Below are 144,179 nucleotides of genomic sequence, written 5' to 3'. Positions count from 1 at the left end.
CCACTAGGTGGTGCTGTTCCCATAGAAATGTGGGGGAATGCTTATGCTTAGGATGAGTCACTAGAGGGAGCCAGTAGGGGAAGGGCCAGGTGGAGGTCGCTAGGACCTGGGAAAGTCCTGGGTTGGAAACAGGTGAAGGTTGTTATGGGCTGGGTCCTACCTGGAATTAGTTGGAAGAGCCTAAAGGGGTGTAGAAGCTAGTCACCCATTTTATACCTGCCTGAGTTTGGAAAAATATGCTGTGTTGGACTTGAGTGATTTGCATCTAATCTGCATATTTCCTGCAAGCTCACCCTGAGTGAAAAAAGGGCCCAGGATCTTGAGGTTGGCGTGTTCAGGATACTGGGAAAAGACCTGCTGGAGTCCTGCTTGGGAGCCAGAGGCCTGTTGGAGAGCAGGAGAAGAAGCCTCATTTTCACACAAGATAATATCAAGACTGGATTACTGCAATGCACTCTGCAATGGTCTGACTGCAAAGGGCCTGCACCAGCTCCAGTTGATTCAGAATGCAGCAGCAAGATTCATAGCAATGTGACCACATCACACCATTCTTGCAAAAGCTTCATTGGCTACTAGTACAATACATGGCTAGATTTAAAACTCTATGTCTGATGTTGAAGCTCCTGAAAGGAAATAGCCCCAAGTACCCAAAAATAGGCTGATCCTCCACAAACATCCAAGGACACTAAGGTCCTCCCAAGGACTTTCGCTATCCATACCCTCTCCAAAAGACATTACACAATGTGATACCTGCAAGCGAGCCTTCTCCAGATTAGCCCCCACACTCTGGAATGCACTGCCTGAATGGCACCGCTTAACACAAGACTATCTCTACTTCAGGAAGCAGGTGAAAGCTTGACTGTTCAACCAGGCCTTTAATGGAAGAAGTAACTAACTTGTTAGTCTCACTTAAACACACAAGGAGTGACTTGGGCTGCACATACTGCAGCAGGACATGTTTATCCACTCCTTCTCTAGTTGAGATAATATTTAACCATCTCTCTGACTTCATGTGAAACTTTCTTTTAAATCAGTCACCTTACTTTCTAACTTTTGATATTTTCTTAGTTATCCATATGTTACATCTTTGCTTTATCCTTCACTATCAATTAAAATGTTCTATTACCTATTGTGTTGACATTGTAAGTAGTATACTTTATTTATTTATTTATTTATTTATTTATTTATTTATTTATTTGCTGCATTTATATCCCACATTTTCCCACCTATTTGCAGGCTCAATGTGGCTTACAATATAATACAACAACAATCACATTAATGGGATAAGGAAATCTGAATATAGATAACAAATAATGTGCATGAGAATATCATGGCAATCATATTAACGGAATAATAATTTCCACCTTATTGCAGTTAAGGTGCATAAGAAAATTATGTATAATGAGAAGTGGGTAAATAGATAGAACATAACATAATGATAACAGGATAAGATATAATGTTCAATAATTAGAGTGTAAGTTAGAATAAACAAATTAGAACAGTTCCATTCAACTTGTATCTGGTGAAGTTTATGTGTCGGTATTTTATGGGGGATCTTTTTCATACGTTTTTTTCAACAGATAAGTCTTCAGTAATTTCCGGAAGGTCATCAGGTCATGTGTTGTTCTCAAGGTGGTTGGTAATTCATTCCATAGTTGTGTACAGATGTAAGAGAAGCTGGATGCATATATTGATTTGTATTTAATTCCTTTGCAGTTGGGATAATGGAGATTTAAGCAAGTGCGTGATGAACTTTTGTTATTTCTCACTGGTAGATCTATCAGATTTGACATATAGGAAGGGGCGTCTCCATAAATAATTTTATGAACTAAGGTGCATATCTTGAATGCAGTTCGATCTTTCAGAGGAAGCCAATGCAATTTTTCTCTAAGGGGTCCAGCACTTTCGTATTTCACCTTTCCAAAAATCAATCTGGCTGCTGTGTTCTGGGCAGTCTGAAGTCTCTTGATGGATTGAATCTTGCATCCCGCGTATAAGGAATTACAGTAGTCCAGATGACTCAGTACTAATGATGCACTATGTTACGGAATGTCTCCCTTGGGAAAAAATGTTTCACTCTTCTGAGCCTCCACATTGCATAGAACATTTTCTTTATAACATTATTCATGTGGTTATCTAGATTTAGATTGTGATCAATTGTTACGCCTAGGAGTTTCAAGGTGTCCACAACAGGAAGAGTATGATTTATTGTGCTTATATTGGTGTATTTGATTTTATTATATTGCGATGATATTATAAGGCATTCCTGCTTATAATCGAAAGAGAAAAACGCCTATATTGCGACCCAAATCGGGAGATGGGCGTCTTTCTCCCATGGGCGCCCAAATCGGTATAATTGAAAGCCGATTTTGGGCGTTTCCAACTGCAATCTGTCGCGGAAACGGGTAAAGTTGACGGGGGCGTGTCAGAGGCATGGTGAAGGCAGAACTGGGGCGTGGTTATCGGCCGAGGAGAGATGGGCTTCTTTAGCTGATAATCGAAAAAAAAGGTGTTTTTACTGCGATTTTGGGTCACTTTTTTTTGGACCCTTTTTTTTCACGAACAAGTCCCAAAAAAGTGCCCCAACTGCCAAGATGACCACTGGAGGGAATTGGGGATGACCTCCCCGGAATCCCCCAGTGGTCACTAACCCCCTCCCACCAACAAAAACTCACTTTAAAATATTTTTTCCAGTCTCTATGCCAGCCTCAAATACCATACCCACCTCTATGACAGCAGAATGTGTTCTATCCTGTGACAGCCTTTCCCTGGTTCTGATGTGGCTCTCGGGTGAGTGTGACACTTTTTCTGTTATGCGCACTGCAGAGTCACATCAGCAATGCATTGTGGTGGGTGTAGGGTATTGGGCTCCGTGATTCCACTAGCTTGTGTTCAATGCTCACGATGTTGGTAGTTGGTAGGCTCTACTCCCATGGTGCTTTCCCCCCTGCCTACTGGGTCAGAGTTTGCCCTGTTTTGTTTCCGGTAGTCCATGAGGTAGTGGCCATTTTTGTAAGCCACTTTTAGCTCCCTTTCACGTGTTAGCCACGTTACAGAACTTAGTTCTTACCTTGAATGTGGCTGAAAGTGGGCATTGTACAGCATTCTGCCAGCTCTGACCTACTGCTCATCTCAGTACCAGGGAGACTCTTTGCCAGTGGGGCACAACCTCTGATCTGCAGTTAACTGTGAGTAAGCGTGCTTATTCCAATAAAGGACGTTTTCGGAGAGATTAGTCTTCAGGTGTCAACTGGTGTGCCAATGTTATATAGCAGCAACAAGTCCTAGAGGCCTGCATGTATGCAGGTCCCTGGAGCACTTTTAGTGGGTACCGCAGTGCACTTCAGCCAGGTGGACCCAGGCCCATCCCCCCTACCTGTAACACTTGTGCTGGTAAATGGGAGGTCTCCAAAACCCACTGTACCCACATGTAGGTGCCCCATTCACCCCTAAGAGCTACGGTAGTGTTGTACATTTGTGGGTAGTGGGTTTTGGGGGAGGGGGTTGGGTGCTCAGCACCCGTGGTAAGGGAGCTATGCATGTGGGAGCTGTTTCTGTAGTCCACCGCACTGACCTCTAGGGTGCCCAGTTGGTGTCCTGGCATATCAGGGGGGGCCAGTGTACTACGAATCCTGGCCCCTCCCATGACCAAATGGCTCGGATTAGGATGTTTTTCAGCTGGGCATTTTTAGTTTCCATTATCGCTAAAAAAAAACAAATGCCCAGCTGAAAAATGTCCATTTTTTTGAAAATATGGTCTGTCCCGCCTCTTCACATACCCGTTTTCGGATATAGACGCCCATGGAGATAGGCATTCGCGTTCGATTATGCCCCTCATGTCTTTTCAGCGTTGAGCTTCAGATGAAATGCATCTGCCCATGAATTCATAACCTGGAAGCTGAGATTGATTTTGTCTGCAATTTCTGATAAATCGTTTTTAAATGAAATATATATCGTCACATCATCAGCATAAATATATGGGTTTAGGTTTAGGTTGGATAAAGATCTGGCCAGTGGTAGCATCATTAAATTAAGTAGAATCGGAGAGAGCGGAGATCCTTGAGGCACATCACAAACAGGTCTCCATGGCTGTGATATAATCGATTTAGATATTATCCTGTATGTTCTTGTCATTAGGAAACTATGAAACCAATTCAGTACATTCCCTCAAATTCCAAAATACTCTAGAATGTTTAATAGGATGTCATGATCGACCATGTCAAAGGCGCTGGACATGTCAAATTGTAAAAGAAGAACATTGTTTCCAGCTGCAATTTTTTGTTTGAATTTGGTCATAAGTGTTATAAGGGCAGTTTCGGTACTGTGATTGGCACGGAAACCAGATTGGGATGCGTGTAATATTGAGAATTTGTTCAAGTAGTCAGTGAGTTGTTTAGTCACCAGACTTTCCATCAACTTGACTACCAATGGGATGGTTGCCACTGGTCTATAATTAGATATATCATTTATTTTTTTCTTTTGGTCTTTGAGAATTGGTGTGAGTGGGATATTACCCTTGTCAGTGGGAAAGAATCCAAATTGAAGCATGTGATTCAGGTAGGAGGTGAGATCAGCTTTGAAACGTTGGGGAGCTGATTTTATTAAGTAATTGGGGCATGCATCTAATTTACAGTGGGATTTGGTGAATCTATTGATCAGCTAGGTGACAGTATCTTCCGTTAATGAATCAAAATTTGTCCATGTTCGATCTACTGGATATTCATTGATTGTTGGATCCAAGTAGTCAAGGAATTTTACATAATTGGTGGAGTTGGCTGGTATGGTGGATCTTAGTTTAATGATTTTTTCATTGAAGTAGCTAGGTCATCTGCTGATGGGGAATCCATATTAGATGAGGTAACAGGTGTGATGTCAAAAAGATTGTGTACAAATTGGAATAGCTTGTGTAGGTCGTTATAGTTTTGCTCTATTTTGGAATTATAGTATGATCTTTTAGAATGTCTAATGGCATATTTGTATTTTCTTAACATTAGTTTCCATGCAGTAAATGTTTGATCATCTTTCTTTTTGATCCATGCATGTTCCAGTCATTAAACTGGATTTTAATTTTCTCAAGTTGTCATTAAACCAAGGGAGTGAGTTTTTTCTTCGCAACATTCTTGTTTGCATTGGCGCTATAGTATCAAGTATGCTGGTTAATCTCGTGTACCAATTTAAAAGATATTGATTGGAATTTGTTTGTGTTGACCATTCATTTCTGTAAAATTGTTGCCGGATCAATGTGTCCTCTTGTGGTGAAAACTTTCCGTTCTTGATTTTGGATCAAAATTTTTTTTTCTTCCATTGCATGGATATTTTTAGTTTAAAATGGTCTGACCAGGGTACTTGTGTCCAGTTTATATCTGTAATTGTAAAGATATGATCAGGAGTAAATTTGTGTGAGATTAAGTCGAGTGCATGACCTTTTATATGGGTTGTTTGAGAATTTATCCAATTGAAGTCCCAGAGCTGGAAAAAATCTTTGCATTCTTGAGTGTTATTTGCATTGTAGTCTTCTAGGTGTAAATTTATGTCATCTAGTATAAGCAAATTGGAATTAGATAGGCAAACATTAGAAATGATGCCCATAAGATATTGTTGGCATTCTTGCCAGTTTCCTGGTGGTCTATAAAATAGCATAATGTTTAGATGGTCAAATAACTTAGGATGATTAATATTAAGTGAGGCAATTTCTAGTTGTGGAGACATGGATTCTGTTATGGTTGTTACTATGAAGAATGATTTATATATTAGTGCAATACCACCATCTCTCTTTCCATTTCTAGGCCAGTGAGTTATTTTGTAACCTGGAGAGCAATATTGAGTCATTTTGGAAGTGGATCCAAGTTTCATTAATTATTAAAAAATCCAGGTTATAATCAATAATCCAGTCTGTTAATATTGTTGTCTTATTAACAGCTGATCTTGCATTTGTGTAACCAGTTTGAATTTTTTGAAAGGGATCAAATATTTTAGAGATTATGTTGATCTTTCTTAGTTGTCTGTTGATTTGTTGAAGAGGTTTATTATGATCATTATTTCCTTTGTTTTGATGATGTTCAAGCGAGTTGATAATTCTATTATTTTGGTTGTTAATAATATTATAGCAATGAGTATTATATTTGGATGATCAGTGAGGCATACAAATTGTAGGAATGCTGTTAGTTTCTGACAGTGGTGTAGCCACAGGTGGGCCTGGGTGGGCCAGGGCCCACCCACTTTGGACTCGGGCCCACCCAAAATTGTGATACTCTTGCTGTGGCTGGTGGAGATCCCCAATCCTTGCCAGCTGAAGGTTTTCTCTCCTTGGCCAAACAGCGCTCCTCCAAATGTTAGCCAGCAGCACAAGCCTTGAGCTGACGCTGAGACCGGCCCTTCTGCAAATGCTCAGTTTTCGCACGTGCAAAAGTACTGAGCTTGCACAGCCTGCTGGTGACAGCATTAGTTTGAGGCAAGTGCTGCCGGCTGCCGTTTGGAAGCGTGCTGGCTGCTTGAGGAGGTGGTTTGGGGATCCCCGCCAGCTGAAGTATTTAATATTTGGGGTTTGTGGGCAGGGAGGGGTGGAGAGAGGAGCAAACCGAGAGGGGTATCAAGGGGGAGAGGGGTGAATTCCATGCACACCCACCTTGGGCTCAGGCCCATCCAAAAGTGGCCATCTGGCTACGCCCCTAGTTTCTGGTAAGGGAGTGGAGAGCATGTGGTGAATTAGGGTGAGTGAGTAGATGATGAATAATAAAGTTGTAATATTCATTTTGAAATAATTTCTTGTGAGTATAGGGCTCGTAAGGATTAATACAATTAAATGCAGTTGTCTGGCTAACAATTACAGAAGTTATTAGGAAGAGGTATAAGAGGTACAATTCTGTAAAATTAAATCTATCACTGAGAGTACTTTGATGCCATAGTTTATATTGTTTTTTGAATATTTTTTACTGCTGTTATTGCCTATTGCTCACATTTGCTGTACTCTTAATGTACATAGCCTTGAGTGAATTCTTTCAAAAAGGAGATAAATAAATCCTAAAAAATAAATAAATATTACCTGTCATGTATATATTGTTGGTAGTAATCAGGGACACTTCAACAATATGTTGATACTGTTTGATAGGTTTAAATTGGCATATTGAGTCACGGTTTGGACCAAAGAGGAAAATTGAGCATAATATAGGAAAGTAATATATACCTAAACTGTTCATTAGGAATTATGCAATGATTGGCAATGCTGGGAGACACCATTATATATAGTTCACTGCAAGGGTCTACTTTCATGCTCCAACATTTATGTACATAAGTACATAAGTAATGCCACACTGGGAAAAGACCAAGGGTCCATTGAGCCCAGCATCCTGTCCACGACAGCGGCCAATCCAGGCCAAGGGCACCTGGCAAGCTTCCCAAACGTACAAACATTCTACACATGTTATTCCTGGAATTGTGGATTTTTCCCAAGTCCATTTAGTAGCGGTTTATGGACTTGTCCTTTAGGAAACTGTCTAACCCCTTTTTAAACTCTGCCAAGCTAACCGCCTTCACCACGTTCTCCGGCAATGAATTCCAGAGTTTAATTACGCATTGAGTGAAGAAACATTTTCTCCCATTTGTTTTAAATTTACTACACTGTAGTTTCATCGCATGCCCCCTAGTCCTAGTATTTTTGGAAAGCGTGAACAGACGCTTCACATCCACCTGTTCCACTGCACTCATTATTTTATATACCTCTATCATGTCTCCCCTCAGCCATTTCTTCTCCAAGCTGAAAAGCCCTAGCCTCCTTAGTCTTTCTTCATAGGGAAGTCGTCCCATCCCCGCTATCATTTTAGTCGCCCTTTGTTGCACCTTTTCCAATTCTACTATATCTTTATTGAGATGCGGCGACCAGAATTGGACACATTACTCAAGCTGCGGTCGCACCATGGAGTGATATAATGGCATTATAACATCCTCACACCTGTTTTCCATACCTTTCCTAATAATACCCAACATTCTATTCGCTTTCCGAGCCGCAGCAGCACACTGAGCAGAAGGTTTCAGTGTATTATTAATGACGACACCCAGATCCCTTTCTTGGTCCGTAACTCCTAACGTGGAACCTTGCATGACGTAGCTATAATTCGGGTTCTTTTTTCCTACATGCATCACCTTGCACTTGCTCACATTAAATGTCATCTGCCATTTAGCCGTCCAGTCTCCCAGTCTCGTAAGGTCCTTCTGTAATTTTTCACAATCCTGTCGCGAGTTAATGACTTTGAATAACTTTGTGTCATCAGCAAATTTAATTACCTCGCTAGTTACTCCCATCTCCAAATCATTTATAAATATATTAAAAAGCAGCGGTCCTAGCACAGACCCCAGAGGAACCCCACTAACTACCCTTCTCCATTGTGAATACTGCCCATTTAACCCCACTCTCTGTTTCCTATCCTTCAGTCAGTTTTTAATCCACAAAAGGACATTTCCTCCTATCCCATGACCCTCCAATTTCCTCTGTAGACTTGTCAAATGCCTTTTGAAAATCCAGATACACAATATCAACCGGCTCCCCTTTGTCCACATGTTTGTTTACTCCTTCAAAGAATTGAAGTAAATTGGTCAGGCAAGATTTCCCCACACAAAAGCCATGCTGGCTTGGTCTCGGTAATCTATGTCCTTGGATGTGCTCTGTAATTTTGTTTTTAATAATAGCCTCTCCCATTTTCCCCGGCACCGACGTCAGACTCACCGGTCTATAATTTCCCGGATCTCCCCTGGAACCTTTTTAAAAAATCAGCGTTACATTGGCCACCCTCCAATCTTCCGGTACCACGCTCGATTTTAAGGATAAATTGTATATCACTAGCAGTAGCTCCGCAAGCTCATTCTCCAGTTCTATCAGTACTCTAGGATGAATACCATCTGGTCCAGGAGATTTGCTAATCTTAAGTTTGCTGAACTGCACCATTATGTCCTCCAGGTTTACCGTGAAGTCAGTAAGTTTCTCCGACTCGTCCGCTTGAAATACCATTTCTGACACCGGTATCCCACCCAAATCTTCCTCGGTGAAGACCGAAGCAAAGAATTCATTCAATCTCTTCGCTACGTCTTTGTCTTCCTTGATCACCCCTTTTACCCCTTGGTCATCCAGCGGCCCAACCGATTCTTTTGCCAGCTTCCTGCTTTTAATATACCAAAAAAAATTTTACTATGTTTTTTTGCCTCTAATGCTATCTTTTTTTCATAATCCCTCTTGGCCTTCTTTATCTGCGCCTTGCATTTGCTTTGACACTCCTTATGCTGCTTGTTATTTTCAGACGGTTCCTTCTTCCATATTTTGAAGGCATTTCTTTTAGCCCTAATGGCTTCCTTCACCTCACTTTTCAACCAGGCCGGCTGTCTTTTGGAGTTCCGTCTTTCTTTTCTAATTAGTGGAATATGTTTGGCCTGGGCCTCCAGGATGGTATATTTGAACAGTGTCCATGCCTGTTGTACAGTTTTTACCCTCTCAGTTGTCCCCCTAAGTTTTTTTTCCACCGTTCTTCTCATTTTATCATAGTCTCCTTTTTTAAAGTTAAATGCTAACGTATTTGACTTCCTGTGTATAGTTACTCCAAGGTTGATATCAAAACTGATCATATTATGATCACTGTTATCAAGCGGCCCCAGTACCATAACGTCCCTCACCAGATCATGCGCTCCACTAAGGACCAAGTCTAGAATTTTTCCTTCTCTCGTCTGCTCTTGCACCACCTACTCCATAAAGCTGTCCTTGATTTCATCAAGGAATTGTACCTCTCTAGCTTGTCCCGATGTTACATTTACCCAGTCTATATTTGGATAATTGAAGTCACCCATTATTATCACATTGCCCATTTTGTTTGCGTCTCTGATTTCTTTTATCATTTCTGTGTCTACCTGCTCATCCTGGTGAGGCGGACGATAGTACACTCCTATCACTGTCCTTTTCCCTTTTATACATGGAATTTCAACCCACAATGATTCAAAGGTGTGATTTGTGTCCTGCTGAATTTGTAATCTATCTGAGTCAAGGCTCTCGTTAATATGCAATGCTACCCCTCCACCAGTCCGATCCACCCTATCACTACGATATACTTTGTACCCCGGTATGACAGTGTCCCACTGGTTATCCTCCTTCCACCAGGTCTCAGTAATGCCTATTATATCCAATTTTTCATTTAATGCAATATATTCTAACTCTCCCATCTTATTTCTTAGACTCCTAGCATTTACATATAGACATTTCAGAGTATGTTTGTTGTTCCTATTTGCATGATGCTTAGTACTGGACACTACTGATTTGACATCTTTTGTCTGATCTTTAGTTGTATTTAAGGGCACCTGGCCTACCACGGTCTGTTGTACAACCTCACTATCCAGAAACCCTATCTTCCCTGTTTGTGAGGTATCTTTGCAAGATATCTTATCCCGAACCATGCGCTTTTGAGCGACTGTCGGCCTTCCCCCCATTTCTAGCTTAAAAGCTGCCCTATCTCCTTTTTAAATGCCGATGCCAGCAGCCTGGTCCCACCCTGGTTAAGGTGAAGCCCATCCTTTCGGTGTTACTCAGATAGGATGCAAGCTTTGACATGTTTACGTACTTGTAACCTGTTGTGGCAGGTTGCATAAACAGTGTTACAAATCTGTGATTAAGACCTGCAAACTCCATATTCAATCTACAATGTAAGGGCCAGCCATATTCTTTGTACAAAGAGCCTGAGCCTTTCAGAGAAGAAAACAATTTTACTGGCCTGTGTGTGAGAAATCCACTAGAAGATGGGGCTGTACTGCAAAGACATGCAAAAAAAAGCATAGGACCTGCCCCTGGAGTATCCCGATATCACCTTTCCATCTATTGTCACCATCTGTTAACACGGGAGTCATAGGACAGCTCTGTGTCATAAGGATCATAAGTACATAAGTATTGCCATACTGGGACAGACCAAATGTCCATGAAGCCAAGCATCCTGTTTCCAACAGCGGCCAATCCAGGTCACAAATACCTGGCAAGATCCCAAAAAAATACAAACATTTTATACTGCTTATTCCAGAAATAGTGGATTTTTCCCCAAGTCCAATTTAATAATGGTCTATGGACTTTTCCTTTAGGAAGCCATCCAAACCTTTTTTAAACTCTGCTAAGCTAACCACCTTTACTACATTCTCCGGAAATGAATTCCAGAGTTTAATTACATGTTGAGTGAACACAAATTTTCTCCGATTTGTTTTTAATTTACTACTTTGTAGCTTCATCGCATGCCCCCTAGTCCTAGTATTTTTGGAAAGCATAAACACACGCTTCACATCTACCCTTTGAACACCACTCATTATTTTATAGATCTCTATCATATCTCCCCTCAGCTGTCTTTTCTCCAAGCTGAAGAGCTCTAGCTGCTTTAGCCTTTCCTCATAGGGAAGTCATCCCATCCCCTTTATCATTTTTGTCGCCCTTCTCTGCACCTTTTCTAATGTTTTTTGAGATGCGGCGACCAGAATTGAACACAATATTCGAGGTGTGGTTGCACCATGGAGCAATACAAAGGCATTATAACATCCTCATTTTTGTTTTCCATTCCTTTCCTAATAATAACTAATATTCTATTTGTTTTCTTAGCCGGAGCAGCAGCACACTGAGCAGGTTTCAACGTATCATGAACGACGACACCTAAATCCCTTTCTTGGTCTCTGACTCCTAATGTGGAACCTTGCATAACATAGCTATAATTCGGGTTCCTCTTTCCCACATGTATAACTTTGCACTTGTTCACATTAAATGTCATCTGCCATTTAAATAACCAGTCTCCAAGTCTCATAAGGTTCTCTTGTAATTTTTCACAATCCTCCTGAGAATTAACGACTTTGAATAACTTTGTGTCATCAGTAAATTTAATTACCTCACTAGTTACTCCCATCTCTAGGTCATTTATAAATATGTTAAAAAGCAGCGGTCCCAGCACAGACCCATGGGGAACCCCACTAACTACCATTCTCCATTGAGAATACTGACCATTTAACCCTACTCTCTGTTTTCTATCTTTTAACCAGTTTTTAATCCACAATAGAACACTACCTCCTATCCCATGGCTCTCCAATTTCTTCTGGAGTCTTTCATGAGGTACTTTGTCAAACCTCTTCTGAAAATCTAGATACACAATATCAACCAGCTCACCTTTATCCACATGTTTTTTCACCCCTTCAAAGAAATGTAGTAGATTGGTGAGGCAAGATTTCCCTTCATTAAATCCATGTTGACTATCAGGCTCATTTTCTAAAGAGATGGACATCCATCTTCCGACCTAAATCAGCACTTGGATGTCCATCTCCCAGAGACGTCCAAATGGGTATAATCAAAACCCGATTTTGGACGTCTCTAACTGAAGTCTGTCGCAAGTATGTCCAAATTTCAAGGGGGCGTATCGGAAACGTGGTGAAGGTGGGACTTTGGCGTTCCTAAGACTTGGACATCTTTGACCCATAATCGAAAAAAGCAGAGACGTTTATGACTACAACTTGGATGTTTTTACCCGGACCTGTTTTTATTAAGAATAAGGCATAAAAAGGTGTCCGGAATGACCAGATGACCACTGAAGGGAATCGGGGATGACCTCCCCTTACTCCCTCAGTGGTCACTAACCCCCTCCCACCCTCAAAAACATAATTAAAAATATTAGATGCCAGCCTCAGATGTCATACTCAGGTCTATGACAGCGCATGCAGGTCCATGCAGCAGTTTTAGTGTGTGCAGGCACATCAGACAGGGGGACCCAGGCCCATACCCCCCCACCTGTTACATTTGCTGAAGAATCCTCTGTACCCACATCTAGGTGCCCCCCTTCACCCTTAAGGGCTATGGTAGTGGTGTACAGTTGGGGGTAGTGGGTTTTGGAGGGGCTCAGTACACAAGGTAAGGGAGCTATATACCTTGGAGCATTTTATGAAGTCCACTGCAGTGCCCCCTAGGGTGCCCGATTGGTGTCCTGCATGTCAGGGGGACCAGCGTACTACAAATGCTGGATGTCCTTGGTATTTTTGAAACGAAAGATGAACATCCATCTTTTTTTGAAAATGACATTTTCCTGCCTCCGGATTTGGACATTTTACAAAGACGTCCAAATCCCAACTTAGACATTTCTTTCGAAAATGCCTCTCCACGTCTCATTAATCCATGCTTTTGAATATGTTCTGTAATTTTGTTCTTTATAATAGTTTCTACCATTTTGCCTGGCACCGTCGTCAGACTCACCGGTCTTTAATTTCCCGGATCTCCTCTGGAACCTTTTTAAAAAATCGGCGTTACATTGGCCATCCTCCAATTTCTGGTACCATGCTCGATTTTAATGATAAATTACATATTACTAACAATAGCTCCGCAAGCTCATTTTTCAGTTCTATCAGTTATCTGGGATAAATACTATCCGGTCCAGGAGATTTGCTACACTTCAGTTTGTAAAACTGCCCCATTACAACCTCCAGGTTTATAGAGAATTCATTAAGTTTCTTTGACTTGTCAGCTTCGAATACCATTTCTGGCACCGGTATAATAACATAGTAGATGATGGCAGAAAAAGACCTGCATGGTCCATCCAGTCTGCCCAAGAAATGTGCCACTTTTTTGTGTAAAGCTTACCTTGATTTGTGCCTGTCTTATTGAGGGCCCAGCACTATCCCCGCCTCCCAACCACCAGCCCCGCCTCCCAACCACCGGCTCTGGCACAAACCGTATAAGTCTGCCCAGCACTATCCCCGCCTCCCAGCCACCAGCCCCGCCTCCCACTACCGGCTCTGTTATCCAATCTCGGCTAAGCTCCTGAGGATCCATTTCTGCTGAACAGGATTCCTTTATGTTTATCCCACGCATGTTTGTATTCCGTTACCGTTTTCATCTCCACCACCTCCCGCGGGAGGGCATTCCAAGCATCCACCACTCTCTCCGTGAAAAAATACTTCCTGACATTTTTCTTGAGTCTGCCCCCTTCAATCTCATTTCATGTCCTCTCGTTCTACCACCTTCGTATCTCAGGAAAAGGTTCGTTTGCGGATTAATACCTTTCAAATATTTGAACGTCTGTATCATATCACCCCTGTTTCTCCTTTCCTCCAGGGTATACATGTTCAGGTCAGCAAGTCTCTCCTCATACGTCTTGTAACGCAAATCCCATACCATTCTCATAGCTTTTCTTTGCACCGCTTCAATTCTTTTTACATCCTTAGCAAGATACGGCCTCCAAAACTGAACACAATACTCCAGGTGGGGCCTCACCAACGACTTATACAGGGGCATCAACACTCCCTTTCTTCTGCTGGTCACACCTCTCTCTATACAGCCCAACAACCTTCTAGATACAGCCACCACCTTGTCACACTGTTTTGTCGCCTTCAAATTCTCAGATACTATCACCCCAAGATCTCTCTCCCCGTCCGTACCTATCAGACTCTCGCCGCCTAACACATACGTCTCCCGTGGATTTCTAATCCCTAAGTGCATCACTTTGCATTTCTTTGCATTGAATTTTAATTGCCAAACCTTAGACCATTCTTCTAGCTTCTTCAGATCCTTTTTCATGTTTTCCACTCCCTCCGGGGTGTCCACTCTGTTACAGATCTTAGTATCATCCGCAAATAGGCAAACTTTACCTTCTAACCCTTCAGCAAGGTCACTCACAAATATATTGAACAGAATCGGCCCCAGCACCGATCCTTGAGGCACTCCACTACTCACCTTTCCCTCCTCCGAGCGAACTCCATTTACCACCACCCTCTGGCTTCTGTCCATCAACCAGTTCCTAATCCAGTTCACCACTTCGGGTCCTATCTTCAGCCCATCCAGTTTATTTAAGAGCCTCCTGTGGGGAACCGTGTCAAAAGCTTTGCTGAAATCTAAGTAGATTACATCTATAGCTCGTCCCTGATTCAATTCTCCTGTCACCCAATCAAAGAACTCAATGAGATTCGTTTGGCACGATTTCCCTTTGTTAAAACCATGTTGTCTCGGATCTTGCAACTTATTGGCTTCCAGGAAATTCACTATCCTTTCCTTCAGCATCGCTTCCATTACTTTTCCAATAACCGAAGTGAGGCTTACCGGCCTGTAGTTTCCAGCTTCTTCCTTATCACCACTTTTGTGAAGAGGGACCACCTCCGCCGTTCTCCAATCCCTCGGAACCTCTCCCGTCTCCAAGGATTTATTAACCAAATCTTTAAGAGGACCCGCCAGAACCTCTCTGAGCTCCCTCAATATCCTGGGGTGGATCCCGCCCGGTCTCATGGCTTTGTCCACCTTTAGCTTTACAAGTTGTTCATACACACTCTCTTCTGTAAATGATGCTGTATCCGCTCCATTTTCATTTGTACTTTTTGCAGTCCATCGCGATCCTGCTCCAGAATTTTCTTTTGTGAAAACAGAACAAAAGTATCTATTTAGCAAATTTGGTATCTCACCCAAATCTTTAAGTAATTCATTTAATGTCTCCTCTATGGCTTTGTCTTCCCTGATCGCCCCTTTTACTCCTTGGTCATCTAGCGGTCCAACTGATTCTTTTGCCGGCTTCCTGCTTTTAATATACCTAAAAAAATTTGTACTATCACGCTTATTTTCGAAAGAGAAGGACGCTTATATTTGACACAAATCGGGAGATGGGCGTCCTTTTTGCAAGGTCGTTCAAATCTGCATAATCGAAAGCTGACACCCTCTACTGCTTTCCGTCATGGGGATGACCAAAGTTCGCGGGGGCATGTTGGCAAGGTAGTGAATGCGGGACTGGGCCATGATTAGGAGATGGTTGTCCTCGGCCAATAATAGAAAAAAGAAGGGCGTCCCTGACGAGCACTTAGCCGACTTTACTTGGTCCATTTGTTTTCACGACCAAGCCTCAAAAAGGTGCCCCAACTGACCAGATGACCACCAAAGGGAATTGGGGATGACCTCTCCTTACTCACCCAGTGGTCACTAACCCCCTCCCACCATAAAAACAAGTTTAAAAATACTTTTTTGCCAGCCTCTATGCCAACCTCAAATGCCATACTCAGGTCCATCGCAGCAGTGTATAGGTTCCTGGAGCAGTTGTAGTGGGTGCAGTGTACTTCAGGCAGGCAGACCTGGGGGTGGGGGGCTCAGCATCCAAGGTAAGGGAGCTATGCACCTGGGAGCAATTTCTGAAGTCCACTGCAGTGCACCTAGGGTGCCTGGTTGGTGTCCTGGCATGTGAGGGGGACCAGTGCACTACAAATGCTGGCTCCTCCCACTACCAAAGGGCTGGGATTTTGACGTTTTTGAGATAGACGTCTTTGGATTCCATTATCGCCGAAAACCAAGGACGACCATCTCTAAGGTCGACCTAAATGTCAAGATTTGGGTGTCCCCGACCGTATTATCGAAACGAAAGATGGACGCAAATTCCATACCATTCTCAAAGAAAAGCTACGAGAATGGTATGGGATTTGCATTACAAGACGTATGAGGAGAGACTTGCTGAACTAAACATGTATACTCTGGAAGAAAGGAGAAACATGGGTGATATGATACAGAAATTCAAATATTTGAAAGGAATTAATCCGCAAACTAACCTTTTCCGGAGATGCGAAGGCGGTAGAACTAGAGGACATGAAATGAGATTGAAGGGGGGCAGACTCAAGAAAAATGTCAGGAAGTATTTTTTCACGGAGAGAGTAGTGAATGCTTGGAATGCCCTTCCACGGGAGGTGGTGGAAATGAAAATGGTAACGGAATTCAAAATTGCGTGGGATAAGCATAAAGGAATCCTGTGCAGAAGGAATGGATCCTCAGGAGCTTAGTCGAGATTGGGTGGCAAAGCCGGTGATGGGAGGTGGGGCTGGTGGTTGGGCGGTGGGGATAGTGCTGGGCAGACTTATACTGTCTGTGCCCTGAAGAGCACAGGTACAAATCAAAGTAGGGTATACACAAAAAGTAGCACATATGAGTTATCTTGTTGGGCAGACTGGATGGACCGTGCAGATTTTTTTCATCTACTATGTTACTATGTTTCGATAATATGCATTGCCCCACCTCTTCACGGCACCATCCTTAGAGCTGGGTGCCCTTAGAGATGGTCGTCCCCGTTCGAAAATGCCCCTCTATGTGTTTTTGCCTCCTACATATTCTTTTTTTTTCGAAGTCCCTCTTAGCCTTCCTTATCAGCGCTTTGCATTTGACTTGACATTCCTTATGCTGTTTCTTATTATTTTCAATCAGTTCCTTCTTCCATTTTCTGTTTTTTTTTATTTATAACCATTTAAATTTTTACAAGCGATAAAACAACTTGCCAGACATACAGAGAAAGTAATATATAGGAATTATTTCAGTCAGGTAATTCTATTCTCTTCCTTAGACCACTAAATAGGGAGAGTGAAACAAGATAAGGAGATCAATTAAACAGTAAACAGAAAAAAAACATGGTATTAACCTGATTATCCACAGATATTACTAGTCTAATTCATTATTCCATATTGATCATCAGGTTGGCTTCTTCAAGGCCAATACAGTGCATAGTCAATTCATTTCATTGAAAATCATACTTATTGTCCAATATTAGTTAGGAATAATAGATCTGATTACATTCTTTCTCTTTTAAAAACCAGAATTTATTTAACAATACATATACTTAAGTCTCTAATTCAGATCCCACTGATTAAAGTAATCCCTGTTTTCACAGGCTTCACTCCTTTTAAAGTAATAATTTGAGGAAATATTTCTGAGGAAAACTTTAGGAGTCATACCCGGAACTCTGAGAAAAACAATACTCTCAATATTAATAATCTATAATAATGTTCATTTTATTATTCAAAGTTTCTGGTCTATCATTTTAAAGATCATAACCACTTCTTGCTCATGTAGAATCATTCGTTATATCAATTGTTCACTCTCAAAGTTGTTATATCAATTTTTTCTCTCTAATAAAATTATATCTGAAACAAAATTATTTATTGCCACCATTAAGTCCGAAGCGCCTTCCAGATGGCAGGGCCGTGCCAACACGGTAAGTGGGGTAAGCACTGCAGGGGGGCGCCGACCTCTGGAAAGCGCCACCGCGGTGCTTACCATCGCCGCTTACCTCAGCTCCACCCTGCTACATTCCACAAGCAGGCTCCAGGCTCGCCCAGCACACCAGCTCCAGCTCCCATTGCCGGCTACTGCTGCTTTTCCTGTTGAGCAGCAGGGCCGGCGCTACAAAAAAAAGAAGCGCTCAGCTGACTGAGCTGAGCTCTAACAACAAAAAATGTAAAAAAAAAAAAGAGCGGCACCGCTGGCAGCCTTGAGGCATTGGCTGCTGGCTCTGCAGGCTCCTCCCGTCTCTTACATCACTGCCCCTGCTTCGCTCTGGAAGTCTCGGCAACCATTTTTAAAGCGCGAACCACATACCACGTGATGCGCTGGGAGCGGTAACAGCATAGAAGCTGAGCTCCGGGGTCCCCGCTCCTCTCATTATAAGATACTCACCTGAAAAAGCTGCAAAGGAAGATTCTGCGATAGCCAGAGCGATCGTGAGTGTGTATGGACCACTTTCTGATCTCCATACCGGCTGGAACATCTAAACGGAGCGCAAAGGTGGAGAAAGGGAAGCTCTTGCCGACACCTGCGGAACCCAAGATGATGGATGGCGGGCAAGAAGCGCGCACTGAATTTTCTGAACGGCAGCTCACCCAGATAACAACAGCGGTCGTGGCGGCCCTAGAACCGCGATTTGCATCGCTGGTGAATCAGCTGGGGAAGCTAGATGCGAACATGGTAGAAATAACAAAACGCACTCACGAACTAGAACAGCGAGTATCTACTCTGGATGACACGTGGAATGCTAACCGACCGAGAATGGCCGAATTAGAAGCGCAGCTCAAGGCACAAGCCGAAAAACTGGAGGACTTGGAAAATAGAGCGCGTTGCTCAAATCTGAGGCTCGTTGGTATTCCTGAGTCGATCACAGAGAAAAGCCTTGGGCTCCTCTTGGAAAAATGGTTGCAGCAGGAATTTGCTCTTTCAGATAGCAACGGGGGTTTCTGCATTGAGCGGGCTCATAGGCTTGGGAGATTGCAGGCTGAGCAGCAGAAACCCAGGGTTGTCATCATCAAAATTCACAATTTTATTCACAAGGAAGAGATCATGCAGGGATATAAATCAAAAAGAGACACTCTACAATACGATGGCAAGAAGATATTGATCTTCCCTGACTACTCTGCAGGCCTGCAGGAGAAAAGAAGACGCTTTCATCCGGTTTGCTCTGCTTTAGCAGAGAAGATTCGTTTTGCCCTGACATATCCAGCAGTCCTAAAAATTCAGAAGGATGGGAAATGGAACTCTTTTGCCTCTGAGAAAATGGCTATGGACTTTATAAATCGAGAGCTGGGTCACCAGGAGGAGGCTCCATGAAACTTTGATTTGGGAGTGTGACAAGACGGATTCTGTGTTTGCAGAGGTGTTGAGCTTTATACAAACAGCGGAGCTGTGGTTGAACTTTGGAAGACTGGATGATTGTTTAATCCACTGCTCTTATGTGATACAGTAAGATGTGTGTTTAGAGGGGAGCGGGGACTCTAGCAGAATGTGACTTCAGTGACGTCATAGCGGCACCACCTTTAGATCGTTTTGGTGGGAGGCTTAAAGGGGGGGAGGGAAGGGGTTTAGAGGGGGTCAGTTTGGCTAAGGAAGCGAGGGTTTGGAGAGGGCAAGGGGAAGGGAGGATAGACGAGGTGGGCGGTTCTGATTTGGAAAGGAGAAGATGAGCTGTGAATTTTGGCAATGGAGGGGAGGGGGTTGGTCTTCCACGATGCTAGCAGAGTGGAGAGGATGGGTTTGGGGGAAGGGCTGGGCCCCCGGACCCACTATAATTACACTGTTGTCATTTCTAGCTGAGCATTTCGACAACCGGGTCTTCTGCATATAAAATAATTACATGGAATGTGGGGGGAATTTCCTCCCTGGTGAAACGGAGGAAGATCCTAACACATCTGAAGAGGCTTGAAGTGGACATAGTCTGTATTCAGGAGACCAGGCTCTCAGATGTGGAACATAAGAAATTACAGAGAGCATGGGTGGGACAAGTAGATTACGTTTCATCTGGTAGAAGAAAGGGGGGAGTGGCAATCTTGTATTGTAAGTATCTGGTTTACTCATCTGAAATTATCTTGCATGATGACAATGGGAGATATTTGTTGGTCAAGCTGAATTTACAGGGGACTGAAATATACTTGTTATCTGTATATGCACCCACTCCCTCCACTCCGGATTTCTTTTCAGGACTGCTACAGGCCTTGCTGCCCTATCGGGATAAGAAGTTAATAATTTCGGGGGACATGAATACCCTAATGAACACTGAAGTAGACTGTACGGGAAGACAGAGTGTGAGGGTGGATGGTTCTGGAGATCAGGGGATTCTTTCATCATTTGCCACTTCCCTTAGGGTGTTGGATGCTTGGAGGTGCTTATTCCCAGAGGTCCGGGACTACACACATAGGTCTCGGGCCCACGGGACTTGGGCCCGACTGGATTACCTGTTTGTATCTGGTACGCTCTTTTCCTGTGTAACAGTAGCTGGAATAGAGCAAGAAATGATTTCAGACCAATTTACTTCAATTCTTTGAAGGAGTGAACAAACATGTGGACAAAGGGGAGTCGGTTGATATTGTGTATCTGGATTTTCAAAAGGTGTTTGACAAGGTACCTCATGAAAGGCTACAGAGGAAATTGGAGGGTCATGGGATAGGAGGAAATGTCCTATTGTGGATTAAAAACTGGTTGAAGGATAGGAAACAGAGAGTGGGGTTAAATGGGCAGTATTCACAATGGAGAAGGGTAGTTAGTGGGGTTCCTCAGGGGTCCGTGCTAGGACCGCTGCTTTTTAATATATTTATAAATGATTTAGAGATGGGAGTAACTAGCGAGGTAATTAAATTTGCTGATGACACAAAGTTATTCAAAGTCGTTAAATCGCGACAGGATTGTGAAAAATTACAAGAGGACCTTACGAGACTGGGAGACTGGGCGGCTAAATGGCAGATGATGTTTAATGTGAGCAAGTGCAAGGTGATGCATGTGGGAAAAAAGAACCCAAATTATAGCTACGTCATGCAAGGTTCCACGTTAGGAGTTACGGACCAAGAAAGGGATCTGGGTGTCGTCGTCGATAACACACTGAAACCTTTTGCTCAGTGTGCTGCTGCGGCTAAGAAAGCGAATAGAATGTTGGGTATTATCAGGAAAGGTATGGAAAACAGGTGTGAGGATGTTATAATGCCGTTGTATCGCTCCATGGTGCGACCGCACCTTGAGTATTGTGTTCAATTCTGGTCGCCGCATCTCAAGAAAGATATAGTAGAATTGGAAAAGGTGCAGCGAAGGGCGACTAAAATGATAGCGGGGATGGGACGACTTCCCTATGAAGAAAGACTAAGGAGGCTAGGGCTATACAGCTTGGAGAAGAGACGGCTGAGGGGAGACATGATAGAGGTATATAAAATAATGAGTGCAGTGGAACAGGTGGATGTGAAGCGTCTGTTCACACTTTCCAAAAATACTAGGACTAGGGGGCATGCGATGAAACTACAGTGTAGTAAATTTAAAACAAATCAGAGAAAATTTTTCTTCACCCAACGTGTAATTAAACTCTGGAATTCGTTGCCGGAGAAAGTGGTGAAGGCAGTTAGCTTAGCAGAGTTTAAAAAGGGGTTGGACGGTTTCCTAAAGGACAAGTCCATAAACCGCTACTAAACGGACTTGGAAAACTCCAAAATTCCAGGAATAACATGTATAGAATGTTTGTACGTTTGGGAAGCTTGCCTGGATTGGCCGCTGTCGTAGACAGGATGCTGGGCTCGATGGACCCTTGGTCTTTTCCCAGTATGGCATTACTTATGTACTTATGTACTCTCCAGTATGGCTCTGTCTGGCAGTTCAGGTAGAGAGTCAGGCAGCCAGAGCTTGGAGATTCCTAAGTTATCTAATAAAAGATGCGGACTTCACGGGGTTTTTACATCAGAAATGGGAGGAGTTCTCCCTGCACAATCAGCAGCATAGATCGGAACCGAGTTTGTTTTGGTGTACAGCAAAAGCAGTAATGAGAGGGGAAGTAATTTCATATGTAACTGCCAGGCGGAGGAAAGTAGCAGCTAGTATTGTCAATCTGTCAGGCCAGTTGGGTAGGGCCAAGCGCACATATCTAAATTCTCCAAATCAATCTAACAGGGACAATTATGAGGCTCTTCAGGCCACATTAAATTCTTTAATACATGAACAAACCCAAAGAGGCCTAATTTATCAAAAATATAGATTACAAAAATATGGCAATAGCAAGGGAGCTTATTAGCGAAAATGGTTCGGTCAGGGATTGGGAACCGCACTATCACTGCTTTGAGAAATGGGGAGGGGGAGTTAAAGAATAAAACATCAGACATATTACAACTTCTGCACAAATATTTTAGAGACCTATACACTCCAGCTAACACTCCCTCTCGGCAGGTGGTGGACGATTTCCTGACTAAAGCGGGGGTGCCCAAGTTAGCTCCAGAGGCTCGTGAATGCTTAGCTCAGCCTTTACAACCGAGAGAGCTTCAGAAGGCTATTTGTGGGTTAAAGCATAACTCAGTGCCTGGGATTGATGGATTCTCTGGAGAGTTTTATAAAATATTACACTTACCACTGATCCCGACTTTGTTAGAATATTTTCAAGAAGTGATAGAGGTAGGGGAGTTCTCTAAATATGAAAACACAGCTTTGATGTCGCTGTTGCTTAAGCTGGGGAAATTGGCGGTGGATCCTGATTCATACCGACCAATCTCTCTCATTAACGTGGACATTAAACTTCTAGCTAAGATCGTGGCTAATAGATTGGCAGAATATATTCCAACTTTAATAAGCCCCGCGCAGGTGGGATTTGTGCCAAAGCGACATTCGGTTTTAAACGTGTGAAGAATTCTTCTAGCCATGGCACATTGTACAAGTAATAAGGATTCCCTTATGTTGGTTAGTCTAGATGCTGCTAAGGCATTTGATCATGTAAGCTGGGGATATCTGTTCCAGGTATTAGAGTGTATGGGGTTCCCGGGGAAAGCTATGCAGATCATTCGGGTGCTGTACACAGGTCTGGGAGTGCAAATCATAGCAAACGGAAACCGATCGGAGTGGTTTCCAGTCAGGAGAGGAACGAGGCAGGGGTGTCCTCTGTCTCCGTTTCTCTTTGATCTCTCATTGGAACCTTTGATACGGATCTTGAATGAGTCCATGGAGATCAAGGGGGTGCATATTGGTGTGGAAGAGGTAAAGACACTAGCTTATGCGGACGACCTTCTGCTGGCCTTGTGGGACCCCCAGGGCTCTCTGATGCATGCCTTAAAAGTTTTGAGATGGTATGGAGAGCTTTCTGGATTCGCTTTAAATTTACAGAAATCCTGTGCTTTAGCGGTAGATGACACATTACGTGGGAGGTGGCAGGGAGTTTTTCCATTGAAATGGGCAGAACAGGATTTAAAATATTTAGGTATATTAATTCCGCAAGATTTGACCTCCCTGTGCAGAATCAACATTGGCCCAATGATGGAGGGTATGAAACACAAGCTGACCTTGTGGCGGGCCTTGCCGCTTTTGTTGTGGGGGCGCATTGCACTCTTTAACATGCTCATGGCCCTGAGATGGCTTTATCTTTTTCAACAATTGCCATTGTACCTGAAGGGTAAAGAAGAACAGACCATGAATAGACTTATTGTGGCAAGGCAAGCACCATAGGTTGTCAATGACAGTGATTACAACCCCGCGGGAGCAAGGGGGGATGGGGCTTTTGAGTGTGAGGAATTTATCGATAGCTTGCGCGATGCGCCACATTAATGATTGGTATCGGGGCACCACAGAGTTTTCTATTACGGAGGCAGAGACATCCATCTTTCCCAGAACGTATTTCAGTTACCTACTTCATTCGGGTAACCGGTTACCCCAGTTGGCGTTCCAGAAACATCCCTTGTTACAGTCACTTAGAGCTACGTGGAGGTGGGTATGCAAGAGACATCACTTTACGGCAAAAACCACCCCTTTGCTTTCTATCGGTAATAATCCTGATTTTCCACCGGGGCAGGGTAACAGTATTTTCAGTCAATGGGCAACCCAAGGAATCATTTATCTGTCTCAGGTGGTCAATGAAGAAGGGAAGATAAAATCTTTTACTAAACTGGTGGAGGAATTTGGTATACAGGGGAAGCATTATTTTGCCTACCTTCAGTTGAAACATTACGTGGCTTCCTTGCTGTGGACAGACCTTACGGAGAATGTAATAGATACCCTTACAGAGACTTACTCATTAGGGGCCCAGTTGTCGGTTCCTTTAAGGTTCCATCACCAGCAATTAAAAGACTCTACCTCTGAAATAAATTATGTGCGCTTGGCCCGAGACTGGTCAGAGGACTTAGACAGTGTGATTTCGTCCGAGGTATGCCAGGATTTTATAAAGAACTTATACCAGATGCACTTGCCAGTCATGCAATGTGAACGATTATATAGATTTCTGTTAAGAACATACATGCCACCCAAGAGGGCTGCCCGAGTGATAGAATCCTGTGTTGGGACCTGTCCAAGGTGTGGGTGCGGGGATGCTAGTTTAGGACATATGTTTTGGCTGTGCCCCTTAGTAGTGGCGTTCTGGGGGGATATTATTCATACATTACAGCAACTTTGGGGGTGTACTCTGGTTCATGACCCCCTACTATTATTTTACAAGTACAAATTCACGGGATCGCCGCCCAAGGGATTTAAAAGTTTCACTCTTTTGGCGACATTATATGGGATCTCCACTATTTTAAAGTTCTGGCTGTCTGATTCGAGACCTCCTTTAGCCTTTTGGAGAGCACAGTTACTACAACAAATGAAGCTTGAAAGATGCAGTGTTCATTCACTGGATAGTGTAGCGGGAGAGAAATTCCATGCGCAATGGGAGCCATTGTGGTTGACCTTACCTTCCAGGGGACGGAGTTATATTTTGAACATCTGAACAGCTCATTGGGCGTCCTCAGCTGCTTTCCGTTGCGGGGACGACCAAAGTTCATGGGGGCGTGTCGGCAGTGTACCGAAATATGTAAAAAGTGGGAGTACGACCACGAAAACCAGAAACTGGAAGATGTTCTTGAATAAAAAACTTTATTGAAAAATTTGAAGACTCGACACGTCGTGTTTCGGCCGTCAGGCCTGCATCAGGAGTCTATAAAAAGTACATTTATATATGATATGTGTGATAAAAGAACAGCAAGAAATATTTTTAACAGAAGAAATAAAAACAGTAAATATAATAAATTATATGGACTCAAACTTATGTAAAAATGATAATGATAAAAAATGAGACATATATAATGAACCGATTATAAGAAAAACTGTATATGAATTTATAAAATAATAATATTAAACGTAAACATGTCATATATAAATAGGGTCATTAAACAATAGAAGATGTATATGTACACATAAATTTGAAAAAGTGAAATAATACAAAATGCACATACAAGTTGAAATAAAAAAGCAAATAACCATTTAAAATTTGAATTAATAATAATATATATATGTATGATAATAATATATGTATATGCAAACATATATGTATATTATGTTAAAATAACATACATTTGGGGAATATAATAATATTGGTCAAAGGTTTAATATCAACCACATGAATGGAAAAAACTATAGAAAAAAGTATGGGGAAACCATGAAAAAGCTCAGCTAATTTACATAGTACATAACCGCATTACTTAGAGAAAGCGAGTATATAAGAAAAATAGCAAATTTGAATGGACGAGGAAGATCATAAAATTAAGATTAGAAAAATTCTTAATGAGAAATGGTATTGTATTTATTGATGGGACTGACCTGCTGTACAAAGTGCTGCAGAGCAATGACGATAGAAATCCTCTGGAGTTTTTACAGCAGTCTGTCAAACGATATATAGAACAAATGAAGAGAAAAAAATGAGGAGAAAAAAGCTTACCCCTTGATAAAGTGTAAAAAACTGTAAAAAAAATATATATGGTGTGTAATGTATTGAGCACTAACCTCTTACACAGAGAGTTGCTAAAAAGTAATAAGGTTGATTCTTCGGAAATAGCGTGGTAGTCTGTTGTGAACAGACAAGTAATAAAGTGTTTCACAGAAGAGAAGGATCAAAAGAAACAGAATGAAACTAAGATAAGAGAGGGGAGCCAGCAAAAGCAGTAATTATATATGAAAAATGATTATATATACAATAATTATATATGAAAATAATAAACGCCCACATAAGGGAAAATTAGAAATAAAAAACAAAATATTATGTGTAGATATTATACAGGAAAATATAATGAGATACGTGAATAGACATGAATAACAAAAACGATACCTCCTGGTCCGCCACATCCACTTATTGAGGCATTCCATCAATGTGTAAATAGAGATCTTAAGAAGGTCGAGAAGAATACTAAACCTCGTTATTACAATATCACAATGTTAGAACGCAAAGCTATCAAAGATCTTTCAACTAATACTTCTATAGTGATCAAACCAGCGGATAAAGGGGGAGGAACAGTAATTATGGATCGGGACAAATATATACAAGAAGTCCAGCGACAACTAGATGATCCAAACTTCTATATTCCCCTACAAGAAGATCCTACAGGAGGAATAAAGAAAGATATAGACGAACTTATTAGTATCTCATCGAAAATGGGTTTCCTCACTGATAAAGAAAAACAATTTTTACAAGTTAAATATCCTGTTATCCCAACCATTTACATACTTACGAAGATACATAAGTCTACCGAAAATCCACCAGGTAGACCCATTATCTCAGGAAATGGCTCCATTCTAGAACCTTTGTCCATTTTTGTCGATTTCTTTTTACGACCTTTTGTTCCTATCATTCCATCCTATGTGCAAGATACAACTCACATGATTAATATTCTTGAACAATATGATGGCCCCATAATAGATACAATTTTGGTAACCATGGACATCGAGTCACTATACACGAATATTCCTCAACTTGAAGCATTAAACATAATTGAAGAAACTTTACAAAAAAGGACTACCCATCGAAGAATACCTAATCATCTGATTTTGACTTGCGCAACAATAGCGCTCACGAAAAATTATTTTCGCTTTAAAGACACATATTATCAGCAGATTAAAGGTACCGCGATGGGTTCTAGTATGGCACCAGATCTAGCCAATCTATATGTGGGTAACTTTGAAGAAAAATTTCTCACCAATCATCCATTTGCAAAGTATATTAAAATTTACCGTCGTTATATAGATGACGTTTTTATTCTTTGGCAAGGTAACGAGGAAACCCTCCTCTCATTCCATCAATGGTTGAATAGTCAAGATTCGAATCTCAGGTTCACTTTAGAATATGATAACAACAATATCCATTTTCTTGACATTTCAATCACAAAAACTGATTACTTCTTCAAAACAAACATTTATAGAAAACCTACAGACCGCAATATGTTTTTGCATTATTCAAGTTATCATAACCCTAGCTTGAAAAGCAATTTGCCTTTGAGTCAATTTCTTCGCCTTCGACGCCTCTGTTCAGATTTTGATGATTTCCATCACCAAGCAAGAATTTTGAAAGATAGATTCTCAGCAAGAGGCTATCCACAACAACATATTAATAATGGATTCAATAAAGCCATGGAAAAAGACCGCTCAGAATTATTACAACCATCTACAAAGAAGAAAATACCAGACATTGTCTGCACATTGAAATATTCTTTTTTAGCTAAACATATTTCACGCTCTATTAGGAAACACTGGCACATCTTAGAAGGTCTAGAATGCTTTCAGAATAAACAATTGGTTGTTGCTTATTCTAGGAATAAAAACTTGAAGGAGCATTTCGTGCCCTCGACATTACCGGATATCATCACAGTTACATCACCACTTGGACATCAAAAATGTGGACATTGCAGTGTATGCATTCATTGCATCGAAACTATCAACTTCATCCATCCAAAAACTAGGAAATCATTCAAACTAAACCATACCTCAGATTGTACTACTGCATCTGTCATCTATATTATTATTTGTCCATGTCCAATGATATATGTGGGCAAAACCCTTAGAGCAGTAAAAACCCGAATTATCGAACACAGGAGCTGTATTAAACGAAAGATCGAATCCGCTCCCCTAGTTGAACATTGGTACTCAGCAAATCATTCCATTACAGATTTAAAATATTTTGTTTTTAAAACCTTTGCGAAGAAATGGAGAGGAGGAGATTTGGATAAACAACTACTACAGGAAGAACAGAAATTGATTTTTGACCTCAATACCTTAACACCTGATGGTCTAAACAATGAGATCGATTATCGGCCATTTTTATGAATATCCTTTTTAATATACTTATACTTTTGAATACTTGAAGAGAATTAACATAATTACCCACATGAGCATTTTCTGTTATCTTTTTATATTTTTTATTATTTATTTCTTTGATTCCTTCTTTTTTAAGTATACATGATACCAATATATTCTTTTTATAATCCAAGTACACTCCATTTTTCAAATTACATAATTGTAGTGTCCTTTACTATTTCCACTCATATACACTTTTCCATAATCCAGTATCAACCAATTCTCCTAATTTTTTTCCTTTCAAATTATATCCTTGCAGCACTCACTATTATTAATATTTATGCTACTAATTGTCCTTTTTCTTTGCTTTTCAACTATATATCCCTGCATCATAATTGTTTAATTGCTTTATGACGTTGACATATTATTCTATACCTATAACTCATCTCTTTCACACATGTCTGATATAACACCTATGCAATATTTTTTGGTTTGTTTCTGTATTTATTTTCATTTTCAATTCTTATTTCCATACAATTCTTTTCATTTATGTTTTTTGTCATAATATCTTTTGTTCAGTTTATGTTTCTCAGATAGTATCAACTGTCATTTTTTACTCCACGTAGTGGTGGTTTTGTTTTTCCAGAATTGGTACACCGTTATTTCTTCTTTTTTTATATCTTTTTTTATATATTATTTTTCTCTAAGTGAATGTTATCTCCGGTTTTAAAGCTCTCTCCTTTTTTTTAATCATCTTTTTTTATTATCGTTTTTTTAGCAATAGCACATCGGTATTTATATTTCATTTCACAAGCATTATTATAAGGTTTTAATATATCACTTTATACTTTTAACTTTTTTGCGCATTGTTGCATCATTTGTTTAAACACCACAGGTCCATTTTTTCCCGATACGTCACTTCCGGTTTAGCGATTTTCTTTTTTGTGATTTTTGCCAGTTTTCTTCGGCGGCTTTTTTTTGGTTTAAGTGTAGCTCCTTTGAGACACAATTTTTTCATCTGTATTATCAACAGTGCGTGCAGCGTATCAATTGTTTAAATACTATAGACCTGTTTTTTCCATACATCACTTCCGGTTTAGCGGCGTTTTTTTCGTTTTTTTCGTGATTTTTGGCGCCTTTTTCTGTTTAAAGTGCAGCTCCTCTGAGATACAATTTTTTCATCTATATTATCAACAGTGTGATCAGTGCTTCTGACGGACTTTTTTAAAACAGTCTTTTTTAAGGTTAGTAGTACTATTTACATTTACCCCCCTCTTTTTTCGTTTTTGTTATTCATGTCTATTCACGTATCTCATTATATTTTCCCGTATAATATCTACACATAATATTTTGTTTTTTATTTCTAATTTTCCCTTATGTGGGCGTTTATTATTTTCATATATAATTATTGTATATATAATCATTTTTCATATATAATTACTGCTTTTGCTGGCTCCCCTCTCTTATCTTAGTTTCATTCTGTTTCTTTTGATCCTTCTCTTCTGTGAAACACTTTTTTACTTGTCTATTCACAACAGACTACCACGCTATTTCCGAAGAATCAACCTTATTACTTTTTAGCAACTCTCTGTGTAAGAGGTTAGTGCTCAATACATTACACACCATATATATTTTTTTTTACAGTTTTTTACACTTTATCAAGGGGTAAGCTTTTTTCTCCTCATTTTTTTCTCTTCATTTGTTCTATATATCGTTTGACAGACTGCTGTAAAAACTCCAGAGGATTTCTATCGTCATTGCTCTGCAGCACTTTGTACAGCAGGCCAGTCCCATCAATAAATACAATACCATTTCTCATTAAGAATTTTTCTAATCTTAATTTTATGATCTTCCTCGTCCATTCAAATTTGCTATTTTTCTTATATACTCGCTTTCTCTAAGTAATGCGGTTATGTACTATGTAAATTAGCTGAGCTTTTTCATGGTTTCCCCATACTTTTTTCTATAGTTTTTTCCATTCATGTGGTTGATATTAAACCTTTGACCAATATTATTATATTCCCCAAATGTATGTTATTTTAACATAATATACATATGTTTGCATATACATATATTATTATCATACATATATATATTATTATTAATTCAAATTTTAAATGGTTATTTGCTTTTTTATTTCAACTTGTATGTGCATTTTGTATTATTTCACTTTTTCAAATTTATGTGTACATATACATCTTCTATTGTTTAATGACCCTATTTATATATGACATGTTTACGTTTAATATTATTATTTTATAAATTCATATACAGTTTTTCTTATAATCGGTTCATTATATATGTCTCATTTTTTATCATTATCATTTTTACATAAGTTTATGAGTCCATATAATTTATTATATTTACTGTTTTTATTTCTTCTGTTAAAAATATTTCTTGCTGTTCTTTTATCACACATATCATATATAAATGTACTTTTTATAGACTCCTGATGCAGGCCTGACGGCCGAAACACGACGTGTCGAGTCTTCAAATTTTTCAATAAAGTTTTTTATTCAAGAACATCTTCCAGTTTCTGGTTTTCGTGGTCGTACTCCCACTTTTTACATATTGTTGTTTTTACCGTGGGGTGCTTGAGTTTTCCACCTTCTGGTGGATCTTCTCTGGCAGTGTACCGAAGGCAGGATGGGGGCGTGGTTAAGAGATGGGCATCCTCGGCCAATAATGGAAAAAAGAAGGGCGTTCCTCATGAGCATTTGGTCGACTTTACTTGGTCTCTTTTTATTCATGACCAAGCCTCGAAAAGGTGCCCGTATTGACCAGATGACCACCAGAGGGAATCGAGGATGATCTCCCCTTACTCCCCCAGTGGTCACCAACCCCCTCCCACCCAAAAAAACACATTTTTTCCAGCCTCTATGCCAGTCTCAAATGTCATACCCAGCTCCATCACAGCAGTTTTCAGGTCCCTGGAACAGTTTTTAGTGGGTGCAGTGCACTTCAGGCAGGTGCACCCAGGCCCATCCCCCCCACCTGTTACACTTGTGGTGGTAAATGTGAGCCCTCCAAAACCCATTCAAAACCCATTGTACCCATATGTAGGTGTCCCCCTTCACTCCTTAGGGCTATGGTAGTGGTGTACAGTTGTGGAGAGTGGGTTTTGGGGGGCTCAGCACCCAAGGTAAGGGAGCTATGCAGCTGGGAGCAATTTGTAAAGTCCACTGCAGTGCCCTCTAGGGTGCCCGGTAGGTGTCCTGGCATGTGAGGGGGACCAGTGCACTACGAATGCTGGCTCCTCCCACGATCAAATGGCTTGCATTTGGTCATTTTTGAGATGGGCCTACTTGGTTTCCATTATCGGCGAAAACTGAGGTCGCACATCTCTAAGGTCAACCATCTCAACATTTAGGTCGACCATCGTATTATTGAAATGAAAGATAGACGCCCATCGGCTTTCGATTATGCTGATTTGGGCGACCCTGAAAGGACGCCAATCTCCCGATTTATGTTGGAAGATGGGCATCATTCTCTTTTAAAAATGCCCTTGTTTGTGTCATCAGTAAATTTAATTATCTCACTAGATATTCCCATCTCTAGATCATTTATAAATATGTTAAAAAGCAGCGGTCCCACATAGACCCCTGTGGAACCTCACTATCTATCCTTCTCCATTGAGAATACTGTCCATTTAACCCTACTCTCTGATTTCTATAAAAGGGAGAAACTTTAGCAAGATATAGCCTCCAAAAATGAACACAATACTCGAGGGCTCACCAACAACTTGTAAAGGGGCATCAACACCTCCTGTCCCTCCTCTCCCCCCCCCCCCCCCCAAGCACCAAGCTATTCATGTGACTACTGGAGCTCACTGCCTCAGCCATAGCATCCACCAGTAGCCCCTCCAGTTCTGTTCGCAGATCTGCAGCTCACTCCCATCCCTCCACCCAGGGTTCAGCATCTGCCCCTTCAATCCTCCCCTCCAGTTTACCTTGCAGGTGGTCTTCTATTGGTCCCCAGAATTGGCAGCGCTGAAGGTACACTGTATGTGGCCTGTTCCAGTGCTTTCAACTGGCCTGACCTGGCCTGCCTCCTGTGACATCATAGTAACATAATAAGTGATGGCAGATAAAGACCTGAATGGCCCATCCAGTCTGCCCAACAGTCACATTCTTTCTCAATTTCTAGATTAAATCAACAATTAATGTGATATTATATACTTGATCATGGTCTTTCTTTCTTGCTTCTGGGACAGAAACTGTACACCTCCACCCAGCTCTGTCCTTACATTCCAACTATTGGAGTTGCCATTAAAGCTTATCCGAATCTGTCTTCTCATTTTCGGGACACAGACTGTATAAGTCTACCTGGCACTGTCCTTACGTTCCAAATTACTGGAGTTTCTACTGAAGCTCTCTATAGACCATCCTAAACTGGATTGCTATATGCAGGACTCAGACTGTATAAGCCAGACCAGAACTGGCCTTAGTTGATATAGCCAGAATTGCCATCTAAGCACCACTTGACATGCTATCACATATGCAGCCCTTTTAAGTTTTGTTTTTTATACCACTGATTTTCTAATTACAGATCCTCTGTGTTCATCCCATGCCATTTTGAATTCTGTCACAGTTTTTTTGTCCACCACCTCCCTCGGGAGGGAATTCCAGGCATCAACCACCCTCTCCATGAAAAAAAAAAAATCCTGACATTAATCCTAAGTCTACCACCCCACAACCTCAATTCATGTCCTCTAGTTTTACCATGTTCCTTTCTCTGGAAAATATTTGTTTCTATATTAATATCTTTCAAGCATTTAAATTTCTGTATCATACCTTCCCTGTCCCTACTCTTCTCTACAGTATATTTATTCAGGTCATAAGTACATAAGTACATAAGTAATGCCACACTGGGAAAAGACCAAGGGTCCATCGAGCCCAGCATCCTGTCCACGACAGCGGCCAATCCAGGCAAGCTTCCCAAATGTACAAACACTCTACACATGTTATTCCTGGAATTGTGGATTCTTCCCAAGTCCATTTAGTAGTGGTTTATAGACTTGTCCTTTAGGAAACCGTCTAACCCCTTTTTAAACTCCGCCAAGCTAACCGCCTTCACCACGTTCTCCGGCAATGAATTCCAGAGTTTAATTACGCGTTGGGTGAAGAAAATTTTTCTCCGATTTGTTTTAAATTTACTGCACTGTAGTTTCATCGCATGTCCCCTAGTCCTAGTATTTTTGGAAAGCGTGAACAGACGCTTCATATCCACCTGTTCCACTCCACTCATTATTTTATATACCTCTATCATGTCTCCGCTCAGCCATCTCTTCTCCAAGCTGAAAGCCCTAGCCTCCTTAGTCTTTCTTCAAAGGGAAGTCGTCCCATCCCTGCTATCATTTTAGTTGCCCTTCGCTGCACCTTTTCCAATTCCACTATATCTTTCTTGAGTGCGGCGACCAGAATTGAACACAATACTCAAGGTGCGGTCGCACCATGGAGCGATATAACGGCATTATACAATCCTCACACCTGTTTTCCATACCTTTCCTAATAATACCCAACATTCTATTTGCTTTCCTAGCCGCAGCAGCACACTGAGCAGAAGGTTTCAGTGTATTATCGACGACGACGACACCCAGATCCCTTTCTTGGTCCGTAGCTCCTAATGTGGAACCTTGCATGATGTAGCTATAATTCGGGTTCTTTTTTTACCACATGCATCACCTTGCACATTAAACGTCATCTGCTATTTAGCCACCCAGTCTTTCAGTCTCTTCTCATATGTATTTTGGGGCAATCCACATATCATTTTTGTCACCTTCCTCTGGACTGCTTCATGTTTTTTTAATATCTTTAGCAAGATACGGCCTCCAAAACTGAACACAATACTCCAGGTGGGGCCTCACAACGATTTGTACAGGGGCATCAACATGTCCTTTCTTCTAGTTACGCATGGGTACTGTACAAGTGAATAGGTGTTAGGAGTTAAAAGCACATCAAAAAGGTGGTCTTTTAGCCTAGATTTGAAGACAGCCAGAGTACTGAAGCACTGACTCAAGAAGTCTTTTCCAGGCATATGGTGCAGCAAGAGAAAAGGAACAGAGTCTGGAGTTGGTAGTGAGAGAGAAGGGTACAGACAAGAAAGATTTACCCAATGAATGGCATTCTTGGGGAGGAGTGTAGGGAGAGATAAGAGTGGAAAGGTACTGAGCAGCTGCAGAGGGCATTTATTTATTTATTGTGAACATTTATATCCCGCATAATCCTACCAAGGCAGGCTCTATGTGGCTTACAACATTTGATGAAAAGTACAACATAATAATTCTAGTGCAAATCAGAGAATAAAGTAGATGAGGGGAAGAGAGGGAAACAGCAGGGGAAAGGAAGGCGGGGATGCAGAAGATCAAGCAGCTGAGGAGAATGATCGATCACATAGGTAGGTCTTTAGGGATTTCTTGAACAGTCTGTGATCGGTTGTCTCTTTTAACGTTGATGGTAGAGCATTCCAGTAATGGGGACACTGGAAGCAAAAAGAAGAGGCAAAAAGCAGCTTGTATTTTAAGTTCCTGCAATAGGAAAGTGGAGATTGAGATAAGTGCGGGATGACTTCTCAGAATTTCTGGGCGGGAGGTCGATCAGGCTGAACATATAGGCTGGAGCATCCCCGTATACAATCTTGTGGGTAAGAGCACAGACTTTGAATTCAATACGTTCTTTGATCGGGAGCCAGTGGAGCTTCTCACAAAGGGGCTTTGCTGCCTCAAACCAAGATTTGCCAAATAGCAGCCTCGCCACCGTGTTCCGCCACTCTCTGGAGTTTCTTAAGGGTGTGTTCTTTGCAGCCGGTGTAAATTCCATTTCAGTAGTCGAAATGGCTCAAGACGAGGGAATGGATTAGTGACCTGAATAGGTCAAATGGTAGGAACTGCTTGATACGCTTAAGGGACCTCATGGAAAGGAACATTCGCTTCGTAATTGACAATAAGAGGAGTCAATAAGAGGAGTTTGAACTGCATGCGGAAACAGATAGGAAGCCAATGAAGTGACTTAAGGAGATGGCTAATATGAGCATAGTGACACTGGTGGAATATAAGTCGTGCAGCAGAATTATGAACAGACTGAAAGGGAAAGAGATGGATTAGTGGGAGACATGAGAGAAGCAAGTTGCAATAGTCTAAGCAAGAGGTGATAAGAGTGTGGATAAGGATTTGGTAATGTGCTCATAAAGGAAAGGACACATTTTGGTGAAATTATAAAGAAATGATAAGTTTTAGCAGTCTGTTCGATATGTGCAGAGAAAGACAGACAGAAAGAGAGTGAAGAATCAAAGATAACCCTAAGGTTATGAGCTGATGAGACTGGGGGGGTGGGGGTGAGAGTGTTATCCATAGAGGCAGAGAATGAAGGAAGAGGAGAGGTGGGTTTAGGGGACAACTATAGGCCGGTAAGCCTTACTTCAGTGACTGGAAAGATAATGGAGGCACTGAAAGGACAGATGAGTTTCCTAGAATTCAAGATCTCAGGCAACATGGTTTCACCAAATGAAAATTGTGCCAAATGAATTTGATTGATTTCTTTGACTGAGTGTGTGGAGATTTAGATAGTGGACATGTGCTGGATGAGTCTACGTGGATTTCAGTAAGGCCTTTGACAAAGTCCTTCATGGGAGGCTCATAAATAAACTCAGCAAGCTAAAGTTAGGATATAAATTGGTGAAATGGATTGGGAACTGTTTGACTGACAGATGGTAGAGGGTGGTGGTAAACTGAGTCTACTCAGAGGATATAAATATAAGTAGTAGTGCATCAGGGACTGGTACTGGGGATGATTCTCATCATATTTGTGAGCAACATTGCTGAAGGTTTAAAAGGAAAAGTTTGCCTTTTTGCAGATGACACCAAGATTTGCAACAGAGTGGACTCCCCTGAAGAAGTGGACAACATGAGAAAATCTACAAAATGGCAGTGAAAATTTAATGTGACGAAGAGCAAAGTGATGTGCTTGGGGTGTAAAAATCCAAAAGAACAGTATGTGCTAAGGGGTGAGAGATAACATGCACAGATCAGGAGAGAGACCATGGGTTGATAGTGTCTGAGGATCTCAAGGCACAAAACAATGTGACAAGGTGGTGGCTGTTGCCCAAAGAATGCTAGGCTGCATAGAGTGAGGCATAACCAGCAAAAGAAAGCAGGTGTTGATGCCCCTGTTCAAGTCATTGGCGAGACCCTGCTTGGAGTATTATGTTCAGTTATGGAGGCCATATCTCTTCAAGGACATAAAAAGACTTGAGGCAGTTCAGAGGAAGGCAACAAAAATGGTACAAGGTTTGTGCCATAACATGTATTAAAAGAGACTGGAGGATCTGAATATGTATATGTTAGAGAAATGGAGAGAAAGAGAGAGACAGAGGTGATATGATATAGACCTTTGGGTACATGAAAGGTATTGATATTCAAACAAACCTCTTTCAGAGATGTAGGGGTGGTAGAACTAGAGGACATGAACAGAAGTTGCAGGGAAGTAGACTTAGGAGTAGCATCAGATTTTTTGGCAGTGCCAAAAATGTTTATTTCTCCCTTTTAAGTATTTATTTGCTATTGTATGGTTTGGTATTATGCCTTATATTGCTTCTTTTAAATAACATTTTTTTCAGTTGTGACCTCTGACCCCTATGGGTGGGAATAAAGTTGGTAGCTACTTTCAGCTTGGCAGATTCACTGTCATTACCTGTGATAAGGAGATGCTGCTACTCTGAAGAGAGATTGCTGTGTTGTGAGTAAGCCATGCTTGCTGCTAAGGCTTTTTGATTTTTTAAATTTTATTTCTACATGATTTGTTGTATATTTATTACGTTTATAAATGTTTAGGTTATTTGAACTGAATTGGCTATTATAGGAAAGTTATTATACTTATTCCCCTTTAGGTATGATTCCGCTTTGGTGTTCTCTTATTAATACCACATCCATATTTATGCTTTGAATTGGTGTTTTTACACTTGTTCACATATCTTTACACATTGATAGATGTCTCACTCTTTTTGTAATCTTTTTTTTTTTATTTTTTTTATTTGTAACCATTTAAATTTTTACAAGCGATAAAACAACTTGATCTTTTTGTAATCTAATCTAATCTTGACATTTGTATTCCGTTTTACCAAGAAACGCTTCAGGTGAATTCCATGAAATAAGAAAGAACCAAAGAGACAATCCCTCATTATAACAATATATTTTCTTGATAAAAATCAAAATTCTGTAGAAACAAACATCTGTCAGGTATAAAGTAAAAAAGAAACACTTTAACAGCTTTCCTAAAAGTATTATAGCAGGTAATATTACAGATATAACATGGCAATTCGTTCCAGGATGCTGGACCACTACCGGTCAAAGTTCTCTGCTAATATAGATACTTGATATTTGTCACAATACTGACTGATTGGTCACTATCTCTCACACATATTGCTATTTATGTTTTAATGAATACTGTATAGCTGTCTTATTGATATTATTGCATGCACGATTGAATCTTTCATTGTGATCTCTCAGACTGCAAGACTCCACATCATCAATTTGTGTGTTATTTTAAAATCTTTTTATCATATGTATGATTTTATAATTTTGCTTTGATGTATTATTTTGGTTAATTGTATGGTTTTAATGTATTTATATGTTTGTATTGTAGTTTTACCCCTGATGCAGCCTTTGGGCGAAATGTGGCCAGGTTGGGTGTTTGTCTTTTAATAAACTACATTGTCCTTCAGATTGCTGGTCTGCTCTTTGTTTTGCTATCAGGAACAGTAAACAGGAAGAACCTCTAAGTTGACCAAACCAAACAAGAATGATTGAGGCTGACCAAAAGACAAATCCAACTTAGGAAATAGAGCTTGAAAGACAATTTATTTGCTGCTTGGACAAAGGTCTGTGTCTCGGTATCACAAAATGCCTGCCTCAGGGGTCACAATGGTGTTCATAGTAACATAGTAGATGACGGCAGAAAAAGACCTGCACGGTCCATCTAGTCTGCCCACGATAAACTCATATGTGTATACCTTACCTTGATTTGTACCTGTCTTTTTCAGGGCACAGACCGTATAAGTCTGTGCAGCAGTATTTCCCGCCTCCCAACCACCAGTCCCGCCTCCCATCACCGGCTCCGGCACAGACCCCGTATAAGTCTGCCCTCCCCCATCCTAGCCTCTCAACCACCAACCCCAGGATATACTGAACAAAGTTGCCAAAAGGGATGTGCTCAAGGGAAGATACTGGACAAACCTTTGTACCCAAATTTATTTATTTATTTTAAATTGTATATACCGCAAAATCCCAATGTTTTCAGTGGTTTACAATTGAAACATACATAAAATCAACAAAAACAACTATATACAAACACAAAAATAATCTGAATTCTCTCAAGTAGGATTACCATATGGTAAAATCCCCAATATCAATCAGCTAGAACTATCATCTGCAACATATACTATAGTAGAAAGATGCATTTGTTTAAATTTGCAACCTCTTGAATCTTTCTAAGCGTCAAAGGTAGATCATTCCAGAACCCTGGGTCAACTACATAAAAAATAGTTTTTCTGTAGTAATTTAACTTTATTACCATGAATGATGGTACTTCCAAATATTTCTGTTGGGCTGATCTCAGGTTTCTTGCTGGTTGGTATACCTGCAGTTTCATTGCCAACATATTTGAAACCTCTCCCCTCAAACCTTTAAACACCAGCAGTAGGATATATATAAATCAATTTTAAAAAATTTCTTAGATACAAATCTGGAGATTAAAAACGAGGCACAGCACAAATCTTTTGGGACTGGGGAGGAGTTGTAAAGCCTGTGTCAGGCAAGACATTTGTACGGGTCACGCCAGGAGGAGGATGGAACGTGAACTTCTGAAACAGACCCACAAAGAAGAGGAATAACTCCATTTTAGCAAGAGTTGCACCAAGGCATATTCTTCGACCTTTTAAAAGAAAAAATAGAGCAGTTAAAATTTTTGAAAGCACTCTAAAACCTAAATTTAAGGGGCCCTTTTACAAAGAAGTGGTATGGCTGAAGCTGGGTTTGCATTTGTTCAGTTGGCCCTACCGGTGGATGGGGAGTAGGGTGTATCTGGTGCGATTACTGTTGGGTTATGCTGGAGCCCTCACCACCTCCTAAATAGGAGGCAGTAAGGTCTCCAGCAATAAATGGCTGCACAGCATTTTTTAAGCACCACATGGTCATTTACTGTATCCTTTATTAAAAAACCCTTTTGCGGTAAAAGGTGGCCTCAACATGCGGCAATCCCATGTGCTGATACCACCATAGGCCACCTTTTACCATCGCTTGTAAAATGGCTCCAAATGTAGGATTTATGAATTACATCTTGTGTTGTACTGAGTCTGTTGAACCATAGCGAGATTTAGTGGAAATCCTATTCTGGACATGGCTGGGGTAAAAAGAAAATTGAATTAGATTTATTCAGAAGCATAATCGTTCATGGCATTCGGATTCTACCACAGTGGCTGCCAGTTTAGCTTTCTGGTAGAGAGATTAGATTATACAAGTCTATTTTTACATATGCACAGTTCTTAAAAAAATACTATGATACACTAAGCATGTTCAAACCCCTAGACACAAGTTTAACTGGCAAGCTGTTTAGAGAAACAAAATGTCACCGTATAATTTACCTTTTAATTTTGAAATGTAATGGTAAGGAATATAGTTGTTAGAACCAGGAATGACAGAAGGTTAGACAAGGAGAATTATCTGTGGGCCCAGTTTTCAAAGGAGAGTTATGATCCTAAATTGACCTCTTTGAAAATGTTGTAGGGCTGAGTGCCTAAATTTATACTCAACATTTCACTGAACATTGAAATTTAGGATCATTAAAATTGGGTGTCAACAGGGGCAGAACATAGTACTGATTTTCCACATTAGGCTCAAAAACTAGGGTCTTTAATCTAGACAAATGAATAGCAAGCCTATAAGCATAGGGTTCAATGTTTGCCCTCACCCCAAAATAAAAACCCTGGGCACATACATTTAGGGGCCTTTTTACTAAGCTGTGTAGGTGCCTACACGCACCCAACTCATGTCAATTCGGAGTTACCGCCCAGCTACTGCATGGCCTGGGCGGTAATTTCATTTTTTACATGTGTCCGCTATGCGTGCTGGAAAATATTTTTTATTTTCTGACATGCGGCGGAAACCGGGCAGTAATCATCATTCTACGTGCGTGAGACCTTACCGCTAAGCCAAAATGGACGCATGCCAATTTTTATTTTGCTTCACGTCTATTTTTGGCAAAAATATAAAAAAGGCCTTATTTACAGGCACACTGAAAAATGGATCTGTGCACACCCAAAACACGTGCTTACACTAGCGCAACCCATTTTCAGCACACCTTAGTAAAAGGACCCCTCAGACTCCCAAGATAGAATCCTAACCCCCCTGTTTAGATGTATTTCTTAGAATAAACACTGTGTGCGAGGAACGTTTGACTCCATTGTGTTTTTGGAAGTGTCTTTCTTCTACCCTACTCCTTCAGATCGTTCTCTTTACTGTTAACCCCAGTTATTAGTAACTAGGTCTCGTTGTATAAAATGGGACCTGTGCTAAAATAGCATGAGTTAATGGTAAGAATCACTGAGTTAGATGAACCATCCCAAAATCAGATAGAAAATCCAGATTACCTGCTGAAAAGGGCATAAATGCTTCCTGCTTTACAAACTTGCCATCTGTGTCAAGAAAACGCTGTGGATCGAATTCATTTGGTTTCTCAAACTGAGTCTTGTCTCGCAGTACAGATTCCAAGAGTGGAATAATGTATGTTCCCTGAAAAGTGTCAGATATAAAATTAATCTAGACCCTTGCTTACTAAGTTTTCTGTGGCTAGTACAGAACCTCCTCAAGCCCTACTTTATTATCCTTGCCACTGCTTCTGGTCCTTGAATAGCATCAACTGTGACACAGCTGTCAAGCCACACCTTCTGTGGAGCTCATGGATATCTATAGTACAGAATCAACTGGAGGTATAAACATGTCTTCTGCTACATTGTAATCAACCTTTCTTCTGATGATGTCATTGCATGTGGCTAAGAATTCCTATAAATTTTCGTGTTCAAAATTTGGTTTGTTACGATGAGGCACTCAACCTTGGCTGCAATCTAGAATGCATGTCAATTTGCCCCTAAATATGTCATATTTATATGGAAATTTTTGGTAAGTCATTTGTGAGTCCTTCTTAAGTAAGTAACTTTCTTATTACTACCAACGAATGGGGACAATATTCAGATCCAGGGATGCTGCTTCAAGACAAGTGGATGATTTCTTTAGTTATCTTTTTGGACAATATTCAGTGAGCATGCCTGTTTAGCTAGGACTACTGAACATGCAATCCTAAACTCAAATAGCTAGTGGCCCCCTAAACAAGTGGAGGGTAATTCTACAAAAGGGTACCTACATTCAGGCTTCAAAAAGCATCTACTTGGAGACTAGTCTATAAAGGTAACTTACTTTTTTTATATAATACTAGTAAAAAAGGTCCGTTTCTGACACAAATGAAATGGGCGCTAGCAAGGTTTTCCTTGGAGTGTATATGTTTGAGAGAGAGAGTGTGTGTGAGAGATGGTGTGTGTGTCATAGAGAGAATGAGAGAGAGACAGAGAGAGAGAGTGTGTGTGTGTGTGTGTGTGTTTGTGTGAGAGAGAGTGTGTGAGAGACAGAGTGTCTGTGTGTGTGAGACTGTGTGTGTGTGTGACAGAGAGATAGAGTGTGATAGACAGGGAGTGTGTCAGAGAGTTTGTATGTGAGAGACAGTGAGTGAGTGAGTGTGAGCCCCCACCCCCCCTCTCGCAGGGCCCCCCTCCTCACCCCCACCTCTCTGGTCTTAGGACCCCCTCTCCATCTCCCTCTCCCCTGCCCCGCCTCCAGCCATCCATGTCCAGCGACCCTCCTCTCCCCCTGCCCCCCCTGCAGCTACCCATGTCCAGCGACCCTCCCCTCCCCCCCTGGCACATCAAACACCCCCTCCCCCCACCCGAAGCACATCAACACCCCCCCCCCCCCCCGGCGCATCAAACCCCATCGCCACCCACAGATGCCAGTAGTAACGCTGTCCGGCCGCTGCTGCTTCTCCTGTTGAGCAGCAGCGGCCACTACAAAAAGAAAACAACCGATAAATGTTTTTAAACCCAGCCCAAATCATTCGCAAATGCCCGAGTCTTACAACGCAGTCTCTGCAGCCACTCCTTCTCTCGCCTGTCACGTCGCTGCGCTCCTCCGGGGTCTTACTCCAGGGGCAGTGACGTGGAGGCGAGAGGAGGAGCAGCTGCAGAGACTGTGTTGTAAGACTCGGGCATTTCTGAATGAGCTGGGTTTAAAAACATTTATTGCTTCTTTTTTTTTTTTTTTTGTAGCAGCCGCTGCTGCTCAACAGGAGAAGCAGCAGCGGCTGGACAGTGTTACTACTGGCATCTGCGGGTAGCGATGGGGTTTGATGTGCCGGGGGTGTGTGTGTTGATGTGCTTGGTGGGGGGGAGGGGGTGTTTGATGTGCCGGGGGGGGGGGATTGGGTGATGTGCCGAGGGGGGGGGGGGTTCTATTGTGCCGCGCTTGTAGTTTTTTGATGTGATGCTCCCTGCCACTTGCTCCGAAGTGGCAGGGAGCGGCGCACAGACAGCTGATTCCCAGGCAGGGGGAGGAGTAGGGAAACACGCGTGTTTCCCTACTCCTCCCCCTGCCTGGGAATCAGCTGTTAGTGACATCATCCTGGCTACGGAGCCCAGCTCAGAAACTCCAGGAGCCAAGGACACAGGCAGTCCCACATTAGAACGTTGGTGGTAAGAATTATTATATAGGATTAGCATAAAAGGTTCACCTACACTTAGACATTTAAATTGAAGAACATACACAAGCCTTAGAGCTGGTTTAATGCTTGCACCTAGATTGGGGGGATATAAATATAACTTATAGTATTTTAGAGTGGAGGAGTGGCCTAGTGGTTAGGGTGGTGGACTTTGGTCCTGGGGAATTGAGGAACTGAGTTCAATTCCCACTTCAGGCACAGGCAGCTCCTTTTGACTCTGGGCAAGTCTTGTCCCAGGTAAGCCGCATTGAGCCTGCCATGAGTGGGAAAGCGCGGGGTACAAATGTAACAAAAAAAAAGTGTACACCCTGACCATGTTGCTCCCAGAGTTCACCCATGTATAACCCCACTCACTTAAGGCACAAAGATGTATGCCTGCTGAAACCTGGCATAAATACTAGCATGCAAATTGGACATGTAACCCCAGTATTCTATAACACTGTGCCAAAAGTTCTGTAACACATCTGATCCAGCCGTACCCCTCCCCTTTAGGATGCACATGAGGTACTTTGGGTCCACAGCTTTATGGATAGATAGATATGCATATACAGTGTATGTTTTCTAGTGAAAAAGGTGCCAGTACTCAAATGCCAGGCCACTCTTTAGGCCATCCCACAATAGCCAGGCCCCCTGCAACCAGTCACAGAATCTACAACAAGGCAGAATTGGTGTGTAGAGCCTGAGCTCTTTCATTAAAACTTGGGGACCATGGGTCAATTTTAGCAGACAATGGAAAAGGTGCCGGTACTTAGTACCCCCAAGTACCCCCTCAAAAAAGCCCTGTGCATATAAATCAAAGCAGTGGCGTAGCCAGACCTGGCATTTTGGGTGGGCCCAGAGCTGATATGGGTGGGTACTAGGTGTGAGTATTGTTTCTTGGGATACTCCTTAATAATGCCTTAGAATGCACTTGATAATGGATTTCTAAGTAAACAGTCTGTGCAACAGCTCTCCTGCATTAACACAAACCACATACCTGGTTCATAGAACACTGACATTTTTAAATATAGTGATTTTATCCCATATCTTAAACTTGACCAAATATGACTGCTATAAGGCAAACATATCAATGGCACATATCTTTCAAACTTTGCTTTGTAACAAATGCAAATGCCTGATTAAGCTGTATTCATAAAACAGGTAAATTCTGAAACTGACATTCCCATTTAAAAAGCCAGAGAAGTCGACTCATATAGATCCCCACACGAACTACATGCACACAGAATATTTTATGTCGGTCACATGCAGAACAGATCACCCCTTACAAACTGCAGAATAAAACACAAAAAATTAGAAATCACAGAGATGGCAAATTACCCAGTTCCAGGGTTGAGATTTTGTGCAGTCCTGATTTAAACTTTATAACCCAAATCAGTGTGGGATTTGCAGTGCCTGATTCTGTCCATGGAAATCAGTGCTGCAAGTCCCATATCAATGGGATGGTCAGAAATGCAGGACTGTCCCAAAATCTCCAGCCTGGAACTGTAGTCTGGCATCAACCCTGCCCTTCCCCCTCCCCCATAGTTTGGCATCAGCCAGTCCCCTTCTTCCATCTGAGCTCCCCTCCCCGACCCAGTCCCCACCTGCCTACCAGCTCCTTCGACTGTCAGATGACCCTCTTCTACTACTACTACTACTTATCATTTCTATAGCGCTACTAGACATACGCAGCGCTGTACACTTGAACATGAAGAGACAGTCCCTGCTCGATAAGAGCCTATAATCTAATTAGGACAGACAAACAGGACAAACAAGAGATAAGGGAATATTCAAGTGAGGATTATAAAATAAGGGTTCTGAACAAGTGAATAAAGGTTAGGCGTTACAAGCAGTTTAAAAGGAGTTAAAAGAGAGGATCTGGAATTCCCCTTGAAGCTCTGGTGAAAGAAAGAAGAGAAATCAGGGCTCCAAGTCTCTTTAAACCTTGGGATATCTGCATGGTGTGTGTGTGTGTGTGTGGGGGGGGGGGGGGGGGGGTGACCTGTCAATACTTGGGCTGCCTGGCAATCCCTTATGAAAACTGCTGGGGGGGAGGGACAGCAGAAGGAAGGAAGAAAAGAAAGAAAGAAAGAAAGAAGGAAGGAAGGAAGGAAGGAAGGAAGGAAGGAAGGAAGGAAGGGCTTAGTATCAGCATGCATATTAGTGTGCCAATACTCTGAAACAGGGAGGTACAGTTAATATAATCATGAAGGTGAAAAGTTAACATAGATTTCTGCATTAAACCAAGCTGTGCCAATGTTTAAAGCTGATATGCACTATATTTTTTAATAATAATCAAATTATTTAAATTTCAACAAGGAAGTCAGTATTATTAAAATATAAAAACCGGACTGAATCAGTGTTAACATACAGACTGTAAAGCATGTTAATTCTGTGTTAATACCAAAGTGAGGACTAAACTTACTAAAAAGGCCCCTCAGTATTCAGCTTTTATGAATAAATGACATTATCTCACTTGATCTTTTTGTAAGTTTGTTTCTTCCACCAGTTGCATGCTGTCTCGCACTTTTGCCACAGCCTCATATCTCTCTTCTTCCAGATCTGAACACTTTGCTTGAAGCTCCCTGACTTGTTTTTCCAAACTCGTTCTTTCTCTTCCTAATTGCTCCGCATCTTGGGCAGCTACACGTAACCTTTTTTCCAGCACCCAGCCTTAAAAAAAAAAAGCAAAATCGGCAAAGCGCCTCGCATCGGCTCTGCACTGCTGTACAGCAAAAATTGCCTCGTCGCGTCGTCAGCCTTTCCTTCACTGTGTCCCGCCCTCGCGGAAAAAGGAAGTTACATCAGAGGGCGGGACACAGTGAAGGAAAGGCCGATGATGTGACGAGGCTATTTTTGCTGTAAAGCAGTGCAGAGCCGACGCAAGGCGCTTCGCCGATCTTTTTTTTTTAAGGCTGGGTGCTGGATAAGAGGGTCATCTCGTCTGACAGTGGAAGGAGCTGATGCGGACCGCCCCTCCCTTCGGTATGAGCATGTTGTCTGGTCGGGCCTGGAGGGAAAGTGGGTGGGCCTGGGCCCGTCCAGGCCCGCCCGTGGCTACGCCCCTGATCAAAGTTAGTGCCAATTAACCTCAATAATTGATTGTTAATGACTCATTAATTTATTAGTTTGCATGTGGCTCTTGGATCTACAACCAAATTTTGGTGACCCTTGCAGACTCCAGGGGTTAGTGCCTAAATATTGGTGCCCACATTATAAAATTACTCACTTACTATGAGATTCTCCATAGTGAGACTTAAATTGTGCGTGCAAATCTGGTCATATTCTGGAGTTCTGCATCAATTTAATTACTTAGCAAGCCAATTAGCGCTGATAAATTCCACTTAATCAATTATTGACACTAATTGACATTAATTAGAATTGATGTGCACAACTTGCTAAGCATATTCTGTAAAGTGGTGCACGTAAATTCTAATAGGTGCTGCCAAAAAGGGGGCATGACCATAGGCGTGGAATGGGCGGGTCATGGGAATTCTGAAAATCTACACGCAGGGTTATAAAAAACACCTGCTCTGCGCCTAACTTAGGCACCGGTATTTGCACCATTTTACTTGGTGTAAATGGATGCACCTAGAGTTAGGTGCAGGCATGGCCACTAGGCATATTCTATAAACCCACTAGGCATATTCTATGAACTGCGCCTAAATCTAGGTGCAATTTACAGAATACACTTAGGTGGAAATATTTTTGGTGCTGATTTTTCAGGCACCTTATATGGAATCTAGTCCATAGTGGCTAGATAGTGGCTGAATATCACTGTTACTTGGACAAATCTAACTCTGCCTCTGGGAAGTTCCTGGCCTTACCTTCTCTTAGATGTATAACCTTTAGCCAGATATTGTGTAGTCGAGCCCAAAGTATGTGTTTGGTGGGTCCAAATTTTAAAATTAAAATTATGTGATATACACTCAAGACTGACAAGATAAAGGCATTTGAATATCCACCTGGCTATTTGTTAATGTTTTGGACCACAACCCAGTCCATTCTAACATAAATATATTTTCATAATAATTTTTATTAGAAATCTTACTTTTGGAATAAAATAGCCTTTGAAAGTGATATCTACTGTAGTCTCATGGGGCAGGTTTAGTGGCACAATATTAGCAAACCTCTGAATTTCATGAATAATAGCGTCCGTATAGGGCATTTGTTTCCGATGCTCAATACGAGGTTGTGCTGTTCCTATTACTCTTTCTATTTCTTCTTGGACTTTACCTGACAATGAAAGAAAACAAAATTATTGGATTTATGGAAACCATTTTCCTTCTGTCTTTGACCAACTCATTATTATTTTTCCGATTAAAGAGCGTCATTAAACTCTAGGCACCCAGTATCGCATGGAGCTCGGCTTTGTTGACTCTACTGAAAGAATTGGAAAAATTCTGGTAAAGCCTTGGAATAGTTCCATTTTTATTTGTCTGAGAGATCTGTTCAAGTTCAATGGGCTGATTCTATTTCTACTTCAATTCCTCTTTACTTGTGTTCCCCAAGGGTTTATACTTGGTCAAGTTCTTTTAAATGTTTATTTAGCTCCTTTGGCACTTCTTATTCAATCTCTGGGTTTTGTCTTCTTTACATATTCTGATGCTATACATCTTCCTCTTCTAATAGATTAATCTGCAGTTTCTTTTATATTTGATGTTTCTTCATGACTGGATAAAATTGTGGATTGGCTGCTGGTCAACAGTTTGAAACTGATTCCAAATAAATGTCAGTATATGGTCTTCTCAAGTAGTTGAGTAATTCTGACACCTCTTATTTGTGCTACTCCTATTACCTATTACTATTAAAATATATTTCATGTGTTGTCAAAAAAATTACTCTTTCTACTGTGACAAGTGATGTTTGTTCAGTGGTGGAAAGGACAACTTTTTGTCTTTTGCTTCATTCTTTAGTCCTATTGTGCTTAGACTACTGCAATTCTGTTTTTCATGGTCTGCTCCAGACACAACTCCAGACTTCAAATTACCACTGTGAAATTGCTCTGTAGAGCTAAAAATTATGATAGGGTTACCCTGCTGCTGTCTAATGAACATTGGCTTTCAGAGAATTTTCATATTCCCTTTAAGATTCTCATACTGACCAATAAGATCTCTACTATATCAAATTGCCAAAACACTACCATGTTTTTCACTATCATGATACCAAAGATCCTGCAACTACTACTAAATGTATACTTTCTTATACAATTCTTATATATTTCTTAGATACTTCTTAATATGTTTGTTTGTTGAAACACTATCATGTTTTATCATGATCATACTACCCATAATCCTGCAGTTATCACTACATGCATACTTTTTCATGTATTTCTGTTACTCATGATGCATTGTAAGCCACATTGCGCCTGCAAAGAGGTGGGAAAACATGGGATACAAATGCAACAAATAAATAAATAAGATCTTTTGTACCAGTGCTCCGTTTTTTTATATATAATATTCTTTTAAAGTATAATCCTTTAAGGTCACTTCACTCTTCTCAGCATCATTTGCTTGCTGTCTCTACTCATGAAAATTAATTTATACTGTATTCGTAATTAGTGCTTTCAAGTTGTGGCTCCAGTTTTGAGGAATGGATTACCATTTCATTAAATTTAAGTGTGCATCAAAAACTTACTATTATACTCAGGTATTTTTTGTAATTGAAGACAATTACCCCCCTGTTTGCTTAGCCATGTGCTAATGCTGACATAGCCCATTCACTTTGGCAACAAAAATGATAAAGGGGATGGGACGACTTCCCTATGAAGAAAGGCTGAAGTATCTAGGGCTCTTCAGCTTGGAGATGAGACAGCTGAAGGGAGATATGATAGAAGTCTATAAAATGATGAGTGGAGTGGAATGGGTAGACGTGAATGGTTTGTTTACTTTTTCCAAAAATACTAGGACTAGGGGGAATATGATGAAACTATATAGTAGTAAATTTAAAACGAATCAGAGAAAAGTTTTCTTCACTCAACGTGTAATTAAACTCTGGAATTCGTTGCCAGAGAATGTGGTAAAGGCGGCTAGCTTAGTGGGGTTTAAAAAGGGTCTGGACGGCTTCCTAAAGAAAAAGTCCAGAGACCATTATTAAATTGGGTTGGGGAAAATCCACTATTTATTTCTGGGATAAGCAGCATAAAATGTGTTGAACCTTTTTGGAATCTTGTCAGGTATTTGTGACCTGGATTGGCTACTGTTGGAAACAGGATGCTGGGCTTGAGGGACCTTTGCTCTGTCCCAGTGTGGCAATACTTATGTACTAAAGTAGATGATGATGATGAAGGCCCACAGGGACCTCTGGATAGACTTCACCATCTTTCTTTGTTTCTTTTCTTTCTTTTTTTTTACCCCAGTCCTTGCATTGAGAAACACTGTCATAACTGCTTTCTCCTAATAAGAGGCCTTTCTCTTCTCTTCCCTTCTCCCCCTCCCATAAGACCAACATTTCTCTCTTACTCCCCCCCCCCCCCCATTGGGGGTCCAGCATCTTTCTTTGCCTTGCTTTTTTCTGTCCAGTCGGGATTCTTTCTCTTTTACCCTTTTCTCTGTTTCTTCCCCCTGTGTGCAATTGGCATCTCTTCCTGACTTCTTGTGTTTCACCTGAGGCTCCTACAGACTGTTTATCGTCCTGGCAGTGATGCAGCCAAGCTACGTCTCGCCAGTCCTAAGGACCTTCCCTTTGCAGCAACTTCTGTTGACATGTGGGAGGGGTAGGGAAGAGAGGGAGGAGATGGTGCACATGGATGGAGGGGAGGGGAAGGGTGCAAATGGATGCAAAAAAAGGAAACGGGAAGAGAAAGGGAGGATATGATGATCATGGATGGATGCAGGGTGAGTGAAAGGGAAAAGGAATGAAGGGTATGGTACTCTCTGGTACTATGTAAGCCACATTGAGCCTACAAATAGGTGGGGAAATGTGGGATACAAATGTAACAAATAAATAAATAAAATGTACACATAGAAAGGAGGGGAATAGAAGAAAGGGAGAAGATGGTGCACATGGGTAGATGGAGGGGAGGGGAAGGTGCCTATGTTTGGAGGAAAGGAAAAGGGAAGAGAAAGAGGAGTGAAAAAGTAAATAGATTTGAGAAGGAGACAGAAAAATGGAAGAAAGCTGAACATGAAAACTCAATGGCAAAGACGGATATAGGACAGAAAGAAAAGAAGAAAGGAGAGAAAAGAAATAGCAAATGGACAGGAAACATTGGAAACAGAATTAAGAGTACAGAGGGAAGTGCAAACAAAGAATGAGAACAGGATGGTTAGAAAAATAAAATCACTAAACAACAAAAGTAGAAAATATAATTTTATTTTCATTTTAGTGATTGAAATGTCAGTTTTGAGAGTTTACATCTGCTGTCTTTATTTTTTGCATTGTACAGGAAAACATATTTCTATTCTCCGGTGTTGCACTATATGTTGAGTCTTGATTAACTCATGTAACCCAGCACTCATTCCTCATTAATTCAAACAGTATGTGTAGATAGTAAACTGTGAAGAAGCCTCGGTAGTGACTCGTTTCACACTAGGACTTAGCCCAGTGCCTCGCTCAATTCATCAACGGCTTCAAAATTATATTCACAGTTTGACATATTTTCAACACACCACTTTAAATATCAATCTAGCCATAACTTATCTATGACTTAGCTTAATCACGCAAAATTAACTTCTTAAACAATGTAGTAATCACAAGTTTTGAGGAGATTTATACTCCTTTCCCTTGATTAGTTACATTAGATCATGGAAGCATTTTTTTAGATGTTATTTTCATCTGTGAAGGGGTGCAGAACTTACATGGGTAGATTACATCTACTTGTACGTGCAACTTACACATACAAGTTATGCATGTTTGTCTGCCATTTCTCAAAACTGCATGTATAGATGCTGAAAATTAGCAACAGAGACCGCAATCCTTATTTATTTTCAACCTGGAGGGACAAATAAGCAAAAGGGGATTAAGGAGAAAAACTCCCTTAATGCCTTCTGTAAAAGGCTGGCCCAAAAGAGCAGCTGTTCATCCTGGTATTGATAAATGGGGATATACATGTTCATTCCATTTCTGAAATGGTGAATACACATGTAGATTTTAGGTTCGCCAAAGCCACACCACCTTGCAATCTACTCATAAAGCAGATTTACACATGCAAATAATGGCTTTCTGAAATTAGGTCTTACATGTTTATAGGGTCCTTTTACAAAAGTGCAGGAAAAATGGCCTTAGCATGCTAAGGCCATTTGTCAACAGAGCCAGAAAATGGCCAATTTCCAATAATCAGCATTAATGGTTACATGCCAGTGTTGTAATTAACATGTTGCTATTTAAAAAAAGATTAGCGTGTGAGTCCATACTGAAGTTTGGTGAAAGGACCCCTATGTGATATAAACAAGTAAGTTCCAGTATTTATACTTATGAATCATGACTATCCTGCTTATAATCGAAAGAGAAAAATGCCTATATTGCGACCCAAATCGGGAGATGGGCGTCTTTCTCCTGTGGGCGCCCAAATCGGTATTATCGAAAGCTGATTTTGGACGTTTCCAACTGCAATCCGTCGCGGAAACGGGTAAAGTTGACGGGGGCATGTCAGAGGCATGGTGAAGGCAGAACTGGGGCGTGGTTATCGGCCGAGGGGAGATGGGCGTCTTTAGCTGATAATCGAAAAAAAAGGTGTTTTTACCGCGATTTTGGGTCACCTTTTTTGGACCCTTTTTTTCACGAACAAGTCCCAAAAAAGTGCCCCAACTGCCCAGATGACCACCGGAGGGAATCGGGGATGACCTCCCCGGACTCCCCCAGTGGTCACTAACCCCCTCCCACCAAAAAAAAACACTTTAATAACTTTTTTTCCAGCCTCTATGTCAGCCTCAAATGCCGTACCCACCTCTATGACAGCAGAATGTGTTCCATCCTCTGACAGCCTTTCCCTGATTCTGATGTGGCTCTCGGGTGAGTGTGACACCTTTTCTGTTATGCGCACTGCAGAGTCACATCAGCAATGCATTGTGGTGGATGTAGGGTATTGGGCTCCATGATTCCACTAGCTTGTGGCAAATGCTCACGATGTTGGTAGTTGGTAGGCTGTATTTCCATGGTGCTTTTCCCCCTGCTTACTGGGTCAGAGTGTGCCCTGTTTTGTTTCCGGTAGTCCATGAGGTAGTGGCCATTTTTGTAAGCCAGTTTTAGATCCCTTTCACGTGTTAGCCACTTTAGAGAACTTAGTTCTTCCCTTGAATGTGGCTGAAAGAGGGCATTGTACAGCATTCTGCCAGCTCTGACCTACTGCTAATCTCAGTACCAGCGAGACTCGTTGCCAGTGGGGCACAACATCTGATCTGCAGTTAACTGTGAGTAAGCGTGCTTATTCCAATAAAGGATGTTTTCAGAGAGATTAGTCTTCAGGTGTCAACTGGTGTGCCAATGTTATATAGCAGCAACAAGTCCTAGAGGCCTACGTGTATGCAGGTCCCTGGAGCACTTTTAGTGGGTACTGCAGTGCACTTCAGCCAGGTGGACCCAGGCCCATCCCCCCTACCTGTAACACTTGTGCTGGTAAATGGGAGGTCTCCAAAACCCACTGTACCCACATGTAGGTGCCCCCTTCACCCCTAAGAGCTATGGTAGTGTTGTACATTTGTGGGTAGTGGGTTTTGGGGGAGGGGGTTGGGTGCTCAGCACCCATGGTAAGGGAGCTATGCATGTGGGAGCTGTTTCTGAAGTCCACCGCACTGACCTCTAGGGTGCCCAGTTTGGTGTCCTGGCATATCAGGGGGGCCAGTGTACTACGAATCTTAGCCCCTCCCATGACTAAATGGCTCGGATTAGGACGTTTTTGAGCTGGGCGTTTTTAGTTTCCATTATCACTAAAAAAAAAACAAACGCCCAGCTGAAAAACGTCCATTTTTTCGAAAATACGGTCTGTCCCGCCTCTTCATGTACCCGTTTTCGGACGTAGACGCCCATGGAGATAGGCTTTTCGATTATGCTCCTCCACGTCTTCTAAAATAAGAGCCTTATTATTCTGTAATACTTAGACATTAATAATAGTGTTATAGTTCATAAAATTCACAAGGAATTTATGGGGATATATTTTCATTTTTTAAAAGTGGGGTGAACGGGAAAGCAAGGAAACATATTAATACCATAATCTCAGTTCAAGAAGAATAATAGACTTTTGATCCAGTAGATCGCAAATCATGTCCTTCTGAAATCTGAAGCTGAGAAATTAAATATTGCCTGTTTTTATCTAAGCACAAGAATAAATTATAATGAAATCAAATTTGGAATATGATATTTTTGAAAATTTATCTAAAAATGCATAGATGATCTTAAATAAAGTAGACTTTACCTAAAATTGTTTTAAAGCTCAGAAGGGAACATATTGCTTAATTGAATATAATTTGACCTCAGTATGCATGTTCAGCCTGTACAGTAGGTATTATAGAAGAATGTTCTTACTTTGAATCTCTGGATATACCGCCATAAGCAAAAGCCCCCATCGGAGAGTACCAGCAGTAGTCTCTGTTCCAGCCATGAGCAAAGTAGTCAATACACTTATCAAATTGTTATCATGGAAATAGGAATTGGGATCCTCTTTTTCCTACAAATAAAAAAAAGTAAAATATTTTCTTCAATATCTTGAATTCATAAAGTTGATATTCAAAGCAACTTATCCAATTAACTTCAGAAGTCAATTGGATAAAGCACCATTTTAAAATCTATAGCAAACGGCAGGTTAACTTTTCACTGGATAACTCAAAGTTTAGCCAAATATTAAATGGAGAGGTAAAGGGGGAATTGGAGGCATGCTGGGATGTGGTTATCTTTTAATAGGTTAACCTGGACTATACACAGAGTATGTCTAAGTTAATTGGATAGGATATCTGATTAATAGTAACTTTCTATATTCAGGGGCACTGACTTAGGGGCCTTTTTTACTAAGCTCTGCTAAAAAGTGGACTCCATCAGTAGCACAGGGCATTCCTGCTCTCTGAAGCCACTTTTAGTGTGGATATAAAATGGCTGCATTTCCTATTTTCTGTGTTAATGGCAGTGTACTAATTTCCCAATTAGCGTGTGGCCATTAATGCGGAAGCCCATTTCAATACCTGTTTACTAGGCAGTATGAGCTCTCATGCTAACCACGTGCTAATTGGTTAGTGTACGGCAATACAGCTGTGCTTACTGATTAGCGCTGGGCACACCTACTCTTCACCCCCCCAAAACTCCTCCAGTGCTAACAAATATTTTCTATTTTTAATGTGCAGGTAGCATGCACCAAACACAAAACTTCCGTGGGATGCCTGAGTGAGCACATGTTAGTGCTTACTACAGAGTAGTAAAAGAACCCTTCAACCTGTTATGAAGGTCATTTTAGAAAGGCTTCCCATATGTAAAACCAGTTTTACAGGTGCTAAATAATATGATGTATACACATCAGTGGCGTAGCCAGACTGCCAATTTTGGGTGGGCCTGAACCCAAAGTGGGTGGGCACAAAATTTTCTCTGTACCCCCCCCCCCCCCCCCCAAGCAAAATTTAGTCACACTCAGATGCATTTGTCACACAGGGTAAAGTGCTGCTTTTCAGTGCATCAGATTTCAGACAATTTATTTAATAGCCTAATCCTTTTCAGTGAGCTTTCAGAGGTCAAAACCTCCTGCCTCAGGTCAGTATAATGCTGTTACGGTATCCTCTCCTGACCTAAGGAAGGAAGTATTGGTCTCTGAAACTTTATTAACACCATATTACTTTATCCTAAATTAAAAATAAAATTATTTTCTTTACCTTTGTTGTATGGCCATTTACTTTTTCTCATTGTGTTGCTCCCAGTCTCTAGATTCTGCTTTCCTTCATTTTCGCTTAACTCTTCTGCCAGGGTTTCCTGGCCACTTGTCATTTTTCTCTCCTTTTTCTTTGCTTTCTTCAATATTTTTCTGCCTCTCTCTGTGTCCAGATTTAATTTATTCTTACTATCCATTCTTTAATTTCCTTCATCTACTTATGGCTTTTCATCTTTTTCTTACCCTTGTTCTCCCCATGCCCCTTCCTCTTATTCTCCAATCTTTCACTACTCCCCCTTTCCATGCAGCAGCTCTCCTCTTTCTCTCCCCATCCTTCCAGTCTCCCCCTCTCTCGCCCCATCCTTCCAATAGTCACCCCCTTTCTTTCTGCATCCTTCCATTATGTCACCTCTTTCTCCCTACCCTTCCATCCAGCGTCTTCCCTCTTTCTCTCCCCATCGTTCCACCCATCTACCCTCTCTCCTGATCCTTCCATCTAATGTCTCTCTCCCTCCTTCTAACCAGTGTCTATCTCTCTACCCTTTTCTGTTCAGTGTCACTTCTCTCTCCACATCCTTCCAGTCTCTCCCCTTTTTCTCTACATCCTTTCATCCATCTCCCCTCTTTCTCTGCCATCCTCCCATCTGTTTTCCCTCTTTCTCTCCCCATCCTCCGTTTTCCCTCTTTCTCTGCCATCCTCCCATCTGTTTCCCTCTTCCTCTGCCATCCTCCCATCTGTTTTCCCTCTTTTTCTCCCCATCCTTCCGTTTTCCCTCTTTCTCTGCCATCCTCCCATCTGTTTTCCCTCTGTCTCTCCCCATCCTCCGTTTCCCTCTTTCTCTGCCATCCTCCCATCTGTTTTCCCTCTTTCTCTCCCCATCCTCCGTTTTCCCTCTTTCTCTGCCATCCTCCCATCTATTTTCCCTCTTTCTCTCCCCATCCTTTCATTTTCCCTCTTTCTCTGCCATCCTCCCATCTGTTTTCCCTCTTTCTCTGCCATCCTCCCATCTGTTTTCCCTTTTTCTCTCCCCATCTTTCCGTTTTCCCTCTTTCTCTGCCATCCTCCCATCTGTTTTCCCTCTTTCTCTCCCCATCCTCCGTTTTCCCTCTTTCTCTGCCATCCTCCCATCTGTTTTCCCTCTTTCTCTCCCCATCCTTCCATTTTCCCTCTTTCTCTGCCATCTTCCCATCTGTTTCCCTCTTTCTCTGCCATCCTCCCATCTGTTTTCCCTCTTTCTCTCCCCATCCTTCCGTTTTCCCTTTTTCTCTGCCATCCTCCCATCTGTTTTCCCTCTTTCTCTCCCCATCCTTCCGTTTTCCCTCTTTCTCTGCCATCCTCCCATCTGTTTTCCCTTTTTCTCTCCCCATCCTCCGTTTTCCCTCTTTCTCTGCCATCCTCCCATCTGTTTTCCCTCTTTCTCTCCCCATCCTTCCATTTTCCCTCTTTCTCCCCATCCTGCCATCCATTTTCCCTCTCCCGATTCAGGCCCACCAGCCCCAGCTCCCATTGCCGGCCACTGCTGCTTTTCCTGATGAGCAGCAGGGCCGGTGCTAGAAAAAGAAGAAGCGCTCAGCTGACTGAGCTGAGCGCCAACGCAAACGACGACTCACTCGATGAGAAAAAATGTTTTAAAAAAATGCGGCACCGCAGGCAGGCAGCCTCGAAGCATTGGCTGCTGGCTCTGCAGACTCCTCCCGTCTCTTATGTCACTGCCCCTGCTTCGCTCCAGGGGCAGTGACGTAAGAGACAGGCGGAGCCTGCAGAGCCAGCAGCCAATGCTTCGAGGCTGCCTGCAGTACCGCTTTTTTAAAAAACATTTTTTCTCGTCGTTAGCGATCGCGTTGGCGCTCAGTTCAGTCAGCTGAGCGCTTCTTCTTTTTGTAGCGCCGGCCCTGCTGCTCATCAGGAAAAGCAGCAGTGGCCGGCAATGGGAGCTGGCGCTGGCGCTGGGCGGGCCTGGGCTGAAATTGGGTGGGCCTGGGCCCACCCAGGCCCACCCGTAGCTACGCCCCTGATACACATTTGAGACCAAATTCTATGTATGGTGCTGAAAAAATTGGTATGGAAAAAGCACATTTAGCGCTATTCTATAAACCACAACTAATATTAGGAACAGTTTATCGAATAGGCATAGCGCCCGGACCTATGACTAAAACCCAGTGTAAATGCCCATGCCTAACTTAGGCACAGATCAGGTGTATTCTATAACCGTGCATATAATTTCTAGAAAGGCCCATGACCCACCCATGCCTGTCCCATGGCCATGCCTCCTTTTGAGATCCATGCATTAGAATTTATGCACACCACTTTACAGAATACACTTAGAAAGTTATGCATGTAAATTCTAATTAGTGCAAATTAGTGCTGTTAATTGCTTGCTTTTGGCCAATTATCTGCACCGATTGGCATGTTAAACAATTAAGCTGAACTCTGAAGATGACTCAAAAACAATGGATGACACTTCTAATAAGGAAAACTGTTTATTAGGGATGACAGAGACTCGACACAGCTGCGTTTCAGCTGACTAGGCCTGCATCAGGAGTCTCTTGTTTTAAATAAAATCATCCGCTGGAGAATATTTGTCGTCGTCAGTGTATCTGAACAACAAGTTGTTGCACTCCGTGCAAACTGCGGGCTCACCCTCAAAGTTCTTCTGTCAGCAATAGCTTTTGTTCTACTTTGGCGCAAAGAGCGCATCAATTTGTTGTTCAGATACACTAACGACAATTAATATTCTCCAGCGAATGATTTTAATTAAAACAAGAGACTCCTATTTGGCCAGCAGTTGGTGTTTCTTTGCTGTAAAGCTGTTAGAGTGTTTTTTATTTAGTTTGACACAGACAGGAAGCAAGAAGCGGTACATAAGTACATAAGTACATAAGTAATGCCATACTGGGAAAAGACCAAGGGTCCATCGAGCCCAGCATCCTGTCCACGACAGCGGCCAATCCAGGCCAAGGGCACCTGGCAAGCTTCCCAAACGTACAAACATTCTATACATGTTATTCCTGGAATTTTGGAGTTTTCCAAGTCCGTTTAGTAGCGGTTTATGGACTTGTCCTTTAGGAAACCGTCCAACCCCTTTTTAAACTCTGCTAAGCTAACCGCCTTCACCACTTTCTCCGGCAACGAATTCCAGAGTTTAATTACACGTTGGGTGAAGAAAAATTTTCTCCGATTTGTTTTAAATTTACTACACTGTAGTTTCATCGCATGCCCCCTAGCCCTAATATTTTTGGAAAGCGTGAACAGACGCTTCACATCCACCTGTTCCACTCCACTCATTATTTTATATACCTCTATCATGTCTCCCCTCAGCCGTCTCTTCTCCAAGCTGTATAGCCCTAGCCTCCTTAGTCTTTCTTCATAGGGAAGTCGTCCCATCCCCGCTATCATTTTAGTCGCCCTTCGCTGCACCTTTTCCAATTCTACTATATCTTTCTTGAGATGCGGCGACCAGAATTGAACACAATACTCAAGGTGCGGTCGCACCATGGAGCGATACAACGGCATTATAACATCCTCACACCTATTTTCCATACCTTTCCTGATAATACCCAACATTCTATTCGCTTTCTTAGCCGCAGCAGCACACTGAGCAGAAGGTTTCAGTGTGTTATCGACGACGACACCCAGATCCCTTTCTTGGTCCGTAACTCCTAACGTGGAACCTTGCATGACGTAGCTATAATTCGGGTTCTTTTTTCTCACATGCATCACCTTGCACTTGCTCACATTAAACATCATCTGCCATTTAGCCGCCCAGTCTCGTAAGGTCCTCTTGTAATTTTTCACAATCCTGTCGCGATTTAACGACTTTGAATAACGTTGTGTCATCAGCAAATTTAATTACCTCGCTAGTTACTCCCATCTCTAAATCATTTATAAATATATTAAAAAGCAGCGGTCCTAGCACGGACCCCTGAGGAACCCCTTCTCCATTGTGAATACTGCCCATTTAACCCCACTCTCTGTTTCCTATCCTTCAACCAGTTTTTAATCCACAATAGGACATTTCCTCCTATCCCATGACCCTCCAATTTCCTCTGTAGCCTTTCATGAGGTACCTTGTCAAACGCCTTTTGAAAATCCAGATACACAATATCAACCGACTCCCCTTTGTCCACATGTTTGTTCACTCCTTCAAAGAATTGAAGTAAATTGGTCAGGCAAGATTTCCCCACACAAAAGCCATGCTGACTCGGTCTCAGTAATCCATGTCCTCGGATGTGCTCTGTAATTTTGTTTTTGATAATAGCCTCTACCATTTTCCCCGGCACCGACGTCAGACTCACCGGTCTATAATTTCCCGGATCTCCCCTGGAGCCTTTTTTAAAAATGGGCGTTACATTGGCCACCCTCCAATCTTCCGGTACCACGCTCGATTTTAAGGATAATTTGCATATCACTACCAGTAGCTCCGCAAGCTCGTTTTTCAGTTCTATCAGTACTCTAGGATGAATACCATCCGGTCCAGGAGATTTGCTACTCTTCAGTTTGCCGAACTGCCCCATTACGTCCTCCAGGTTTACCGTGAAGTCAGTAAGTTTCTCCGACTCGTCCGCTTGAAATACCATTTCCGACACCGGTATCCCACCCAAATCTTCCTCGGTGAAGACCGAAGCAAAGAATTCATTCAGTCTCTCCGCTACGTCTTTGTCTTCCTTGATCGCCCCTTTTACCCCTCGGTCATCCAGCGGCCCAACCGATTCTTTTGCCGGCTTCCTGCTTTTAATATACCGAAAAAAATTTGAAATCTTGTTGACTGGGCTTTGATTGGCCCAGGAACTCAATTCATTTGGACTTTACTAGTTTTGAGTTCAGTTTCAGCCCGGAAGAAGTGTGAGAGAGACAGAGCTCTTTGCTGAAACCCTGTAAAAAAACAGTTATATTTGATAACTTGTCAACAGCTATATATGTCCTGATCTCCCCAGGTACTTTCTAGGAAGTATGCAAATGTTTAGTTAGTTTTCTAATTGATCCATTTTTCAGTTACTTGTTACTGTTTGATAATTGCACATTTTCGGTTCATTGTTCCAGTGTGAGAATAACCCCATTTGTTTGTTTGTTCTGCCTGTCTGGAGTGATAAAGAATTCTCGTGATTTGTGTGTTGGGTCTGTGAGTGCTTTCTGGGAAATGTGGGACCACTGAGAGTGTGGCTCCAGTAACCTTGAAATCACTGAGGATAATTTGAGAGCGGGAGACTCACCCAGAGGTGGTTGTGACCCAGTCACTGGGAGGATGGTGCAAGTGTACAGCACGCACGGCAGGTGCAGGTGGACATGAGCTATGCTAGGGATAGACCCTCTAAATGTCTGTGGTGTAACCTCCGGCGGGTGGCTAGGTATTTTGTGACAAGGTGGTTTTGGATGTTATTTACGACAGTGGGAGCAAAAATTGTTTTATTACTTTAATTCAGAGGAGCCTTTGGGACTGAATGTTCTCACTGAATGGGCAGCCTTTTTTTAGACTGCTATTGGTGATATTTGTGGGCGGGGTTTCCCACCTGTATGAAAAAGAGGGTGGCTTCTTTGTTGCCTGCTCACCAATTTGAAATATTTGAAGGCAGGGTTACAGGAGTCCTTCCCCTGATGCAGTGATGCAAAACAGGGTTTCCCTGTCAGGTGTTTACTGAGAGTCTGCAGAAAATTCCATGGCAACTAAGCAAGATAAGATTATTTGAATTTTTCATTTCTTGCAGCTTTATGAACTATCCCTGTTTATAAGACCACAGTCTTCACCCTATGATGTTTGTAAGCTCTGGCTCTATACATCAGTGAGGAGCGTGAGCGGTTCACTGAAGTCTTTTTTCTTCACTTTTTTGATAATTTCTATTAACATTATATTATGAGTTGATAGTTGAAGTGACAGTTGGTCTTTTTTCTGGGGAAATTAATTGCTTAATTTGATACACATATGCATTAGCCATATACCAAGAGATGACTTTCTCCACATTGTGCCGCCAGGGAGAACTATGCTTTATTACAGAAAAACTGAGGGAGGAAGGCATGCGCTATCGGTGGCAATTTCCTGTTGCCCTAGTTTTCACCAGAGATGGCCAGATACAACATGTTAGAACCCGGAGGAAGTGCTACAAATTTTTCCAAAAGATGCTCCAGATCCATGTTCAGTGATGGCTTCTCTGCAATGCCTAAGTGGCAGTAGGTCCCTAATGGAAAAGGTCACCATTTGCAGTGTCAAGCTTTGGCAATGGGTCTCCTGGAGGCTCCACCACGCTGACTTTTGCTTTTGTTTCTGTGGATTATTTTACTTCTTGGATGGACTTTGGGGATCCTAGTGGGCTGCAGGGCCCTCAAAAGAGAATATTGCTTATGTGCTTTTCATAGTTCAGGTTAGTTTGACTTTTACTTTGTGTTTTCCAGGGATAGCTATGTTTCACATGGTTCTGTGTGCATGGGTTATTCTGTTGTTGTACTTCATACAGTTATACCATGTGTTTGTATGTATCTGGTAGCTGCGGGACGAGTGTCTATATTGATGGGTGTTATTTTTGCAATGGTGATTGGGTTGGAGGGAAGGGGTGTCTTCACTTTTTCTCTTATCATTCTTGATATACCTGGAGAGAGGGGTTGGTAGGGGAGTGGAGGGTTTTAGGGAAGCTGGGAGGGTGGGTGTCAGCAGTGGGGAGAGGGTGGGTAGGGGTGGGGGTACAGACTATAATCAGTGTAGTTATGTACTGAATTGGTTGGGGTGGGTCTGTAGCAGGGTTGGTGAGGCCAGGGTTGGGTTTTCTTAGGCTTTTTGCTTTTCTTTTTCTTCTTTTTTTGGGTGAATGAGTGATCTTAAGATTGACTCCTCTAATGTCAAGGGGCTCAATTCCTATTATAAGAGGTAGTGCCTCTTTAAGAAGTTCTCAGACCTCTGCCTCTATTTGCTTTTGCAAGAGATGCATCTACTGAAGTGATATCACCCTTCTCCGCAATAGGCAGTACCCACTGCAATTTTTTGCCTCTTACCCCTCTCCTAAGAAGCAAGGGATGGGTGTTTTGATCTCTTGCTCCCTTCACCTGATAGTTAAGCATACACTGCCTGACCCTAATGGCCATTTTTTGGCTCATCAAATTGAGCTTCAAGGGGTCCTTTAAATGGATCCTTCTATAGTTGTCCACTGGATTGTGGGTCTTGGGGGGGGGGATTTCAATGTGATGCTGCATTCTAAATTAGACTCCACAATGTAGCTGGTGTATAAACAAGTGGATAGGAAAGCTTTATAAGATTTTTTGTTTCACATGGGGCTTGCAGATGGTTGGAGGCATTTCATGGCACCAGTAAACAATTTACATACTTTTCAGCTTCCCATGACTCTTCTTCACTCATTGATTATTTTTTCTTTGAAATGTGATTTCTTCTAGGTGTGGAGCGGGTGGAAATTGATACCATAATTTGGTCCGACCATGCCCAACCTGGGTTAAATATAAGGGAGAGTGTCCAGATCAGCAGCTCCATGCTTGGAGACTTAATGAGACCCTATTGGATGAAGAGAGTGGGTGCAGGACCTTAATAAAGAAATACCTCTCTTCCTTACTGAGAACTCCACCTTAAATGTCTCTTTGGGTAAACTTTGGGACAGCCTTAGGTGTATGATAGAGGCCATTTCATTATGTGGGCCAGCAAATTAAAAAAGGAGCATGAGCGTCAAGATACAGATCTTAGGCCGTGTCTCTCCCACTTAGAACACCAGTGTGCTCAGACTTCGACTACTGCCCTGATGCATCAAATCAGTGATCTGCATCAGTACATTTGGAAGAAAATGTCTCCTAGTGTGTCCAAGTGGGTTTTAGTGTGGAAGTAGTGTGAGAGTGGATTGGGTGTCCCTGACCTTTGCTGTTATTATTGGGCTTCACAACTTCAGTCTCTGATGGCTTGGGGGCTGGCTTCTACAATGCTGTGGGTGTGGCTTGAAGGGTCTTTGCTTGAAAATTCTACTTGTTTACAACTTTTTTGGACCCCCTGGGCATTGATGAATTCAGAATACTGTCATACGTGATTCTCTGGCCATCTGGGTCCACTGTTTTAGGGTGTTACTCAGGGGTGGATTGGTCCCACAGTATGTCCCACTTTCTGCTTTGGCTCACTTTATTGCAGGCTGGCCTAAGCATACTTTTCAGACTTGGAACCAGAAAGGATTGACACATCTTGGGCAGTTGTTTCAAGAGGGTGGCCTTTTTTCTTCTTTTTTAGAACTGCAACAAACTTTTCACCTAGACAGAATTTTTTTTTAATATATTTGAAGCTCAGAAACCTGTTTCATAGTGAGCTCTATTTGGGAAGGGGGATTTTTGGAATCCTCTAACTCAATTTGAGGAATTTGTAGCACAGGTTTGTGTCAACCTAAGATGATTTCTTCCTTATATGTTTTTTTTTTTTATCAAACAGGCTCTCAGCAGAGGCCTTGCTTTATTAGACAGTGGGAGGCTGATCTTGGCCATGCTTTAATCTTACAGGAGTGGGAGGCAGTTTATCAAAATACCTCTTGTATTTCCATCTCAACTATCTTCTGGATAATGGGGTGAAATCTCTATACAGATGGTATAGAGCTCTCACGACCATTGCTCACTTTATTTCTACTCAGAAAGGGACCTGCTGATGAGGTTGTGGGGATCTAGACACTTAATTTCATGTTTGGTGGGATTGCCCTCTCATTGGTCAATTTTGGCTTGCTTAGGCAGGGTTCTTTTCACAAATGCTTTCTGCTCTTATATCAGTGGACCCTGCTCTTTTTTTTGCTGCATGTGGCACATAGTTCTCTCTCCTGGGATGTGTTGAAGGTGCTCTTCCCCTATATAGCTGTTCTTTGTTGAGAGGTGGCTAATGTTCTGGAGGTCTGCAGCATTGTCGAAGTTAACGCAGATTTAGAGTGCTTTGTGGGATGCCTATTATCTCAGTAAACTGACGGTTCAGTGGCAAGACTGCCTAGCTGCTTTCCAACAGATTTGGGCACTGCTCCTCATCCAGTATCAAGGTGTCCAGCCATGGAATATGGTATCTACTGCAATGGACCTGATTCTGGGCCTCACCATTACCTTATTACTGTTCGTTATTAAATTTCTGTACCTTATGTAGTTTGTTCTTACTGCTGGGGAGGAGGGGGGGTTAGTCAAGTGTTGACTACAAGTGTTGGGACTCTTTCCCTGTGTTACTGTATTTCGGTTTCTGTGGTACTTGTTATTGCTACTTTTGTTACTTGACTTTGGGAAAAAATAATTAAAAAAAAATGGAGATACTGCAAGCTAAATGCTATTTACAATTGTCCATGAATTATGTATAAGGTTGATATTTCAAAATGATTATCTGGCTAACTGTTAACTGGCCAAATATTTATGGTTAAAATTCCCGCTCCCCATCTCCACCATTGACTAGCTAAATTTTGTTTGGACCAGTTGTATAACTGTCACGTCTGTGGCCGTGACCACCCTCATACTTACCCTGTTTCTGGGAGTCAGTGGCTGTGCTGGCTTCTGCTTGTCTCTGTGTCTGTCTCTGTCTTAGTTTCTCTCTGGCTCTGTGTGCTGATTGCACTACTGAACCTCACCTGTGTGGGCTTTGCCTCTTCCAAGATGGCTGCCGCCTCTTCGTCTCTGCCAGTATCCAAGATGGCTTCCGCTGTCACTTTCTATGGGATGCCTGCTCTGAGTGTCAAGCCTCTGTTTGGTTGCAAGGTGATTGCTGCACCTGTGGCTCTGGTGTTGGGCTTTATTAGTCATTTGGAAACTACAGTCCTGGCCTTTGCATTGCCATTCCCTCGCAGTGCTTTAGGTCCCGAGGTTAGTGTGCTGTTAGCACCGTTTGCTTTCCTTGTCTTTTGCTCTGTGGGTCTCCTACCCTTCTGTGGGTTTTCAGCCCTTCTGTGTTTATTGTTCTGTGGGCTCCCTACCCTTCTGTGTTATTTGCTCTGTGGGTCTCCTACCTTTCTGTGGGTTTTCAGCCCTTCTGTGGTTATCGCTTGTGGGTTTCCAGCCCTTCTGTGTTTATTGCTCTTTTAAAGGTCCTGGTGTATAGAGTGCTCTGTACACAGTTTCAGTGTTTGCTCTGTGTGTGTTTCTTTGTTTGACTAGTTAGCTTAGGCACCGTCTGGCTTGTAGCCTGTGCCTAGCTCTGCTAGTTCTCTGTGTTTGTTTCCAGTGCATGATTAGTTAGTGCTAGTTCTCTGTGTTTGTTCCTAGTGTTAGACTAGCCAGCTTAGGCACCGTCTGTTTGTTAGCTTGTGTACAGCTTTCCTAGTTCTCTGAGTTTGCTCTGTGTTTGTTCCTAGTGTATGACTTGGTAGCTTGGGCACAGCTTTGCATTGTCAGCCTGTGTACTACTTTCCTGTGTTTTGCTTTATGTATGTTTCGTGTGTATGACTGGTTTGCTTGGGCATAGCTTTCCTACTAGCTTGTACAGTTGACTAGTCTTCTTGTGTTTAGCCTGCTGGCTTTCCGTGTGTGTTTCTTTTGCTTCTGGAGCTTCTGCCCTTGTTCTATCTGTTGCCAGTTCTCCTTGATACTGAGGCTCCAGCCGTAGTTTTGTTCCTTGTCCTGACCATTGCTTTGAATCTGCCTGCTGCCGGAACCCAGACATTTTCTGCCTTGCCTTCACCTAGGTGCCAGGGGGCTCTCCTGGATCTTCATTCCTGCTGTTCCTGTAAGCCCTACCGGCTGCCAGAACCTGAGGGCTCAACCCGAGGGGGAAGGCAGTCAAGTGTAGGTGAAGCCTAGGTCCAGGGTGTTCCAGTTCCGCGGGTTCCGCTCCAGTGGGTTCCAGTCCAGCGGGTTTCACTCCTGTATGTTCCTGTCCAGTGGGGCCACTCCAGTGTGTCCAGTCCAGCGGGCCCCACTCCAGTGCGCACCCGTCCGGTGCGTTCCAGTTCCGAGTGTTCCGGTGTAGAACTCCAGTCCGGAGTTCCGGTCCAGTCTTGTCTCATCTCTACCTTGTGGGTGATCTTGCCTGCCACTGCCGCTCCACGGTAGTGGCCCAAGGATTCACTAAACCAGTGCTCCCGGGGAAGAAGCCTGACAGTTTGTCAAGGTCCTCGTGCACGCGACAGAATGCAAAGGCCATGAGTCCGGCAAGATCATCCGCCCAGCGGGGACTACCGTCCATGTCCGAGTTCCTCACGAACCATCCGGAGGTAGTCCTTAGTTTGTGGTCTGATCCCTATATCAACCCTATTTTTTCTGTGAATCGTTTTTTGACCCTCCGCGACTACCGGAAGAAACTTTTGTCTGATCCTACCCTGAGAGATACTTTGGAAGCGGCAGCTGAGCGGAAGCGTCTCCAGAGGTGTAGGGTCCGCCATAGCCCAGTTTCGGATATCGATCCTTTGACTCAGCTTTATGAATACCGCTACAGACTTCTCGAGGAGCCAGCCCTGCGGGATACTCCAGAAGCGGAGGCTGAACGAATACGCTGTGGAAGGCCTATGCTCGGGGCTGCCCAGCGGGTGGTACAGAACAATCGGGGTGCCCCTCGCAGTTCAGCTCCTGTTCTGGATGTCAAGTCCAGCCAAGCTCCTAAGCCGGTCCGAGGGGTACTTCCTACCAAGCCCCTGACCCCAGTTCAAGTAGCGCGGCCGCTTAAGAGCCTGAGTCCAGTCCAGGGGATGCTTCATACTGAACCTCCAATTCAAGTCCAAGTAACGATGCCACTTAAGGCTCCGAGTCCAGTCCGAGGGAGGCTTTCGATGGAGCCTCGGATTCCTGTTCGAGTGGTGCTCCAGGTCGAGCCTCCAGTCCTCGTTCAACTGGCACGCCCTTTGAAACCTCTGAGTCCAGTCCGTGGGGTGCTTCTGATGGAGCCTCAGATTCCTATGCAAGTGGCGCTCCAGGTCGAGCCTCCAGTCCTCGTTCAAGTGGCACGCCCTTTGAAGTCTCCGAGTCCAGTCCGAGGGAAGCCTTCGATGGAGCCTCAGATTCCTGTGCAAGTGGCGCTTCGGGTCAAGTCTCCGGTTCTTGTTCAAGTGACCCGTCCAGTCAAGCCACTGAGTCCAGTTCGAGGGGGGCTTCTAACCAAGCCTCCGATGCCAGTCCACAGGGTGGTTCAGGTGGCACCTCCGCTTCCAGTCCAGAGGGCACCTCCTATCAAGCTCCTAAGGCCAGTTCGAGTGGTGCTTCAGACCGAGCCTCAGTTAAAGTCCAGTTCGCGGGGCGCTCCCAGCCAAGCTCCTGAGTCCAGTTTGAGGGGCCCTGCCAGTCAAGCTTCTGATTCCAGTCCGGGTTCCAGTCCCGGGTCAACTCCTGTTCAGAATTCCTGTTCCAGTCAAGACTCTGATTCCAGTCCGGGTCCCAGTCCCGGTTCAACTTCTGTTCCAAGTTCCAGTTCCAGCCAAGATGCCGACCCTGCTCCTAGCTCCAGTTCCAGCCAAGATGCGGAGTCTGGATCAAGTTGTAGTTCCAGTCAAGATGCTGAATCTGCACCGAGTGCAGAGGTCAGCCAAGATATTGAGTCTGCTCTTGAGGATGAGATGACGTTCCAAGAGGACTATGAGAGACCTTGTTTTGATTCAGCCTGGGAGAAGACCTCCGAAGCAATAGCTGAGAGAAGGTGTGTTCAACGGCTTGGGGCCCGGAGAAACCCATTTTCTGCATTTCAGCCTGCTAGCATGCTCTGGGGATACCAGGGCCGTCTCCTCTTGAACCCTGCTCGGCAGACGCCGCCTGAAGCTAAGGTTAGAGAGACGTTCCAGTCCGGCCAGAGGGTTGCGTCCAGCCCTGCAGCTGAATCTCTTCCAAGTTCCAGTTCTAACCACGATGCTGAGCCTGTTCCGAGTTCCAGTTCCAGCCAAGATGCTGACCCTGCTCCAAGTTCCAGTTCCAGCCAAGATGCTGACCCTGCTCCGAGCTCCAGTTCCAGCCAAGATGCTGAGTCCGTTCCAAGTTCCACTTCCAGCCAAGATGCTGAGTCCGTTCCTAGTTCCACTTCCAGCCAAGATGCTGAGCCTGCTCTGAGTTCCAGTTCCAGTCAAGAGGTTGAGGCCAACCCGGGTGCTAGTTCCAGATCCATTTCTGTTCAGACTTCTAGCTCCTGTCAAGATGGGAATGCCACTTCGAGCCTCAGCCCAGCTTCTGATGTTAGCTGGGGTAGTGACTCCAGCCCTGTTCCTGTCATTTCATGGATTGGCCAAGAGGTTCAGGACATTGTGGGTTCCCTCAAGGGAGGGTTACTTTTGAATTGTGTTCCTCTTGATGCATCCATGTTCCTGAGGTTGCCCCGTGGTGACTCGAAGGAGCTTCCTGGTCACAAGTTCTACTTTTGTCTGCCAGTTTTGAACTTCATTGTGACTTCCAGCCTAGTGATCTATGTCTGGCTTTTGAGACCCATCAGGAGGTTTCACCATAGTTACCCCTGGACACCTGAACTCCTCAGGGGGACCGAGAGGGGGGTCTTGAGGAGGGGGTACTGTCACGTCTGTGGCCGTGACCACCCTCATACTTACCCTGTTTCTGGGAGTCAGTGGCTGTGCTGGCTTCTGCTTGTCTCTGTGTCTGTCTCTGTCTTAGTTTCTCTCTGGCTCTGTGTGCTGATTGCACTACTGAACCTCACCTGTGTGGGCTTTGCCTCTTCCAAGATGGCTGCCGCCTCTTCGTCTCTGCCAGTATCCAAGATGGCTTCCGCTGTCACTTTCTATGGGATGCCTGCTCTGAGTGTCAAGCCTCTGTTTGGTTGCAAGGTGATTGCTGCACCTGTGGCTCTGGTGTTGGGCTTTATTAGTCATTTGGAAACTACAGTCCTGGCCTTTGCATTGCCATTCCCTCGCAGTGCTTTAGGTCCCGAGGTTAGTGTGCTGTTAGCACCGTTTGCTTTCCTTGTCTTTTGCTCTGTGGGTCTCCTACCCTTCTGTGGGTTTTCAGCCCTTCTGTGTTTATTGTTCTGTGGGCTCCCTACCCTTCTGTGTTATTTGCTCTGTGGGTCTCCTACCTTTCTGTGGGTTTTCAGCCCTTCTGTGGTTATCGCTTGTGGGTTTCCAGCCCTTCTGTGTTTATTGCTCTTTTAAAGGTCCTGGTGTATAGAGTGCTCTGTACACAGTTTCAGTGTTTGCTCTGTGTGTGTTTCTTTGTTTGACTAGTTAGCTTAGGCACCGTCTGGCTTGTAGCCTGTGCCTAGCTCTGCTAGTTCTCTGTGTTTGTTTCCAGTGCATGATTAGTTAGTGCTAGTTCTCTGTGTTTGTTCCTAGTGTTAGACTAGCCAGCTTAGGCACCGTCTGTTTGTTAGCTTGTGTACAGCTTTCCTAGTTCTCTGAGTTTGCTCTGTGTTTGTTCCTAGTGTATGACTTGGTAGCTTGGGCACAGCTTTGCATTGTCAGCCTGTGTACTACTTTCCTGTGTTTTGCTTTATGTATGTTTCGTGTGTATGACTGGTTTGCTTGGGCATAGCTTTCCTACTAGCTTGTACAGTTGACTAGTCTTCTTGTGTTTAGCCTGCTGGCTTTCCGTGTGTGTTTCTTTTGCTTCTGGAGCTTCTGCCCTTGTTCTATCTGTTGCCAGTTCTCCTTGATACTGAGGCTCCAGCCGTAGTTTTGTTCCTTGTCCTGACCATTGCTTTGAATCTGCCTGCTGCCGGAACCCAGACATTTTCTGCCTTGCCTTCGCCTAGGTGCCAGGGGGCTCTCCTGGATCTTCATTCCTGCTGTTCCTGTAAGCCCTACCGGCTGCCAGAACCTGAGGGCTCAACCCGAGGGGGAAGGCAGTCAAGTGTAGGTGAAGCCTAGGTCCAGGGTGTTCCAGTTCCGCGGGTTCCGCTCCAGTGGGTTCCAGTCCAGCGGGTTTCACTCCTGTATGTTCCTGTCCAGTGGGGCCACTCCAGTGTGTCCAGTCCAGCGGGCCCCACTCCAGTGCGCACCCGTCCGGTGCGTTCCAGTTCCGAGTGTTCCGGTGTAGAACTCCAGTCCGGAGTTCCGGTCCAGTCTTGTCTCATCTCTACCTTGTGGGTGATCTTGCCTGCCACTGCCGCTCCACGGTAGTGGCCCAAGGATTCACTAAACCAGTGCTCCCGGGGAAGAAGCCTGACAGTTTGTCAAGGTCCTCGTGCACGCGACAATAACACACAGAATTCACCCAGTTAAGAAGAGGGTTGTTTCTAGATTGTCCTTATAGTTTGACTGGTTAGTGATGACATCTGGTGCTGGGTGGACAAAGTTTCAAAGGTGACTCTTGTCAAAAAAATTAGCATTATCTAGTTACCTTGAAACCAAATACTCAGCCCACACGAAACTGGGCTAAACATCCAGAGAACGTTAAATGGACAACACTGTGCAGTTAACTTTCCTGCTCAGTGGTCCTAGGAATATGGATGTCTCCAACTCTAGTACCATGAAAAGGGGGATGAGAAAGAAATGTTATGTTCAAATGATTTTATTAAGTTTCCATAAAAAAATACAACTCAGAACAGCAACTGAAAAGCAACCAGTAGCGTAAATAAATTACCAATTAAACAGTGCTAATGACACAATGAACTCTCCCCTCATAGATACCCTAAACATCCCCTACCCCCTACCCCCATCAATACAACAGAACATGCACTTTCATCACCCACGGGTCTGGGTTCTTGTAACCCTCCAGTACAATACGCTCTACATAGCACTCTAAAATAGCACTCTCTATAAGGTGCGCTTATAGTCAGATGTGGAATGCCCTTCATATTAGTAATCAGGTCCCAAGAAGCCAAGCTCATCCTCACATCCCCCCCCCCCCACCTATTCCTCAGAAGCATGTAGGACATGCCAGCCCACCTAAAGCCCTATGCAACCCTAATATAGATGTGGTATGTTCAGAAATGTCATTTAAAAAACCTCCTAACGTAGTCCCCAAAACGAGAACTCAGAGTGGTCATTTAGAGAGTGGATATAGTGTTCAGCTGGCAATATGCAAAGTTGTCATCCCAATTAATTGTCCCTGGGCCCTTCAAATTAACTAATGGGTGAAGATGACCCTCATCATCCAAAACATATTCCAATCATTGAAGACCCAGGAAATCCCAGGCGAGAAAGGTAGGATTATCCAATCCTGGTAAAAATGCTGGGTTACCCCACAGTGGTAACAGGTCAGTGTCTAAAAGATTCCCACCTAACCATCCCACCAACACATGCCACACTGCCCTCAAGGGGCCTAACAGTGCACTAGTTCGCAAATGAGAGGGAAGTAACTTTCGATTCAGATGGAGCAGCAAAAGCAAGTTGTAGGGGGCATAGTGTGAGTCCTCCAAGGACAGTGGGGTGAAACTATATGTTGAGTATATCCAATAAGATATGCCGCGAGAAGCATTAAAAAGCTTCAAAGTGGGAAGGTCCATTCCCCTATGACCAATTACCCATTAAAAACTGGAATTGGAGGTTTGTTTTTTTCTTTGCCCAGCAAAATTTTTGAACCAGCTGATAATAGCATCCGAGATCCTTCCGTGACAAGTAAAGGGGCAAGGTTTGCAACAAGTACAACAATCTGGGAAAAATGGTCATGCGAATCAAGCTAACACAACCTGCCAACAGTAACAGAAGTGACTTCCAGTTATCTAACTGCTGTTCCATTTTAGCTAGCAAGCGAGTTACGTTAAAATGATATGTCAGCCAAACAAGGCGTTAAGATGATTCCCAAATATTTAAAAGTCCCATCCGCCTATTTCAAGAGGAAGCGATCTGGTCAGGTATGACACACTGCTGGTGGAATAGCCAAGGCCTCAGATTTATCCAGATTCAATTTCAATCCATTAAAGTCCCCATATTTGTGTAAGCTTTCCAAAAGGGCATGTAAAGACCTATGGGGATCCGTTAAATGCACCAGTAAATCATCTGCTAATGCCGCCAATTTAAATGATTCTCTACCAATTGAACCCTCCCCCACCCCAAACTTCAGGATTTAAATAAATATCTCTAATAAGATGATCCATGGTCAACACAAAGTTGGAACAAAGGACAACCCTGTTGTGGCCCCCGACTAATCAAAAAATAGTCAGACCACTGGCCATTAACTATTACATATGCTTTAGGCAAAGAGTACAACATTTTTAACCATAGACACAAATCTCCCCATAGAACCATACTTGTCTAAGTCCACAAATAGAAAATTCCAGTGGACCCGGTCAAAGGCCTTCTCCATGTCAAAACTAACTAGTAATGAGGGTATCTGGTGAATCTCCACAGATTCCAGAGAAGTTAAAATGCTTTGGCGATTCTTGGCCACACTATGACCCTTGACAAATCCCTCTTGAGAATCATGTATGATGGAGGGCAGCACTCAGCTCAGTCTATTAGCCATAATCTTTGCAAAAATTTCACCTCATGATTTAAGAGAGAAATCGGCCAGTACTATTCAGGAAGCACTGGATCTTGTCTCGTGGATTGAGCAAAACCATAACTTGTGCCAAGGTGTGTCTACAAAATATGTATTTATAGTTCTGCCCAAGCAGTATGGAAATGGATATGTCGCATCTACCACTTCACGCCCAAAGTGACGCCATACCTGCCAGTGCTGGGTAACCCGGAATTTGCTCTGGGGATGTTACATAAGACATTTCAAGACTGGAGGACACGGGGCATCATTTTTCTGCTGAACATGGTATCGGAAGAGGGCCGCATAAAGACATTTAGTGAACTAAGACAAATCTACAATTTGAAATCATCAGACATGTTTCATTACGTACAACTACAACACTATATTAAAAGCTTATCATGGGAGTCCTTGGCGGAGGACGTACAGGAAGAGTTAGCAGAGGCCTATTCCTTCCGAGCACAACAGAAAGTCTCTCTGTCATATCACCATAGATACATTAGGGAAAATTGCTCAGAGCTGGACTGTGCACGCTTGGCATTAGCCTGGAGTGAGGACTTGGGAGTTACAATAAAACAGGAGACGATCAAGGAGCATGTCCTGGGCATGGGAAAATACACTGCGCTCGCAGGACATTGGGAACTACAGTACAAAGTAGTTTTGAGAGCACACGTACCACCAAGGCGTGCTTTTCACATGGGCCTATCCCCGGATGGTGCTTGCCCAAAGTGCGGGTTGGAAGCAGCAGAGTTGGGACATATGTTTTGGACATGCCCCAAAACTCGGGAATTTTGGAGAACTTTACTGCAAGAGATCTCCAAGATCTGGAAAGTGACATGGCGACCACAACCGGGTATATTGTTTGGCAATTTGAGGCTCCCACACCCAACTCTGAAAGGATTGCGTCAATTTGCACTGCAGGCCATCATATTTGGGAAAAAGGCAATCCTAAAAGCCTGGCTGACCCCGGGGAGGCCCTAATTCCAGTACTGGCAGGGAGGCATGATAGAGCTAATGCGCTTTGAGCGACTGGAAATGAATAGAAAACCACATTAGTACAAACAGGAGTTCACACGGCGTTGGGGCCCAATGTGGAACACACTAACACCAGCAGCACGGAGCTATCTGTTAAATATATGAAAAATGAAATTAGAGTAGGGTTTGGAGTGAGAGCGGTGAGGGTGGGATGGGGATGGGGGGCGTGGGAGGGAGGAGGAAAGGGAGTAAAGGTCATTGGTCAAAAAGTTTAAAGTTGTAATGATAACCTGTTGTACGTGTAATTAGCAAATGTTACTTATGACTCAGACTAAACATAATTGAAACATGTACACTGTTAATTATATTTGTTGAATAAAAAGCGAATTGAAAGATAACTTGTGCCGTATTAGAAGCATCAGGCAAGTACCCCTCATCCACCCACATATTAAACATTGTGGTCAATGGTGGCACAATAGCCTCCCCCAATATCTTATAGAACACTGCTTGAAACATATCTGAGCCCGGGACCTTACATAATTGTGCTGAATCACCCAATATACTTCATTTGGATGGATAGGTGCATTCAGTAAGTCTCAATCCACTTGAGAGATCTGTGGGAGGTTGAGGCCGTCCAAATAGAGTTGATCCGGCCGACCTTCAGCCATAGGAGAGGCATATAGTTTATGATAACAATACTGAAAGATACCACAAATGATATTATCTGTATGAACTAGTTAGCCTGAGGAATGTTTAAGAGATGCGTTGATCCTGGGATCCTGTTTAATCTCCACCAATCTGGCTAATAGTCTACCACATTTGTTACCATGCCTGAACAGATGATATCTGCAATAAGCATGAGTTTTCACCAAGTGGTCATGAAGGAGAGAGTTTAGAGTCATTTGGACTGCGAACAAGTCCTGTCGAAGCTCAGCGCTCTGTGTAGTTCCAATCCATCTACACAGCACTAAAAGTTGCTTTTCCAAATGGGAAATCTCCCTATCCCAGGCCTTTTTAAGATGACTAGAATAACTAATGATCTCCCCACCTACAACTATCTTAGCAGCTTCCCAGTACAGAACCACATTAGTTTCAAAGTTGGAGTTGAAAGTCTTGTAATCTTTCCAACAGCTAAGCAGTCTTTCCTGGAATTTCACATTGCAATACAAGTGGTGGGGAAAGACCCAAGGTCGTGGAAATCATTCCGGACCCCGAGGGTACCAGTCCAACCATACCACTGCATGGTCAGAATGGCATAAGGTCCAATCTGGGCATCCTGTATGTTATTAAAAAGGGCTCGAGAGATCAATAAATAATCTATGCATGACTGTCTGGAGTGTGCAAGCGAAAGATGTTTATAGTCCTTTTCCAAAGGATGGAGCACTCTCCATATATCCATAAGATCTAATAGGGAGCCAAGATTGGAGAGGCTGTTTGTTGTCCAAGATTTCACACATGGAGAAGGGTGGGATTTATCAAGCTCAGGGTCCCATGCCATGTTGAAATCACCCCCTAGGAGCAAAGGTGTAGAAGCCCGAGGTGTAAGCACTCCCAGAAGATGCTTATAAAAGGCAACATCTAGCTGATTAGGGGCACAGATACTCCCAAGAAGCACCTCTTGTCATGCCACAATGGCCTTACAAAAAACATCAGCTCCCTGAATGTTTAATTATATCTGTTGCCTAAGGTACCATCCCCTTTTGGAATTAGATGGCCACTCCTCCTGTCCTTCCCACTGCAGAAGCTGCCACACAATCCCCTACCCACCAGTATACCAGCTTAACATGTTCCAAGTCTGACAAATGGGTTTCTTATAAAAGGGCTATGTCCGCTATGTGACACTGAAGGTGTTGCAACACCTTGGAACATTTAATCAGGGAATAGATACCCCAACATTATAGGAAAATAACCTTCAGGAACCAAAACAAGAAATTCACTCGGTAGCCACTAGCTCTCTGCAAGGGGGATCATCCCAGCCTGCCGCTTCCCCCTCATCTCCCTCAGGAATGGAGGCACACCCATCATCTCGAAAGTACCCATACTGCAGCTTTGTGTCCTAACTAAACTGTCCCAATTCTCTTCCTACCCAACCACTTTTCCCTCTTCCCACCCCCTTTCAACCCCCCTCCACCCAAATCACCCCAAACCCACCCCAACATCAAGATGCCAAAAGGAAACAGGTCAGTACCCAACACCTCCACCTCCCAAACTCTAACGAACAAGGCTTTGTGATTACCCTGACTCCAAAACCGTTGAAGGTCAGTACACTCCAGCAAAAAAAGTCCCTTCCCAAAAAATCATTAAACACCCCCCCCCCTCCAATTCCCCTACAACACACCCCCCCCAAAAAAAAAAAAGGAGAGGAAAGAAACAAAACTGTCATTTTCAACTCCTGGAGTTCAAACTCAACCCCACATAACCACAGATTCTCTACTTATTCTCCACATATTATGTCCTTGGGATTTTGAAACAGCAAGGGGCTCTCACCCAACTAGTCACTGACAAGAGCACAGGCACAGCTCCATAGACTGACTATTAATAAAAGCAAATCTGATATCCAACCACTCCCCAGGACCATAGGCGGTCAGTGGCCCAACTGTTTGGGGAGGCTAAAGGGGGCGGGGTTAGGGGTGGGGCCAGGGGTGGAGCTTAAATCCATAATTGTCCGATAACACACAGAAAAAATAAATAAAAATAAAAGTCACAATTAATACCTTTTATTAAATTTAGATATTAGATATGTATCATATCTCAAAGAATAAAGTGGTTGCTCAAAGCCTATTCTAAGCACAATCGCTCAACTGCAAAACACTATGCACAACTTTGTGCAAAAACACACTCAGAACCTTACTGTACCATAAATATTACACTGGGTAGAACCTAATACACCAATATATCACCCATACGGAAAATGCAGACCGTCAACAATATGAAACAAGGGATTATATCATCACAATTCTCATGAAGAGCCACAAAACACCCTAATTCATGTTTAATGTGGGATAAAATGCCATAAATAAGTAAATAAATATAAACTTTTAATGTTGAGCACCTGATTCTCAAAGTGGACATATTCCAAACACTATAATGAAAATAAAATGATCTTTTCTACCTTTGTCTGGTGACTTTTTCTGATCATGCTGGCCCAGTATCCGATTCTGTTGCTATCTGTCCTCAGTGCAGGTCAGGAAGTCATCCTCTTTAAATATCTCCCTGGCAACACAGGACACCTCCAGCCAGCCCCCCCCCCCCCCTCTCCCAGCAGTAAGGTAAACAAACCATAAACCAATTTCTACAACTGCTTACAGAAGGCTAGAGGGCTTTCACTGCAGCTCCTGCTGTGAGGATGGAAGTAAATCAACAATTTAAACCCCTCAGAGCACAGCAGGGGAGGCTTAGCCTGTCCAAGCCTCTTATACCGGGCGCCTATGCCCAGGACACAAGCACCATGAATGTTAGGAAGATTTGAAAACAAAACTACAACCACTCCTTCACATACACATTCAAACCTAGTGCTCGCACATTCATATCTTGCAATGCTAAAATTGGGTATTGTTCGCTGGTCCCTTGCAGACCCCAGTAAGTCACAAAATAATAATAAAAAAAAAATCTCCTGCACCACTGTAATTGTTGACATCTCTCCGAAGGCTTCAGCAAGGGAGCGGGCGATCACAACAATGGAGGAAGCTGTTGGGTCATTGTAGATGTAGAGAAGTGGGATCGATAATTGGACCACTGGGACCAAGTGTTCAAACTTCCATTAGTGCAGAAACTATTCCTCCTGACCTTTCAAGAAGTTCAATGTTCCAGGCTTCCTCCAGGTGCCTCTCCCAGAACCAACTGTTGTATGAAGATTTTGGCCTCCATCACAGTAGCGTAGATCCTCATATCTCCCATATAGGTAATCTTCAGTTTTGGTGCAAATCTGATCTTTCTGGCAACTAACTGATAGTAAATGGGGGCAAAATCTAATCTCTGCGCCACCACCTTAGCAGACTAGTCTTGAAAGCACAACACTGCGATTCTCATATAAAAACTCCTTTACCCCTCGAAGAGCCTGCAGGATAGCTGTTTTGTGAGTAAAATTAAGGAGGCAGCACATCTCCACATGAGGCCTGGATGAAGATGGTTGAGAAAGCTCAATGAGATGTGCCCGCTTCATCCGCAGAGGGCCCAGAGAAGCTGGAAGCTGCAACTGTGGGGGAAGCCAGTTCTCCAAAACTCATCTCAGATCCTAGTTTCCCAGTGCCTCAGGTAACCCCTCCAAGCGCAAATTGTTTCTTCTGGATCTATTTTCTAGGTTCTCTAGATTATCTTCATAAGCTGCAATCATATTTTGTAGACACATCTGTACCTCTTCCACTGAGTACATGCGGTCTTCCAGGGCACTAGTCCGCTGTTGAAAACCTAGCAAATCCTGGCCAATCTGGCCCATATTGTCTTGCAACTGCTCCAATTTCTCATCATTTGGGCTGAGACATTTATCCAGGATCATCTCTATTGCTCCCATCACCTCCATCGCCATCTCCGCCACCCATGTCTAGCTGAGAGACTGACCTGCAGGGCTAGACAGCACTGCCATCTTGTTGTTGTGGAGCCTGCCTCCTTCTCTGTCTTTTCTGAGCACTTTTGCAGCCAAATTCCACAGCAAATCCACACCACAGTGCACCCAAGAGTGTGCAAGGCATTAACAATTCATGGTGATGTGGTCTCGGGGCATAAATTGCCAAAATACAATGGGGTTTGGAATAAGGCGGCAGGAGCAATTCAGCTAACAACTGCTCCTGAACATGGCATCATGTGAACTCTGAGAAAGAAATGTTAGTATAATGCAATTGTAATGAATATGAATCTGTGAAAAAAGTTAAGAAATGTGATCTAATATTAGTTTAGTGCAAAATTACCTTATCTGAGTCAGTTTATATAGAAAAAGTATACTACCTGCTGTTGTCTGACTAGGAATGCATCAGTGAAACTTCTTTGGTCATCTCTATCTAGCTTTTGAAGGTGGTCTAAAAAGGTTTTCCTCAAAAATGATTGTAATTCATAGATATTCTTCATAATTGGTTTGTGATCTCCAGGTAGAAATCGAAAGGCGGGAACCATATTGTACAGCTGGAAAAAATTGAAAGAAGATTGTGGAAAAAAGGGAACAGTTCGTTTGTGTCCTGTAGATATCAATTTAACAATAGAGATGATGGCAAAAACTGACCACGACTCATTCAGTTTGCCCAGTTATTCCACTCCATATTGCTAATTCACCACAACGACTAGTTCTGGATGATTCCAGTAAAATCAGTTCTGCCCATCCTTACCTGTGTTTCTTAAATGTTATTTATTTAGTTGTATATTTATATGTTTATTTTGAAATGTTCATCCCCCCCCCCCAAGCTTTATCAAAAATTACATGGGAGATATCAAGCTATCGAAAGAGTAAACTTCCATCAGTCAGGTAAACGTGCATACTTTCAATTGGTTTAAAAAGAGATGTTACTCTCATCAGGTCATGGGAGTTAAACGATGCATGGACTTGTTGTTATTAAAAACAGGTGAGTTATTTTACTCTTCTGTGCACAAGAAAAATATTTAGGCAGTTTCTCTTTGACAGTTAACATAAACTACAGATGCTGAAACCACCTTTGAGTCTTTCAGTTATCCAGGATATGTGAAAATTATCCCATAATATGTTATCATAACCTTGAATTAATTTATAATTACCAATGTCTTGGGACTCCCAATGAGCTTTAAAGTTTCATTGACAAGACTGGCAAGTCTAAATAAGAGGGGATTATCATAGTCGAACCGAGATCCAAATACAACAGATGTAATCACATTGGTAACAGTAGAATTCAGTACCAAAGAAACATTAAATGGCTCTCCTGAAAAACAGAACAGTTTAAAATGTTTAGATGGCATATCAGAAACTGACTCTATACAGTATGCTGAATGTTGACAAGCTAGTATAACAGCAGAAACACAAGCAAAATATTTTCAATAATGGATATGGAAATTAAAGCAAGAACTATCGCAATTATACTATACATTTTTTTCAATTTATAAGAAATTACTAGTCTTTAAAGATACGTGGAGGAGCATAATTGAACGGAAACGCCTATCTCCATGGGCGTTTATCTCCGAGAACGGGTCCGTGAAGGGGCGGGCCGAACCGTATTTTCAAAAAAATGGACGTTTTTGAGCTGGGCGTTTGTTTTTTTTAGCGATAATGGAAACTAAAAACGCCCAGCTCAAAAACGTCCTAATCCGAGCCATTTGGTCGTGGGAGGGGCCAGGATTGGTAGTTCACTGGCCCCCCTGATATGCCAGGACACCAACTGGGCACCCTAGGTCAGTGCGGTGGACTTCAGAAAAAGCTCCCACATGCATAGCTCCCTTACCAAGGGTGCTGAACACCCAACCTCCCTCCCCCAAAACCCACAAATGTACAACACTACCATAGCTCTTAGAGGTGAAGGGGGCACCTGCATGTGGGTACAGTGGGTTTTGGAGGCCTCCCATTTACCAGCACAAGTGTTACAAGTAGGGGGGGATGGGCCTGGGTCCACCTGGCTGAAGTGCACTGCGGTATCCACTAAAAGTGCTCCAGGGACCTGCATACACGCAGGCCTCTAGGACTTGTTGCTGCTGTATAACATTGGCACACCAGTTGACACCTGAAGAGTAATCTCTCCGAAAACATCCTTTATTGGAATAAGCACGTTTACTCACAGTTAACTGCAGATCAGAGGTTGTGCCCCACTGGCAACGAGTCTCCCTGGTACTGAGATAAGCAGTAGGTCAGAGCCTGCAGAATGCTGTACAATGCCCTCTTTCAGCCACATTCAAGGGAAGAACTAAGTTGTCTAACGTGGCTAACACAGGAAAAGGAACTAAAACTGGCTTACAAAAATGGCCACTACTGCATGGACTACAACAGGAAACACAACAGGGCACACTTTGACCCAGTAGGCAGGGGGAAAAGCACCATGGGAGAAGAGCCTACCAACTACCAACATCGTGAGACTGTAACACAAGCTAATGAAATCACGGAGCCCAATACCCTACACCCACCACAATGCAATGCTGATGTGACCCTGTAGTGCACCCGAGAGCCACATCTGACCCAGGGAAAGGCTGTGACAGGATCGAACACATTCTGCTGTCATGGAGGTGGGTATGGCATTTGAGCCTGGCATACAGGCTGGAAAAAAAGTTTTTAAAGTGGGTTTTTTTTGGTGGGAGGGGGTTAGTGACCACTGGGGGAGTCCGGGGAGGTCATCCCCGATTCCCTCCAGTGGTCATCTGGGCAGTTGGAGCACTTTTTTGGGACTTGTTCGTGAAAAAAAAGGGTAAAAAAAAAAATGACCCAAAATCACGGTAAAAACGCCTTTTTTTTCCGATTATCAGCTAAAGACGCCCATCTCTCCTTGGTTGATAACCACGCCCCAGTTCCGCCTCCACCACGCCTCCAACATGCCCCCGTCCACTTTATTTGTTTCCGCGACGGAGTGCAGTTGGAAACGCCCAAAATCAGCTTTCGATTATACCGATTTAGGCGCCTTTGCGAGACAAGCGTCCAGTGGCGTTGCGAGGGCAGCTGACACCCGGGGCGGGTTGCCGCTGTGCACCCCCCCCCGGGTGCAGCGCGACTCACCCTCCCCCCTCCGTAGCGCAACACCCCCCCCCCGCCCACGAGAACATACCTGGAAGGCGGTGAGGGGCGGGTGGGAGGGCCAATCCGCCAAGAGCACGCCGCTGGGGGGGTGTCGGTGCCTCGCTGGTTCCTTGCTCTCTCTGCCCCGGAACAGGAAGTAACCTGTTCTGAGGCAGAGAGAGCAAGGAACCAGTGAGGCGCCGACACCCCCCCAGCGGCGTGCACCCGGGGCGGACCACCCCCTTCCTACGCCACTGCAAACGTCTATCTCCCGATTTAGGTCGCACTATAGGCGTTTTTCTCTTTCGAAAATAAGCTGGATAATGGGGCCCTTTTACTAAAGTGCAGCAAAGTTTTGAACTTATTGTGTGTTAACAGAAAAAAGTAATGCACATTAAGTTTGAAGCCCATGCAGTAAATGCAAGGGGTGTGCCCAGCATCTGCCCTAAAGTTACCACACAGAGCAGACCTTTACCATACAGGCACTGCATTACATGCCTGGCTGATATCTAGGGCCCTCCACACTATTGGTCTAGGCATGTAATGCAGCCCTGCCCTAAATCTGTAACATCATACACGTGCATCTATGCGCCCCCATCCTACATTCTCTTGGTCTTATCCTTGAAGTCAGCACTCCTCCCAAGATAACCTCTCAATCTACTTCCTTCCCTGATCTGACCTTCCCCTTGCTGGTGGTGGTGGTGGTGGTGGGGTGACGCTGGGGATCAGATCAGGGATGAAATGGTAGTCCTTATTGGGAAGGCCTTATTGGACTGCTGATAGCATGGCTGAACTTATCCCCTCCTCTTGAGGTGATATTAAGTTCAATCTCACTATCGATAGCCCCAGCTAGTGTGCGGTATCAACAGGTGCACCAGCTGTCACTAAGAAACATGCCTGTCCTCCACTTCTGTCAAGCCAGCTGGTGCAGATGTTTGCCTCTGCCTGTTTAAATGTGCATTAGAGATTAGCATTGGTGCATGTGTAACCCTTTGCCATATTGGAGCCCTGGGTAGGAGGAGCCCAGCACGGAAGAAAATCATGAATCCCAGTGTGGCGGTGGAGCTGATGATTACTATATAAGGAAGGATAGTACTGTAAGATTTCCCCTTGTTAGTCTGTGTTTAAGAAGTTTATAGGCCCTGCCAAGTGACCCATTGGAATGAAAGAGGTGTACCTGATAGAGGAGAACGATCAGGGTCATTGTTGTTAATCTCCTGAGCCGAACAGAGGAGCCGACCTGCGGGCTGAAGGGTCGGATGCTGTTTGCCCGCGGCTGGAGATTTCTCTCAGGGTAAACCCCTGAAAGGCTTGGACAGTTAATGCTGGATCCAAATCTCCATTGGTAATGGTGATACATTGGAGAAGTTGATTGCGGGATGTCAACTGGCTGCAGGTCAGGTGAAAGGGTTTTTGCAAATGTGTATAACCCAAGAAGGAAAGATTGTACTCCCTTGTGACTATGTAAGATCAAATCTGGTTACCATCATAGCTGTGTGCGCTGAGGATTTCTATGACAGTAGAGTTCCAGTTGTTAAATAAAATTCAGTTATTTTTCTTGACTCTCCTGACTACTGTGTGGTTCCTGTGAGTGATCCGGAGGGAGCCTGAAGTGAGTAATGCACACCCAGTCTCTCAAACCCCAAAATCAGCTCACAGGAGTATACTTCTGAGCTTAACCCGCCCAAGTGAGAGGAGCGGGTTACAGACAATTTTGGCACCCAACATTGGGCTCGAGAGACTGCAGGAGAAAAGAAAATTTGACTTAGGACTAAAAGAGTGACTTTCCTTGTGTATTACAAATTACTCAAGCCATTTCACAGGTCTGGGATTTACAAATTTGTTCCCGTAGGGATAGAAAAGATCTGCTGGTGGAAATTCAAATTTTCCCACCTATGCAGACCCGTGCTATTGGACAGAGAAAAGTGTGCCAACAGTGAGTACCTGGGAGAAGGGTGGGAGAAATTTGCTGAGTCATATTGGGCGATTCTCATGCCAGCCAGGGAAGGAGAAGGACGGCGCTGTCCAGATGTGGTAGGCAGTAGAGTGTTGAGCACTACTACCATTGGACGTTGAGCTGTGTGACATCATTCATAACCATCATAGGTCAAGGAGCTTGCATGTGGAATGGAAGTGTTATCCACAGGAACAAGCATGATGGAGAACAACACGGAGGGAAGAGACTATGTGCTGGCTCTGTGTGTAGCTGCAAAAGACCTTCTTTCTGAGATGGCATATCGGATGCAAGCCATGGTGTAGTTATTGGTGGAAGATGGATCCAATGTGGGTCAAGTGGTGTGATGTGAGTGTTGGTATCATGGAGGGGCATAATCGAATGGGGCCAGCTATCTATAAGGGTGGCCATCTCTAATGACGGCCCCGTCAAGCGGCGTACCCGACTGTATTATTGAAACAAGATGACCGGCCATCTTTCGTTTCGATAATACGGTCGGGGATGCCCAAATCTCAACATTTGGGCCACCCTTAGAGATCGCCGGCGTTTTTGCCGATAATGGAAACTAATGGAGGCCATCTCAAACCCGGCCAAATCCAAGCCATTTGGTCGTGGGAGGAGCCAGCATTTGTAGTGCACTGGTCCCCCTCACATGCCAGGACACCAACCGGGCACCCTAGGGGGCACTGCAGTGGACATCACAAATTGATCCCATCTCTATAGATGTGAAATACAAATTTTCATTTATTTTTTGTTTATTTTGCCATTTGCATGTTTGTAAGAAATTAGGACCAGCCTGTTTCTGTTTCATCATTGCAGGATTATATCTATACCTATTCATAGCAATGTCTATTGGTTTGTATGCTAATGTCATTCTTTTACAATTTGAGTTGGATTATATATGTACTCATTTACGTAAGATGCTATGTACATTTTTAAACTTTTTTTTCATTTTTCATTTATTCGTTTTTAAGACACATAAGATGATCTATGTACACATATGACTCTTATTTACAAGTTAAATTTTGGTCTTTTCGCTTATAGCTGTATTATTATTTTATTATCTTACTAGTAAAAAAGGCCCGTTTCTGCCACAAATGAAACGGGCGCTAGCAAGGTTTTTGTCAGAGCGCCACCGCTCACCCTTCCACCCCCCCCAGGGTGCCAGTGCTCCTCCCCTCAACCCCCCCATCGAGGTTGTCGTAGCCACTGCTCCCCCCTCCACACCCCCCCGAGGTTGCCGCTGCTCCCCCTCGCCCTGTATCCCCTACCCCTCCCTTTATGGTCTCAGGACCCCCCTTCCACCCCCACCTTACTGGTCTCAGGACTCCCTATCTGGTCTCAGGACCCCCTCTCCCCATCTCTTGTCCCTGGACCCCCTCCACCTCTCATCCCTGGACCCCCTCCCTCCTCTCATCCCTGGACCCCTTCCCCCCCTCTCTCTGGTCCCATGCACCCACTGTCAGTCTCTGTGGCCTCGCACTGCATGCTCCCCTTCACTGTTGCGCTGAAGCTGTTGTCTGTACGTTATGACCCCGAGCTGTAATATTTCCCAGTTGACTCCTAAGTGGCTAGATTTAGAACCTGTCAGCTACTCCCGACTGCAAAGACTGGGAGAAACAAAAGTTTCACTCTTTCCTGCTCCTATCTGAAGGGGGGCGTGTGCTGCAGCTTCTCCCCTTCATTAGTGCTGGCTGTTGTTAAAAAGAGTGAAGGGAAGCACGGGACGGACGCAGCTTCAGGCTGCCTTAACCTTTGTTTTGGCTTTTGTTTCAGCTGTTTCTCTGGTCCCGCCCTCATTTCCTGTTTGCGGAACAGCTGTACATTTTTGCCACTCAGAGTTCCAGTCATTTACCACCCCCCTGATAAATCCCTCCCTTCCTTCCTTACCGACTTCGATGCCTGGCTCTCCGTTTTTCTTGAGCCCTCATCCCCATCCCTCATTCTTGGTGACTTCAACATTCACACTGATAACCCATCCAACTCATATGGTTCTCAGTTCCTCACTCTTACCTCCTCCTTCAACTTCCAACTGAGCCCCACCATCCCTACTCACAAATCTGGTCACTGTCTTGATCTCGTCCTCTCTTCTACTTGCTCACCCTCCAATTTCTGCGTTTCAGCTCTTCCTATCTCTGACCATCACCTAATCACATTCACACTTTGACCATCACCTAATCACATTCACACTTCAGCACCCTCCCCCTCAATCTCGCCCAACACTAACTACTACGTCCAGAAATCTCCAGGCTGTTGACCCCCCCCACCTTATCCTCTAGTATCTCTGATCTCCTCCCTTCCATCATGTCCTCCAAATCTGTTGACAAAGCTGTCTCCACTTACAATGCCACTCTCTCCTCTGCTCTAGACACCCTTGCACCATCCATCTCCTGTCCCACAAGGCGTACCAATCCCCAGCCCTGGCTGACCCCTTGCACCCGATACCTTCGCTCCTGCGCCCGTTCGGCTGAACGCCTCTGGAGGAAATCTCACGCCCATACTGACTTCATTCACTTCAAATTCATGCTATCCTCCTTCCAATCCTCCCTATTCCTCGCTAAACAGAACTATTACACCCAACTGACTAATTCCCTCAGCTCTAACGCACGTCGTCTCTTCGCCACCCTCAACTCCCTCCTCAAAGTGCCCTCCACTTCTGTTGGAATGTATTGTATTTTACATGCATTGCCTGTCACAAATGTTTGTCTCTGTGATTACTCTGTGACCTCTGATGTGAATTACTTAGAGAGGTCACACCTATGCAACTTCCTGTGGGGGTTAGGCACAGCACATGGTGCTCATGATCTCTCCTAAGCTGAGAGGATCTATGGTGTGAGCATCCATTACCATCTAAGCACATGGAAAGAGCTGATAATCCAAATGTATAGTATTATGTATATATAAGCCTGTCTGAATATAATCTAACTACAAACTGTGAGTAAACAGATGTTTTGTTACTTCAACTTTAAAGTGACTCAGCAGTGAATTATTCTGGGGTGTATGAGAGAGATGAAGAAAAGAAATTAACATTTCTAAAGCTGAAGCTGTGTGTATAAAAATCTGCTAATTATTTACTACAAATAATCCAACAAAAGGGTTATGGGCCCAGGCCAGGAATTGAAAAAGAAGAGAAATATTACCAGGCAGTAAAAAAAAGCCACACCTTTTTCTCTTAAGTTTTAAAAGAAAGATTCAGTCTGTCTCTCTCTCCCCCCACACACCAGACAGAAGGCTAAGAAAATGGCTGAGGGAGGAAATTCACCATTTTTCCACTCTCTCAAGGTGCCTAAATTAACTGAATTTAATTATCAGCAGTGGGAACTAAGATTCATATGTCTCCTTCAAGCAAAGAAATTAAATATATGCTTAGACCAAAACAGAACAGCTGAAAATATGGCTGAATGGGACAATGCAAACTATTATGTGAAGTGCATGTTTTTGGAAGCTCTCTCAGAGAAACAAGCCATATTAGTGGAGGGAAAAGATACACCAAAGGACATTTTATATAAACTGAGAACTATGTATGCAATTACATATGCAAAACAGCAACCAATTTGGTTGGCAGAGTTGAATGAAACCAAATTAAGGGATAAAAGTAAATGTAATGATCACATTATGCATCTTATGTCTTCATTTCAAAAGTTAGAACTTTCTGGAATTCCCATGTGTGATGCATTGAAAAGAGCATTTCTTTTTACCTCACTATCAAAGAAGTTTGATGTTTTTAGGTCTGTAAATGAAGCCATTGAAGGGCAATCTTTTGAACAGGCAGCATCAAAACTGAGGCAGGAATGCATAATTAATGATTCTGAGGAGATGTGTTCTCAAAGCAAGTCAGAGAGAAATGAAACAAATTTCTTGGCAAAGAACAGAGGAAGGCGGAGCTATGGGAAAACTCCACCCAAGGGCAAGCTGATTTGCTACTCATGTGGAAAGGAGGGACATATATCTAAATGGTGTAAGGAAACACAAAACACTCCCTCTAGCTCACCTAAGCCAATGGAACAAAAGAATTCTCCAACCAGGAAATGTATGAAAGACAATGATAAACATAAGGGCTTTCTAATGGCAGAAAAATCTTTGACTATGGTAAATAATAATTCAAATGAAAGTACTTGGATTTTGGATTCGGGGAGCACATGCCATTTAACCAATTGTAAGGATTTCTTTCAGGAAATGTATCTAGAAGAAGGTATTCTTAAAACTGCAAACGCAGGGACTGCTAAGATCCAAGCAAAAGGCATTGGATTCTTAAAATGCAAAGTGTCTAATGAAGTTAAAGAAATTCCTGTAAGTGATGTCTTGTATATTCCCCAAGCAGTTTGCAATATGCTTAGTGTATCTACATTAGATAAGAAGGGATTTGCGATTCATTTTGAAAACAGTAAGTGCACAATCTCTAAAAATGATGAAGTGTATGCTGAAGCTTTTATGCATAATGATGTTTATAAACTGAGCATTTCAGGTGAAGCCTCACATATGGCGCAAGTAAGGAAGAATGATGGTAAATGTAGTCTGGAAATCTGGCATCGCCGCCTGGGACATCGTGATTTTAAGGTGATCCAGGATCTTTACAGTAGGCAACTAGCCACAGGCATTCAAATCAGTGCAGGTACTGGTAAAATGGAGAAATGCATAGACTGTGTTACTCAAAAAGGTGTGAGACCCTCATTTCCTGCATACACAGGAAATAGGAGTAATAAAGTACTGGACTTAATACACAGTGACTTATGTGGACCGTTTAATATCCCATCATTGGGAAATAACAGATTTGTGCTAATATTCTTGGATGATTTCTCTAGATACTGTGTGGCCTATTTGCTGAAAGAAAAAAGTCAAGTCACAGACATGCTGAAGAAATACGTAGCCATGGTGAGCAATAAATTTGAAAGAAAACCAAAGGTTCTTCAGACCGACAATGGTGGTGAGTTCACTTCACAAAGCATGCGCACATTTCTAGAATAAGAAGGCATTCAACATATCACAACAGTAGCTTATACACCAGAGCAAAATTCTGTTGCAGAGAGAAAATTTAGGTCACTTGTGGAAATGACCAGGTGTATGCTGTCAGATAGCAATCTCCCTAAAAGACTATGGGGGGAAGCCATTCTCACAGCAGTGTACCTACAAAACAGAATGCCAACTAAAGGCGCTGAGCGCACACCACATGAGACATGGCATGGTAGGAAGCCAAACCTGTCACACATAAGAACATTTGGAAGTACAGCATATGCTCATGTACCAAAGCAAAGAAGGCATAAGCTGGATTCCACAACAGAAAGGGGCATTTTAGTTGGCTATGCTCCAGGACACAAAGGATATAGAATTTTGAATCTGAAAACTGGCATTGTTGGCATAAGACATGTTACATATTTTGATGAAAACAAAAGGGTTGATAAAGGCTGGATTATCCCAGATGAGCCTTATCATCCAGAATATGAAACTAGAACCATAATAGACATGCCAGTGTATATAAATGCCATACCAAGGCAGATGTCTGAAAGCAACTCATCTGTATCTAATGAGGAACAGGCAGAGGAAGCAGACACAGAAAGGATCATCGCAGGAGACAGTACAGTTGGAGAAGGGGAATCAATTGGAGAAGGACTCTCAGATTTAGAGGATGCGGAAAGGTCAGACCAACCTGTTGTCAGACGCTCATCCAGGGAAAACAAAGGTGTTCCACCCCCAAGACTGTCTTACCTAACAAAGTCAGCAGAAGCTCAAGAGCCCTTAACATGGGATGAGATTGAGAAAATGCCAGCAGAAGAAGCTGCTGAATGGCGTAAAGCTGCACAAGAAGAAATTGATGCATTGGATAAAAATAATACTTGGATTCTTACAAAATTACCTCCTGGCAAGAAAGCTATAGGATGCAAATGGGTATTCAAGTTAAAAAGGAATGCACAAGGAAAAGTGGAAAGGTATAAAGCCAGATTAGTCGCAAAGGGATATCTTCAAAAATATGGAGAAGATTTTGATGAAGTGTTTGCACCTGTAGTGAAACACACGACAATCAGAACACTTCTGAGCATTGCAGTCTCAAAAGGCATGCAAGTCAACCACATTGATGTGAAAACAGCATTTCTTCATGGAGATATAACTGAAGACTTGTACATGGAACAGCCAACAGGTTTCATAAATACAAAACAAAGACAGCTAGTGTATAAATTAAACAAAGGTCTTTATGGATTAAAGCAAAGTGCAAAATGTTGGAATGACAAATTGCATGAAATATTGACAAATTTAGGATTTAAGCAAGGTGAAGCAGATAAATGCTTGTACACTAGGTGCAGAAATGGACAATATGCATACATTTTAGCTTTTGTTGATGATCTGCTCATTGCAAGCGAAAGTGAGCAAGAGTACAAGGACATTGTAAAATATTTAAACCTGAATGTTGAGATAAAAGAACTTGGTAATGTGTCATACTATCTTGGTATAGAAATTGAGAAACAAAATGATGGTTCTTATCTTCTAAGCCAGAAGCAGAAAATAAATGAGCTTATTGAAAGTTTAGGTATGCAAGATGCCCAAGTTGTAAGCACTCCCATGATCACTGATTTTCTGAAGGATGAAACAGTAAGAGAACCTTTACCAGATAACATCCAATATAGATCAGCCATAGGTAAGCTTTTATATCTGACTACCACATACAGGGCTGATATAGCAAATGCAGTAGGAATTTTGAGCAGAAGGGTCAGCTCACCTACCAAATCAGATTGGACTGCAGTTAAAAGGATGGTAAGGTATTTAAAAGGTACCATTGATTGTAAATTAAAGATTTCAGCCAATAGTAATCCAAAACTAATATGTTACTGTGATTCAGATTGGGCAGGAGATCATTCTGATTATAAATCCACAAGTGGATATGTGTTTATGTATGGAAATGTACAAATTTCTTGGGCCAGTCATAAACAAAGTATTGTGAGTCTGTCTTCTACAGAAGCTGAATATGTGGCTGTATCAGAAGCATGCAGAGAACTGATGTGGATTGAAAAACTTTTGCTGGATTTTGGAATAGCTGAACAGAGACCAATCCAGTTAATGGAAGATAATCAGAGCTGCATCCGACTGTCACAGAATGACAAGGTTCAGTCACGCACCAAGCACATCGCAACGAAATACCACAACGTGCGAGAGCTGGCGAAAGAAGGGGTCATCAGTCTACACTATTGTCACACCAGTGAGATGACAGCTGACATCATGACCAAACCGTTACCCAGAGAACGTTTTGTGAATCTGCGTATAAAGCTTGGACTTTGTATGAATTAATAATTGCATGACAGTTATGCATGAGAAGGGGTTTGTTGGAATGTATTGTATTTTACATGCATTGCCTGTCACAAATGTTTGTCTCTGTGATTACTCTGTGACCTCTGATGTGAATTACTTAGAGAGGTCACACCTATGCAACTTCCTGTGGGGGTTAGGCACAGCACATGGTGCTCATGATCTCTCCTAAGCTGAGAGGATCTATGGTGTGAGCATCCATTACCATCTAAGCACATGGAAAGAGCTGATAATCCAAATGTATAGTATTATGTATATATAAGCCTGTCTGAATATAATCTAACTACAAACTGTGAGTAAACAGATGTTTTGTTACTTCAACTTTAAAGTGACTCAGCAGTGAATTATTCTGGGGTGTATGAGAGAGATGAAGAAAAGAAATTAACATTTCTAAAGCTGAAGCTGTGTGTATAAAAATCTGCTAATTATTTACTACAAATAATCCAACAACTTCCCCCCCCCCCCCCCCCCCTCACTCTCTCCTCAATCTCTGGCCGACTACTTCTGCCATCTGTCATATCCTCAACCTCTCTCTCTCCACTGCAACTGTCCCGGACACCTTCAAGCATGCTGTGGTCACACCACTCCTCAAAAAAACATCACTTGACCCTACCTGTCCCTCCAACTACCGCCCCATTTCCCTCCTACCCTTCCTCTCCAAGATACTTGAACGCCTCATTCACAGCCGCTGCATTGATTTTCTCTCCTCTCATGCCATCCTCGATCCACTTCAATCCGGCTTTGGCCCCCTACACTCGACAGAAACGGCACTATCTAAGGTCTGCAATGACCTGTTCCTTGCCAAATCCAAAGGTCACTACTCCATCCTCATCCTCCTCGACCTATCCGCCGCTTTTGACACTGTCAATCACAACCTACTTCTTGACACACTGTCCTCCTTTGGATTCCAGGGCTCTGTCCTCTCCTGGTTCTCCTCTTATCTCTCCCATCGTACCTTCAGAGTACACTCTCATGGTTCGTCCTCCTCCCCTATCCCGCTCCTTCTCTGCACATATCCAGCAGATAGCCAAGACCTGTCGCTTCTTCCTCTATAACATTAGCAAAATTTGCCCCTTCCTCTCCAAGCACACCACCCGAACTCTCATCCACTCTCTCATTACCTCTCACCTTGACTACTGCAACCTACTTCTCACCGGCCTCCCACTTAGCTATCTATCTCCCCTTCAGTCCATCCAGAACTCTGCCGCACATCTTATCTTCCGCCTTAACCGATATACTCATATCACCCCTCTCCTCAAGTCACTTCACTGGCTTCAGATCAGATACCGCATACAGTTCAAGCTTCTCCTACTCACCTACAAATGCACTCGATCTGCAGCCCCTCCTTACCTCTCTACCCTCATCTCCCCTTACGTCCCTACCCGTAACCTCCGCTCTCAAGACAAATCCCTCCTTTCAGTATCCTTCTCCACCACCGCCAACTCTAGGCTTCGCCCTTTCTGCCTCGCCTCACCCCATGCTTGGAACAAACTCCCTGAGCCCATACGCCGGGCCCCCTCCCTACCCATCTTCAAATCATTGCTCAAAGCCCACCTCTTCAATGTCGCCTTCGGCTCCTAATCACTACACCTCTTCTCAGGAAATCTCAACTACCCCAACTTGACATTTCATCCTTTAGATTGTAAGCTCTTCTGAGCAGGGACCATCCTTATTGTTAATTTGTACAGCGCTGCGTAACCCTAGTAGCGCTCTAGAAATGTTAAGTAGTAGTAAGTAGTAGTAGTAGTAATCACATTATATAGAATCCGGGGGGTAGTGAAAAAATTGTGTATACAGCGAGAGATAATTAAGGAGCCAAGCTTCATAAACCTTTGGAATTTTGAGGTAATTTTTGATACCAGAGTGGTAAGCACAATTTCCTTCTCAAGAAAAGGGAGAAGAATGGAGGGGGGGGGGGGGGAGTTATATACAAAACACATTTCTAGCAGCAAATATAAAATTACCTTTTTGAAGTTCAAAATATTGTATCAAAAATCTACATTCTTCAGCGATTCTTTCCTCTAGGCTTCTTTTTCCCATGCCAAAATCTCTTAAAGTCGACAAGGTAAATCTTCTCATTGTTTTCCAGTTGTTTCCACGAGAAAAAGCAATACCTGCAAGATAATGAATTTCCTTTTAAGTAAAGATTTCCCTAACATGAACGGGAATTTTAAGTATCTTGTTTTCTTGTTATCTAAGGATTTCAGGTTTTTATGTTCTTTACCTATTGTCTAGATACCAACATACCTCATTTTGGATTTAATAATGATTTTGGTTAGGTGGACAGTCCTTGGTTTTGTACCTACAGAGGGTTGTTTTATAACAGGGCACCGAAGTTAAGAGGTCAAATAGGTGCCAAATGAAGCACTATTTTATATAGACACGTAGGCTTATCTATATAATAAAACTCACCCTCAACGTTCTGAAGACACTGACGTCACTGAAGCCAAGCCACTGACGTCACTTCCTTCATGAAGGGTTTGTGGTGCTGAAGCCACCAAAATCACCAAGTCTCTGGGCCCCGCCCTCGCGTCAAATGTGATGACATTGAGGGCAGAGCAATGACGTCACACATCGAGGGCGGAGCAATGGCGTCAGTGGCTTCAGAACGAAGGTGATGAAGGTGCGTTGACGAGGTGCGGAGCAATGGCGTCAGTGGCTTCACAACAACGAAGGGGTAGGGAGGGGGGTTGGGGAGGAAAACCTTGCTAGCGCTCTTTTCATTTGCTCCAGAAACGGGCCTTTTTTACTACTGTCTTTATAAAATACTAGCCTAAGTGGCAAAACTCATGCCTTGAATGCAGTTGTGGGCATTTATACCTGCTCACAGAAATTTGTAAATCTTTAAATGTAAAGTTGGAAAGTATGCATTCAGATTAACATATTTTATAACACAGCAAAACCTACAGTAAATGTACATGAATGCATGTCATTCTGCATACTTGTACACCCGATGCTATTGAACCATTTTATGCACACATATTACCCCTTACATGTAAAAATGACTTTATAAAATTTCCCTCTAGAGGGGCACCTTTCAAATCCACAATGTTTCACAGTCCCTGTACACGTTAAACCTATGATCATGCGCAAGTTGTGATACGGAAAGTATGTATTTTTTTTTATTTAATGGAAAACTCACAAATAAATTCCCCACTTTAAGTATTAACTAAATTGTAAGTGAAGGTGCTCCGAACTAGTTTACTGACAGCCACAGGCTAAAATTCATACCTTTCAATCATCGCACGATTTCAGAATTGCCCTTCTGTAAATGAACAGTTTACAAATCAGTCCATTGTCTAATAAAGATTAAAAAAACAAGCTTAAAAAGCAAAATGAGAGGAACTTATCTGAATAATGGTTCCTTTGATATTGCACTAATCTTCCAATTCTGTGACTGAGGCATATAAAAACTGTGACTTCTCTGTGCATATAGTGAAAGTCCAGTGCTTACAAACTGTGTACTAATTACCCAATCTCAACATAGCACAATGTTTCACTTGACGCGTCTTCAGAAGATAAGACTGAAAATGAAAATTTAAAATTACTAATTCATTTTATGATAGATCTTACCATTAAACTTACAAATAACACAATAAATTACCCTTTATATATTAAACGAGCTATTTTATAGCAACAGATAAAGGGATCTCTCCATTTTCTCAAACCTTTCTCTAATGTTCCAAAGCAAGAGCATAACATGCACTCTTTACTAATTCCTTAGGCTCCTGCCAACCAGTATAATGCCTGCTGGATGTCTTAAAGCAATAACCATTTGGTTTCCTTATTCAGTTCCCTCGGGCTAATTGTTTCTGTAAATAAAACAATATTTGTTCTGTCTTTAATAAGATCTTGGAAATATTACTTCTCTGTTGAATTATAACCTGAATGAGAACAATGAAACGTAAATCTGTAATCTGATATTGTGCCGTAATCCTATGTTCTATCAATGGAGCTTATATATATGGATTCCATATGTGATTTAGATGTTCTGCTATACACACTTTGACTTTAAATTAGGACTGTCCTATGTACCATAAGGAGCAGGGACATTTGATCCCGCATATCCCTTGGCTGGAATTGTAGTCTGTATGACTTCTCAGTCAAAACTGTCTGCCTGTTCCTGGTTGCAGCACAAATGAGACCCTTTTACTAAACCACGTAGGTGCGTATGTGCATCCCACGCACGTCAGTTTTGAGCTACTACCTGGCTACCGCGTGGCTTGGGAGGTAATTTCATTTTTTATTTGCATCCGCTACACGTGCTGGAAAGTTTTCCAGCACGCGGTGCTAACCGGGTGGTAATTGGCATTGTACATGTGCTGACGATTACTACCCGGTTAATGCATAAGACGTTACCGCTAAGTCAATGGGTGACGGTAAGGTCTCAGGCCCAAAATGCATGCGCAACAATTTCCCTTTTACCGCACATTCATTTTCGGCTAAAAAAATGGAAGCCTTTTTTTGCAGGTGTGCTGAAAAATGGATCTGCGCGCATCCCATACTCATGTCTACACCAGCGCAGGCCATTTTTTGATGCACCTTAATAAAAGGGCCCTTTTGTTTGTAGGGCTAATTGGCAATTTGTTACCCTGCTGTTTGTTTTCAACTGTTGCACATGCCCTATTTAATAATTCTGCTAAATTGTGACCCCCATGTATAGGCCAAGCAAGTTGAGTTAAATAATATCAAGTCCATTAGTTCAAAAATACATTTGATCAGAGGAAAAAAGACTTCAGAAGCTCAATATTATGTCCTTCTAACAACACGCTAGGCAGCAGTGGAAGAACAAGAAGCAAACGTTTCTATGAGTATGGCTTTTGAGACAAAAATTAATGCCGCTCCTGATGAAGCACAAAGTGAAAGGGTGACATACTGAGTTGATTGGCTGTTTGAACAAGTGCCTGCTGTATTCTACTTTGAGAAAAGTCTTCACTTGGATACATTTCTTTCATTATACTTTGAAGATAGATAAATATCCAGATGATGACCAGGATGAACAGACTGATGTAGAAATGTTATCAGAAATTAGGGAGCCTAATAAACTGGGCAACACAATAATAACGGGTGATTTCAATTACCCTAATATTGACTAGGTAAATGTAACATCATTGCATTCTAGGAAGATAAAATTCCTTGACAAAATCAATGACTGCTTTATGGAGCAGCTGGTTCAGGAACCACCAACAAGAGGGAAAAAAATTCTAGACCAAATCCTTAGTGGAGCATATGAACTGGTGCAGGAGTTAATGGTGATGGGGTTGCTTGATAACAGTGATGATAATATGATCAGAATTGATATCAGTTCTGGAGTAAGTACAGACAGGAAATCCAATACATTAGCAATTAACTTTCAGAAAAGAGACTATGATAAAATGAGACGAACAGTAAAAAAAAAAAAAAAAATTAGAGGAGCAGCTGCAACAGTCAAAATTTTACATCAGGCATGGATGCTGTTCAAAAAATAGGGGAGAGATTAAATGAATTGGGAGAGATACCAGAGCCAGAAATGATATTCAATGCTGACGAGTCAGAGAAACTGAAACAATCTCTGTAAACATGGAAGATGTAATGAAGCAATTTGATAAATTGAAGAGTAGAAAATCACCTGGACTGGATGGCATACATCCCAGAGTACTGATAGAATTGAAAAATGAACGTGCAGAGGCAGTGGCGTAGCTAAGGTAGTTGACACCCGGGGCTGGTCATTTTTTAATACCCCCCTCCAAAATCCTGTACTAGGCATGCTGAGAATACAGAACACTCAGGACCTATAGAGCAATTCTACCATACCATAAGCAGTCATTTCTACGAGTCACACAAAGAAAAGGAAAGCATCTTAAACACTACAGTGAGCACTAGAATATCAATTCACCTATTGTAAAACAAAACCAGACAGAATAGTACAGATCGTCGATCCTGCAGTCGATGCCAACTGAAAACCATGTCTTTTTCACAAACACAGATACACCCTAATCCACTATAGAATAAGTAATCATAAACTTTCTATTTAGACAAAAATTAAACTGAACCCCCAAGATGCCAGACTCTGCATACAATGCAACACCACAGAAACAGAAAATGTCCCCCAGTACTGTGCAAAATATAAAGACAGCAGATGTAAATTTGAAAAAACTAATAAGTACCAATCACCACTTTACAAATTAACAAATAGAAATAAAACAAATATAGAAAATAAAATAATACCATTTTATTGGACTAATACATTTAGCTTTCAGAGGCCAAAACCTCCGTCCTCAGGTCAATACAGAATCGTGCTGTTACAGTATCCTATCCTGACCTGAGGAAGGGGGTTTGGTTCTCCGAACGTTAGTCAAAATATATTAAAATTAGTCCAATAAAAAGATTACCTTGTTTACATGTTCTATTATAAACATTTATTAACACAGCTACAATACTGCTTTATCCTAAAGCAAAAAAATAAAAATATATATTTTATTTACAGTTTGTTGTCTCTGGTTTCTGCTTTCCTCATCTTCTTTTCACTGTCTTCCTTCCATCCAGCATCTATTTTCGTTCTCTCTCTGCCATCCAGTGTCTGACCTCTGTTGTCCCCTCCATCCAATGTCTGCCATCTCTCCCCTGCTCCTTCCATCCACATCTGTCTTCTATCTCTGCCCCTTCCATCCACCATCTGCCCCTGTCTGCCCTCTCTCCCTTCCCTTCCATTCACTGTCTGCCCTTTCTATCCCTTCCATCCACTGTCTGCCCTTTCAATCCACCATTTGCCCTCCCTCTCCCAGCCATCCAGAGTCTGCCCTCCCTCTCAATCCCCCTTCCATCCAGGATCTGTCCCCTCTCCCTGCCCCGTTTTTTCAGCCCCCAGTTCCAGCCCCCTTATCCCACCTGCCCCTAGTTCGAGCCCCAGCCCACATCTCCCACCTGCCCCCCTTTTCAGCCCCCAGTTTCAGCCCCACAATCCCACCAGTCCCCAGTTTCAGCCCCAGCCCTTTTCTCCCACCAGTCCCAAGCTTCAGTCCCCAGCCACTTCTCCCTGTCCCCTTTTCAGCAATCAGTCCCCACAGTTTCAGCCCCTGCCCCTTTTCAGCCCCCAGTCCCAGTACTAGCCCTCTTATCCCACCTACCCTCCTTTTCAGCCCCCAGTTCCAGCCCCTTCATTCACATGCCTTGCATTAGGGCCCCCCTTTTCAGCCCCAGACCCATTTTCCCATCAGCCCCAGGCATGGCCCCCATTTTCTCTCATGGCCCCTTCTCAGACCCCAGTTCCAGCCCCATTCTCCCATGTGAGAACCCCCTCCCCTCCCCCTTCTACTACCACTACTACTACTATTTAGCATTTCTATAGCGCTACAAAGCATACGCAGCGCTGCACAAACATAGAAGAAAGACAGTCCCTGCTCAAAGAGCTTACAATCTAATAGACAAAAAATAAAGTAAGCAAATCAAATCAATTAATGTGTACAGGAAGGAGGAGAGGAAGGTAGGTGGAGGCGAGTGGTTACAAGTGGTTACGAGTCAAAAGCAATGTTAAAGAGGTGGGCTTTCAGTCTAGATTTAAAAGTGGCCAAGGATAGGGCAAGACGTATGGGCTCCGGAAGTTTATTCCAGGCGTAGGGTGCAGCGAGACAGAAGGCGTGAAGTCTGGAGTTGGCAGTAGTGGAGAAGGGAACAGATAAGAAGGATTTATCCATGGAGCGGAGTGAACGGGAAGGGGTGTAGGGAAGGACGAGTGGGGAGAGATACTGGGGAGCAGCAGAGTGAGTACATTTATAGGTTAGTAGAAGAAGTTTGAACAGGATGCGAAAACGGATAGGGAGCCAGTGAAGCAACTTGAGGAGAGGGGTAGTATGAGTAAAGCGACCCTGGCAGAAGACGAGACGGGCAGCAGAGTTTTGAACTGATTGGAGAGGGGAGAGGTGACTAAGTGGGAGGCCAGCAAGAAGCAGATTGCAGTAGTCTAAACGAGAGGTGACAAGAGTGTGGATGAGGGTTTTGGTAGAGTGCTCAGAAAGAAAGGGGCGGATTTTACGGATGTTGTAAAGAAAGAAACGACAGGTCTTGGCGGTCTGCTGGATATGAGTAGAGAAGGAGAGAGAAGAGTCAAAGATGACCCCAAGGTTTCGAGCTGAGAAGACAGGGAGAATGAGAGAGCCATGTGAGAACACCCTCCCCTCCCCCCTTCTCCCATCTGGGCCCCCCCCTGACCCGACCCGACCTGCCTACCAGCTCCGTTGACATACGACAGCCATCTTCTCCTGCCACCACCCTGCCTTTTAAAAAAAATCTGTGAAGCAGCGTCGCAGGCAGTGCATCGCGTTTGCCCTGCTTGTAAAAGAAGCAAATCTCCTCATCATTGTCGGGCCTTGTCCCGCCCTCATGGAAATAGGAAATTACCTCAGAGGAGGGCGGGACACAGTGAGGAAAGGCCCGATGACAACAACGAAGAAATTTGCTTCTTTTACAAGCAGGGCAGACGCGAGGAGCTGCCTGTGATGCCGCTTCACACATTTTTTTTAAAGGCATGGTGGTGGCAGGAGAAGAGGGCTGTTGTCTGTCGACAAAGCTGGTAGGCAGGTGGGGACTGCAGTGCCGGCGGCCCTTTGGGTGGGAGCAATGGGAGCGGAGCACCCCCCCACACACACCTGCTGACACCCGGGGCGGACCGCCCCCACTGCCCCGCCCTTGCTACGCCACTGTGCAGAGGTATTGTTATTAATATGTAATTTATCTTTTAAATCAAGTATGGTAAAAGTAGATTGGAGGGTGGCCAATATAATGTCAACTTTTTAAAAAGGTTCCAGAGGTGATTCAGGAAATTATAGACCAGTGAGCCTAATGTTGGTGCTGGGCAAAATGGTAGAAATTATTATAAAGAACAAAATTACAGAGCATATACATAAGCATGGATTAATGAAACAAAACCCACATAGATTTAGTGAAGGGAAATCTTGCCTCAACAATCTACTACATTTCTTTAAAGGGGTGAATAAGCATGTAGATAGAGGTGAGCCGGTCGATATTTTGTATCTGGATTTTCAAAAGGCATTTGACAAAGTGCCTCATGAAAGACTCCTGAGGAAATTAGAAAGTCATGGGATAGATGGCATTGCCCTATTGTGGATTAAAAACTGGGTAAAAGATAGAAAACAGAGAGTAGGGTTAAATAGTCAGTATTCTCAATGGAGAAGGGTAGATAGTGGGGCTCCTCAGGGGTCTGTGCTGGGGCCTCTGCTTATTCAAAGTTGTTAAATCGGAAGAGGATTGTGAAAAATTGCAAGAGGACCTTATGAGACTGGGAGACTGGGCATCCAAATGGCACATAACTTTTAATGTGAGCAACTGCAAAGTGATGCATCTGGGAAAGAGGAACCCAAACCATAGTTACATGATGCAAGACTCCACACTAGAAGTCACAGCCCAGGAAAAGGATCTAGGTGTCATTGATGATATGTTAAAACCTTCTGCTCAAAGTGCAGCAGGGGCTAAGAAAGCAAATAGAATGTTAGGAATTATTAGGAAAGGAATGGAAAACAAATCTGAGAATGTTATAATGCCTTTGTATCAGTCCATTGTGCAACTGCACCTTGAATACTGTGTGCAGTGCTGGTCACTGCATCTCAAAAAATATATAGTAGAATCAGAAAAAGTACAGAGAGGATTCTGGGGAACTGACCCAGGCACCCAGCATGTTAATGGTTCATCCTCTTCAATCTCCTCATCACAAAGTTTAGTACAGCTAAGTCTACTGTTGGAAACTTATAAAAGGAGAAAACAGCAACACTCATGATCATTTTATAATTTCATAAACTTCTCAATTTTCTACTGAATGGATGTTTATTAAAAGCACAAAGTGGTTAAAAAAAAAGGAAATTATATTTCTAGTACCTCACATGTTCGTATTGTGGCTGTGCTGAGACTGAAGAAGAGATTGTGGGAAATCCCAGACGTAACAGCCTGCCTGGGCTGAACCGGAAACAGATTTTTGCAATTTTCACTTTCGTTTCGGGTACAGTGGTGGTGAAAAAAAAACCCTGATCACAGAAGCTGGCGCAAATGCTCAGGGGATACAATTTCGCTTGATGAGAAGAAAACAAGCGTGGGAAGGCAGCGACTCTCTCCTCTCATGCTTACTCGCTGCTGGTTGGCAACTCTCAGCCCAGATCACCTGCGTGACTGTCACCGCCGTCATGCGGCCACAATTCCAGACCTTCCTGTTCCAGCTCTTGTTGGCAGCCCTGCCCGCTATGGCACAAGACGATTATATCAATGGTGAAAAGGGTGGTGAGATCGTGCTACAACCTTGTCAGCCTTTGGAAGCAGAAATTGTGTGGAAGAAAGGGTACAAGAAAGTTGCTGAATTGGAGTCTGGAAGCTTCCATGTTTATCCTGCCTATGAAGCAAGATTTAAAGTTGATAAGACTTCTGGCAAACTGACCATCACAAACCTAACGGAAGAAGATGCAGGGACTACCGGTATCACACTGAGATGTTTCAGCTGAGAGTGTTTCCTCCTCTGAATAAACCTTCAGTGACCTGCAGAGTAGAGAATGGCTTTGTCATCTTGACCTGTAATGCGACCAGCAATGCAGCTGAAGAATACATCTGGAAAAACAGCAATGGAGAGGTGGTATCGACAACTGATATCTACCAGCTACTAGATGATAACAAGACTCTCAGTATTAGTCTGGCAAAGGAACACCCAGAGAAGAGCATGGTGTATGTTGTAAAGAGTCCTGCATCAGAGAAGAGCCAAAGCATCTTTATCAGGAAATGTCTGAGGTACTTTAATCGTTGCAGAAAGGCCTGAGCTTTCTATGAATGTGAAGTGCACACCACAACAAGTCTTCTAGGTTATGCATATACAGCTAACAGTGATAGCAAGAGAGAGGAAGCATGGTTAAAATGACTGGCTGTTTTGGTGATGATAAGGCAGTAATTTTAGATTACCTGTATTAGGTGGTATAAGCAGACTGACACAAATAATATTGAACATTTAATAAGTTAACATGTATTGCAGAGTTTTAAAAAAAATTGCAAGCTTCTCTATGTGGTGTACTAAAGGAGGCATACTTTAAGCATACTAAAAGTTTTAAGTAACAATGATGACAGTGGTGAAAATCAATGGAAGTTTGCTACTAGGGGTGGCAACAGTGTGTAGTTTGGTGTGCTGTCACTACTCCTTCCTTTTCAATGTAGGCTACTTAAAAAAATGTTTACTTATAAAAGTTATTTGAGTTTGAATTTGGTTGAGTAATTTACACTACCTTCCCAAATACCAAAGGAATAAATGGTTTAAGAAAAGAAAAGGTACAGAGAAGGGTGACGAAAATGATAATGGGACAACTTCCCTATGAGGAAAGGCTAAAGTGGCTAGGGTTCTTCAGCTTAGAGAAGAGATGGCTGACAGGAGATATGATAGAGGTTTATAAAATACTGATTGAAATGGAACAGGTATATGTGAATCGCTTGTTTACTCTTTCAAAAAATACTAGGACTAGGGGGCACACAAAGAAGCTACTAAATAGTACATTTACAACAAATCAGAGAAAAAATATATATATTTGTTACATTTGTACCCTGTGTTTTCCCACTCATGGCAGGCTCAATGTGGCTTACATGGGGCAATGGAGGGTTAAGTGACTTGCCCTAGAGTCACAAGGAGCTGCCTGTGCCTGATGTGGGAATCAAGCTCAGTTCCTCAGGACCAAAGTCCACCACCCTAACCACTAGGCCACTCCTCCACTCCACTTGCTTCACTCAATGTGTAATTAAACTCTGGAATTTGTTGCCAGAAAATGTGGCAAATGCAGTTAGATTAGCAGGGTTAAACAAGGTTTGGATAATTTCCTAAAAGAAAAGTCCGTAAGCCATTAGTAAGATGGGCTTTGGAAAACCCACTGCATATTCTATGATAAGCAACATGAACTCTGTTTTGCTGTTCTGGGATCTTGCCAGGTACTTGTGACCTGGATTGGCCACTGTTGGACAAAGGATACTGGTCTTGATGGACCTTCGGTCTATCCCAATATGGCAATGCTTATGTTCCTATATTCTCAATATAAAATGATTTAAAATATTTAAAATAAACATAAAGACATAAAAAGAAAGGAGGTTTTAAAAAAGATTTATGAGGAAGTTGCTCAGCCATTAGTCCAGCGTGTTGTTAGCAAGACATAATACTGAGCTTCTGAAGTCTTTTTTTTTACTACTACTTTAACATTTCTAAAGCACTACCAGGGTTACACAGTGCTGTACAATTTTTTTATTATTACATTTGTACCCTGCACTTTCTCACTCATATCAGGTTCAATGCAGCTTACATATTATATACAGGTACTTATTTGTACCTGGGGCAATGGAGAGTTAAGTGACTTGCCCAGAGTTTGTTTTGTTTTTGTTACATTTGTACCCCGCACTTTCCCACTCATGACAGGCTCTATGCAGCAGGCAATGGAGGGTTAAGTGACTTGCCCAGAGTTCACAAGGAGCTGCCTGTGCCGGGAATCAAACTCAGTCACAAGGAGCTGGCTGTGCCTGCAGTGGGAATTGAACCCAGTTCCCCAGGACCAAAGTCCACCACTCTAACCACTAGGCCACTCCTCCATTCCAAGGAAGGACACTCCCTGCTCAAAGGAGCTTACAATCTAAAGGACAATCAAATTGGGGCAGACTAGATTTCTTTTTGAGCTAATGGACTTGGTATTATTTAACACAACTTGTATGGCTTGTAATAGCTACTTGTTCTTTATTGCATGTTTGAAACCTGTTTCAATTTATTTATTAATTTAACCTCATGTATAGGCAAATTTAGATGTGAACCGAGCCATTTATAAACAGGCAATGGTGGGTGATACTGTGGCATCCATTGCCATTCTTTTAATCTGGAGATAAAATGTATCTTTAAATGAGAAATAATTTTTTGGATAATCATAACTGCCATCTTATTTAGTAGTGAAATCTGCTGACTACATAAATGCATATGATCCAGAATATCCTCTATCATGGCTAATGCATTCTGTTGTATATATATAGCATAAATTTAGGAACATAAACTTTATAGAATAAGGCCCATAGTGCAGTATATCCATAGTTGCTGGTTTAATTGGATGACCTTGGTGCTCATTTTCGAAAGAGAAAAACATCCAAAAAGTGTCATAAAGGACCATTTGGATGAATATGTTCTCAAAACATCCAAAATGGTATTTTTGAAACCTGTTCTGCAGACGTATATCTATGCATTTCATCTGCAATGCATCCAGATCTCAAGGGGGCATGTCAGGGGCATTTTGAAGGCAGGATTCGAGCATGCCCAACACATAATGGAACAAAACCAAAATGCGTGTGGTGAAAACTTCTATGTTTGGCCTAGACCTGTTTTTTAATAAGACACAAAAAGGTGCTCTAAATGATCAGATGACCACTAGAGGGAATCAGAGATGGCCCCCCTTACTTCCCAAGTGGTCACTGACTTTCTCCTCCCCCCCCCAAAAAAAGAATAAAAATAGTACTCACCAGCTTCTATGACAGCCTCAGGTGCTATAACCAGGTCCATTAAAGCAGCACAAAGGTCCTGGAATAGTGTAGTGGAGGGTGCAATGCACTGTAGATAGGTGGGCTGAGGCCTATACCTCCCCCTACCTGTCACACTTGTGTTGGAAACTTTGAGTCTTCCAAAACTCACCAGAAACCCACTGTACCAACATATAGGTGCCCCTTTCACTTATAAGGGTATTATAGTGGTGTACAATTGGGGGTAATGAGTTTTGGGTGGGTTTTGGAGAGCTCAGCAGACAAAATAAGGCAGCAACGGTGAGATGTGTACCTGGGAACATTTATATGAGGTCCACAGCAGTACCCCATAGGCTACCCCATTGTTCTCCTGGGATTTCTGAGGGGCCAGGCTGCTAAAAATGCTGGCCCCCTCCTACATCCCAATGGCTTGATTTTCTACGTTTTAACTTGTACATTTTTTTTTTTAAATGGCCTTAAAAGGTAAATGTACAAAACACAAAGCCTTGTTCAAAAAGTATTTTCAAAAAAAAAAAATCTTTTTTTTGAAAATGGCCATATTTTCTATTCAGATTTTGGATGTTTAGCATAAAACATCCAAAGTCTGACTTAGACACACTATCAAAAATGCCCCTCCACGTGGGATACTCAAACTTGATCAAATGAGTGGAATTACGTATATATGACGGTATTTCTCTTAAGATGTTCCAATATCAACCATTTATCTAACACTATGGGGTGTGCTGGGGTCTACTCAGATTTATGAATTTTGGGAGCAAAATAGATATAAAGTAGTGATGGAGATTATATAAAGCTTTAAAGGACCCTGCTACTAAGGTGCGCTGAAAAATGGACCTGCACTTGTCCAAAATATGCGCCTACACCACCAGAGGCCATTTTTCAGCGCACCTGAAAAACGGCCTTTTTTGTGGCTGAAAATGGAAATGTGGCAAAATTAAACCCAGCGTGCATCTATTTTTGGCATGAGACCTTACCGCCACCCATTGACTTGGTGCATAAACTGCCGATTACTGCCTGGTAAGTGCCATGCAGTAGAAAATAGAAAATATTTTCTTCCGCATGTTTTGGATGCATGTCAAAAATGGAATTACTGCCTGGGGCATGCAGTAGCTGGGTGATAATTCCAATTTGATGTGCATTTGACGCATGTATGCACCTACATGCCTTAGTAAAGGGGTCTCTAAATTCTTTAAAGGATATAATTCCTCTGTTGCTATAAAATTGTTTTTGTACTTGAATTGTTCAAGTTTAATATATAAACGGTAATTTATTGTAATATTTGCAAGTTTAAGGATAAGATCTATCATAAAATGATTTGGTAATTTTAAGTTTTCATTTTAGGTCTGATCTCCTGAAGACACGTCAAGTGAAACTTAGTGCTATGTTGAGATCGGGTAATTAGCACACGGTTTGTGAGCACTGGATTTTCACTATATGCACAGAGAAGACACAGTTTTTACCTGCCTCAATCACAGATTAGTGCAATATGGAAGGATCCATAATTCAGATATGTCTCTCTCATTTTTCATTTTTTTAAACTTATTTTTTGAGGTTCTTAGACAATGCACTGATTCATATTCTGAAATGATGTGATGATTGAAAGGTGTGAATTTCAGCTTGTGGCTGAGTCAGTAAACCAGTTCTGAGCACCTTCATTTGCAATTTAGTCAATACTTAAAACAGGGAGTTTATTTTTTAGTTTTCCATTAAATAAATGAATGGATATTATGTATGAAATTTCTTTTTGAAAGTTGCTGAAGGTACAGAGTACACAAGAACAATTGCTACTGCTTTTTGTACAAGTAAAAGTTTATCTGAAAAAAGTATATATGCAGATTTTACAATGCAGTCAGTGTGCATTTTATCTCCTCTCAACTAAGCATGATCCCATGAAAATCGCTTTGAAAACACCCTTTATAGTCGTCAATGTTTTGCACCATTATACCACAAAACTGAAAACTTGCATGTTTTCCACTTCATCACTTTGCAAGTTAAACACCTGATTTTATATCCATAATAAGTAAAACTATACAGATGGCTGTATGCATGCATGCAGACAAACTCATAGTGGTCACAGGAGTGCACACCGCGCAAACATTTTGATCTAGACAGCATAATTATTTCTTTTCCTTTGCTTGTACCAATCTGTTCTGTTTTTCTTTTGTAATCATTCCAGATGTTATTCAGCCGGTGGTGGTCAGCATTTTTTAAAACTATGACCGTCACTGGCTAAATTAGCCCCAAATATTCAGTGTCAGGCCATATGTGGGCACTGGCACTGAATATCCAGGGCTAATTTTTGCTGTTCTGGCTGCCGGAGCTTATGTGGGTCCCAGCTGATATGAGACAGTTATGTAGGCCCTGGCTGAATATCGGCCAGGACCCTCATAGCTTTTAAAACCCCTTTTGATGGTCTCTTGAGCTCCCTCAGAAACCCCCTACCCCTAAAATGACTCCTCCTCCTGGCCTGCAAAATTAATTACTTCCTTTCTTCTGCAATGATCCCCACCCTCTTCTCATTAGGCTCCCCCAGATCTACCTTCAGTCTCTGGTAGGAGTGAATGCCCCTTACTCCTGCCCTAGTGATGGCTTCTTCAATATAGCTGCCATGACATCTTGCAGCAGTTTTGTTGTACTGAAGTAATATCATGAGGCTGCCATGAGAGGTCACGGCAGCCATATTGAGGAAGTGACTACTAGGGTAGGAGAAAGGAGGTTTACTTCTGTTCCCATCGCCCCCAGTAGACCATCAGAGATTAAAGGTAGGCCTTGGGGGTCCTACCAAAATGGTGCTGGGGCATCATTGCAGGGGGTGAGAGAAAGGTAATAAAGGTCATGGGCTGGGGGAGGAGGACCGAAGGGGCTAGTTAGATTTTCAAAAGGCATTTTAAAGTTACGCGGGTACTAAATTCACCCACTTAGCTATGCAGGGGCCGGCACTGAATATTGTCAGCACCCAGTGAACTTTTCTATGTTTGGCATCTGTTAACCTGTCAGCAAATCTCCAATGCCACCTCCAGTACTGCGCTCCTGAGCTGCCCAGTTTTGGGGGGGCCAGTCAGAGCCGATATTCAGCAGCACTTCCTGGGCATTCCTGAGCAATTTAAGTGGGCAGGAGCCTCTCCTGCCTGCTTAAATCGCTTTCAATATTGGGCCCTTTGTACTTTGCCTGCTATATCTGTTATGTAAGATGGTTAAGTGTTAGTGTTTTGATTGGGTTGTTGCTTTTGCTGGATTTTTTGATTGTTAATAAAAAGATTAAACCAAAAATGCATCCTCTTATTTATATTTTATATAGCAATAATTCTATTGGTTTAATTTCCCTATGCAAATTAACCTATACATGATAGAGACATTTAAATACATCAGTGGCGTTAATGCACAGGAGTTGAGCCTTTTCCAAATGAAGGAAAACTCTGGAATGAGAGGGCTTAGAATGAAGTTAAGAGGAAATAGGTTTAGGAAGAATCTAAGAAAATACTATTTCTTGGAAAGGGAGGTAGATGCGTGGAAAGGCCTCTCGGTGGAGGCTGTGGAGGTGTTTAATAAAGCATGGGCAGGCACATGGGATCCCTCAGGAAAAGGAAGAGCTAGTGGTTACTGAGGAATGGCAACTGGATGGGCCATTTGGGCCTTATCTGCTGTCATGATTCTATGTTTCTATCTGTTCCCAGTAAGAGATTCTGAAGTTGGAAATATTGATAAAAAGGGATCTTCAAGTTGGTAATATTCAGTAGCATTGCATTAGATATAAACACTCCTTGGTGAAATAAGTCCTTATATTTGCCCATCCCCCAATTATTCCAATTGGTCTCTAACACCTTAAAATAAGGTGTGGATCAGGCTGCTGGCATCGGCATTTAAAAAAGGAGATAGAACAGCTTTTAAACTAGAAACGAGGGGAAGGCCAACAGTCGCTCAAAAGTGCATGGTTTGGGATAAGGTATCTTTCAAAGATATCACCAAAACAGGGAATGTAGGGTATCCTGATAGTGAGGTTGCAAAAGAGACCATAGTAGATCAGGTATCTTTAAATAAAAATGAATAAAACAGACAAAATATTGCAAATTAATACTGTCAGTACTGAGCATGATGTACATAGGAACAACAAACATAGTTTGAAATGTCTATATGAGAATGCCAGGAGCCTAAGAAATAAGATGGGAGAGTTAGAATATATTGCACTAAATGAAAAATTAGATATAATAGGCATCTCTAAGACCTGGTGGAAGGTGGATAACCAGTGGGACACTGTCATACTGGGGTACAAATTTTATCATAGTGATAGGGTGGATTGAATTGGTGGAGGGGTAGCATTGTATATTAACAAGAGCCTTGAATCAAATAGATTGAAAATTCTGCAGGAAACGAAACACTTGTTGGAATCACTGTGGATTGAAATTCTATGTGCAAAGGGAAAAAGGATAGTGATAGGAGTGTACTACCGTCCACCTAGCCACGATGAACAGCCAGATGCAGAAATGTTAAAGGATATTAGGGACGCAAACAAACTGGGCAACACAATAATAATGGGTGATTTCAATTACCCCGATATTGGCTGGATAAATGTAACACTGGGGCATGCTAGGGAGGTAAAATTCCTTGATGAAATCAAGGACTGCTTTATGGAGCAGCTGGTACAGGAGTCGACGAGAGAAGGAAAAATTCTAGACCTAGTCCTTAGTGGAGCACATGATCTGGTGTGGGAGGTAATGGTGCTGAGGCCGCTTGATAACAGTGATCATAATATGATTGGATTTGATATTAGCTTTGAAGTAAGTATACATAGGAAATCTAATACGTTAAAGTTTAACTTTAAAAAAGGAGACTATGATAAAATGAGAAGAACGGTGAAAAAAACTTAGAGGCGCGGTTGCGAGGGAGGGTCAAAAATTTACCGATTCTTTTGCCAGCTTCCTGCTTTTAATATACCTAAAAAATATTTTACTATGTGTTTTGGCCTCCAATGCAGTCTCTTTTTCAAAGTCCCTCTTAGCCTTCCTTTTCAGCGTTTTGCATTTGACTTGACATTCCTTATGCTGTTTCTTATTATTTTCAGTCGGTTCCTTCTTCCATTTTCTGAAGAGGGGTAAAAGGGGTGATCAGGGAAGACAAAGCCGTAGCGGAGAGATTGAATGAAATCTTTGCTTCGGTCTTCACCTAGGAAGATTTGGGTGGGATACCAATGCCAGAAATGGTATTCAAAGCTGACGAGTCGGAGAAACTTATTGAATTCTCTGTAAACCTGGAGGATGTAATGGGGCAGTTCTACAAACTGAAGAGTAGCAAATCTCCTCGACCAGATGGTATTCATCTCAGAGTACTGATAGAACTGAAAAACAAACTTGCGGAGTTATTGTTAGTAATATGTAATTTATCCTTAAAATTCAGCTTGGTACCGGAAGATTGGAGGGTGGCCAATGTAACACCAATTTTTTAAAAAGGTTCCAGAGGAGATCCAGGAAATTATAGATCGGTGAGTAGGCAAAATGGTAGAGACTATTATTAAGAACAAAATTACAGAGCATATTCAAAAGCATGGATTAATGAGACAAAGCAACATGGATTTAGTGAAGGGAAATCTTGCCTCACCAATCTAACACATTTCTTTGAAGGGGTGAACAAAAGTGGATAAAGGTGAGCCCGTTGATATTGTGTATCTGGATTTTCAGAAGGCGTTTGACAAAGTACCTCATGAAAGACTCCAGAGGAAATTGGAGAGTCATGGGATAGGAGGTAGGGTTCTATTGTGGATTAAAAACTGGTTAAAAGATAGAAAACAGAGAGAGTAGGGTTAAATGGTCAGTATTCTGTGCAAAGTGATGCATGTGGGAAAGAGAAACCCGAATTAAAGCTATGTCATGCAAGGTTCCACGTTAGGAGTCACAGACCAAGAAAGGGATCTAGGTGTCGTCGTTGATGATACGTTGAAACCTTCTGCTCAGTATGCTGCTATGGCTAAGAAAGCAAATAGAATGTTAGATATGATTAGGAAAGGAATATAAAACAAAAATGAGGATGTTATAATGCCTTTGTATCGCACCATGGTGTGACTGCACCTCGAATATTGTGTTCAATTCTGGTCGCCATATCTCAAAAAAGATACAGTGGAATTAGAAAAGGTGCAGAGAAGGGTGACGAAAATTATAAAGGGGATGGGATGACTTCCCTATGAGGAAAGGCTAAAGCAGCTGGGACTCTTCAGCTTATAGTAAAGGCAGCTGAGGGGAGATATGATGGAGGTCTATAAAATAATGAGTGTAGTGGAACGGGTAGATGTGAAGCGTCTTTTTACGCTTTCTAAAAATACTAGGACTAGGTGGCATGCGATGAAGCTATGATGTAGTAAATTTAAAACGAATCTGAGAAAACATTTCTTCACTCAACGTGTAATTAAACTCTGGAATTCATTGTCAGAGAATGTGGTAGGGCGGTTAGCTTAGCGGAGTTTTTAAAAGGTTTGAACGGCTTCCTGAAGAAAAAATCCATAGACCATTATTACATGGACTTGGGGGGGAAATCCACTATTTCTGGGATTAGCAGTATAGAATGTTTTGTACATTTTTGGGATCTGTCAGGTATTTGTGACCTGGATTGGCCACTGTTGGAAACAGGATGCTGGGCTTGATGGACCTTTTATCTTTCCCATTATGGCAATACTTATATACTTATGTACTTATGATCCCAGATGATCGTCCCTGATTTTGCTTTGTGCGAAAAAGCTTCCATTTGGTCAAAATTCTTGTTGAGTATATCACCATTCTCTTATCAGGGTTGTCAATAATATATGTCCTTTCCATAATCTAGGGTTTGCCTCTGCTTCTTCCTCCTTCCTGTCCCTCTCCTTAAATGAGAGTACAGTGCTAATGCTACCTGCTCTACTAGAACCTAGTAAATCTCTAAACTTTCTTGGTAGTGAGTTCAAAGATTCCTTAAACACTGCAGTTCTATAGTATTGTTGACTTCCCTGTTTCTTAAGACTATTCTCGCCATGCAAACATTAGGGTTTTGGTTTTTCCAGCTAAATTCTTGGAGCATATAGCCCTATCTTTTAAACAGCCCACAGGGAATGGTAATAGGGTGTTGAGAGGACAAAATAATAAATGTTGACATGACCAACATTTGTATCGCAGCTATCCATCCTCATAAGTCTAGATCTGCTTTAAGGCTGTCAGTCTGCTGTAATTAAGTTTAAATTGGTCCCCCAATTTCTGCGAGATATAGATCTCTAAAAATCTCACGTATTTCGTTTGTTATGATTCTGCCATTCTGGCAGGGGAGGGGTGTGGACTTCATTCCTGATTGGCTCTCAGGGTTTGAGCTGATGTCAGTGGGTAGTACTTAAGCCTACATGTTCTTGCTTCCCCTACTTTGGCGTTACGTTCTTTGTGGCTAAAGCCCTTTGCAGTTCTCTGTCAGAACATTGTTCTGTGCTCTGGTTTTGAATCTGTGTTCACTGTTCAGCGCTTTCTTTTTTTTGTTACATTTGTATCCCGCGCTTTCCCACTCATGGCAGGCTCAATGTGGCTTACATGGGGCAATGGAGGGTTAAGTGACTTGCCCAGAGTCACAAGGAGCTGCCTGTGACTGAAGTGGGAATTGAACTCAGCTCCTCAGTTCCCCAGGACCAAAGTCCACCACCCTAACCACTAGGCCACTCCTCCACTTTCTGTTACTTCCCCTTTGTTTGTGTCTGTGTGTGTATTCAGCTTGCTGTTTCCTTTGTCTGGGTTCATTTCTGTCAGCTTGTGTGTGAGTCATTAATTCACTTGCCTCCAGCTGGGGCTCTCCCTCACTGCTTGCAGTTCTCTGTGGGAGGCCAGCTACTTTGTTTACTCAGTGAGGACCTTGTTCTGCTGGTCTGTGGGCCTTCCCTCAGGTTGTTTGTTTATTCAGTTATCTTCCTCCTCAGTGTTCCTGCCTCTGACTTCTGGTTCAGTAAGTTTATTTATTTATTTATTATTTATTCATTTAATCAAAATTTACAAGAAACATCTTGCTTAGGAAAGTGTCAATCAAATAAAATTTTTTTACACAGGAAAATAAAGAAAAGAAAGAGCAATTAAATCATTACACTTTCAAAATTCTAAGACACTGAAGTCCATAAATGAAGATCCAAGATTTTAGGAAATCTAGGGGAGAAATATAACAATGGAAAAAAATAAGGAAATTATTCTCTGCTAAGAAATTGTGCACCTTCTAGTGTTGCCTCTCCAATTTAACTGAGGCTAAAAGCGATGATACATGAGCAGGTTTAGTAAACACATATTTCTTGCCCCCCAGCCTTATTATGCACTTGCAGGGGTATCTAAGAAAAAAGGTACCCCCCCAAGTGCAAAACTTCAGGCTTGAGGAGCAAAAATTGCTTCCTCCGTCGTCTTGTCTCTTTCGAGACATCAGGAAACAGCATTATTATAAATCCAATAAAGAGTTACTCCTTGTTGCGGGAAAAAAGACGGAAGATCCAATTCTTATCGGGAATCAATGCGACTGTCGCCACCAATGAAGCAGCAGTCGCCTACTGGGAGTCAGAGGTCTCAAGCAAAAGAGAAATATCCAACGGTTTTTCATTATCTGGATTAATGTTCCTCTCTGGGACATAATATACTTGGGAAAAGGGTGGGATATCCTTTTCCAAAATATTCAGAACTTCACAAAAATATTGTTTCAGCATTTCCAGAGGAAGAACTGTTTGTACCCTTGGAAAATTGACAAATCTCAGATTATGATTCTTAGTAAAGTTATCAAAAACCTCCATTTTTTGTCTGAGATTTGTCACATCTTTTATAATTGTAGTTTGTAACGTTTCCACTTTCATAATCCTTTGGTCGATTTTTTCAATTTTTGCATTTAAAACTTTAATCTCTTCTCCCTCTTTTTGTAAATCAGTTTCAACACGTTTTACCCTTGGTAAAAACTCATTAGTTTGTTTAAGGAAAATTTGTCCCAAATTAGACATCAAATCCCACAATACTTCTAAGGTTACTTCCTTTGGTTTGGCCACTAGCTCCTTAGGTAATTCAAACCTTACTGAAATCTGCTCATTCTCTTCACTCCGTCTCTCAGTCTCTCTCCCCTCATTTTGCTGCAGTTCTATGGGCAAAATGCCCTCCATTCCTTCCTCAGTTAGAAGTGACGCTTCACCCTGACGCTCTTCTGGGCCCGTGTCTTCTTCCAAGGGGGACCCTGTAGGGTCAGAGAGGGAGGAGCTTGCGCCGAGTGGTTGGGGAGGTGGAGTTCTAGCTGCGGGACTCAACGTTGTTTCCAAGCCGGGGGAAGCCAAAGTCTCCCGTTCGCTGGCGTTCCCAATCGGCGGAGTTCCGCTGTTCTGCACAATTGTCCGCAGCCTCATGAAATGGTCAATAGGACCCGGCAAAGGAGACGAGAGCGGGGAAGCTCTGCCTGCTACTTTTCCTCTTCGCTTCGGCATCACAGGAGCGAGGTATGGGACGTCTTAGCAGGTCGTGGCCATCTTGGATCTCTGGTTCAGTAAGTTTAACCCCTTGTGCACTGTGTCTCTGCCTCTGTCTTCTGTGTGTTTTAGACAGGGGATTTTCTTCATCCCTTTTGTATCTTTGTCTCTAGCCTCTGGTTTGAGGGCTAATTTACCTTTTGTTTCCTGTACCTGTCTCTGGCTTTTGTGGCTGTTAGTTAGCTCATTCTCCCTTCTGTCCTGGGGGGTTCCTGGCTGCGGTGTTCTTGTGGCAGCCCGGTCTTCTAGCTGTTTTCTCCGTATCCTCCTGTGGTTACAGGGTGCTTCCTGTATTAGTTTTAGTTTCCTGCGCTAGTCCCCTGGGGGGATGTGGCACCCCGTGCTGGTTCCTTTGGTATCCTTCCTTGTAGTCTGGGGGAGGGGTTCTGTCCTGGGTCTGTGGAGCCTCCGTGGTTGGTTTTTCCTGCACCTTGTGGCTGGTGCTCAGTGCGTGGTTGGCACCTTGGGTCCCGTGGGGACTCCTGAGTTTCTTTCTCCCCTCCCTGGGTGTGCATCGGTTCCAGTTTGGCCATGAGGCCTGCTTGAATGCCTATTTCCCTTTCTTCCTGAGGTGCTGCGTGTGGGTAGGCTAGGGGTGTTGAATAGCTGGGGTGTGTAGTGGCGGGTCGGTCTCCCCTAGGTCTTGGCCTCTGCTATCAGTGGGCCTCGGCCTGGGCTCAAGGGCTCATGACCAGTCCAATAGATTACATCATTTAGAGCTTGAATGGGAAGTCAGGGCCCAGTTCTTGGAGTAATAAACTGAAGATCAGGGTGTCCACCATTTCTATGTTCACTTGAAACCAGAGACTTTTCCAAACTCAAGGATTTCTTTCAACAAAAATTTAAGAGATATAGAGGGGCATAATCGAACGAAAACGTCTATCTCCACGGGTCCGTGAAGGGGCGGACCGAACCGTATTTTCGCAAAAAATAGATGTCCATGTTTTATTCGACAATTTGTGAGCTGGGCGTTTTTGTTTTTCAGCGATAATGGAAAATGAAAGCGCCCAGCTCAAAAATGAATAAATCCAAGGCATTTGTTCGTGGGAGGGGCCAGGATTCGTAGTGCACTGGTCCCCCTCACATGCCAGGACACCAACCGGGCACCCTAGGGGGCACTTTTACAAAAACAAAAAAAAGGTAAAAGAGCTCCCAGGTGCATAGCACCCTTCCCTTGTGTGTTGAGCCCCCCAAATCCCCCTCAAAACCCACTGCCCACAAGTCTACACCATTATTATAGCCCTAAGGGGTGAAGGGGGGCACCTACATGTGGGTACAGTGGGTTTGGGGGGGTTGGACGACTAATAAGCATTAAGCAGCACAATTATAACAGGTAGGGGGGATGGGCCTGGGTCCACCTGCCTGAAGTCCACTGCACCCCCTAACAACTGCTCCAGGGACCTGCATACTGCTGCCAGGGAGGTGGGTATGACATTTGATGGTGAAAATAAAAAGTTGTGAAACATCATTTTTTTCTGGTGGGAGGGGGTTAGTGACCACTGGGGGAGTCAGGGGAGGTCATCCCCGATTCCCTCCGATGGTCATCTGGTCATTTAGAGCACTTTTTTGGGACCTGTTCGTGTGAAAAAAAGGGTCCAACAAAAGTGTCCTAAATGTTCGCTAAAAACACCTTTATTTTTTCGATTATCGCCCTAACGCGTACATCTCTCCTCGGCCGATAACCACGCCCCAGTTCCGCCTTCGCCACACCTCTGACACGCCCCCATCAACTTTGTCCGCATCCGCGACGGAGTGCAGTTGAAAACGTCCAAAATCGGCTTTCGATTATACCGATTTATTCATTTTTGTGAGATAAACGTCTATCTCCCAATTTGGGTCGAAATCTAGGCGTTTTTCTCTTTCGATTATAAGGTGGATACTATGATTTTTCATAAAGAAAACATATCATCAGTATATAACAGCACTTTATAGTGTTCACTTCACCCTGGATGTTTATAGGTTTTGTTTAAATATTAGTTAACATCCTTGCCACTAATGGCTCTAGAGCCAGTGCAAATAGCACCTGGCACAGAGCACCCTTGAAGGGTCTCCCATCCCAAACAGAATTCCTCTGATTTGATATCATTCACAACTAAGGAGCTCTTAAGATTCCTATAAAATGCCTTCACCTAGGTCCAAAAAAGGAAACATAGGGATGTATGAATGGCCCTTCAATCAAGCAGTCAGAGATATATTATAGTGCTAAAGATGGTTTATTGACAAATGTAAATATGGAAGTGGACTTGACACAGACACGTATTTTGGTGCATAGCACCTGCCTCAGGAGTCGTGTATCTATAGTTAAACATGCAAAAACTTTGTTTCACATACAAAAAAAATTATATAGATAGGTAGTTAGATAGATATCTCAAAACAATTATAATAAAGATAACAAATATATGATAAATTAGATCATTAATTACATCAATGAATTAAAACAAGTGAAATACCAATCATAAAGTGCATAGCATAGCATAAAAATGTGAGATTTATAAAACAATAGGGAAACATTTGAGCATGAATATATACACAACTATATGCGTATACAAACAGTGTACATTGGTAAAATGCATTGATAATGCAGAAAAGAATAAGTGACCACCCTATGGTTGAAAGATGACACAGACAATATCTGTTGGAAAATATGAAGAAGAAAAAAGGAAGTGGAGAAGAAAAATATATATAAAACAAAAAGGGAGAAAGGTATACTAGAAAAAATTGCTTGCTTGAACACAGTAGATCTAAAAATTCATCACAATGGTGCATTAACAGCAAAAATGTATCATGGATTTCTTCTGTACATTTACTTTTCTTAACATGAACTGCACTTTGCTTTTATTATATTCATTTCAAGTTCCATAACGGGTCGCAATATATTGTCTATTTATGCATATATGCAGTTTGTTTTGGGCTGAACAAATTTGGGTTATGTTTACTAAGAAATGATAAATAGTAGTAGTAGTAGTGTGTTAGCATTTCTAACACACCCTTAAATTTATGGCATGTTAAACGCTAACACGCCTATACAGTTCTATGGACGCATTAGCGTTTAATGCGCATAAACCATTTATGTGCGTTAAAAATGCTAATGCACCCACAGCGCACCTTAGTAAACATAGGCTCAGGTAAATCTTTATGTTTTCATGCAGTCGGTTAGAACAACTGACACAATATCAAGAAAACTTAGGAAAATTCTTACTTAAAGATACAATATGTTCAGTAATAAGTAGCACACATAAACACAAAGTATAGGAGTAGATTCACTACAGTTATTATATGTAACTAATTGGAACTGCTATCGCAATGTGTAAAACACATTGAAAAAAGGGCCAACGAACTAGCGTTCTTAGCATTAATCTGAGTATGGATAACGCTAAAAAACCCACAAAAGGCTATGTAATATATACATATATTTAAAAAGTGTTACTTGTGACGAGACAGCTTATACTTAAAAGGACACAGACAGACTGTGTGATTTGTATAAAAAGACTGCGTGAGGTTGGTATAAAAATAATTAAGCCTCATGCTGAAATGGTGCTCAAATGAGTTACTGTGGCATCAAAACCAAAAGGGTCACAAGGAATTCAATATGACCAAAAATTAAAAACAGTACAGGACTTTACTTCATAAATGTTAAATACTCGGTATGCCACTGTATAGCATGGGAAACCAAACATGCAGGCACTGAGTGGCATTTTAAAAGGCTATGATGACAAAGATTTTACTGATGCCATTGTGAGGTAACTTGAATAATAAGTACCATGTATGTAGACAGTGGGGTTCCAAAAGTGTCTGTGCTGGGACCACTGCTTTTTAGCAAATTTATAAAATGATACACAGATGGGAGTAACTAGTGAGGTAATTCAATTTGCTGATGACACAAAGTTTTTCAAAATTGTTAAATCACAAGAGGATTGTGAAAAATTAACAAGAGGACCTTATGAGACTGGGAGACTGGGCTTCCAAATGGCAGGTGACGTTTAATGTGAGCAACTGCAAAGTGATGCAAGTGGAAAGGAGGAACCCTAACTACAGTTATGTGATGCAAAGTTCCACATTAGGAGTCACCGAACAGGAAAGAGATCTAGTTGGAGAAAAGATGCCTGAGGGGAGATAAGATACAGGTCTATAAAATAATGAGTGGAGTGGAACAGCAATTAGGGCTCTTTAGCTTGGAGAAAAGACGGCTGAGGGGATATATGATAAAGGCTTATAAAATAATGAGTGGAGTGATAGATGTGAATCACTTGTTTATTCTTTCCAAAAATACTGGGACTCACTCAACATGTAATTAAACTCTGGAATTCATTACCAGAGAATGTGGTGAAAGCAGTTAGCTTAGCAGGGTTTAAAAACGTTTTGGACAACTTCCTAAAAGAAAATTCCATATGCTCTCATTGGCTTTAAAGGTCATTTTCCTGCATTGGAAATTCCTGAACCTGGTCACATATCAAGAATTGTGGACTTTACTGTTTAAAACTTATAAATATGAAAATCCTGTTGTATTTTCCCAAACTCCCGGGGATTAATCCTTATGATTTGTTTAAAAGATACTTAAATGAAGTCTTAAAAATGCCCCTGGAAGCGATGCCGCCTGTAAACAAGATTTACTATATTCCTAATCCCAGAGGAGAGAAAGGGAAAAAACAAGACGAATTACAAAATTTAGACCTTGAAAATATTTCAGCAATACTAGAATCTACAGTGGATGAAAAAGCAGAGCGGTCAACTTTGATAGTTTCTTTCATTTTTGAACAGGACTTGAATAATATTATGAGACTTTATTTTAAAAATTTACAAACTTCTTTTGGTGGGATAAAAGTACAAATCTTCCCTGATGTTACAAAATCGACCCAGCAAAGAAGGAAAGCCTTTTTAGCTTTGAAAGTAAGAACTTTGGAGATAGGAGGGTTGTTCTTTCTTGCTTATCCGTGTAAATGTTTAGTTAGGCTGGGTCAGGTTAAATATACCTTTTATTCACCAGAAAGTCTTAAATCATTTCTAGATTCTAAGCAATTGTAAACAGTTTAAGTAAATGGGAGTATTATGCCACCAAGTTTCTTCTGTATATAGAAATGAAAAATTCTTCCCTAACTCTGATTGCCTCATGATTTAAATGAGGTCTAAGGAAGCATGAATATTCTGTTTGATAAGATTTTGAAAAGTATGTTAATACTTTCTCTTGCTTTATTGTTTATATGAAGAGTTATCATACTTTGATTAACCAATTATTGCTGTATTTCAAAACAAGTGTATTCTTGTTAAAAATGAAAATTAATAAACAAATTGAAATATAAATATGAAATTTATCTTGCCAAAAAATCATTCAAGTTTGCCTTGCATGAGAGGAAATGGTCCCCACTTGTGTCTTATTTTCAAGTTGTACCACGCTGTGCCTAAGGTCCTTTGCTGCTTCTCTTTCGTTGTGTATTGTTTGTGCATATACTCCCCCTTTTTTTCTTTTCTTTTTCTCTTATTTTACCTAATGTAGCATTGAATATGGTTTATGTCTTCTAATGTATAGTTGTTGTTTATCACTTGTCATGTTTTGAAAATCAATTTAAAAAAAATATGGCACAACATAAGAAAGTAACCCTTAAAAAAAAGATGGACTTGGGAAAAATCCACTACTTAATTCTAGGATAAGTAGAATAAAATATTGTACTGTTTTGCGATCTTGTCAGGTACTTGTAACCTGGATTGGCCACTGGATGCTGGAATTGATAGAGCTTCGGTCTGTCCCTGTATAGCAACACTTATGTACTCATGTACTTATGATTACTATGGAGCTTATTTTCTAAAGAGAAAAATGTCTAAAAAGTGCCATAAAGCAGCATTTGGATGGTTTTCTCATAATAAAATTCAAATCAGTATTTTTGAAAACTATTTTTCAGATGCTTTTCTATGCTGTTCATCTGCAGGTTGTCCAGATCTCAAGGAAGTGTGTCGGGGGCATTTTAAGGATGGGATTTGGGCATTTCTTTTTTAATTTTATTTTTTATTGTTTACAATATTTATTATCAAGCATACAATCTTGAAAGAAAGTGATACATATAAAGAAATCATTTTTGACATTCTTAAATTATATCTTCCAAATATAACAAATTTCACTCAAGTCCTCTATTTAAGGATTCCAAAATCAAACTGGAGGTATCAAAACAGGAAAAAGTAAAGAAATAGCTTTGCGATGGGAATGGTGTTACTTTATTTATAGAAATCCAGTTGTTGTCTTGGAAGCGATTAGTGTTGAAAGCTGCGATGGATCCATAAAGGTATATTTAGTTGTACCAAACCTTATTATACATTTGCAGGGGTACCTCAGAAAAAAAGTACCCCCTGCTTGAATTACTGCCGGTTTCATTGTGAGAAATTGTTTCCTTTTCCTTTGTGTCTCTCATGAGAAATCAGGGAATAAGGAAACACGCAGGCCAAGAAATAGTTTCTCCCTGTGTTTAAAGAACATCTGGAATAGCCATTGTTTGTCAGGAGCCAAGGCTACGGTTGCAACCAATGTCGCTGTCGTAGCCTGTTGAGTGTCTGATGTCTCTAAGACAGCAGAAATATCCAAAATCTTCACTTCTTGTTGTTGTTGCTGTTGTTCTGGTAATTCTTGAGGCAAATAAAAAAACCCTCGAGAAAGGTGGCAAATTTAACTCAGGTATACATAAGTTTTCAAGTAAATAGCTTTAGGATTTGGGCATTTCTAAGATGTTTTTCAGCCTTAATGGAACAAAACAAAACTAAAATAAGACATTTTGAGCTATACCTATTTTTATAACAAGGCACAAAATGGTTCCCTAAATGACCAGTAGGCTTATTTTCAAAAGAGAAGGGCGCCCATCTTTCAACACAAATCGGGAGATAGGCATCCTTCTCTCAGGGTCGTCCAAATCGGCATAATCGAAAGCTGATTTTGGCATCCCCAACTGCTTCCTGTCGAGGGGATGACCAAAGTTCCCGGGAGCGTGTTGGAGGCATAGCAAAGACGGGATTGGGGCGTGCCTAACAGATGGGCGTCCTTGAGCGATAATGGAAAAAAGAAGGGCGCCCCTGAGGAGCACTTGGGCGACTTTACTTGGCCCATTTTTTTCTTACGACCAAGCCTCAAAAAGGTGCCTGAACTGACCAGATGACCACCGGAGGGAATCAGGGATGACCTCCCCCGACTCCCCCAGTGGTCACTAACCCTCTTCCACCCTGAAAAAACAACTTTAAAAACTTTTTTTGCCAGCCTGAAATGTCATACTCAGGTCCATCGCAGCAATATGCAGGTCCCTGGGGTGGGAGATATGTGTGTGTCAGCGGAGGCATAGCAAGGGCGTGAACATCCTTCTTTCAGACATTTTGGATGTCCTGAACTGCCCCCCCCCCCAGGGATGGCCAAATTTCAAGGAAGTGGAATGGAGTGGAGGAGTGGCCTAGTGGTTAGAGCCCTGGTCTTGTAATCCAGAATTGGTCAGTTCAAATCCCACTGCTGCTACTTGTGATCCAAAACCCAAATAAATAAAGGGCATGGCAAAGGCATGGACATCCTTCTCACAGAAACATCCACAACTGCTCTCACAGGGACAGAGGCATAGCAAAGGATATCCTTCACCCATACTCTAAAAAGAAAAAGATGTACCTGATGAGCACTTGGATATAACAAAAGAGAGGGAACGAAGTACAAACTAAAGTCCAAACAAAAAGAAACAGCACCACGGGCCTTTAAAAATGGAACACAGTTCTTTAATGAATGAGCCTTGACAAAAAGACCCAACACGGGCCGTGTTTCGGTGACTAGCACCTGCGTCAGGGGTCACAGTGATGACGTGGAAAACTTGGGGAATAACTCGAATATATTCCTCTACAATATATTATTCCTTACCCCACGTCTCATATAGTAAAAGCTACAAAGCACCAAGGCACTTTCACTTTCTGTATCCTTGGTGCTTTGTAGCTATCATCGAATTTTCAGTTGGAGATGGCTGGACATGAGCTGGTGAAAATTTGTGGTTAGCAGCTCGTGAATAGCCAGTTATATCCTTTGATATAATGGACTATCCGATGATTTTCAGAGTGAGTTTAGCTGCATGTTTGGCCACATACATACTGGCCAGCACCAAATATTGGCTTGGCTAGTTAAGATCAAACTGGCCAAAAATAAACCGGATATTGGAATATATATAAGTCTCTGGAAACAGCCTGCATTGAATATCTGGCATCACCGCAGACCATGGTCTGAATATTGACCTCATGGTGTGTATATAAGAATGTGTACACTTGTTACTTTGTAAATACAATGGTTAATTTTATAAAAGGCCTTTTCTGCATATAAAATAGCCATTACATTCAGAAAAAAATCTTTGAGGCCCTTTTACTAAGCTGCATTAGGTGCTAATGCGTGCCCAAAGCAGCTTAAAATGGTACACCGACACGCTCAGGTGTCCTGCAGTAAATACCAAATGTGCACATGTTACCTGTGTGCTAAAAATTCATACATATATTTTGAGAGGGTGTGCCTGGGGGGGGGGGGGTGCGGAGAGCTGGCATTCCTGTGCTAATCGGTTAGCGCAGCTATTTTACTGTGTGCTGATCAGCTCAGGAATAGCGCGTGATCTGTTACCGCCTACAAAATGGATGATGGTAAATGCATACGCACTAATTTGTTTTTTACTGTCATGCACAAATGGCAACATTAGTACATGCTCAACGGTAAATATGGGGATGAGATCTAGTGGCCTAGTGGTTAGGGTGGTGGACTTTGGTCCTGGGGAACTGAGGAACTAAGTTCAATTCCCACTTCAGGCACAGGCAGCTCCTTGTGACTCTGGGCAAGTCACTTAACCCTCCATTGCCCCAGGTACAAATAAGTACCTGTATACAATATGCAAGCCACATTGAGCCTGCCATGAGTGGAAAAGTGTGGGTACAAAAATAAAAAAATAAATCAGTCAAATGAATGTAAATATACAAAAGGTTCTCAATTCTTGAAGCAAATACACATTGATTTTCGGAGGATTGCCTTCATAACAAATCTTGCCTCTCTAGCTATGGAAAACTATATGATGCAAGATACTTTCAGCAAATCTCAGGAGTTGTGATGGGAGTCACGATGACTCCTTCTATAGCGAACTTATTTATGACTGATTTTGAGGAGAAGTTTTTCTACCCAAGTCTTTTGTGGGATCGGATAGAGATGTGGATTTGCTTCATAGATGATATTTTCATGTTATGGAACACAGTGGTGTACCAAGGGGGGGGGGGGGCGGTGGGGGCGGTCCCCCCGGGTGTCAGCGCTCCTCAGAACGCCACTGATGGAACGCGAGCTATGAGGAATTATCAGGTTTTTAAAGCTATTTAAACCAGTGTCATCCACGGATTAAGTTTACAGTTCATCATGATTCCACTGTAATTACATTTTTAGACGTGACAATATGTAAAGATATAATGGGCTTTAAGACCACAGTACATCATAAAGAAACAGATAGGACTACATTTCTTCAATACAGTAGCTGTCATCCAAAGAAACTTCGTGACAGTCTTCCTTTTTCGCAATTCCTTAGGTTCAGAAGGATCTGTTCTGATGTTAATGATTTTCACATTCAAGCTAAGGAAATGCAGAAATGCCGCGTTGAAAGAGGATATCCAGAACATGTCGTAAAATCGGCCTATAAGAGAGCCAAATTCAACAACAGAGAACTTCTACTACATCCCAATTCTAGAACCAATGAGGATAAGGACTTACAAACCTTAGTATTCAGATACACATAATCATCGAATAAATTAACACAGATTTTTAGAGAACATTGGCATGTAGCTCAGACATTACCAGTTTTTGCAGAATCAAGAGTGCGTTTTGCATTTACCAGGGGAAGAAACCTAAAAGAGTTACTTTGTCCAGCAGGGTTTTCAATGGACTCCCCACTACACCAATTTACCTGGGACATAAAAGATGTAATAACTGCTCTATGTGCGATTTAATGATTGAGACGACTACCTTCGTACATCTGAGTACATACAAAGAGTTTGATTTAAAGATCAACACTACCTGTAAATCTAGTTTTGTTATCTACTGCATCATCTGCCCCTGTAAAAAGATTTACATAGGGCAAACCTCTCGGACCCTGTATATGAGGTTGATAGAGCACAAAAGCGCAATTAAGGCTCGAAAAAAAACACTTCACCTCTTGTAAAATGAACAAAGATGAATCTTCAAATTGAAAACATTTATTCCAGCAGGTTTAAACTCCAAATTTGAATGGATCCATTTTTTATAACACTAACAAATATAAACGTTAAGGATTTACAGTGAAAAAGAAGAAAAACATTAAGTTTGCAATTGGTTAATTGACTAATTGATCATTGGTTTCTGGAACCGGTAGGCGTGGACATCATCTGGGCTTTATGCTATTTTTTCCAGGGGTTGTCTCTGTTGCATCCGCCGGCAAAACTGAGCAGAAGTAAGTGCACTGTTAAAACAACCTTTGAATACATGGAAAGATTTACTGAAAGTTGTTTTCTTATGTTGATTTTAGATTGTTTGTCCGGTGATCCTGAAGCAGAACACTCAATACACATCCACTTCTGATCCCTCATCCCTTTATCCAGTCAATCATTCATTTACTCACGGAACTATGTACATTATATGCCTAGGTTTCTAACAATGCCCTTTTTTTTCCCATTATCTCCTTCTAATGTTTCTATGTTGATGTCCCATTGTTATACTCCCATTGATATTCGAATGTCTCGCACAACTCTGTTCAATGTAATCCATAACCTAGTCGTAACAAATGTATTTCTATTATTCATGTCTTATTGTAAGCCACACTGAGCCCGCAAATAGGTGGGAAAATGTGGGATACAAATGCAATAAATAAATAAATAAATAAATAAATAAATAAACATGCAAATTCGAAACGCTGGCCGCCATTGATCATGGTCAATGTCAACAGGAAAACACAGAGATCGACTACAATTAAGCTACAATTAAGCTAAGTTCATTTAATCATTGATTGGCTGAGTTTAAAAGTCTAAGATTGGAAAATTATAGCAAAGTTTTACCCTATACAGAGGTTTTTCTGGCTGATGATGAGGAAGTCCAACTCCTTATATGACCTTTTTATGTGTCAAGGGGTTTCTCGAGGCTTTTTCCTCCAAAAATCAATAAGTGTATTTGCTTCAAGTATTGAGAACCTTTTGTATATTTACAAACATTAGTACATTAATACAAGAAATAAAAAAGGACAATTTTTATAGATGTGGTAAAAATGGCCTTAGTGCACAGGAAAAACCTATATAAAGATGCATTTAGTTCACTTTCTACTGCAACTTTGTAAAACAACCTATTTTAAAAATTACTCCATGTTTGTCCTATGACTTGTAACATGGATGCAGGTTTATATTGCAGGGGATCTGTTAGAGGCCAGAGGGTTGGAGGGTGCTATATATGTGACTGCTAGTATTATGCAGTTAAAACCAGAAGATAACATTGTAGTTACCAAATCCATGGTGTATATCTTCAAATATTTGGACTACAGGCCTTTCTGAAAATTCATCAGCATGGTTTACCAAAGCATCTTTCACAGTTTCATATCCAGAGAGAACAACCGCTTTTATATTTCCCAAATGAATTCTGTATATAGGACCATATATTTCGGACATCTTGAAAACAAAAGGAAAATATATATTGAGGCATTTATTACAAGATAGAGAATTGACATATACATATTTCAGGTACTAATAAGTTTTACAGGACTTAAGCAAGAAGAAACAAAATAATATTTACCTACTGTTTGCTTTATGGGTATTGGCAAATATTCCCAAACAGAAATACATGCAAATATTTTATTTCAAAACTATCCCATTGAATTTATGTGCATATATTTACATGCATGTACATTAAACGTAGGTTAATTTATAGGCATACTTCAACTTTATTTTCTTTAAGATGCTACCCAGGAGCATAGAACCACAAGTTAACAGCCCGATGTTCCTGAGTAGGAAAAATAATATTAGTTGTGAGATTTTTTCCTGGAATAACACAGGTTGCAGTGTTCACTGAAGGCTCCATTGCTTGATTTACATAATAATGAGATATTTTGCATAGATTTGAATGCTTTGCATTGCATTATTATGTTTTCCATGGTAACCTAAACTATCATGCATTACAGTAATAAAATACATATTAAGAGGCAAATAAATGCATTATTACATTAACACACCATAGTAACTACCTCCTAAATGTTATAGAAAGTCAATGAAAAAAGGTTTGGCTCATACTGGTATCATGAAGGGGCATAATCGAATGGCGCCGGCCAAATTGATGGCCGGCCATCTTCGGGGCCGGTTCCATGAGGGGGCGGAGCCAAGTGTATTTTCGAAATACACTTGGCGCCGGCCAAATCGCTTGCCGAATTTAGAGCAGGATCGCTGGGTTTAGATGAGATGGCTGGCTCCGATTTTCAGCCATAATGGAAACCGGGCCCGGCCATCTCAAACCCGGCAAAATGCAAAGCATTTGGCTGTGGGAGGAGCCAGCATTTGTAGTGCACTGGTCCCCTTGACATGCCAGGACACCAACCGGGCACCCTAGGGGGCACTTAACAAAATTAAAAAACAAAACAAAAATATCTTCCAGGTGCATAGCACCCACACCTTGGGTGCTGAGTCCCCCAAATCCCCCCCAAAACCCACTCCGCACACCTCTACACCATTACCATAGCCCTAATGGGTGAAGGGAGGCACCCACATGTGGGTACAGTGGGTTTGGGGGGTTTTGGAGGGCTCAACATTAACCACCACAAGTGTAACAGTTAGGGGGGGGATGGGCCTGGGTCCACCTGCCTGAAGTGCAGTGCACCCACTAAAAACTGTTCCAGGGACCTGCATACTGCTGTCAAGGAGCTGGTTATGACATTTCAGGCTGGCATACAGGCTGGCAAAAAATGTTTTTTTTGGGGGTGGGAGTGGGTTGGTGACCACTGGGGGAGTAAGGGGAGGTGATCCCCGCTTCCCTCTGGTGGTCATCTGGTCAGTTTGGGCACTTTTTTCAGACTTGGTCCTAAAAATAAAAGGACCAAGTCCGCCCAGCGAAAGGCGATTTTTTTTTCATTATGAGGCGAAGCCGACCATCTCGTAACCCCCGCCCCTTCCCACCTTCGCTACCCTACCAACACGCCCCCTTGAAGGTTAGCCGGCGCTGCAACGAAAAAGCAGTTGGGGCCGGCCAAAAATCGGCTTTTGATAATACCGATTTGGCCGGGATCAGGATATCGCCGGCGATCTCCCGATTTGTGTCGGAAGATCGCCTGCAATCCCTTTCGAAAATAAGCTCAATTGCCATCATCTTCTGGCTAATTATTGTTTCTAAATTATTTTTGCTTAATCATGGCTTAAGTCTTAAAGAAACACTATCCAGAAGGGTCAAAAGAAAGGTCAATCTAAAATTCAGCAATAGCAGCAACTGGTAAATTGCTGTGTATCTCTGAGGGAGAAAGAACACTTTTTCTCCTGTCTTGCTAAGTACCTTCACATGGTGACCCCTTGTTTAAAATCTATATCAAACTTCAAACTACAATTGAACCATGATAGGAAAGAACAGGAAGAACATTGCCCAGAATAAAAAGGTGCCCACCATAGGTTATCTACTACACTACAGATGAAGATAGCACCCTTGTTAGGTGCTAGATAAAGACCTTGGTTTATGAACCCAGTGCAGCAGAAGATAAGCCACAGAAGTTAATGAATAAATTAAAAGAATTAACTACAATTAAATGTATCTCGGCAGATAAAGAGAAAAAAAACTGTTACTTGGGCTACACACTCTGAAGCTGATATTGAAAAGCATTTATCCCAATAGCAGCATTTACATAGTAAATGATGGCAGATAAAGACCTGTATGATCCATCTAGTCTGCCCAACAAGATAAACTCATTTTACATGGTATGTGATACTTTATATGTATACCCGAGTTTGATTTGTCCTTGCCTTAATCATGGCACAGACCATAGAAGTCTGCCCAGTACTGTTCTTGTACAAAGTTCTGAAGCTAACGTCGAAGCCCCTTAAAATTTACCCTCCAGCCCATCCCTATCTATTTAGTCAAGATCAGGGCGTAGACCATAGAAGTCTGCCCAGTTCCCATTTTGTTTCCCCAATTACCAATCTCTGCTAAGATTCTGCGGAACCATTCCTTCTAAATAGGATTCCTTTGTGTTTATTCCATGCATGTTTGAATTCCATTACCGTTTTCATCTCCACCACCTCCCGTGGGACAGCATACCACATATCCACCACCCTCTCTGTGAAAAAATACTTTCTGACATTAGTTCTGAGTCTGCCCCCCTTCAAACCTCAATTCATGTCTTTTAGTTCTACCACCTTCCTGTCTCCGGAAAAAAGGTTCATTTGCGGATTAATACCTTTCAAATATTTGAACGTCTGTATCATCTCACCCCTGTTTCTCCTTTCCCGCAAGGTATACATGGTCAGGTCAGCAAGTCTCTCCTCGTACGGTTTGCAATGCAAATCCCATACCATTTTTGAAGCTTTTCTTTGACCTGCTTCCAGTCTTTTTATATCTTTATTAAGATACAGCCTCCAAAACTGAACACAATACTCCAAGTGGGACCTCACCAACGATTTGTAGAGGGGCATCAACACCTCCTTTCTTCTGCTGGCTATGCCCCTCTCTATGCAGCCTAGCGTTTTTCTGGCCAGGGCCATCACCTTGTCCCATTGTTTCTTTACCTTCAGATCCCAAGACACCAACACCCCAAGGTCTCTCTCCTGAGTCGAGCTTATTAATCTCTCCCCTCCTATCCGGTATCTCTCTTTTGGGTTTCTACACCCCAAGCGCATCACTCTATACTTCTTGGCATTAAATTTTAACTATACGGAAAATAGAAACCTAAAATATTTCACTATTGTAGCTTCTATATCATGTGCTCTAAAGTAGTGTGCAATATTGAATAATAGTGCTCAGAATGCCGTGCATGAGTCTCAGCCATAAAACAGCTTATGACATGCCACTGGAAACCACCATCATCCCACTACCCTCCCTTCCTACCTGCTAGTGGAGCTGACAGTAGATGCCATACACAAATCTGTTGAACTAGTCAATGTTCCATTTTAAATAGTGTATACCCTATGATATTAGTAATGGTAGTACTTAGCTCCACTGAATCAGATGTATCCCACTGAATTGCTAGGTGTACCAGCGGGTAAAATGGCTGCTAATCAATTAACATTCTTGTCTTCATAACTTTTTTATCTTTTTTCACTTGCTCCTGCTGGTGCTGTAGTGCAGTGCTTAGAGTGTAATGATTAACTCCTAATCAGTGTTTCCACGTTCCACGTTCCCATGTGGAAGCACTGATTAGAAGGGTGAATCACTGCTAAACTGTTTGAAAAAAGAAAATCTTGTATGGGACAAAATTTTTAAAAAGGTGGCTTTGAAGTTTGATGAACAAAACCTAATGTATGAAAAGTGTGAGCAAATGGGTGGCATGTGAAAGATGCAAAGGTAAAAAAGGAAGGTTTGTAGAGCAGCTCCCCTCCAGATCTATCTAAGCACCTGAATCAGGTCTTGAGCATTCTAAAGGTGTGTTTGAAGATTGTCCTGATTTGCTTGTGTGCTCTGTTGTAGTGCTCCTCAGCCTTATCATGGGGTCTGCCAATGGAGGTCATTAGCCATCTCCTCTGTGGATAGCCCTGCAGGCCGGCGATCTCTCAAAAGCAGTGAAATCGATATAATGGAAAGCGGCTCTTTTGACATCATCGCCACTTTCCCGTCGCCTCGCGGGTGAAAGTTCAAGGGGGCGTGTCGGCAAGTAGCGAAGGCAGGACATGGGCAGGCATGGGCGTGGCTACCAGATGGCCGGCTTTCGTGGATAATGGAAAAAAAAGCGGCGTTAAGCAGTATTTCGCCGGGTTTACTTGGTCCTTTAATTTTCACGACCAAGCCTCAAAAAGGTGCCCCATTTCACCAGATGACCACCAGAGGGAATGGGGGATGACCTCCCCATACTCCCCCAGTGGTCACCAACCCCCTCCCACACTAAAAAAATAAAAATAAAACACTTTTTTTGCCAGCCTCTATGCCAGCCTGAAATGTCATACACAGCTCCCTGACAGCAGTATGCAGGTCCCTGGAGCAGTTTTTATTGGGTGCAGTGCACTCCAGGCAGGCAGACCCAGGTCCATTCCCCCCACACCTGTTACACTTGTGGTGCTAAGTGTTGAGCCCTCCAGCCCCCCCCCCCCAAACCCAATGTACCCACATGTAGGTGCCCCCCTTCACCAATAAGGGCTATGGTAATGGTGTAGAGTTGTGGGGAGTGGGTTTGGGGGGGATTTGGGGGGCTCAGCACCCAAGGTAAGGGAGCTATGCACCTGGGAGCTTTTTTTGTATTTTTTAAACATTTTTAGAAGTGCCCCCTAGGGTGCCCGGTTGGTGTCCTGGCATGTCAGGGGGACCAGTGCACTACAAATGCTGGCTCTTCCCAGAGTTCGCCGGGTTTGAGATGGCCGGCATTTTTTTCCATTATCGCTGAAAAACAAAACCGGCCTTCTCAAACCCGGCGAACTCTGGCATTTGGCTGGGCTAAACCATATTATCGGAAAAAAAGATGGCCAGCCATCTTTTTCGAAAATACGGTTCCGGCCAGCTGTTTTGCTGCCGCCGCCAAAATAGATCGCTGGCGACCTATTTCGCTGGCAACATTCGATTATGCCCCTCCTGATCACCTGTGTGACATTGGGAAAGTGAAAGAATATACATAAGGTGAGTGGGAGACCAAGGACATGTATGGGGGTAATTTCCCACCTGCCTGCACAATAGTGGTGTGAGCTAGACTCTGGCACACAGAGGACTGGGGTTGTGACGAATGGTGTCTGCCTGTGTCTTAGTATATGCACATCTTACCTATGAGCCAGCTGCAAATGATCTCTCTGCTCTTGAACCAGTCATGCATCGACGTGTTTGCCAGGATGTAAGGCAGAATCCAGGGAATTGTTGGAAGGAATCAGTGATCTCCCCCTGTTCATTGAGTACTACTTGCATATTGAGAGAGTGGACAAGTGGGGGGGACGGGACATTTTAGTCTGCTGCCCCGCCGCCGCACCCCCGTTGCCTCATCGCAGCTCCACGCTGCCCTGCCGCATCCCACATTAGCAAATTCCTTGGCTGGTCCCCAACCCCTGCCAGCTGAAGCCTTCTCTAGCACCGGTCTGGGGTGCCGCCGTGTTCCCTTCCCTGCTCTCATTTACTTAAAGGAGCATGCAAGACATTAGGAGGAAGAGAGAGAAGGGAAGGGACTGCGGCAGCCCCTCCAGACCGGTGCTGGCAAGGCTTCAGCTGGCGGAGATTGGGGACCCCGGCAAGCAAAACCAGGGGCCCAGATGAAATTTTGGGGGGCCCAGGCCCCCGTAGCCCCACCTAGCTATGTCACTTGAGTTGAGGGGGAGAGTATGTGATGGGGTTATAGAAGACTGCCCTTCACCTTAAGAAAGATCCCTCTACAACTAACCAGGGCCACCTCAAGAGCACAGGTCCCCCACGGGAGGAAGTGAGCCAGGCAGAGCAGAGTTGAGACCAGGGAGTTTAAAGGGAAGGGCTAGGCAGAGGTGAAGGGAGCCCAGGGGAGAAAGAGGAGAGAAGCCCAGCATATGCCCTTACTGGATACATCTAAATGCTGTGATCGGGCTGAAGTAAGCCCTTTTTGCTAACTGACTGAATTTTGCAAGTTTGCTGGAGCCAGACCTGACATGTAGAGTCAGTGCATTTATTCTATCAAAAAAGGTGCCGGTACTCAAATGCTAGGCCACTCTTCAGGAGTGGGGTGATCACTGAAGGACCCACCCCACAATAGCCAGGTCCCCTGCAACCAGTCACAAAATCTATGACAAGGCAGAATTGGTGTGTAGAGCCTGAGCTCTTTCATTAAAACTTTGGGTCCATGGGTCAATTTTAACAGATAATGGAAAGGTGCCGGTACTCAGTACCCCCAAGTACCCCCTCAAAAAAAGCCCTGTGTAGAGTAGAACTCAAAGGCTGTGTTTGAGGCATGGCAACCCCGCAGCTGCAGACTGTGTTTGAGCCTGCTGCCAGAGGCTGACATACACAATTCTGTTCCTCGAGCTCTGCAAAGAAACAGGCCTGAGGGTACATGAAAATAAATACTAATAACCAGGGCTTTTTTTGAGGGGGTACTGAGTACCGGCACCTTTTCCATTGTCTGCTAAAATTGACCCATGGTCCCCAAGTTTTAATGAAAGAGCTCAGGCTCTACACACCAATTCTGCCTTGTCATAGATTCTGTGACTGGTTGCAGGGGGCCTGGCTATTGTGGGATGGGTCCCTCAGTGATCACCCCACCCCTGAAGAATGGCCTGGCAATTGAGTAAGGGCACCTTTTTTGCTAGAAAAATGCACTGCTAATAACTGTGTTCCTGAACCACAAAGATTTACCCTTGCTATGACATGGTTCCTGCGAAGAAACATGCCTAGGAATTCCTGTTCCTGAAATAAATGCTTAATTTTGCGGGTCCCTCAGTGATCACCCCACCCCTGAAGAATGGCCTGGCAATTGAGTAAGGGCACCTTTTTTGCTAGAAAAATGCACTGCTAATAACTGTGTTCCTGAACCACAAAGATTTACCCTTGCTATGACATGGTTCCTGCGAAGAAACATGCCTAGGAATTCCTGTTCCTGAAATAAATGCTTAATTTTGCATTCCATCCTTTTGTCTGGCTGAATTATTTTCTCCGGCCTCATTCAACTCCCGCTCGGGGTCTCACAGAGAGCCTAACTATTCCTTAAGTGAACAATATTTCTTCCTATTAGTTTTAAAAGTATTATTATATGACTTTTAGTGTCCCCTGATCTTTGTACTTTTTGAAAACATTTGATGAACAAAACTAAACAAACAAACAAAAAAAACCAATCACATTTACTTTGAATCATGAATTTGTGAACTAACTGCTCATTTGGGTGTGAAGATCTGAGGGAAGGTGCAATTGTATTTATCTTTTTGGTCTTAAATACTATCTCAGAAGGAAAGGATTTTAGATTTTAGAACTTGGCTTCTTAATTAGTTTTTCTTTTATTTAAAGTTTTACAAAATGCGACATCTACAGGTGTATTTGCTGGTTGTTCCTGCATGGAAAATACATGTGTATACTTGCATGGCCTTAAATGTATTATACAAAAGTCTCTGTGTAGCAGGGTTTGAAAAAGGTTTGGACAAATTTCTGGAAGTAAAGTCCATAAATCATTACTGAGGCAGAACTGGCAAAACTCCACTGCTTATTTCTGCGATAAGCAGCACTGAATCTGTTTACTGTTTTGGGATCCTGCCAGTTACTTGTAAACTAGATTGGCCACTGTTGGAAACAAGATGCTGGGCTTGATGGATATTTAATCTGTCCCAGTAGTACAATGTTTATCTACCTATTAACCATTATGGGACTCTGACATCTGTACTAGCCTAGTGGCTAGTGCAGTGAACTTTGATCCTGGGGAACTAAGTTCAATTCCCACTGCAACACCTCCCGACTCTGGGCAAGTCATTTAACCCTCCATTGCCCCAGGTACAAATAAGTACCTTTATATACTATGTAAACTGCCTTTAGGGGGTCTTTTACTAAGGCACGCTGGAAATGGGCACGCACTAAATGCTAAAGATGCCAATGTATTCCTATGGGCGACTTTGGCATTTAGCGTGCGCCTATTTTTAACGCGCGCTAAAAACGCCAGCACGCCTAAATAAAAGACCCCCTGAATGTAGTTGCAAAAACAAAACACAGAAAGGTGGTACATCAAGTCCCATTCCCTTTCCCTAGTAAAGGGAGAAAAAATTGCACCCTGGTGCATAAAATCCTTTACGGAGAAGTTCCAGCTTATATGGATAACCATATCAACTTTCCACCTAGGAACTCTGACAGATCATCTCGTTCGTACTTATCTCTCCATTACCCTACATGTTCTGGCCTCAAGTATAAAGCCACTTACGCATCCACCTTCCCTTATGTTGGTGCTCATTTGTGGAATGGCTTACCTAAATCTGTAAAAACTACTCCCGATCATCTGACCTTCAGAAAAGCACTCAAGACCACCTTATTTGGAATAGCTTACGCTAAAGTCCCGCCGTTGCATCCATAACTGTTGAATTCTACCTATCTTAATGACATCCTCCACTTTCTTACCCCTTCTCCTTCTCTGTAATTACTTACTGATCACTCCTACTTCCATGTACTTGATTGTTTATGCCAAATTAATGTATGCCTTTTCAGCCCTTTACTGTTGTAAGCCACATTGGGCCTGCCCGTGGGTGGGAAAATGTGGGCTATAAATGCTATAAATAAATAAATATAAATAACATCCTTAACAGAAACTAGGAATGTGCATTTGTTTCATGTCAGTTTTTGTCCACATACTGAGCACTCTTCAATGTGCATTATTCACGAATAGGACACACTTTTTCAGAAGACTATGCTCTATTCCCTAATAGATGCCCTATTTATGAATATAATAAATAGTGTGCTCTCTTTCCCCATAGCAAGCACATGTACATGCAATCGGGAAAGAGTGTGCACTACTTGTGAACAGAGCACGCTATTTGTAAAGAGTGCACAATATTGAGGAATATACTCTTCTGAAACAGTGTGACCTTTTCACAAATATATTGCCTCAAAACAAAGCAAAATGAAAACTCTTGTAAATGACATGAGAAACTAAAGAAAATTAAGACATGTTGGCTGCACACTTCTCACAGTCACCCTTCCGACCCTAAACATTCCATTCAAACCCAATACCACAATCTTCTGCAGAAAGTTCCCAGATCCAGTGATCATCCTCTGAGATCAGTGCTGGGTCTGGGAACATATCGCCAGAAATACTAACCACCTTATAATTGAAAGAGAAAAACGCCTAGATTTCGACCCAAATCGGGAGATAGACGTTTATCTCACAAAAACGAATAAATCGGTATAATGGAAAGCCGATTTTGGACGTTTTCAACTGCACTCCATCGCGGAAGCGTACAAAGTTGATGGGGGCGTGTCGGAGGCGTGGCGAAGGTGGAACTGGGGCGTGGTTATCGGCCGAGGAGAGATGGACGCCTTTCGCTGATAATGGAAAAAAAGTATGCGTTTGTAGCTAGAATTTAGGGCACTTTTCCTGGACCCTGTTTTTTTCCACGAATAAGGCCCCAAAAAGTGCCCTAAATGACCAGATTACCCCCAGAGGGAATCGGGGATTACCTCCCCTGACTCCCCCAGTGGTCACTAACCCCCTCCCATCACAAAAAATGATGTTTCACAACTTTTTATTTTCACCTTCAAATGTCATACCCACCTCCCTGGCAGCAGTATGCAGGTCCCTGGAGCAGTTGTTAGGGGGTGCAGTGGACTTCAGGCAGGTGGACCCAGGCCCATCCCCCCCCTACCTGTTACAATTGTGCTGCTTAATGCTTAGTCGTCCAACCCCCCCCAAACCCACTGTACCCACATGTAGGTGCCCCCCCTTCACCCCTTAGGGTTATAGTAATGGTGTAGACTTGTGGGCAGTGGGTTTTGAGGGGGATTTGGGGGGCTCAACACACAAGGGAAGGGTGCTATGCACCTGGGAGCTCTTTTACCTTTTTTTTTGTTTTTGTAAAAGTGCCCCCTAGGGTGCCGGGTTGGTGTCCTGGCATGTGAGGGGGACCAGTACACTATGAATCCTGGCCCCTCCCACGAACAAATGCCTTGGATTTATTCGTTTTTGAGCTGGGCGCTTTCATTTTCCATTATCACTGAAAAACAAAAACGCCCAGCTCACAAATTGTCGAATAAAACATGGACGTCTATTTTTTTCGAAAATACGGTTCGGTCCGCCCCTTCACGGACCCGTTCTCGGAGATAAACGCCCATGGAGATAGACGTTTTCGTTCAATTATGCCCCTCTAAGACAACTATCTCTGTACACAACCTTAAAGAAAGTTGTAAAATATAAAGAAAACAATGAAACTAGTTTTCCTGAAATGCCAAAATATCCCTACTGAGAACTTGAAATGCATTCCAGTCCAGCACCAATATCCAAGAACACATATAACCCAGTGCCTTCTTCAAAATGTTGGGCATTATCTCTCGCTGTCCCCCCTCTGCCCCCAGCAGCTAACAGATGATTTGTTCCTAATGCACTTTAAGTTTGGCCATTAACAAAGGTTAGATATAAAACCTTAACACACCTTACTAAATAGACCTTTAAGTAAAATTAACTGCTGTAACACTGGAATCATTATACAAATTTTGAATAAATACATATTTCATGGCATTAAGTGAGCATATTATTTCTTTACAAGTGGAAAAAAAATAGTTGTTTTACCTCTACTAAAGATTTGTGAATTTTCCTCAGATCCATCATGTGCAAATTCCCAATGATTGGTAGAGGTCTGGGTCCCGGGATAATCTTCATGTTGGAGCTTCTGTCAGTGCCATTATTAAAGCTTTTAATAAACATAAAAATTAGAAAAGCAACCAGAAATATCACAGGGATTATCCAATTCATTTTCTATGATCGTAACTTTCAGTCTGGAAGTGTTTGAATTTTATATAATGTGGTTCTGAGTCTCTCTCATCAGTCTTGAAAGAGCTCCAGTAGTCATGCAAATAATTGTGGATTGATTTTAACAGAGGTTCAAAGTTTACGTTTTCTATTAACGCCACTGGTTTTCTTTCCCATTTCTCTCTGCTAGAAAAATTTCATGTAAATGAACACTGCAATCTAATTAAAACATTGTGGGGGTCTTTTATTAAAGCTTAGCTCGAGTTATCTGCAGTAGTGCCCATAGGAATAAAATGGGCCCTGCTTCAGATAGCTCGAGCTAAGTTTTAGTAAAAGACCCCCTGTATATGGTTAAGTAAACATTGCAATGTACACAGTGAATGGTACATAAAGAACCAAAGGTACTACATGTGTTTTAGATTCCTGTGATATTAGACTACTTAACGTTAATATAGATATTATATCCAATGCTATCTTGTGATTTGGGATGGGCAGTTGTTAGAAATTACACAGGAAATGCCAACAACATAACCTATGCCATTTCATGTTATTTTCAAACAAAAATATCAGGAAAGAACATAAAAAATTGACGTGTCATCTTCAGAAAAGTGTGCACTGTTTCAGATGAGTCCCCACTATTTGAGAAGCATGCTCACAATTGAACAATAGTGTGTACTCTATTGAAAGTATATGCATGCACATATTATTTCTCAAATAGTGTGTGCTCTTCTTAAACAGTGCACACTACAGAAATTGTGGAGTCACTGGTAGGGTATTTTAATTCTTCTGCTTTCCAATTGGTTGGTTATTGAAACAAATGGGTCACTGGTAGGGCACTTTGCTTCATCTGCATCCTCATTGGTTAACTACTGAAACATATGGAATCACTAGTAGAGCACTTTGCTTCCTCAGATTTAGAGACCTGCACGGGAACAGGGTTATCATGAATCCTTGTGGATGGACCCAGGTCCTGCGAGGTTCCCACGGAAGTGCAGGCAAGCCTTCCCTTCCCCCCTCTTGAGCCTTAGGATGTCCTCCCCTAATGTACTTCAATGCACCCTGGTGGTCTAGTGGCCTCTTCGGGGCAGGAAAGATCCCCACTCTTTCCTGCCCACTGCCACTGATTCGCTTGCTGCCGCTGCTTCATCAAAATAGCAGTGGCCTTGCGAGACTTATAAGAACATTAAGAGTAGCCATACTGGGTCAGATTAATGGTCCATCTAGCCCCGTATCCTGTTTTCCAAACAGTGGCCAAGCCAGGTCACAAGTACATGGCAGAAACCCAAATCGTGGCAACACTCCATACTACATATCCCAAGGCAAGCAGTTGCTTCCGATGTCTGTCTCAATAGCAGACTATGGACTTTTCCTCCAGGAATTTGTCCAAACCTTTTTAAAACCCAGATACTCTAACTGCTGATACCACCTCCTCCAGCAAAGAGTTCCAGAGCTTAACTATTCATTGAGTGAAATTTGTTTTCCTCCTATCTGTATTTCCCTGTAACTTCCTCTAGTGTCCCCTAGTCTTTGTACTTTTCCAACGAATAAAAAGTTGATTTACTTCTACTCATTGTACATCACTCAGGATTTTGCAGACCTCAATAATATCTTCCCTCATCCGTCTCTTTTCCAAACTGAAGAGCCCTAACCTTTTTAGCCTTTCATATGAGAGGAGTTCCATCCCGTTATCATTTTGGTCACTCTTCTTTGAACCTTTTCTAATTCCGCTATATCTTTTTTAAGATACAGCGACCATGGAAGTCTTGTGAGGCCACTGCTTGAAGTCTCAGCAGCCATTTTAAAGAAGCTACAGCAGCAAGTGGATCAGCAGCAGCAGGCAGGAAAGAGTGGGGATCTTTCCTGCCCCCAAGAGGCCACTAGACCACCAAGGTGCATTGAGGTATGTTTGGGGAGAGCATCCTGACTTAGTACTGAAGGGGAGAGGAAGGGAGGGGAGGTGAATAGATGTATAGAATTGTGGGTGGGTGAGTGGGAGGGGGCTGTAAAAAGAGTGGATGGAGTGTGGGTGCAGGGAGGTAGGGAAGGGGTTGGAAAAAGATTGGTAAGGGGACATACATGAATGGGGGAAGGGAAAAGGGGGAAAATATAGCATATGGGATAGAAGGGGATGGAGAGGAGAGGGAGGCATGCTGCTCATGGATGGGAGGGAAAGCGAAGGGGGACATGCTGCTCATAGATGTTTTCCTTCTTTGAAAATGTACATCTTTTTAAAATTTTGTATTTAGCAGAGTACAGAAGAAAATGCATTTATGTTACTTTTATCTGTTCACTGCTTAAAGAATCTGGCTTTCTTGAGAAGTGGGGTCAAGGTGACTGTGTGGCAGAGGTGAGGCTCGATCAGCCGGGGTAGGAATGGAAATTGCTTTCGGTGGGGACAGGTTTGATTCCCATGGGGACGGGCAGGCACGGGTTAGATTCTGCGGGGACAGGTGGGGATGGGTTAGATTTCAGCAGGGATGGGGGTTGGGGGGGTTAGATTTCTGTCTCCATACAACTCTCTACTCTGCATCCTCATTGGCTGGCTATTGAAACCTGTGGGGTCATTGGTACGGCACTTGCTTTGCTTCCATTGCACTGACATTGCAGATTTGCAGTAAAGCTGGCTCAGCATGCATGCAGTTCTACTGCAAAATGTTTGATCAAAAACTAAGGCACTATGCTATAAGCAATGAGCATGCAAATTGCTTTCATGTTAAAATCCCAGCAGTACTCTGCAGCTCATTGCAAAATGACACCCTTCCTGACAGTGCCTAAGTGGCGATTGCCTCAGGCACTGACAGGAAGGGAGCAAATTTGAAAACAAACTAGTGTCAAGTTCCATGTGTAAAAATTATTTTACATGCAGAGAAGGGCTTTTGTAAAGTTATCCCAAGCTCCTTCTAGCCAATCCCAGAGGGATAGTTTGGGTGGAGCAGGGGTGAAGGTCCAATATACCCATGCGTTTTATAAAATACTAACGTAGACACATTAATTACAACTCTAAAACGACTGCTTTTTTTTTCTGAGAAGTTCTGAGAGAAGAGGACATTTTTCTGGTAAGTGAACATTATTTTGCTTTGTGCTTTGGAAACTTAAAGATTGGGGTTTAAAGCAGGGGCGTACCTCCATCCAGGCCCACCCAGTTTAGCCTCAGGCCCACCCAGAAGAAGATCCTTACCCTCTCCCACCCCTGCTGCAGTGCTTCTTTTAATGCTGTCGGCGCTGCTGTGCACAGTCTCCCACCCCCTTGGTGGCGCTCACACTTCGCTATGGCGCTGCCTGCCTGACAGCAACTCTACAGATGCGACACCGATGTCCGATGTCCTGCTCTGGGGCCTTCTGCGTCCCGCCTCCGTAAACAGGAAGTTACATCAGCGCGGCAGAGGGAAGGCCCCTGAGCAGCACGTCGGACTTCGGTACCGCATCTGTAGAGTTGCTGTCAGGCAGGCAGCGCCATAGCGAAGTGTAAGCGCTGCCGCGGGGGTGGGAGACTGTGCACAGCAGCTGACAGCATTAAAAGAAGCGCTGCAGGGGTGGGAGAGGGTGAGGAAGTCAGTGGGATGCTGGCCCGGGGAGGGGAGGGGAGGGAACAGAAGGGTGAAGGGTGCTGGACTTGCCAGGGGCAGAGGGTTGGAGGGAAGGGAGAGAGGTTTGGGATTTCCAGAGGGGAGGTTAGAGGGAAGGGGAGAGGTTTGGGATTTGCAGAGGGGAGGTTGGAAGGAAGGGGAGAGGTTTGGGATTTGCAGAGGGAAGGTTGGAACGGGAGAGGTTTGGGATTTGCAGAGGGGAGGTTGGAAGGAAGGGGAGAGGCTTGGGATTTGCAGGGGGAGGTGGAGGGAAGGGGAGAGGTGCTGGATATGCAGGGGGGTGGAGGGAAAGGGGGATGTGCTGGATACGCAGAGGGTTGAAGTGAAGGGGAGAGGTGCTGGACATGTAGGAGGGCTGGATGAAAGGGAAAGAGGTGCTGAACATGTAGGGGGGTCTGGATGAAAGGGAGAGAGATACTGGACATGTGGGAGAGGGGCTGAAGGAGAGGTGCTGGATATGCAGATGATGGCTGAGAGGAAAGGAGACAGATGTGGACCTACAAGGAGGGCTGGAGCAAAGGGAGAAAGGTGCTGGACCTATGGGAGGGGTTAGAGGGAAGGGAGAGAGGTGCAGGGAGAAAGAGCCAGATGCATAAGGGGAAGGAAAGAGAGGAAAAGAAGCTGGTTGGAGGGTAGGATCAGAGAGGAGAGGGACACATTGGTGTGGAGGAGGGAGAAAGGGGACATAGGGAAGTATACAGATACAGAAGGGAGATGATGGGCATTAGGTGGGAGCATGGGGACAGGGACACAAATGTGAGATGCTGTATGGGGATGGCACATGGGCACAGAGGGGTAATGCCTGACAAGGGGGGGGGATATGGAATAGAGATAAAATGCTGGACACTGGAGAGGGGGGTATATGGACACAGAGGGGGGGGGGAGATACCAGTCAAGGGGGAGAATAGGAACACAGAAGGGATATGCTGGGCATGGGGTGCATAGGTGCACAGAGGAATGATGATGGATGAGGGGATATGAACACAGGGGAGAAACTGGACAAGGAAATATAGGAAAACAGAGATGGGAGATGGATGATGGACATGAAGAAAGAAGAAATGTCAAATAGGAGACACTGGCAAGTGAGTTAAGAGAAGACAGAGGGAAGTGATGAGTGGAGGAGTGGCCTAGTGGTTAGGGTGGTGGACTTTGGTCCTGGGAAACTGAGGAAATGAGTTCAATTCCCACATCAGGCACAGGCAGCTCCTTGTGACTCTGGGCAAGTCACTTAACCCTCCATAGCCACATTAAGCCTGCCATGAGTGGGAAAGCACAGGGTACAAATGTAACAAAAAAAAAAAAAAAGCAGAAACCAGAGACTGGGACCAATATGATTTGAGAAAAAATGACCAGACAACAAAAAGGTATAAAAAATATTTTATTTTCAATGTTGTGAATATAACATGTTGGATTTGAAATGTACATCTTGCCAAAGTTGATGTTAAACATGGCTGGGGTCCAGGACAGAAATCTAGGAAAGGACCCCAAAGTCCATTACCAGGCTGCACCTTCAGCTTCCAGCATGCAGGCTTTCTCTGGCCAAGGAACCAAGCACAATTGTCCTAGTTCCAACCCCTAACACCATCCCTGGCATGTGCCATCTTTATATTTTGCACAGGAGCAAATATCTTTCTTTCTTGTTTCTCTGGTATTGTACTACATGCAAGGTCTAGTTTCTTGGGGTTTCCATTTAATTTATATTTCTAGAGTTTGTGGTCACTTATTCTGTATTTGGCATTTGTGTCTTGTGTGTGTGACTGAGGTATTCTGTTAGCATGAAGTTTCCATGTAGCATTCTGTAGTAATTTGGCTTGTTCAGCTTTCCTGATAAATGTATTTGTATTTTAGGGCCCTACTATAATATTTAAGACACTTCTTTTTCATAGTTAGGATCTTTGTTTTTGGAAGTTAGTGTTGGCATGGTAGATTTGCTCTAGGTTCTGAGTGACTTTTGTTTTATAGATTTTTTAATTTAATTTAATTTATTTATTTAAATTTTCCAATATATCACCACATAAAGTGAATATGCAATCGGCATTTTTTAACATTAGGAAACAAAAATGATAAGTATATATCTTTACAGCCCATTTGTCCACAAGTTAAAGAAATTTGATTCCAAGATTAAGGAAATTAAAAAAGAAAAAAAAAATACAAAAATTAATAATCAATAGATGCTTCCTCTGGTTCAGACCCCAGCCTGCTAATTAGGGGAGGTTTACTATATTCACATCAACTCTTGCATCAATAAACTCTTTCAACTGTTTTGGATCTACAAACTGAAAATGTTTACCCTCAAGCATCACATTACAAAAACAAGGAAATCGCAAAACTGTTTTATAGATTTTTTTAAAGTTAATTTATAATATGTCTGTAATTGAGATTACACTAGAAAACAAAATTTCTTTGTATGATGAGTTTTATGGAGAATTGTCCTTGCTGTGCTCTGTATCCATTGTTGGTGGAGAGCCAGGAGGTTCTCTGGATGCAGAATGTGTGGCTCAATGGGGCTGAATAGTGCAGTCTATTGTACTTCCCTTAGCTCTCAATTGGCCTGCAGCCACTGAAGCCTGCACTGCAACCCTCATTGAAGTTATGGGGAGTGGGGTAGGGACAGAGTATGAGTGCATCAGGTTGCTGTTTTTTCTCTTTCAAAAAAGTTGGCAACTCTAGTGCCCACCCATCTAACCTGTTGGCCCACCCAAAAATTGCCTTCTGGCTATGCCACTGGTTTAAAGGAGGCATTGTAGGTTAGTGATTGACAGAATATAAAAGAGCAAACTTTATCAACTAATCTTCATACTCTTTTCCCCCTAGTTTTAAAACTTGAACTTTGTATCACAGCACTACCAGATAGCCTCTAGAAGGCACAGAAGGACCTAGTTTAGCCTTCATCCCACCCACCCACCCTCCCATCCTCTAACACAACTCTTCATTTATAATCAGTTATTCTAATTAGGATAACAAACAAGGAGTGCCCTTACAGAGTTTTAATTACATTTCATTACTTTCTAAGAAGAAAATACTAAATAAATCACACAGTATACCATATAAGCTAAACCATTTTTATATTAGACTAATATCCTTAATACCTTAGCAAGTTTTCAATTATTGAAAAACTCAAAAATACTAAGATGGAGACAGCAGTCCAGCAGCAAGAGGGGTGCTATCCAGTCTTTTGCATTGAGTGTCACCTATATGATTATCTCCCATTTGGTGAGTGGTTATATGTGTGTAACCAAGGCAAAGAGCTCCTAGCTCTCAGAGAATGGGTCTGTTCTCTTGAGGCTAGAGTAGCAGAGTTGGAGGACCTGAGGGAGACAGAGAGGTACATAGAGGAGACTTACAGGGACATTGTAGAGAAATCCCACTTCCAGTCTTGCAGCACCTGTGCTGCCTTGGAGGAGGGAGGTCTCCTAGAAGGAGAGCATCACCCTGGTGAAGTAGGAAGTACTCCTGTAGCCAGGATGCACTATCCTCTCAAACCAAGGATATGTCTCTGAGAACTTCTGCCTAGGCAGGAAGGGTTAGGACAGCTGTAGTATTGGTGATTTGATCATTAGGCTTGTAGATAGCTGGGTGGCTGGTAGATGTGAGGATCACCTGGTCACTTGCCTGCCTGGTGCAAAGGTGGTGGACTTCACGTGTCACCTACACAGGATCTTATAGTGCTGGGGAAAAGCCAGCTGTCTTGGTACATGTGGGTACCAATGACATAGGAAAATGTGGGAGGGAGGTTCTGGAAGCCAAATTTAGGCTCTTAGGTAGAAAGCTGAGGTACAGATCCTTCAGGGTATCATTTTCAGAGATGCTCCCCATTCCATGCGCAGGATTCAAAAGGCAGGCAGAGCTCCAACGTCTCAATGCGTGGTTGAGACAATGTGCAGGGATGAGGGATTTATATTTCAGCAGGGATGGGGGTTGGGGGGGGGGTTAGATTTCTGTCTTCATACAACTTTCTACTCTGCATCCTCATTGGCTGGCTATTGAAACCTGTGGGGTCATTGGTACGGCACTTGCTTTGCTTCCATTGCACTGACATTACAGATTTGCAGTAAAGCTGGCTCAGCATGCATGCAGTTCTACTGCAAAACATTTGATCAAAAACTAAGGCACTATGCTATAAGCAATGAGCATGCAAATTGCTTTCATGTTAAAATCCCAGCAGTACTCTGCAGCTCATTGCAAAATGACACCCTTCCTGGAAAAGGAGGCGACCGTTCTGAAAGGACGGGCTCCATATTAACTAGGATGGAACCAGGCTGCTGGCAATAACTATTAAAAAGGAGATAGAGCAGCTTTTAAACTAGAATGTGTGTGTGTGGGTAGGGGGGAGTCGATAGTCGCCCAGGAGCGCATGGTTCCGTGTGGAGTATCCTTGAAGGATACTATTGAAACAGGACATTTACATAAGTACATAAGTAGTGCCATACTGGGAAAGACCAAAGGTCCATCTAGCCCAGCATCCTGTCACTGACAGTGGCCAATCCAGGTCAAGGGCACCTGGCACGCTCCCCAAACGTAAAAACATTCCAGACAAGTTATACCTAAAAATGCGGAATTTTTCCAAGTCCATTTAATAGCGGTCTATGGACTTGTCCTTTAGGAATCTATCTAACCCCTTTTTAAACTCCGTCAAGCTAACCGCCCGTACCACGTTCTCCGCAAACGAATTCCAGAGTCTAATTACACGTTGGGTGAAGAAAAATTTTCTCCGATTCGTTTTAAATTTACCACACTGTAGCTTCAACTCATGCCCTCTAGTCCTAGTATTTTTGGATACTAGTGAATCCTAGTAGAGAGGTTTTAACAATACTGAAAGTAAGCTAGGTGTGCTTAATGAGAGAGCAGGATAAAGGATGCACATTATCCCCTTCAACTTCTAAGCAGTTTGTAGATCAAAGGAAAAAACACAATTTGAAATGTCTATATACAAATGCTAGAAACCTAAAAAATAAGATGGGAGAGTTAGAGTATACAGCACTAAATGATGAGGTAGATATAATAGGCATCTCAGAGACTTGGTGGAAAGAGGGCAATCAATGGGACACTGTGTTAACAGAGTAGAAATT

At 42.6% G+C, this 144,179-nt stretch overlaps 1 protein-coding gene across 1 annotated transcript; it reads right to left on the bottom strand.

Annotated features, from left to right (window-relative positions):
- Positions 1-38,474: 38,474 nt before the first annotated feature.
- On the bottom strand, positions 38,475-135,681 carry LOC115467069 (cytochrome P450 2K6-like). Its single transcript, XM_030198747.1, has 9 exons — positions 135,344-135,681; positions 124,475-124,637; positions 91,975-92,124; positions 78,831-78,991; positions 78,054-78,227; positions 53,554-53,695; positions 47,144-47,328; positions 40,940-41,081; positions 38,475-39,225 (listed from the first exon to the last, which is right to left on the bottom strand). Exons 1-9 carry the CDS (start codon positions 135,524-135,526, stop codon positions 39,044-39,046), a joined length of 1,482 nt encoding a protein of 493 aa, XP_030054607.1. The 5' UTR covers positions 135,527-135,681; the 3' UTR covers positions 38,475-39,043.
- Between the last annotated feature and the right edge of the window lie 8,498 nt (positions 135,682-144,179).

This window comes from Microcaecilia unicolor, chromosome 3 (assembly GCF_901765095.1).
Source record: "Microcaecilia unicolor chromosome 3, aMicUni1.1, whole genome shotgun sequence".
Lineage (NCBI taxonomy): Eukaryota > Metazoa > Chordata > Amphibia > Gymnophiona > Siphonopidae > Microcaecilia > Microcaecilia unicolor.
This window is presented reverse-complemented; position numbering and strand designations above follow the sequence as displayed.

Coding starts and splice junctions, on each gene's coding strand:
- LOC115467069 (XM_030198747.1), bottom strand. CDS start 135,526: ATGAATTGGATAATCCCTGTGATATTTCTGGTTGCTTTTCTAATTTTT. Junction 92,125..124,474: donor AGATATACACCATGGATTTG/GTAACTACAATG, acceptor ATTATCTTGCAG/GTATTGCTTTTTCTCGTGGA. Junction 78,992..91,974: donor ATATTTTGAACTTCAAAAAG/GTAATTTTATAT, acceptor TCTGTTTTTCAG/GAGAGCCATTTAATGTTTCT.